This window comes from Gossypium hirsutum, chromosome A11 (genome assembly GCF_007990345.1).
Source record: "Gossypium hirsutum isolate 1008001.06 chromosome A11, Gossypium_hirsutum_v2.1, whole genome shotgun sequence".
NCBI lineage: Eukaryota > Viridiplantae > Streptophyta > Magnoliopsida > Malvales > Malvaceae > Gossypium > Gossypium hirsutum.
The window spans coordinates 106279628-106423243 of NC_053434.1; the positions used below are offsets into that span (position 1 = coordinate 106279628).

Sequence of the window (143616 nt, forward strand, 5' to 3'; positions counted from 1 at the left end):
TTGATCATAATTCACTACATGTAACACATCTCTTTTTCATAATAATTCATACATATATCATATGTCCACAAATGTACATATACTTACCTTTCATTCTCAAACATGATATACATTTCAAACATACCAGAATTGGATACACATTCACATAGTGATTCATTTCTTGGAATGCCCGTTGAACCGTACGGAATCAAATTGGACACGCGGATAGCTCGGAAAGCTCATACAATGCCAACATCCCAGACGTGGTCTTACATGTAATCAAATATCGATGCCACTGTCCCAGATAGGGTCTTACACGAAATCAAATACGATGTCGATGCCCTAGTCATGGTCTTACACGTAAATCTCAAATCGATGCTAACGTCCCAAATGTGGTCTTACACGAAATCACATATCGAAATCCTATGTCATGACATATATATCCTAACTATTCATATAGTTCGTATAAGACTTTTCGAACGTCGTCACATTATCAAAATTTTCTCAGATTCACATATTCAGCTTCTATAGCCATTCATCACAATTCAATATCATATAAGCATGAATAAATCAATTCAAACACATTTATTTGTATATAGACTTACCTCGTACGGGAATGAACGGAAACGAATGGCTATTCAACTACTTTCGAATTTTCCCGATCTAATTTTGTTTTCTTTGGTTCTTGATCTAAACACATTCAAATTTAACTCTTTTATTCACCAAATCATTCAATTAAATCCATATACACAAATTTAGGGTATTTTACAAATTATCCCTCATATTTTCACATTTTAACACTTTAGTCCTTAATCACAAAAATTACAAAATATACAAATTTTCTATATACTCATGCTTAGCTGAATATTCATGTAGTTCATATAAGCCCATATATTTCACTTATTTCACATTTTAGTCCCTCAAAATCTCATTTTCACAATTTAGCCCAAATTACTCAAATTCATCAAAAGTTCAAATACAAAACATATTAATCTAACACATATATTTCATTTTTCATTAATTATCATCACAAAGCTCACAAAAGCATCAATGGCGTAATTTAAAATCATCATCAAATTCTAAAATTTAAGCATGGGCTTGATAAAACACAAAGCAACAATATCAAAAACGTAAAAATTATCAAAAACCGAACAAAAACGAACCTTGAATCAAGCTTGGACCATGGTCGAATATTCAAAGCATAAGAACCCTATTTATTTTCTAATTTTCGGTGAGAAGATGGTGAATAATGGCTTTCATTTCTTTTGTTTTAATTAATAATAACATATTAATCAATTTCTAATTTTACCCTTAATGTTAATTCCTGAAAACTCATTAATACATGCCCATAATGGTCCACTCAAGCTTAAAATGGTCTATTCACAACATAAGGACCTCACAACTAAAAAGCCATAGCAAATAGGCACTTTTAACAAATAGCAAGTCACTTTTGCACTTTACGCGATTAGGTCCTTTTTTCTAAATTAGGCACACAAACAATCAAATTTTTATACGAAACTTTCACACATTTTAATTCACATATTATAAGTACGAAAAATAATATTAAAATATTTTTTTGACACAGATTTGTGGTCTCGAAACCACTGTTCTAATTAGGGTGTAAACCTGGCTATTACAACTCTCCCCCTTAAGGATTTTCGTCCCCAAAAATCTTACTATCAAATAGGTTCGAATATTGCTGTCTTATACCATCTTCGGGCTTCTACGTAGCCTTTTCAACACCGTGTCGATGTCACATTACTTTTTCTAACAGAATTTTCTTATTTCGCAGTTCTTTAACCTCGCGAGCTAAAACACAGATCGGTTCCTTTTCATAAGTCATATCAGACTGAATTTCTATTTCGGATGGAGAAATCACATGCGAGGGATCGGATCTATATCGTCGAAGCATCAATACGTGAAATACATTATGAATATTTTCTAACTCAGGTGGTAATAACAATCTATAAGCTACTGGTCCAATACGCTCGATAATCTCATACAGTCTGATAAACCTCAGACTCAATTTGCCTTTTCTATCGAACCGAAGTACTTTCTTCCACTGAGATACTTTTAGAATCACTTTGTCGCCGATCTCAAATTCAATATATTTTCGTTTCAAATCTGCATATGATTTCTGACAATCAAAAGCTGATTTCATACTATCTCGGGTGGTTTTTACTTTTTGTTTAGTCTCTTTAATCAAATCAACCCTATGAATCTTATTTGCACTGAGCTCAGTCCAATACAAAGGTGTACGACATTTTCTACCATATAAGACTTTGTATGGTGTCATTTTATTGCTCGATTGAAATCTATTATTATAAGCAAATTCAATCAATGGTAAATACTATTCCCACGTACCTTCAAACTCAAGAATACAACATCTCAACATATCCTCGAGAATCTGAATAATCCGCTTGGATTGACCATCCGTCTGTGGGTGAAAAGCAGTACTGAAGAGTAATTTCGTACCTAAAGCCTCTTGCAATTTCTTTCAAAACCGCGAAGTGAATCTCGAATCTCTATCTAACACAATAGATAATGGCACCCCATGCAATCTCAAAATATTGGAAATGTATAACTCAGCTAATTTATCAAGCGAGTAGTTAGATTGTACCAGAATAAAATGAGCTGATTTTGTCAATCAGTCAACCACAACCAAAATCGCATCTTTCTTCCTCGGAGATAGGGGCAAACCCGAAACAAAATCCTTCGTTATTCTATCCCATTTCCATTCTAGAATCATAATCAATTGTAACAAAACCAAATGGTACCTGATATTCAGTTTTTAACTTGCTGACAAATCAAACATTTCGAAACAAAATCAAAGATATCTCTTTTCATTCCAGACCATCAGTAATGTTGTTTCAAATCATTATACATTTTCGTACTACCCAGATGTACTGATAGATAACTATGATGCGCTTCTTTCAGAATCATCTGTATCAACTCTGGTTTTCTCGGAACACAAATCCGCTCTTGGAATCTCAAATAATCATCATTATCCATTTGATATTTAGAATCAAAATCCAAATCACACTGAGCTCGTTTTGCTATAATCTCATTGTCAACTTTCTGAGCTTCGTAAATCTACTGAATAAATAATAGTCTCACTTTCAATTCGGCTAATACCAAATCATCATCGAATAGAACCAAATGAGTATTCATTGCACGCAATGCAAGCAATGATCTCTCACTCAAAGCATTAGCAACAACATTTGCTTTTACCTGATGATAATCAATAACAAGCTCGTAGTCTTTTAGCAATTCTAACCACCTCTGTTATCGCAGATTCAAATCTTTCTCAGTCATCAGATATTTCAGGCTTTTATGATCTGAAAACATGTGGCATTTCTCACCAAACAGAAAGTGACATCAAATCTTCAAAGCGAACACAATAGCAGCTAATTCAAAGTCGTGAGTCAGATAATTCTTTTCATGTGGCTTTGATTGTCTTGAGGCATAGGCTACAACCTTACCTTCTTGCATCAAAACACAACCTAGGTCATTTAACGAAGTATCACTGTAAATCACGAATTCTTTACCCGATTCTAGTTGCACTAATACCAAAGCTTCAATCAATAAGGTTTTCAACTGATCAAAGCTTTTCTGACACTTTTCAGACCATTCAAATTTCACATCTTTCTGAAGCAATTTCGTCAACAGAACCGCAATCATAGAAAAGCCTTTTACGAATCGCCTGTAATAACCAGCAAGTCCCAGAAAACTGCGGACTTCAGAAACATTTCTCGGAGGCTTCCAATCTAAGATAGCTGAAATTCTGTTCAAATCAACTTGGATACCAGATGCTGACACAACATGTCCTAGACAACTGACTTCTCGTAACCAAAATTCACATTTTTAAACTTCACATACAGCTGCTTATCACGCAAAGTCTGTAGCACTATTCTTAGATGTTCGGCATGCTCGGATTCATTACGAAAATAAATCAAAATGTCATCAATGAATATGAAAACAAATCGATCTAAATACGGTCTGAAAATTCTGTTCATGAAATCTATAAAAATAGCAGGAGCATTCGTTAATCCAAAAGGCATAACTAAAAACTCATAATACCCGTACCTCATTCGGAAAGCAGTTTTCGGAATTTCTGAATCCTTTACTCTCAACTGATAATAGCCCGATCTCAGATCTATCGTTGAAAACACAGTAGCTCCTTTCAACTGATCAAACAAATCATCAATTCACTGTAGAGGATACTTGTTTTTGATAGTCAATTCATTTAACTGACGATAATCAAAGCACATTCTCATCGTGCCATCTTTCTTTTTTACAAACAGAATAGGAGCACCCCAAGGTGAGAAACTCAATCTTACGAATCCTCTATCGGTCAACTCTTGCAATTAAGACTTTAAATCTTTTAACTCGGTCGGAGCCATTCTATATGGAGCTATTGAAATCGGAGTAGTTCCTGGCATTAATTCAATACCAAACTCAACTTCTCGTATCGGAGGTAATCTCGGTAATTCTTCAAGAAACACATCAGAAAACTCACAAACAACAGGCACTGATTCTATTTTCTTTTCTGTCACTTTCGAATCGATCGCATAGGCAAAGTAGGCTTCATAACCCTTTTTCATATAATTCAAGACTTTCATCAAAGATATCACAGTTGGTATCCCATTCAAATCACTGGATTCAATTCGGACTATCTCATCATTCTGACTTTTCAATTCAATAGTTTTCCATTTGCAATTCACAATAGCATCATGAAAAGTTAACCAATCCATACCCAGAATTATATCAAATTCATCAAAAAGTAATAGCATCAGATCAGCCGAAAAGTAATTATCTCGAATCATCAATAGATAATTATTGCATACTTTATCAACCAGTACACATCTGCCTAAGGGGTTTGATACTCTAATCACAAATTCAGTAGACTCTACAGGCAAAGTCTTACTGTATACTAAAGTTTCACAAACATATGAATGTGTTGATCCTAGATCTATCAATGCAATCACAGAAGTATCATAAAAAGTAAAAGTAGTAGTAATAACATCTAGAGACGAAGCTTCTTCGCAAGTGCGAATAGCATAAGCTCTGGCAGGTACTCGAGCCTTAGATCTAAAAGCAGTGTTTTTAGTCATTCTCTGACTGCCACTCACATTACCCGTGTTTCTGGGTGGTCTCCCCCTAGCTGTATTGCCACTTAGCCTCGGATTTTGCATAATCTCTTGCTCAACAGACTCAGGACAATCACAGATAAAATTATCTAAAGATCCATATTTGAAACAAGCCCGATCGTACAGTCTACAATTTTCCAGATGTCGTTTACCAAAATGCTTGCACTCAGATTGATTAGGCCTGATATTCCCAACACTAGCTACTGAGATAGCTTTCGAACTCACAAGGGATTACCGGACATATCGAAACATTTTATAATCAATTCACAAATAACATCCACACATCATAGTCAAACATCCACACAAATAACAAATTTTCAAAGTTACAAAGGTCAAACACCCATGTGATCAGGCCGTGTTCCTCACACGGCATTAGACACGTCTGTGTGTCTAAGCAGTGTCAAAACAGGGCATACATACTGACTTATCCACACAACCGGAGACATGCCCGTGTGGCTTAGCCGTGGTCAAAACTGGCTTGGGTCACACGGCTAACCATACGCTCGTGTGTATAGTCCATGTACCCTTCGAAATGGCCACACAAGTCTATGTGCCAAGGCTGTATGCCTCACACGGCCACCAGACACGCTCATGTGTCAAGGCCATGCTCAAAAATGACTTTAAATTGTAGGACTACCATAGGGGACACATGGCCGTGTAACATGACCGTGTGTCGCACACGACTGAGACACACGCCCGTGTCTCTGCCCGTGTGGACAAAAATAGGCCATTTGAAAAGCCAATTTGCCACCCTTAATAGTCATCTCTACAAGTCCAAAATCAAAGTACAATTGCACCATAATTTCAACCAATTTCAATCACGTTCGTGTCATATAATCACCAAACAATATCATCCTTATCATCCAAATCAAAACATACCAAAATCACACACCAAACTCATTTACTCAGACATGACATTATCCCAATTTTTCACATCCTTTTTTCATATCAAAATCATACCATTTCCATAACTAATTCAAATAACTAACTTACCAAATTGACCATTTCTCACTAGGCCAATTATGTACTTCAAAACATATCATTTCTTAACACAACATATATACCAAAAACCCAACCAAATAGCAACTTTAATTTAGCTATATCACATGGCATGACATACACTTCACCAATCCTATTTCATTTCTTCTAGCCTATACATGCCATACTTTAAAATTCACATTTTCAAAAGGTACCAAAATAGAATTCGGTAGTGTAGTGATGATCCTCGAGCTTCCAGTAGCTTCGATAATCTATAAAACAATTGAAAACACAAATAAAGTAAGCTTTCAAAAGCTTAGTAAGCCGTATACAAATAAACTTATCACATAACACAATTCTAAATCAATTCTTTCATGTAATTCATAGCAAAATACAATCACATATCCACATGTCTCATATAACTCATTTGATCATAATTCACTTACATGTAACACATCTCTTTTTCATAATAATTCATACATATATCATATGTCCACAAATGTATATATACTTACTTTTCATTCTCAAACATGATATACATTTCAAACGTACCTGAATTGAATACATATTCACATAGTTATTCGTTTCTTGGAATGCCCATTGAACTGTACGGAATCAAATATGATACGCAGATAGCTCAAAGAGCTCATACAATGCCAACGTCCCAGACATGGTCTTACATGTAATCAAATATCGATGCCATTGTCTCAAACAGGGTCTTATACGAAATCAAATACGATGTCGATGTCTCAAACATGGTCTTACACATAAATCTCAAACCGATGCCAACTTCCCAGGGGTGGTCTTACACGAAATCACATATCGAAATCCTATGTTATGACATATGTATCCTAACCATTCATATGGTTCGTACGGGACTTTTCGGACGTCGTCACATTATCGGAACTTTCTCAGATTCACATATTCAGCTTCTATAACCATTCATCACAATTCAATATCATATGAGCATGAATAAATCAATTCAAACACATTTATTTGTATATAGACTTACCTCGTACAGGAATAAACGGAAACGAACGGCTATTCAACTACTTTCGACTTTCCCCGATCTAATTTTGTTTTCTTTGGTTCTTAATCTAAACACATTCAAATTTAACTCTTTTATTCACCAAATCATTCAATTAAATCCATATACACATGTTTAGGGTATTTTGCAAATTATCCCTCATATTTTCACATTTTAACACTTTAGTCCTTAATAAAAAATCACAAAATATACAAAATTTCTATATACTCATGCTTAGCCGAATATTCATGTAGTTCATATAAGCCTATATATTTCACTTATTTCAAATTTTAGTCCCTTAAAATCTCATTTTCAAAATTTAGCCCAAATTACTCAAATTCGTCAAAAATTCAAATACAAAACATATTAATCTAACACATATCTTTCATTTTTCATTAATTATCATCACAAAGCTCACAAAATCATCAATGGAATAATTCAAAATCATCATCAAATTCTGAAATTTAAGCATGGGCTTGATAAAACACAAAGTAACGATCTTAAAAACGTAAAAATTATCAAAAATTGAACAAAAACAAACCTTGAATCAAGCTTGGATCATTGCGAATATTCAAAGCTCAAGATTTTTGGCGAGAAGATGATGAATAATGGCTTTCATTTCTTTTGTTTTAATTAATAATAATATATTAATCAATTTCCAATTTTACCCTTAATGTTAATTCATGAAAACTCATTAATACATGCCCATAATGGTCCACTCAAGCTTAAAATGGTCTATTCACAACATAAGGACATCACAATTAAAAAGCCATAGAAAATAGGCACTTTTAACAAATAGCAAGTCACTTTTGTACTTTACACGATTAGGTCCTTTTTCTAAATTAGGCATACAAACGATCAAATTTTTATACGAAACTTTCACACATTTTAATTCACATATTATAAGTACGGAAAACAATATTAAAATATTTTTCTAACTCAGATTTGTGGTCTCAAAACCATTGTTCTGACTAGGGTCTAAATCGGGCTGTTACAGTTCCCCAATCCACGAACGTTCCTGTGACAGCCTAATTTTCAGTGGTGTCGAAAATAGTGATTTGAGATCACTAAATCCGATGCATAAGTTTGAAAATTTGATAAATTAATATTTATGAGTTAAGTGTGATTTGAGAAGAATTTTTGAATTGGTGAAATTTGTGACTTAAAAAGGAATTATTAGGTAAATTGGGCTGAAAAGGAGATATCGAGACCTCAAATTCATAAATCGAGCCATAAATATTTTTACAAATATTTATGGAGTGTTATTGAGATAGTAATAAATTTTTGTTAGAAAATTTTAGTGTTTGGATAGTTAATTAATTAAAAAGGACTAAACTGAGAAATGTGCAAATTTTGTTTAATTGTGATGAAATAGCATAAGTGTTAAATAAAGAAGGATTTAAAGCGCAATTAGCCCTAATGTGAATGGATAAAATGGTGGAGGTAGGAAAAAAACAAAGAAATTAAGTGATTAGGGGGTAAATGGGAAATAAAAGAAAAATTAATAAGATAAAGTTTGGACTAAAAAGAAATCTAGACATTTCTTCATCTTTCTCCAGCCAAAAACAGCCATTAAAGGGTCTCTTTAAACTGGTTTTTCATAATCTTGCTACAAGTAAGTTCAATTCATGTTTATTTCTTGTAATTTTTGTAATTTTGATACTTTTACAACTAGGTCCAACTATTGAACTCATTAGTTTTTGATTCTATGGACAAAATTTAAAGTTACCATTGATAAGTGTTGGTTATTTATGATAAATTTACATGGATTTGAAACTTTAAATTTTGTTATATGATGATTTTATTAAGTAATTTCAATAGAAATTGATTTTATGACCTAATTGTGAAAAAGTTAGGAATTAGGGTTTGATGCTAAAATTCTAAACATCAAAGGTTGTGAAGTAGCTTAAAATGATGGAATACAGTTTTAATTGAGAAAATTTAGCTAAATTGATGGGTGAATTGTACAGGGATTAAATTGTAAAAATTGTAAATTTTAGGGTAAATGTGTAAATTTGAAAATTTAAGGGTATAAAGTGTGAAGTGAATTAGAATAGAAATGAATGCTAATGAATGGAAAATTTTATATTATAGATCGAGAATCCAAAGATAAACACGGAAAAGAGAAAATTACCGACTAGTCCTTGAAATTTTACAACTTCTACAAATTGGCCCAGGTAAGTTCATATAGTTGAACTTGCGTGATTATTTGTTAATTTATAAATTTCATAATGAATTATTTCATATGTATAAATGTCATAATGAATTATTGCATATGTATGCTATGGTATTATGATTATTGCACCAATATAAAATCAATTCAAAGTTCAAATTAAGGGATATGCAGGATTGAGTACTTATGTTTAGTGACAAGTGATGAATTGACGGATAAGTCCATGGTTGGTCCATGGCAATGTGTGGAATGTAAGACCATAGCTAAGCTATGGCATTTCACTGAAAAGACCATAACTGAGTTATGGCATTGTGAAAGTGAACGTAAGTCCATGGTTAAACTATGGCATCTATATGTGTATAAGTGTAAGACCATAGCTGAGCTATGGCAAAGTGATAAGTGTGCAAGACATGGCAAGGCCATGGCAAATTGTGTGCAAAACTAAATTGATGTGTGGCATCAAACAAACAACGTACTCAAATCCGTAAAACGTTCTCTAATTTGATAAGTAATGGTAAGTGTTAATTGAATTAAAGCAAGGGAATCTAACCAATACTTGATATTGAGCTCAATCGAGTGAACTCATCTTCTGGAGTTGGAATTGGCAGGCAATGTTAGTGAAATACTAAGATTAATGATGATTTATTATTGTATGTTCGATAAGATTTACATTTTAAGTCAATAAACTTATACATTTTAAGTCAATGAACTTACTAGGCTTCTATAAGCTTATTTTTGTGTGTTTAATGTTCCTTGTAGATTTAACATGAAATCGGAAGATCGGATCAACGCATCGGCTCACACTATCCAAATTACTATGGTAGATTTTGTTATGCATTCAAGGTTTATATGGCATGTATAGGGCTGAATTGAAAAGAAGTGAACTTATAATATGGTTATGGGTGACATATGTACAAGTATGTATGTTTGTATGCTTGAATTTAGTAGTGGTTTATAGTAACCAATGAATGAAGTTTATGTAGTAAGTTTATGCAAATGAGTTGTGAGATAATATATTAGGTTTAAAACTTGATTATGGTTGATTGATTTGGATTATATTGGCATATTTGAGAGTGGTGTGCAGGTTAATTGTGTAAAGGGTGAGAAAAGTGGTTTTAAAATGGCCTATTTTCGTCTACATGGGTAGACATACGGGCGTGTGTCTTGACTGTGTGTGACACACGGCCTGATACATGGGTATGTGGTCTAGCTGTGTGTCCCCTTCATCTTTAAATTGAGAAACAGAATGCTCAGAATTGAGCACACGTGCAGAGACACGGGCGTGTGTCTCAACCGTGTGAGTAACACAGCCTAAGGCATGGCCATTTGATTTGGCAGTGCGAAAACTGCACCTATTTTAAATTAATTGCATGACCTGGCATACGGGCGTGTGACTTGGCCGTGTAAAAACTGCTTCGTCATGTTTTGCAAGTCAGAGAGTTACATGGTTAGGGACACGACCGTGTGTCCTGTGTCACTTGGCCGTGTAAGCCACACGGCCTACCTACACGGGCGTGTGACCCCTATACCTAGGAAAAATTTTTAAATTTAGCGAAAAATTCTCTGGGTTCTCGATTTAGTCCCGACTTGATTCTATTGTCTATTTTGGGCATCGAGAGCCAACTAAGGGACGTTATTAATAATTTCGGAAACTGAATAGTATTTGTTGTGAATTATGTTTAAATGTTTGGTAAATTTTATTAACGCCTCATAATCCTATTCCAACGACGGATAAGGGTTAAAAGTGTTACAGTTCCAACTGAAGATTTTCATAATGTCTGGTTGCCTTGCCTAGCAGAGCCAGCTGATAAATCATCATTGTCACCTGACACTTCTGGTTCTTTCAAAGTCCTTTTTCATTTTTTCTATCATCTAATTGAATGGGGCTATTTTTACCATTAGATCCTAACTCCATAAGCCCATTTACAATGGCCTGAAACCCACTCAGCCCAACACCCGCTTTATAGAATCCATTAAATCATGACATAATCTCCTCATTAACAACTTGGAATCTAGGATTGATATTAGCACCCAAATTAAGCATGAGATCCCCTGAATTACGTGAACTCAATCCCCTTTTCATATCCAGAATCCGACAATTTGTACCATCTAATTGACGCAACTAGAAGCTAACTCTTGTTGGCCCTCCCCTCTTTGAAGCTCACAAAGTGATATCCAACCAAATATGATCTGAGATAGATCGACTCGAACCCTTATTGGGCAAAAACTTTCTCCATGTCCAAGCTTACCACCAATAAAGCAAAAAATGTTGAGTTTTCATTGGAACCGAGCATATAATATGTTCTATCTCCCAATTGAACCTTCTTTTTTCGTTTCAAGGCAAAGTGCGCATCCAAACGCACTTTTGTCCTCATATACCGCTACAATCCCAAAGATGGGATCTTGGTATCATACTCCAGGAACTCACCCAAAATCGATCCAAATCACCTTGCCATTGTTTCCAACATAAGTCCCGGGGGCAAGTCATGGATTTGAATCAAAACACAGCATAATTCATCGTGATGGTAAGCAGATCTTCTTTCAATTGCAGTTTATGCAGTAATAACAAGTGATTATTGAAAAACCACGGCATTCCTGGATTTGAAATAATATTTTTTTTAGGTTTTTTTTTTAAATATCTTACAAGAATTATATCAGTGAGTGTGGTGAACATAAGTGTTAATACAAATATCTTAGACAACATGAAAATTCTAGCAACATAGGTCAGCGTCGTATAATGCAAAAGGCTTCGAAACTTGGAAAGAAAAAGCATACATTTACAGGTGTATGGAACCTTCAGCTACTGAGGTTTTTAGACCGCTCAGGTTGGATTCAAGCATTATGTTAGTTATTTAGTATGCTTGTCATGATTTTGATTAAATTAGTTGGATTGGTCCTTTATCCATACTTACAAATTTCCAAACTAAAAGCAGCTTGAGATTCCAAACCGAAAATAATGACAAAATTTAAACTTAAAATCCAAGCAAACTTCTTCCCAATCTTGTAAGCAGCATAAGCATCAGTTGCTACATATTCAATCTGGTTTTTTGTCAGATTTTCTGGTTCCCTAACATTAAGGTTGCCCCAACTTAAAAATAAAGGCCTTGGCTTGAATGGCACCTTCAGCACCTCAGTTGCCAGTCTTCTAACACCTATTCCACGAAGTGGTTGGTGAAGTACATCTGCAGCCAATTCACCAACATCCACTGCGTTACTAATTTCAACATAACTTTCGGTTCTCATCTTTTTGACATTCTCTTTCATATGAACTCCAACAAATGTTATGTCCTTGTTGCTCAACAGCTTTTTAATGCACTCTAAACGTCCATCAGACGTTATTAGTACACAACCAATCAGACTAAAGATTGCTAGTAACGCGCAACCTAAAAGGCCAGTTCTTCATTGCTTTTGAAAAGTGCTTTTGAAAAGTGCTGTAAAAAAATACTTTTAAGAAGTACTTTTGAGAAGTGCTTTAGAAAAATTTAAGTGTTTGATATTGCTGTCAAAAAGTGCTTTGAAAAGTAAAATGTCCATTTTAGACATGATATTATAAAGTAACAAATATGTATTTAAATAATGTTCAAATTAGTTAATATTATGATATTTTAGTAAAAATATAAAAAAATAATTTATTATAACTTATTGTTAATATTTTAATATATAATATTAATTTTAAATATTTCTAAGTAATTAATATTAATTATTTATTAAATTTAATTAGAATATATAAACTATATTTAAATATAATAATTAAATATTTGTAATTAGATATTGACACAATTGTATTATTTTAAAAATTATTTTTTATTTTTAATTAATGCTTTTAACATATTTGTAAAACTCATATTAAATAACCAAGAAAGAGAACACATTTTAAGTCAAAAAGTAAGGTTAAAAAGGTAAAAAAACAGCCAAAAGTGCTTTTTTGCTGAAAAAACTAAAATTTATTGCTTTTTCATCTCTAAAAAAGCTCATTCAAAAAGTTAAAAAAGTTGTCCCAATGATATGTGTTCTTCATTGCTTTTAAGAGAAAAGCACTTTTTTTAGCAAAAGTTCATCCCAAAAGCAATGGAGAACAAGTATCCCAAGTTATGTCTAAACCAGCAACCATGTCATCATGCAATATCATATGTACCAAAATGCTAAGAACGCAACTCCGCATCCTTCCTTCATCTCTACAGCTAAGCACTTCAGATGGAAACGAACCTCTATCCACCATTACAAACTCATCTCCCATAAGTTGTTTTACTGAACCCATTCTTGATATGAAAGATAACGAGAGAAATTGGTTTTTCACTGGACGCATACAATGGCTGACGCATCAATGTCCTCACCTATTTATAACAGTGGGTATTGGAAACAAATCTCCTCTTGAAACTCTCAATTTAAGTTCATTGAATCTTTGGCAGTGTTTGAAACTTGAATTTTGATGTGGAACGTGATTAATTGCTGCAGGAAACTGAAAGGATATTTAGTTTCTTCACCAATTATACAAGGAGCTAGTAACCTTTGGGATTCTTTTGAGGGATAAATCCAAGTGTCTGGAATCTGGAAAGTCCTTATTGAGATATTTAAGATGATTGGTGAAACATTATTATCCAAACTCTATTGCAAAATTTTCTATTTCGCATGTCATTAATGCAGTTTTTCTCAACTAAGTTCCTACTTAAAAATGAGGATAAGCTTTTCAATGAGTATTGGATAATATTGTGTCAGTCTACTATTATACCGACATGAAACGGGCCAAAATCCATAGTAACGCCTGTATCTAAGGCTATATATGGACATCTACTTAAAAATGAGGATAAGCTTTTCAATGAGTATTTAGGCTACTGGTTAATCAGCTCTTGTTTGGTTAATAATGCATCTATAATTTTTTTAGGGATGTTAGCAACTCACACACTTTGTGTTCATGAGATGTATAGAAGCTTTCCCGTTTTAAGAGAGGTGATTACTCAAAGCCCTGCGTAACATTGTTCTACTTTTGGTTTAGTGTTCCATCGAATTAAATAAAATTAAATTTGAGTCATAAAATTATTTGAATTAAATTAAAAATTATATATATTAAATTAAAATCTTGTTATATTATAAGACATAAATTTAAAACTATTAATATTTAAACACTGAAAAAGTAAAATAAAAATATATATAGATAATAATTTAAAATTAACTAATGACTTTCTTTTGTCCTGAAAATACATTTCAGAAACGAAAAAAAAAACCAGAAGAGAAGCAACGATGAGGAAGAAAAATAGGGGTAAAAAAGTGTCAAGGTCTGAAGGACGAAGAAATGATTTATCTGGAGTGTGATGTTCCTAGTCATGCTTGTCGGCGATCGGAGATGGAGAGGCCAAGGGAACCGGACTGATAAGCTGTTGAGGAAAGTAACAGAGAATGGAGATGAGAGGTGCCAAAGTTTGAACTAATTTTGTCTCAGTAGCTGGAACCCACTGCTCTGAATTGATGATGATGGTGGAATGGTGCCAATACATAAATGACAGATTAGGGATATTTTGTTTTGTTGGTTTGTTTAAATTCTCTGGATTTTTCTTTTCCACGAGCCTGGTCATTACTTCGGCCTGCTTTTTTTTTTTTTTTGTTTGCTCTGTTTAAACTGTTTTAGATTTCTATTGTTATATTTTTTATATGAATAAATGAAAATCCAGTTTGAATTTAAAAAATATATATGTAATATTTGTCTAGTTAATGTAATATTTTTTTTAAAATATTAAAAATATTATTTTTTTATCGTATTTTGCCGTATCCGTATCCATATTCTCATCCTCATTTTTTTAAAAATTATTGTGTCATCATATTCATATCGTGTTGTACATGTATTGCGTGTACGTGCCTATGCTTCATAGGTGTTCTTGGATCTTTCTGATAACCAGATATCAGGAGAGATACTAATAGAGTTAGCAGAGTTAAAGGATTTGCAGTTATTCAATTTGATGACAAATTAGTTAAATGGTTCAGTTCCTGATAAACTTGAAAAATTGACCAAACTAAAAGTACTTGAGCTATGGAAAAATTCATTCACAGATTCTTTACCGTTGACTCTCAAATTATGAAGTACCGACATAGGGAAAACCCCTTGTACCAATATCGTATTGGTATCCGACACGTACACGCTGCGGACACGGCTGGATATGTACTAGACACACCTCGACACATTAGCCATTCTTGACTTGTCGAATAATTCTCTAGTTGGCTCAATACCGCTAGATCTCGATCTCGACACCTCACCAGCCTTGGGCAGAACCTATCATACAACAAGCTTGAAGATCCGGTCCTTGCTAATGGTTTGTTGATAACCATAAATCCTGAGGACCTTGTAGGCAATGCTGGTCTTTGTGGTGGCATACTCCCACCATGCTCTTCGAGTCCGATAAAAGCACCAGAGAAACCAACGAAAATGCACATTGAGCATTGGTTATATTATCTGTTGGCATAACATTTTTTGCTGGAAGATGGGCAAATCATAAATTTGATGTTGTTGCTTCTGGTATCCGAATTTTCAATAATTTTATCTTTAGATGTTTACACAATTAGTTATTGTTTAGAGTATTTTTTTATTTATTAATTTTATTTTTATATTTAAGAATACCAATTATGAAATTAAAATTAATTAATTTTTTAAAAAAATATAGAGAGAATACAATCATGCATCACGAATAATTCAAGTACTACTTTTAATTAATATTTATTATTTTTATTATTTTCAATCATCATGATTTAAACAATTTAATTAATATTTAATGGTTTGAAAGAAATAATTTTTTTAGATTTTTTTAAAAATATCTTACAAGAATCATAGCTAAATGGGTGAGTTTGGTGTACACAAGTGTAAATACAAATAACTTAGACAACATGAGCAGCATAGGTCAACCTCGTATAATATGAAAGGCTTCGAAACTTGGAAAGAAAAGCACATACATTAACAGGATATTAACAATGTGTGGAACCTTCAGCTGATGAGGTTTATAAGAGTATTATATTAGTTAGTTTAATGCTTGTCATGATTTTAATTAAATTAGTTGGATTGATCTTTTATCCATATTTACATAAATTTCCAGTAGTAAAGTGAAGTTATGATGCAATTATTTCTTCTAACTTAAAACAAGTTGGGATTCCAAACTGAAAATGATTGCAAAATTTAAACTTAAAATCCAAGCAACTTCTTCCCGATCTTATAAGCAGCATAAGCATCAGTTGCTACACATTCAATCTGGTTTGCTGTCAGATGTTCTGGTTCCATACTAAAAAAGATCGAGCTTAAAGCAAAAGGCCTAGACTTGAGTTGAAACACCAGCACCTCAGATGCCAATCTCCTCACGCCTACTCGACGAAGACGTGGATTGTGAAGCAAATCCGCAGCCAATTCACCAACATCCACTGCGTTACTAATTTCCACTCTACTTAGTAATCTTCTCATCTTGCTGACATTCTCTTTCATATGAACTCCAACAACTGTTATGTTTGTTGCTCAACAGCTTTGTAATGTAACCTGAACCGCTATTAAGCGGTATTAGTACACAACCTATCCACGTACAGATTGCTACTAACGCGTCATCTGAAGTAAACCAGGTTATGTCTAAACCAGCAACCATGTCATCATGCTTTATCATACGTTTCAAAATGATAAAAACGCAATTGTTCATCCTTCTACAAACTCTACGGCTAAGCACTTCAGTCACCAACGCAGTACCATCCACCATTACAAACTCATCTCCCATAAGTCGTTCTACTGAACCCATTCTTGATATGAAGGATAAGGAGAGAAATTGGTTTTTCACTGGACGCATACAATGGCTGAGGCATCGATGTCCTCACCTATTTATAACAGGGGGTATTGGAAACAAATCTCCCCTTGAAAGTCTCATTTTAAGTTCATTGAATCCTTGGCAGTGTTTGAAACTTGAATATTGATGTGGAACGTGATTAATATTGCTGCAGGAAACTGAAAGGATATTGAGTTTCTTCACCAATTATACAAGGAGGGAGTAGTAACCATTGGGATTCTTTCGAGGGATGAATCAACAGTCTGTTTTTGAAACTAACACCTGCATTAATTTACAACACTTGATATCAGTGTCCAAGTATCGAAGGGTCTGGAAACTGGAAGTCCTTATTGAGAAATTTAGGATGATCTGTTTTTGAAACTAACACCTGCATTAATTTACAACACTTGATATCAATATCCAAGTGTCTGGAAACTGGAAAGCTCTTATTGAGAAATTTAGGATGATTGGTGAAACATTATGATTTGCATGTCATTAATGCAGGTTTTCTCAACAAAGTTCCTACTGAAAAACGAGGATAAGCTTTTGAATATTGAATATTGAGTATTGGAAAGTATGTTGAAGCTAAAACTCCAGTACCTTTTAATTGGTGTTGTATGTAAGAATGAGGCTCTAGAGAGAACTTATTGTAATTGAGTATTTATAGCGTACTTTTTAAACTACTTCTTAGCTTCTTAGATCTAAAAATCAGCTCTTGTTTAGTTAACAATTTTTATGAGTAAAAATCATAAAATATGGATTTAACTATATATATAGATACAGATATATGTACGGGATTGTTTAAAACACGTGTAATAGTTTGAAATTCCTTTTTAGTATTACTAATATGTTTATTTTGTTTAGATAGATAAAGTTAATAAAATAAATGAATATTTACGATATTTGTTTGATTAAATTGTGGAAAGTAAAGAAAATATTTGATTATAATATTTTTTTAATTATTTCGTTTTTTATAAAATAATGTATATAAAATTTAATAGGATAAAAATGTAATTTTGCATTTTAAAGAAAACTTTATTTTTAAGGATGACAATAAAGCACGATAGGGTAGATATTGTCAAATCCATTATTGCTCCACAATTGGCATACTCTACCACATCATTCATTATGGATGTGTTATATTGGAAAAAACACTACCTCCTAATCCACCTCCATGAATAGTAAATGCATCCATCTTTACTCCACACCATTATGTTTTAATTTAATTTTTATTAATTATTTTTAATATTTTAAAATTTTAAAAGTAAGTAAATATTTAAATATAATTAATCATGAATTTTCAATAACACATTTTTTACGTTTTTATCTTTTTAATGGAACAAACCTTTTCCACAACCATTCTATATTCTTTGTCGAAAAGAAAATCCACCCAACTCCGACTAAATCTTATGTTAAAAAAAAAATTCCACTTCAAACGGTTCAAAACCCAAAACCCATGAAGCGGTTAAGATATTTCCATCTTACTTTCCTTTCGCTTGCTTTACATTAGAATTGAGGTAAATAAAAATAATGTAATTCAATAGAATTTCAATTGCTTTTACATTCCTTCAAATAAAAAGATATCCAGTATATTACTTTTCTTTAGTCTGAGTAATTAATACTTCACATTTATAGATTCATTAAATCCAGATGTTAATCATAAATTTTAAAGTTACTTTATAGCCCGAGTAATGATCTAACCCTCAACCACTGGTTAAAATAGGACACTTAACTCCCATAATTATTTTATATTGACATAATATATAGAATTACCATATTTATATTTCAATGTGCCGAGGAAACCATAAAAATATTTTAGCAACATAGCTCATCAACAAAGTGAAACTATTAGAATTACTGGATGTAAACAATGTATTGAATCCTCAATTGATTTTTGACAGTTGGATTAAGTAATAAAGCAGGTTCTAAATTCTATTTGTTTATGCAATTATATTTAACTTTAATAAAAGTTGTGATTAAAAACCGAAAAACGATGACAAACTTTTTTTCAATAAGCACGTTCAACATGACATAGAAGCAAACCATGCACCCTTAATACCATGAGCTACTCAAAAAACACAACAAAAAAAGACTTTGAACCTACAGAATTCTAACTTAAAATCCAAGCAATTTTTTCCCAAGCTTGTATGCAGCATAAGCATCAGTTGTTAGACTTTCAATCTCGTTCATTTCCAGCCATGGGAATCCCGTATAATAAAATTGGGCCATTCTTGAAGACCTTGACCTTAATGGAAACTCCAGCACCACAGTTGCTAATCTTCCCAAACCTAATCCACGAAAATGGGGTTGGTGAAGCACATCCGCAGCCAACTCACCCACATCCACTGCGTTTCTTATTTCCAGTGGCAAATTATTTCTAATAGAACGGTTGACATCCTCTTTTATATGAACACCTACAAATGATATGTTCTTGTTATTTAAGAAACGTTGAAGCCACTGAGGAAGATGGCCAAAAATAAAACCACCAAACCTTATTAGTACACAACCAATCCGAGTGCAGATTACGAGGAGCAGAATATAATCTGATGAATAATATTGGTACCATGTTACGTCTAAACCAGCAACCATGTCTTCATGCTCAATCATATCTTCCCAAATAAGATCCAGGCACGGAGCCAGCCTAGTTGTATCTAGAATCTCTTCACTCACCAACACAGTACCATCCGGCATCACAACTCGGCTCCCACAAGTTGAGTTACTGAACCCATTCTTGAAATGAAATAAAAAGAGGGTACTTAGATTTTCACTGGACTGACTAAGAGACAGACACAGGCAATGTCATCACCTATTTATATGGAGTTTCTAGAACTTGGGTATTTGAAACATTTCTTTTCTTGAAACTATCATTTTAATTGATTACACACAGTAGGTGTAAGTTAATTAAACCATTGGCAGTGTTGGAAACTTGGATTTTTGCTGTGAAAAGTGATCAATGCAATTTATGACAGAGACATAAATAGTCAAAACATATCGTTTTCAAACTCTCTCATGGAGTTGGAGTGCTCTTCATCTTCATGAGAGGTTAATTAACGCAGCAGTCCATCAACTATGAGCCATGAAATTAAATGGGCTAGTGACTAATGACACATTATCTGAGACTCAACTTCTTGGAAATCTTGAGAAAGAAAATTCAATTTGTGTCTGGAAACTGGAAAGTCTGTTGACCTGATTGGTCAACTATTAATATCCCATTCCTATTGGAAGTGGATTCTCAAAATTTTCTATTTTGCGGGCCATTAACGCGATTCTTGCTCAACTAAGTTCGTATTAAAAATTCTGCTATGCACGATTAGTAATTAAATTATGGATAAATTTTTATTTTGGTCATTTAATTAAAAAAATTATAATTTAGTCATTGAATTATTCGAAAGTTTTCGTTTAAGTCATTGAACTATTCAAAAGTACGTTCTTACTTAAGTCACTGGACTATTAAGTATTTTTTTTTAAGTTCCATCAGTGAGCTCTGAATGATGATTTGATGATCAACACGATGGATCACTATCCATCGATAAGTAGAAGAACACACCTTAAATCCAAGTCAATCTGACGGTCAAAGTTGTTTCTTAAAAAAAATTGAACTGTAGAAAAAAATGAGAAATAGAGCTTTTGATTGATATAGACAGTGTGAACAGAGAAAGCCATATAGCGTCGATTTTAACAACCTAGTAACTTGAATGAAAACTTTTAAATAGTTCAGTGACCAATTTGTAACTTTTTTTACTTAAGTAACCAAAATGAAAACTCACCCATAGTTTAGTAATTAACGATGTAGTTTATCCTTTTAAAATTTATGTCTCAACCTAAATGGTAGTACTTAAATCTGATGAAGTTAAATTGTATGTAAGTTGTGAATTTAGTCCTTATCTTCCAATATGTTCATGTTTAGTTTTGAGATTTTAATTATAACTCTAATAGTAGTTGTTAAATTCACGAACTAAAATGACATGACTTTTTCTAAATGTTTTGTGGAAAAATTAAGAAGACATGATATTATAAATGTGATAATATATTTATTGCATGAAATTTTGAAAATAATATAATTTAACAGTTATCTTTTGTGTTAAGACGAAAATTTCAAATTTAAAAAGTATAAAGATTAAAATTGACCAAATTAGAGCATAAAGATTTAATTTACAACTTATTCATAATACAAGGGACTAATACAAGAATTTAACCTTAAAAATAAGTTTTTCTGCTGTCACGGGATAACATTATGTCAAACAACTATAGGATTTTTTTTTTTACATGTTATTCAAGTTTAATAAATTAATTTTTTTATATTTAAAATTCAAAAACAAAATAGAATACTAATGCTTATTTAGTAATTATTTTCCATATACTAGTATATTTTAATGTTAAGTGTCTTTTATTCAACAAATAAAATATTTTTATTTCATGTAATTAATATGAAATTAATATTATTAAACTTAATTAATATATTAATTATTTTGATAATTAAAATATTACAACAATAAACAAACTGTAATTAAAGTTTGGATGGAAATAATAATGAAAATTTTTAAAAAAATAATCTTGTGATTTCCTAACTACAAATCAAATGAAAATATCTTAATGTTGAATATTAATACGTTTTTTATGGTAAATTTGAGTTTGAAATATTGACAGTGCAACTCAACATTAAATAATAATTTATATTATAATGGACGTGTAGTTTAACATGGATATATATTTCTTTAACAAATATTGATATAAAATTTAATAGTAAAAAATAAAGACATCTATTCATTATTACAAACTAAGAACGTAGATTATCTCGACAAATGTCACTTTATAACTTCCTTTCGTTTGAGAGGAGGAGCAATTGTTACAAGTACCTTACATGTAACTTCACCACCCTTATGTCTCTGTAACACAACTTTGCCACTTTGCCAAGAGTAACACATTAGTGAGATTGAAATTTGTGAACATACATATGCATAAACGTGGAACTCTTATGATTCATCTCGTCAAAGATAGGTGTTGGGTCCTTCTTTACATCACTCACATGTGGGACCTTACCTAGTTATCTCCATCCCATCGTTGGTTATCTAGAAAACTATAGTGTTCCCCAAGTGATTGATCAAGATAAAACTTACGTCATACATATTTCATGACCCAAAGCTAAAAAGAGGATCACCTTCACTTATAAATACTTGTCATTATTCCTAAAAAGGATTCATATTTTTCCATTACGTCTCCACTTACAACTCTTTGTATGTCTTTTATCATGTGAGCTTTCATCTCTCTTCCTTCTCTTATTTATCTTTAATAAAAATAAATAAATAGTTAGATAATAAAATAAATATAATTATAAATAAAATCAAAATATAAAAATAAATAATCATGAATGAAATAAACAAATGAATGTAATAATTAAAAGTAAAAATGTTTGAAGTTTCATTTATGACTTACATTGGGCTCTTTTTAAGCTTCATTTTCACCATTGTTATTTTCAACTTTTTTTTTTCTTCTCTTATTTTGATTGAAGTATTGGAAAATATGTCCAAGTTAAAACTCTAATACCTTTTAATTATCTTTGATCTAACACATTATTATCTAAACTCACCGAAAAGAGTCATCAACAATTGGTGTTACATGTAAGGATGAGGCTCTAGAGAGAACTTATTGTAATTGAGCATTTATAGTGTACTTTTTAGACTATTAGCTGCTTAGATCTAAAAATCAGGTTTTAATTAATTAATAAGACATCTATTTAGGGAGGTTATTAGCTCACACTTTGTGAATGGTTTATGAGATATAAGTTAGAAAATATAGACATCATATATATAATAAGAGTAATTACATGTTATTATTTACTATTATAAAATGTTAGTCCAAATTAAACGTGATTTAATTTTATTAAGGTTTATTGGGTTTTAGTTATTAAATAAAGTATGGGTCAAATATGTCTAAATTCCCTAGTAACTAATTTCTAATTAATGATGGGCTGATTAGAAATTAGAGTTAAAATGCAAAAGTTATATATTAGGGTTATGGTCACCAAATTGCACATACGTAACTTTTCTGTTATCCCATCTTCATAAACGAGAGACCCACCCTTCTCTAAAATACTTGTATGTTAATTTGAAAAATCAAAACCACAAGTCTTGAAGATTTCAAGATATCAATGGATTCAAGTACCTTTTCACATCTAATTTTGGTTTTGATTTATTATTAATAATTTGATATGACAGATCCTAGTTTACAATTTTAAATTTATATTAGATCTTGCTTTACAATTCTAACAAGTTGTATCAAAGTCTCATCATATTAAATCATTAAGAACAAATTGATTCTCTATTAATTTTGTATTGAATCTTTTAAAGTCTTTAGATTCTTTGATTAATTATGCATTGGAGTTATAAAAAATTTATTATGGGCAGTGGCGAAACTAAGGAGGGCTGGTAGGAGTCCCGACCCCCCTAAAATGAAATATTTTTCATATGACCCCTTTAAAATTTTTAAAATTTTAAATTAGTAAAGGTAAAGTTACACTTGGCCTCCCTAAAAACATAAAATTTTGATTTAATCCTTCAAAAATTATAAAGATATAGTCCATTAAATTGATAAATTTATATTTTTTCTATTGTAAAAATTATAATTTAACGTCGACCCTCTAAATTTTTTTTCTAATTTCACCTCTGATTATGGGTTACTTTGAAGAACTGAAAATCTAATAATTGATACTCTTTAAAAATTATGAGTGATGTATGTGTAATATTACTTGACCGAATGATAAATTTCAGTTCAAAGATTTAGTGTCAAAGTTATGTAGATAGGTTATTTCGATTCTGTGTTTCAATTTCCATTTGCCAATTCTATACATACTCTTGGCATTTAGTTATACATACTCTTGGCATTTAGTTAAAAAAAAAAAGTAGCCCTAAGTGCCATCACCATCGAGTACCCTAAATATGTTGGTTCTTTCTTTGCTTGGTCTTTGTGCTGTCTCACCTTTGCTACTCTGTTTTCGCCATTGCCATCAGTTGCAAATACTTCAATGTTTTGTAAGGATAAACAAATCTGACATGAAAATTTAAAAGAAAAAGATAGAAGGGTTTGAGATGAGTTTTTTTGTTTGGGAAATAATGAAATTTGTGATTCATGCAATTCTTGTTCAACTAAGTTCATATTAAAAGTTCTGCTCTGCTATGAGTTAATTTTAATTTTTATACTTCTAAAATATTGAAAAGGGTAAATTATACCATTACTCACCAAACTATGGTTAGGTTTTTGCTTTTATAACTGAGCTATTCAAAAGTTTTCATTTAAGTTACTGAACTATTCAAAAGTTCTTAGTTAAGTCATTGAGTTGTTAAGTTTTTTTTAGGGTAAATTACACCAACAGTCACTCAACTTTAGGGTAGCTAACAAAATAGTCACTTAGGTTTCATTTCAGTCACCTAACTTTTGAAAAATAACAAAACAGTCACTAAAGTTATAAAAAAGTGACAAAACAGACACTGACTAATAGTTTCCGTTACTGTCTTAACAGAACCGCTGATTTGGCAAATTAACTAGCTGACGTGGCCAGTTAACTTGCCATGTTGGATGAAAAAATTGAAAAAAAAACCCCTAAAAAAGCTCTTTAACAGAGAAGAAGAAGAAGAAGAAGAAAAAAAAAAGTAGCAGTAGCAGTAGTAGCAGAATAAGAAAAGACTGTAAAAAAAAGTATTATTTGCCTAAGTTGGTGGGGTCTTAGTCTTTGCCATTGAAACTCCATGTCTCTATGAAAATAGATGAGCTGAGTATCTTCTTCTACTGAACGGTTACCTTCAGAACCAGTTGCTCATCTTTCTCTTCTGCTTGGGTGGTATATAGTGCTCATTCTATTCTTTACACAATTTCTGCGTTGAATGTTCTCTCTTGTGGCTTGCCACTTGTATCGCATTTTTCTTATTTGAAATAAAAAGAAAAAAGAAATTTGGATGAGACTGCTGAAACAACAATTTACCTGAAAATTTTCTAATTGCAGGTTATGTATCATGATGGGTGTGATCTTGCTTGTGAGCTCGACGAGACTGATGCAGCACCTTTCATGGCCATTGCAGAACTTAATACCAAGTGGAGCAGACTGAAATTTCAGTCTGAGGAAAATAGGGTCTCATCGAGTCAAGGATCCTAGCCCAGCTGTTGTTATCCCTACAGCAACATTGCACCATCTGATTCCAACACCGGCTAAGGCATAAGCAGACAAATATGACGATCTCCGATCAACTTTTGAATCTTCAGTCTAGGTATTGTTTCCATTTTAGAGGGCATGAAATTTTTTAAGATCACTCTCTCATTGAGTATTGCATATGGGCATGCAATGGATGAGCTGAGTATTGTATATGTGGATGAATCTCTACCCGTCTCTATGAAAATTCTAGGATTTCAACAAATTAGACAAATAAGACATTTTTTTTACAGTCTCTTCTTCTTCTATTGCTACTACTTCTTTTTTACAGTCTCTATGAAAATTCTAGTGCACCAACTTAGGCAAATAATACTTTTTTTTAGAGTCTTTTCTTATTTTACTGCTATTGCTGCTGCTTCATCTTCTTCTTCTCTGTTAAAGGGCTTTTTTAGGGTTTTTTTTTCAATTTTTTCATCCAACGTGGCAAGTTAACTGGCCACGTCAGCTAGTTAACTTGCCACATCAGCAGACTGTTAAGACAGTAACGGAAACTGTTAGTCAGTGACTGTTTTGTCATTTTTTTATAACGTTAGTGACTGTTTTGTTATTTTTCAAAAGTTAGGTGACTGAAATGAAACCTAGGTGACTATTTTGTTAACTACCTTAAGGTTGAGCGACTGTTGGTGTAATTTGCCCTTTTTTTATTGATTTTAATTTAAAATAGGCTTATTCATAGGTTGGGCTACCTGCTCAAGTTCGGAGGTTCACCTAAATTTTGGAAGGATTTGGGAAAAATTATTAGACCCATTTAAAATATGAGTTGGCTTAAGCTTGAACATTCAAGGCTTAAGCTTGATCCAACCCATTTTTAAATGTCATATTTTATATTATGTAATTTATAACAAATAAAAATTAAATATATAATAGTATACAATATTACCATAACGTAAACATTAAAAAAATGTAACGATGATTATATTTAAAATTTTAATAAAAAAAATGTAAATGTTAGAATAGAAAGATACATAATTTAGGAAGTAATAGAAAATTTTAACTTTAAAAAATAAGTTTTTCTGCTGTCATGGGATAATATTATGTCAAACAACTATAGGATTTTTTCCTTACATGTTATTCAAGATTTAATAAATTAATTTTTTGTTATTTAAAATTAAAAAATAAAACAGAATACTAATGCTTATTTAGTAAATTTTTTCCCATATTTGTACTTTTACGTATACTATTTTTTAACGTTACGTGTTTTTATTTAACAAATAAAATATTTTTATAAAATTATAATTATAATTAACATTATTAAAATTATTAAACATAATCAAAATATACTAACTATTTTGATAATTAAAATATTACAACAATAAACAAACTTCAAACTATAATTAAAGTTTGGATGGTAATAATAATGAAATTAAAAAAAAAAATCTTGTACAACTCAACATCGAATCATTTACATTATAATGGACGTGTAATTTAAAATAGATATCAAATTTAAGAGTAAAAAATAAGGATTAAAAGTTGAAAACGCATATTACAAGTGAATTTATTATTACAAACAAGAACATAAATTGTCTTCAATGTCACTTTATAATCTTCCCTTGATTGGGAAGTAATTATTACAAGTATATCACTCATATAGGTTTCGCCATTCATTGGGCCACAATTTTGCGAACCAACACCTTACAAAGAGCAACACATTGTTGACACTGAACTTTGTGAACATACATACACATGATATGTGAAACTCCTACAATCTATAACTTTGTGAATATACATACACATGATATGTGAAACTCCTACAATCTATCTCGTCAAAGATAAATGTTGTGTCTTTATATAGCTCACACGTGGACCTTACTTAGTTATCTCCATCCCATCACTGTTTATTTGCAGGACTATAGTTCTCCTCAAGTGACTGAGATAGAACTTGCGCTGTACACATTTTAAGACCCAAGGCTAAAAAGAGGATCACCCTCACTCATAAATACTTACCATTATCCCTAAAAATGATTCATGTTTCTCCATTGCATAACACTTTCTTCACTTACAACTCTTTGTACATCCTTAACCGTGTGAGCTTTCACATCTCCTCTTTCCCTTATTCATCTTTAATAAAAATAAATAAATAGTTGAATAATAAATAAATATAATTATGAATAAAATCAAAATATAAAAATAAATAATTATGAATGAAATAAACAAATAAATAAATGAATGCAATAATTAAAAGTAAAAATGTTTTAAATCTCATTGTTATACATGCCTACAACCAAGTCAGTTTTTTAATATTCTTTATGTCCTTTTTATGTTAATGTTCGAGATTTGTGGTTACTTCTCTTAACAATATCGTCTCCAGTATTTGAACTTATGTCTCCCCTTAAGAATTCAATATATTCTACCATTACATCCAACACTTATTGATTCAAACAACTTGATCTTTCTATTTTATACTTAATATTAAATTTTATTATTTTATTTTATTAAGAAAATTAGTTTATGAAGAATTCCGAATATAAACAACAAAATAAACATGTAATATATATATATATATAAGACTTGCATTTCTGAGCAATCTCTATTGTTTAAAAAAAATTAATTTATAAAAATTAACCTGAAAAACAATTTTATTAGTAAAATTATGAAAAATTTTAATTATGGATCATAATATAATGATAAATTTGATTTTAAATCCCTAGAGGAAAAAAAAGGACTATAAAATAAAATTTGATACAGGTAATGTATCTCCCTTGATGATGAAATGATTGATGAAAGTGGTGGGTTTGGCATAAATCCATGTGGAGCACATAATCTTTTGAATCCCCAAATCGGTTTATCAAAAAACTTGTCTGTAAATACATTCATAATTTTTTATATTATACAAAACCATGGTGCTACTTTCCATGCATGACAACATAAGGAATGTCCCTACAAAATAATAAGGACATAATTTGAGTGCATATTATTTTATATAAGGAAACTGCCCCTTTGCACATGGTTTCCAGCCTTCTCCACCTTCACTTATGCCTTGCATTATTACCCTTTCATCTATTATCTCTAATTATTCACACACACACACACATATATATATCTCATATTGGATTCTTACTATATAATAATTGCTAGAAGCCAGATAGGTACATGTGAATATATATCAAGAAATGGGCTATAATTTTTTTTAAAGAAGGAATAGTGTTTGGTGAGCAAGAAAATGGAGTTCAATATTTCATTATTATGATCCATCTAGCTTTCTCTCTTAGAAAGTTCCAAGTTGTCTATTTTCCCCTTTTTAAAAAAAAAAAATTGGTAAACTCTATAACATGAACATGAAGAGATGCTTTTCTTTTCTGCAAAAAGGAAAAAAAATCATGTTTTAGGGAAAAAAATGATATTTATACTTATGTCTGCTCATGCACAATAGTAATTTATCATTACAGTTCGAACAATACTTGTATATCATAATTATAAATTTAATAATAGTTTACGAATAAATTTTTATGTGTGATTCGTATCATTTATGTAAATATAAATACAATAAAAATAATTACATGTATCGAAATTTTAAATATATTTTTATGTTTATTGAATCTATTAAAATTAATTATCTCAAATTAAAATTTTGATTGGGGAATGGATTGGGAAATGGACAACTCAGTTTAAAATATTCTCTGTACTGTGTAAGAATAAATAATTGGTATGTTCTTTGGCTTTATTATTAAACCCTTATAATTATGGTATAATGATAGAGAATGATTGTGAGAAATGTTGCTTTGTTTAGAAGCCAAAAACTACATATTTATAAAAAAAAATGCAAATAAAAGAGATAAATTCAACCAGGTAAAATACATATATATATAATTGCTTTGATACTGTCAAAAACCAATATTTAATGAAAAATAAAAAGTGGGACTTAATGATAGCTTTAATTTCCACCATGAAACAGGAAAAAGAACTTGAGAAAATATTTTTAACTAGTTAATCACCCACGTTGGGTTGACTTATACTATGATAAATGATTGAAGAAGAAAAATATAAAGAACAATCTCTGGGAACACATTCCATCCATGTTTTAGTGTCTTGGAGATTTGTAATAAGTCCAAAGCTTTACAGTCATTAATGGTAGATAATTATCTGGTGTCAATCCCAAGATCCCACGAACTGATATTAAATTAATCAATCTACCCTGGTCACTGAGTTTTATTAACTATTACTAAGCTAATAAATTATTCTCATATGTCCTATATATTAACTTTCTTGGTCATCGTCTAGCTCCTTTGTTCCACCATACCTAAAAATGCAAAACTTTTAGTAGGAACAAACTTAGAACACAAGATTTTTCTTTTTTTCTTTTTTTTTTTTAAATGGAACCCAAATCTTGCTTGCTGTTCTTCTTCTGTTGCATTGGTCTCTTTCTGGTTATTGCAGAGGGTGCTAATAGCATTCCAGTGCCAAATGATGAAGAATCAACCTTACTTTTGATGAAAAGAAGTTTGATCGATCCGTTGAAGAAGCTCGAAGATTGGAAAGCGGTGACTAATGCGGCGGAAACCAGATTGGCTCATTGTAACTGGACTGGTGTTTGGTGTAACTCCAGAGGCTTTGTTGAGAAACTTGATCTTTCTAATATGAATCTCAGTGGCATTGTATCGGATCGTATTCAAGGTCTGCGCGGTCTCTCGATTCTCAACCTTTACAACAACAGTTTCGATACGTCTTTGCCAAAGTCATTTGCGAATCTCACTTCACTGAAGAGCGTTGATGTGAGTCAAAACAACTTCATTGGCGGCTTTCCAACAGGTCTTGGGATGGCTTCAGGATTGACTTATGTGAATGCATCAATCAACAATTTCTCAGGGTTTCTCCCCGAGGATCTTGGTAATGCAACTTCACTTGAAACTTTAGATTTCAGAGGCAGTTTCTTGGAGGGCACGATTCCTACATCTTTCAAGAATTTGCAGAAACTGAAGTTTCTTGGGCTTTCAGGCAATAATCTGACCGGAAAGCTTCCGAGAGAGCTCGGACAACTTTCAGCATTGGAAACTATCATTCTCGGTTACAACGAGTTCGTAGGGGAAATACCAGAAGAATTTGGCAATCTCACCAATCTTCAGTACCTTGATTTGGCTGTTGGAACTCTCAGTGGTCAAATCCCATCATCATTGGGTAGGCTTAAACAGCTAACTACAGTTTATTTGTATAAAAATAATTTCACAGGAAGGATCCCACCAGAGCTTGGCAATGCTACTTCGTTGGTTTTCTTGGATCTTTCTGATAACCAGATATCAGGAGAGATACCAGTAGAGTTAGCAGAGTTGAAGGATTTGCAGCTATTGAATTTGAACACAAATCAGTTGAATGGTTCAGTTCCTGTTAAACTTGGAGAATTGACCAAACTAGAGGTACTTGAGCTATGGAAAAATTCATTCACAGGTTCTTTGCCGATGAATCTCGGACGAAACTCGCCTTTACAGTGGTTAGATGTGTCATCAAATTCATTGTCAGGTGAGATTCCACCAGGTTTATGTGATTCAGGAAATCTGACTAAACTTATCCTCTTCAACAACTCCTTTTCTGGTCCAATCCCAGTAGGTTTATCAACATGTAAGTCACTGGTTCGTGTTCGAGTACAAAACAATCTGATTTCTGGGACTATTCCTATCGGCTTCGGAAACCTCCCTCTACTTCAACGTCTGGAATTGGCAAAAAACAATCTTACAGGCCAAATTCCAGACGATATAGCTTTGTCAACATCTCTTTCTTTCATTGATGTATCTTGGAACCACCTTGAATCAACCCTTCCTTCCAGCATCATTTCCCTCCCTAATCTCCAAACAATCATTGTCTCCCACAATTACTTGGCAGGCAGAATTCCTGATCAGTTTCAAGATTGCCCATTGTTATCTATGCTTGATCTTTCGAGCAACCATTTCTCTGGAAAAATTCCAGAAAGTATAGCTTCTTGTGAAAAGCTGGTAACTCTAAACCTTAGAAGCAATCAGTTCAGTGGAGAAATCCCAAAAGCACTTGCAACAATGCCCACGCTAGCCATGCTTGACTTGTCGAATAATTCTCTAGTTGGCTCAATACCGTTAAATCTCGGCACCTCACCAGCCTTGGAAATGCTGAACCTGTCATACAACAAGCTTGAAGGTCCGGTCCCTGCTAATGGTTTGTTGATAACCATAAATCCTGAGGACCTTGCAGGCAATGCTGGTCTTTGTGGTGGCATACTCCCACCGTGCTTTTCAAGTCCGATAAAAGCACCAGAGCAACCAAGGAAAATGCACATTAAACATGTTGCGGCCGGGTTTATCATCGGAGCATTGGTAATATTATCTGTTGGCATAACATTTTTTTCTGGAAGATGGGCATATCAAAGATGGTACTTATATAACAGTTTCCTCAGTGACTTGTTCGAAAAAAGCAACAATCAATGGCCCTGGAGATTGGTTGCATTTCAAAGGTTAAGTTTTACAAGTAGTGATATCCTAGCCTGTATAAAAGAATCAAACATCATCGGCATGGGAGGAACCGGTGTAGTTTATAAGGCTGAAGTCCATCGTCCACGAGCAGTGGTCGCAGTTAAGAAGCTGTGGAGATCACAGACCGATATTGAAAGCAGTGACGATCTATTTGGAGAAGTGAGTCTCCTCGGAAGACTTCGGCACCGTAACATTGTAAGATTGTTGGGGTATGTTCACAACGAGACTAATGTATTGATAGTATATGAGTACATGCCGAATGGAAATCTTGGGACAGCTTTGCACGGTAAACAAGCAGGGAAGGTGTTGGTAGACTGGGTTTCAAGGTACAACATAGCAGTTGGTATTGCACAAGGGCTGAATTATCTCCACCATGACTGCCATCCCCCAGTCATTCACCGAGATATCAAGTCAAACAACATTCTTCTTGATGCAAATCTAGAGGCAAGAATCGCGGATTTTGGACTGGCAAGGATGATGATTCATAAGAACGAAACCGTTTCAATGGTTGCTGGATCTTACGGATATATTGCTCCTGGTACGTTTCAAATCTATGATTTTATATATCAAAGCTTGTTTTCTTTGACAAAAACCCCTTTACTAATGTTCTCATTGAAACCTTTCTTATGACAGAATATGGGTACACTCTGAAGGTTGACGAAAAGATCGACATCTATAGCTTTGGTGTAGTTCTGTTAGAGCTTCTATCTGGGAAAATGCCATTAGATCCTTCTTTCGGAGAATCAGTCGATATAGTTGAGTGGACTCGAATGAAAATCAAGAAAAACAGAGTGTTCGAAGTACTGGATCCAGCCATAGGCGGTCAATGCAAAGATGTCCAAGAAGAGATGCAACTTGTCCTAAGAATTGCACTTCTTTGTACTGCAAAGCTCCCCAAGGACAGACCATCCATGAGAGACATCATTACAATGCTTGCTGAGGCAAAGCCCAGAAGGAAAAGTGTGTGTCAAAATGGAGGTCACAATTCTAGCAAAGAGGCTCCCATTTTTAGCACTTCACCTGTAACCGGGCTTATGTAACAGTTCCATTAAAATTTCTTTTTCAGGCTAATGTTTTTCATTAATTTCTTGTTTATGTAAATTTTATTGCAACGCCAGCTCTATTGTAGGCTCAGTTGCAACCATGCAGGCAAAGACATAAATGTTCATATAAAAAAGTATCTTTAATCTTTTTTAGAATACATGATAAACTTAAAACTCGATAATACTTCGATCCCACTGCCTCTATGACAGGAAAGAGATTGCATGTACAAGTAGTACTTGTTTATAAATGTGAAGTCAAATAGATCTTGCAATAAACCTTTGTACTGATGATTACAAGACATGCATAACTAAAATCTACAGTCAGAACATTTGATACTTATCCACTATTATGTTTTGTCCCGCAATAAGTTAACAAATCAACAGATACTACAGAAAAGAAAGGAGAAATAAAGGAAAGAACAAGGAACAGGAGGATAACCGGAATTTCAATATTTTTCCAGCCACAAACATATGCATATACAGTCATCACCTTGGCCATGAACACTGGAAAATGTTATCTTTAGCAGATTTGAAGTTCCTACATGGATTTCCTTGGAAACAACGGATTGAGGATTTTATTTTTTTTACTACCATATCCAGAAGATGACCCTCGAGCAGTGAAAACTGGGTACTTGTTATGGATACAAATATAATTATACATGTTGAGCACAAAATATTCCTTAAAACATGTTTCATTTTGATAAGAACATCAAGGAAACAATTACCTGAATCATTGCTGACCTTTAAATCCAGTAAAATAAAGATACGGTTGAGAAGGAAAAATATGACACCTCTTCTCAATCCATAGAAAGGTTACCCCTCTGTACAACTACTTTCATATCCTAAGCTCAAAAGATTGAAAACCTTTTGCACAATTCGCCTTTGAGGTATGAATGTAAGAGCTGGATGTTATTTTGGTCCTATGCCGCAACATCTAGAAAGGTGGTTCCTGATGCACTCCCTTCATCAAGAAAGCTTCTAGACAACGGCTGGAAAATAATAACAGATAAAGAGACTCAGTGCTTAAATCAAGTTAGATAACTTTAAAAAGCAAATAGTCATATTTGGCATTAATATGGATTCTAATGAGAAAGTAGAAAAATGTTTCCATCACAAATTTTTAAAACTTTATTAAACCAAAAATAATACCAAAAGAATGAAAGTCTAGAGTATACCTCCATATAATCAACGTGCAATAAAGAAAAAGGCTCCTTCTCTCTGAGACCTCCATTTTCATTTAATATTCTTTCCAAATCCTGCAAAAAGAATGAGCCAATTATGAGACTTACATTACTTGTAATTCCTGAAAAATGTACAGACACAATATGAGTCAATCCAACTCTTTAAGATGTTCTACGCTTTAACTAAAGAGTTGAATAAAAGCACCAAGCATAAAATATTAGAACATGTTTCACAACGTAGATACAAGGTATTTTGTGCAACACCTTTGCAAGCCAACATAGAAGATGGGGATCGCAGACCGATTACCCACACAAGTTTCATTATCAACTAATTGGCTATTCTAAATTTTCCAACTATAATATTACAACATAACTGGACAACAGCTTCAACAGAGCCTTAATTCAATCACCTCAACATTCCCTTACATTTCAAAGTTCCCTATATAAGTTTATAAATGCGTAATTGTAAGCAGAGACCATATAAGAGAAAAACCAAGTTCAGAAGAGCTGCATGATATTTTAATTTAAACAATTTAAACCAACCATTTTACCTTTCCAGTCAAGATTTCAAACTCAAGCAACTCTTCCACAATCTTTTCAAGAACTTGACGATTTTTCTTAAGCATTTCCCTTGCCTTTTCATATGCTAAATCGTAAATCTGCATATATAACAAGCATCATTATAGAGATTCAGTAACCAATATCATTGCCAAAATATATGGTTCTATCAAGAATCACACAGTTAAATGAATCTGTGTATCAAACTTGGCATATACCTTTTCAACTTTAGCTGCCATCTCAAACTCATGATTGTTTCCCATGCTTAAAGCTGTAACCTAATATCAATGAAGAAAAGTCCAACATAAACAATCTATTGAGCAGTTGCAGCATATATCAACAAAGCATATTATTGCAGAATTTAAATAAGAATCATGTGCAATGTTTCAGTATTTGGATCTATAAAGAAAAGAGAGTACCGCATTAGTACTATAGTAAACTGCAGGACTATCATCAGGACCCCATCCATATTGAATCACCATCCTTGTAGCTATCTATTGCAATTTTCACAAAAGTAACCCAGACATAATAGTTAAAATGAAAATTATTTCAAGTAACAAAGTTAATATGCTCAGGCACATGAAACAGTAAGAATAGGATTATATCAACCTCCTGAGCCTGCTTTAATTCTGACGCAGAAAGAAAATTTTCTTCTCCAAAAGGTAGCAGCAGTTGGGCAGCAATATGTGATCCAAAGCAGAATACAAGCTTCTTTTCAAGGTAAGACCTTGATTCTGCATTTCCATACATAGACCCTTCATTTCTTGCCTTGGTAATCTTTGTACATCCAATTCCCTGAAAGATAGAAACAATAAATTAGTTCTATATTCATCCTGCCCTAAACACAGGCTGATTACTGGTGTCTGTTACCAGGAAAATATGCAAGAACTATAGATTCACATATTCAGAATACAAAAAACACAACAACTGTGATGTAGACAACAGAGTTTAAATAAAAAGATGAGCTTAAAAACAATATAAACTAGGCGTGCTCCCATAGAGCTTTCCTGCGGTTCACCAGTTCCTGATCCATCCTCATGCAGGCAGAATAAAGAACCACTATTTCTGGCCTAAAGAGTAGCATCATAATCATTTGATGTGCATCACCCTCTTATTTTCTGAGAAGAACCATGTTTTGTTTCTCATGGGTAATTTGGATTGGGCAGATGTCTCATAAAGCTTACAAGCATACCATTTATTTAGATTCTCCCTAGTACTATTTTTTGTCATCTAACTAAGCAAAGGATGCCCCCTACAGCAGATACAAGACTGCAATAAAATGGGGAGGGAGAATATGGACTGGTGTCAATAATCACACTTTGCAAGTTCAAAATTTATATTAGGATGTATAGTTATTGATAGAACATGATGCTGCTACTGATATTACAAAAATGGCAGGTAAGAACATTTTTTTAATTCGGCTATAAAAGTTTCAACAAATAGATAACAAAGAATTAACATTTAACAGACAGAAAACAAGCAAAAACTAACATAATTGAAGTACCAGCATCATCAGTTTACTCCTCATACCTAAAGAAAGCAGTTTTGAATTAAGCATGAAAGCACAATAGTGGCACCATAGTCATAGACTCCTTAAAGATAAATAGCACTTATAAAACATACTTCAGAAATGTAATCTAATGATGTTAGAATTGCTAACCTCCCATGAAAAAGGTTCAAGCCATAGATTATCCACAACATCAAATTTTGGTAGAAGTAGTGCAATGAGACCACGACCAGCAGCCCAAACAGCATGTGGGAACTTAGTCTCCCTCGTCCACTACAAATAATCACACCGACATTAATAAAACTTTCATGATAGAAGAAGACTAAAAGTTTCTATCATTGTGAGTATCCGAGTACAAAAATCAATACAAAGATTTATAACCTCAAACTATCAAACAATTCCATTCATCTAAAGACATCCACAGAACATTTATGAGCACTATGTCATACTAATTTATCAGCTCTTAAAAAATTAACAGCATGTACAACCTTGCAATTCAAGTAATCACCACATTTCGTCCAGCAAGCACTTTATTGGCTTTCAATAAAATTTAAGATTCTTAGACTAGCCCCAGAAATTATTTTTCAGTCCAAAAAGAATCCAACAGAAAATTATTAATAGCAATTGACTTGCATATTTAAAATGACAAGCAAGTTAGTTACTGACATCAAGGGGAGGATTTAGATATTCTATTCCGTTGCTTATCTGACCATATGGCTCCATTAAATCAACCACGTTCTGCAGATCATCTTTGGTCAAATTTAGTCCAAGGTGATTCACCAGCATTTGGCTAATTTGCTTGACAATTTTGCTTTTCCGCAGCCATTTTGGGATCATGCTACTGAAAGTCTGCAAGCAATACAAATTACACTTAGATAATTTGGTTAAAATTGCTTAGTGCCTAAAACATGAATTTACCATCAATTAAGATGGATTAGTTAAATATGAAACTCAGAGAAACAGAGGTAAACATGTAAACTGAATGAAAACACTTAAATAACTGATTCTTCGAATTTCAGGAAGAATAAAACAAGACATTAATGAGATTGTATTGACCTGGTAAGGTACTAACACCCACAACATAAGATCCTTGTAAAAGAATGAAAAAGGGCAACAGAAATATTATAGACGGTGAAGTATTAAACCATTCCAGGTACCATAAAATAGCAATATGAGTCATTTCTTACCGCAAACCAGCTACAGTAGTTCATAAGTTCATCAGTATCAAGAAACTTGCTTCTAAATGCACTGCCTTCCAAGGCCACAGGAACAAGTTTAAGTTCTATAGGCCGCAGAAGAGCAGTCTTCTCAGCAACCTAAAGAAATAGAAGGATCATGATTTAAAAGTATATTGGCAGACACAACATAAGTTTAAAATAAAAACTATTAACAACAACATAAATTCCGCAAGAAAATACATGCAGACAGTCAAAATAGAGAGAGAGTGAGAGACCAGTAAGCAATGAAGGTTTAAAGATTCATTTAACAAAATTAATTCATAAATAAGAATAGCAATTGGCGATTTGGGTGGCAAAAGTTGAAAAGAAGCATGACTATGATATGACAGCTTAAACACATGGATGAACTTGCAAATGGAACTTCAAAAGAAAGAAGTTCAGAAACTACCTTTTTCCAGTCTACCATATCTATAAGCTCCTCATCCATAGTTTCTTTTGCAGAAATCTGTAGTATCCTCTCCCTTTCAGCTTGAGTTGGCCTTTGAAGATGAAATACTCTGTCCATACGACCAGGCCGTTGTAAGGCCTCATCGATTTGCTTGATATTTCTAGTAGTAGCCATCAAAACAACCCCATCTTGTTTCTCAAACCTGCAAAAGGTTCACAGTGCATTAGGAAAATAAAAAGATGCCAACCTTTCCACTTTTGTTAATAAAGGTCAATGACTTCACACGGTATTGAAATTACATGAACACAACAAACTTTAAGGACAAAAAAGAAAATATCAGCTCCAAAAGGCAAGGATACATGATCAGAAAAACAGGCAGCTTGGCAAACTATTTGAAAGCTTCCAACAGAACTTAGCAACCAGACCTTCCATAAGAGAAAGTTGTATCTCATTGCCCAATTTTTTAAAGAAAAGCTCCAAAAATTACGTTCAATGATAGATTCCTTCCAGAAGATACACAGGCAGGAATAACTTGAAGCATAAATTATCAAATTATTAAAGCACTGTCTGGCTACTGGAATCCCCAATCAATTATCATGAGCAAGCCATATATCTCAGGAGCATCTTAATTAATGCATGTAGAGAAATTTTAGTGCCGGTGAACCATATGAACAAAAGGGAAACACAGTATATTACCCATCAAGTTCCACAAGAAGTTGATTGATGAAGGCCTCATGGTCTTGCTTTTTTGTGTGAATAAATTTTCCACGAACACCAGCAAAGAGGTCAAAATCCTCCACAAATATAATTACAGGTGCCTAGAAAAAGGGGATTAGACAAGTCAGAAAGATTGAATAAAATATGGTAATAAAGTGTATATAGTCCTCCCAAGGATAGCAAGTTTAAGAAACCATACAGACACCACAAACTAAAAGGATAGTTTTCTAAAAACTGAAAAATATTTTTCAACAACCAAATATATTTTGTTATAAAAACTACAACAGTTACAATTGTTTTATGCAAAAGAATGTTGGTTTACATCTATAAGATATAAACAGAAATGGTACAGTAACAGAAAGCTGAAAATATAATGGAAAACAAATTGGTCACAATACGCTCCAAGTCCCTATACTCTTCGTACATTTGAAATTTAGTCCCTCTACTTTTATTTTCAGGAATTTAGTCCCTCTACTTTTATTTAACAGAAGAATGTTAACAATTGAGCTTGCATTTTCAAATCTGGAAAATAGAGGGACTAAATTTTAAATGTACGAAGAGTGTAGGGATTTGGAGCATATTTTAACCAGGCAAATTCCAAAAACAAAATCATATCATGTTGGAAATATAGCTAAATCGTTTGTTCAAGTCAAACAAAGCCCAAGGATAAACAAGGAGCAAATAGATAAAAAATTGCATGACTGAAGTACTAAGAAAAAAATTACAATGTAAAAAAAGCCTGATTTCGAAATGTAAGTTGAACATGGTGAAACATTGCCATTAGCAAGACAGACCAAGTTTAGAGGAGAAACAAATGTACAAGGGAGATTGGAAACTAATGAAAAACCAAATCATCACTAGCGCTCCACATCTATAACTTACAAGTCTATTCTAGAGAGAGAAAAGGTATAGAAGAATGTAGAGTGACATTATTGTATACTTTTGTATCTTTCACCAACATGTCAATCAGGGCAGTTAGACCTCGAATCTGAACCATGTTATACGTGCCAATAAAAATTATTTAATTTCTAGCAAATAAGCAAAATCTGAAAATCAACAATAAGGCTCATAGAGGATTACCAAATCCCTGGCTGTCTGAAAAAGCTCCCTAACATTTGATGCACTTTGGCCAACCCACAGCCCAGCTTCCAATTGCTGAGCTTCAACATTGACAACTGGCACCCTTGCCTCAGCAGCTATGGCTAGTGCAAGAGATGTTTTTCCTGTTCCTCTCTCTCCAACAATAAGAACTCCCTGAAATATAACAACACACCAAATTCAACATGGATATCTATTTTCTCAAGTGAAGGATCTTTACAATGCACAGATTAATTTACATGCTCATGCTAACAAGTTAAAATGCAACATTTTTATAGTTGAATAGTTTAAAACAGTTTCAAATCACATTAACCTCAGAAAATATATAATAGAGGACAGATATTATAATCATGACATTGATTGCATAATTTTTTTTCCAGCTGATTGCTGATCTTCCATAAAATGGGAGAGATTGCTAAAACTATCCAAGTATAAACAGCTCTGTTAATGACTGAGATTACCACTGCAGTGGAAAGCTCCCCATAACAAATTTAGAACATGAGAACCAAAAAGGAATATTATCCAGTTTATTGGTTGTAAAAATCTGCCAAAGAAAAGAACCTGAAAAGCAGGACAACCTACAAAATCATCCTTCTCCCCTTCTCAGTGAGAGGAGATGGCAGCATGTCATTCTGTAACTAGCCCAGAGGAATTCAAGACCATCATTTCTTTTTTACATTTTTATTTTTGAGATCAAACCATAATTTAATTTTAAGCATCAACACAAGAGTTTAGAAAGGAAAAAAAAAACAGTTAAAAGGCATTCCAACACCAAAATGATGCATAAAAAGGTAGAGGGTAATATTATTATAGCAGGATATGGGTCATTGTCAGAATAACATACCCTAGGTGCACGGGCACCCATTTCTTGGAATGCACCAGGGTTCTGTAGAAATGCAACTACTTCATTGATTTCCTCTATCATCGACTCAATGCTAGCAAAATTCTTCAAGGGGATTGGAGGATTTTTCACTCTCTGCATGCCAAAACAAACTTAAAAATAATCTCATAGAAAGCTCCAGTTATTGAATACTTAAATTGTGTGTGTCAGAATTGAACCTTCATTCCATCAAAAGCAGTTCTTATGGGATCAATGCCAGCCTTTTTCTTACGTTTGATCCTCCTCAACCTATAATTAAAATAGCCTTTCTGCAAAGTAAGATAAAAACAATCTTAATACCAGACCACAAAAGTCCAGTGTAGAGAAAACAAATGCCTAACAAAGCCACAAGAAAACCTCTACCAAAACAGCATCATAAGAATTTGCACTCATAAAAACGCTGTAGTTATAACAAAAAAAAAATTGGAATAAAGTAAACAGGCAATATTAAAAAGGGAAGGAAATAATACCACTCTCCGCAGTTTTCTCATGTTTGGATCTTTGCGTATAGGTCCATAACCAAGAACTCCTGGAACTTTTCTTCTAAGGAAGCGGAATGCATGATACAAAATATATCCATAGATAGCACTTCGAATGAGAAACCAAACAAACCATTTAAAGTCATCTGTCTTTCTGGACTTGAAATTCATTTCTGCTTCAGACTGCCATTTCAGATACCAAGTGGAGGCCACAGTTTGACCTATTTCCTCTGGCCATGCCATCCCCAATTGCATCCTAACCTGTAACCAGGGCAAAGCAGAACTTTTTGAAAAACATAAGCAATGAAAGAAATTGGGAACTATTTTCTGAAATGCACTAACAGAACTCATACCGGGTAAGGAATGATATATTCAATGAGTGAAAATACAATAACCATCATTATATCATCGTTTATATTTCTAATTTTCTGATAAACCCAATCTTTTCCATATGAGACAAATTTTGTCTTCCATAACCCAGTTAAGCATCGATGAGCCAGCCTTATTGTCAAGAGAAACTGTTGACGAAAATCCAACTCTGAGAAGGGGATATACATCAATTGAACAGCAGTTGGGATGCCGCAAGCAAGCATTTTCATGTATAACCCATCAAATCCTCCAAAATTCTCATATAGCATGTCAAATTCCTGGAATCAAAAGGAAAGGGAAAAGGAAAACATTAAGTAAGAAGAATACCAATATCGCTCATGGAGTCACTAGAAAGGTTTCTACACTCATGTAACCTTGATGTTGACAAAATATTCCTTATCATCCCCTTTCAGTGCAATATACATCACAGCCCAGTCATGCCTGATTCGAGCATGCTCTACTAACTTCTTAGACACTGCATAAGGAACAGCCATTGGATCCATTTCCCACCTGCTTCTCTCTTCATTGTACCAAGTCTTTGCAACCACTCTATCTCGATCCAAGAGAATCCGTTCCTGCGATAAACATTTTATACAACATGAACCACACACTGAAAATAGTCTCATAATAGGTCCTTTCTTCAATATGTGGAAAATAAGGCTTATGATATCTGAAGATCAAATATACACCTTCCACATCATTGAGCTTCATGATATGAAGGATGAAATAACAGAACTTTTGTAACAGTAACATATGCATCCTCCCCGTTTTACTTTCTAAAATGAGTGTCAAATTAAAATATATATATCTCCACAAAACGAGCTTCTGTTAAGGGAAATGCTACCTGTCTTTGAGCTACATAATGTTTGCCAAAATCAACATCTTCCAACAAGTGTCTTTTCAGGTCAGCTTTAGCTTCCTCACGCCACTTCTTCCAACCATGGTGCAAATGTAGACCAATAGCTTTAGGAACAACAACTTCCTTATCTCCAAACATCCACTTCAATTCAACTTCTGGAAATCCTTTCACAACTTCATCCTCAGGTGTTTTTACAACAAAACGCTTTTCACTGCCAAATTTTTTCATCTTTCTTCTTATTCGAGATTCCAGATTCCTTTGCATCTGCCTAGAATCTTTAAGACATTGTTTTATGCGTAAAGCAAAATCCATAGAATCTTGATTATAGAATGGCCCAAGATCTTCAACCTCCACAACACTAGGCAAAATCATCTGTTCAAAGAGCTTTCTTTGTGCCGTTTTAAGTTCATCTCGAATTTCAGACCTCGAAAGATTGGTAATAGAGCTTTTAGGCAGACTGCAAGCACAAACCCGAATACTTTAGATAAGGAGATGAAGAGTTATCTAACAAAAACATTTTCAAAGTGAAATTAGAATTCCAAAGGGAGATTGATACGAGTCACAAAAGCCCAAATTCTTGAGGGCAAGGCCCAATAAGAAGATTCCAAGCCCAATCAAGAAATCCACCCATACTTAGTTGAAAATCAGGCCAAATTGTCAAAGTGGCCCAAGTTGTAAAGTTTTATTTTTATTTATTTATTTATTTATTTTACTTAGTTTAAATGTTTATCCAAGAGTCCCAAATAAAAGACCCTTGGCCGAATTTCCATATTAAAATAATTAGGAGTTTTTTTTTAGTTGTAGTTTTAGTGTTCTAATTAAATTAGGAAAACATTTGAAAGGCCTATTTATATGGCTTGGCCAGCCACCCTACATAACATTACAATTACATTGAAAATTTCAGATTTGATTTGAGTGAAAATTCTCTTTGAGTTCTTCAAGGATTTTCTCTTGAGTTTTCTTTAGAAGTTGTTTTAACAATCTTTTTGATTGTGGGAGCCATCTTCAACCTTCTTCTTGCCATTGATATTCTTTGGAGGGGAGATTAGAGCCGTTTGAAGGGAGTTGTGAGATCTTTCGAGATTTTAAGGCTTCTTAGGACTTATCTTTTAATTTCTTACTGTCAATTCTTTCTTTATTTCTACTTGTGCTGAATCATTATCTAATCTATTTTCTGTTCTTATTGTGTTTTCAGCCTTTTTCTATCTTAAGGAATCAGCCCAAAAATCCCCAATTTCTAGGGTTTTTCCATACTCTTTTTGGGTGAAATTAGATTGTCGAAATTTGGGGAAAACTATCTTGGTGTTCAATTGGGCAGAATCACAATCTCCTTGAGGGTTTCAAGAACCCTAACACTTATTTCTATTCTCAATTTGATTCTTTGCTGATTTGGGGATTTTATTTCAGATCTGAAAATTCAAAAAAATCTAATCTTTTAATTTTCTGTTTCGTTTCAGATCTAATTGTTTAGGGTTTTCGTAGGAGTTTCTCGTGACTTGGCAACTCGATCTTGGTCCGCGCGCAACCCCGTATCATTTGGTATCAGATTTTGGGCGTTTTGGGTGTTCTTGGTTGATTTCTAAACTGATCTCTATTTTTTAAATTACAAACAGCAGTTTTACCCAGAAAAATTTTCGAAAAAAATTCATTTGAGTGGGTAAACGTTTTCTGATTGATCTGAAATTTTACATACATATTTTTGGCACTGTTATTGAATATACAAAATATTTCCCGCAAAAAAATAAGTCGAAAAAGTCAAAAAATTGAAAAAAGACGAAATCCAATAAAAAATTAAAAAAATATTCAGCGGGTTGAATTTGGTGCCCAAATTTTCCAGATCAAAAATTAAATATATAAGAACACTCCAGATTTAATTTCGTGATTTTTGGAGATCGGGAACACCTCGAACGAAGTTGTCAAGTTACTCCGCAGTTTTTCGGGTTTTCTGTTTTCAGCAATTTTTATTGATTCTTAGCTGTAGGTTTTCATTTGTTTACCTTTATTCTTCCTTTACGTTATCTAACACCTTCTTGTTTCTTGTGTTAGTAGGATTTAAACGTGTGCACAACTTCTTCCTCGGTGCAACACGAATCAATTGGTGTCTCGTCAGTTTTTGGCATCCTAGTGCAAATTAGGATTCTTTGGTAGTTTGGTTCACACTCTCTAATTGGTTGATATAAACTCTGATAAAGAACTCACAAGATTGAATTCGACCTCATTGAGAATTTGAATTTTCTTTTTGAGTGATTAATGGTGAGGTTTGCTAACTTTTATTTTTGAGTGTTGAGTGTTTATTTTTTACAGGTTTTGAAGATGTCTAAAGGTGATAATAATGATGCACTTATGAAAGTCCAACAACAGTTAGATGGACATACTGCTGCAATCACACAAATAAATGCTACACTTCAAGCATTAAATACTACTTTGAATGAGGTACGAGTGAATCAAAAACATCAATATCGAGATTCAATTAAGGAAGATAGGGATAACCAACCCCAAAGGCGCGGCCCTCGACGTGTCACTAGAATGGATGATGATTTTCATGATCGTGGACAATCATCTTTGGCAAAACCAAGGAGCGAGCAGCAACGAGAACATCTCTTTCATACTCGCTGCCATGTACAAGGTAAGCTTTGTAGAGTTATTATTGATGGTGAAAGTTGCTCGAACATAGCCAGCACGACGATGGTGGAAAAGCTTTGCTTAACCACTACCAAGCATCCACAACCTTATCAACTACAAGGGCTTAGCAACGAAGGCCAATTTAGGGTCACTCAACAAGTGCGCATTGCCTTTTCTATCGGTAAGTATCAAGACGAAGTTGTGTGCGACGTAATGCCTATTCAAGCCTGCCATTTGTTGCTAGGAGAACCATGGCAACTGGATCGAAAAGTCACTCACGATGGTCGTACCAATAGGTATTCTTTCAAGCATCAAGGAAAGAAACTTACCTTAGTGCCGCTCACTCCGGAACAAGTCCATGAGGACCAAATCAAACTGAGAAATTCTGTTAAAACAAGTGAGGAAAAAGAAAAAGAGAATGAAAAAGAGCAAAAAGAGATTGAGAGTGAAAAGGAATGTGAAACAGAAAAGAAAATTGAAAAAGAAGTTGAAGAAAGAAGAGAAAATGAGTTAGAAAAAGAAACAAAAGAAAAAGACGAGGAAAGGCTAGTGAGGAATGTTTCCACTAACCAAGATATGAATTTTTCTTGTGTTGCTACTTTTCAGGTTCCCGAAAGATCGAAAGATAACTTTCAACTTCAATACCTCTCAAATGAAAGACGCTTTCATACGATCAACTTAAGCAAAGATGAAATCACACTACATGATCTCGAAGGTAAGCGAGGTAAGGAAATTTTAGAAACCGAGTCCAGTGCAGATTTGAAAATTATTGATAAAACTTTTGGTGACTTAGTTCTTAAAAGATCCCATCATTTTGATCCGATTAATTGTTACTCTTCGATTGTGGTTGATAAAGTCATTACGAAAAGAAGCGTGATTTGTTTTTCTCTTGATTTACCTTGTGTAAAATCCTTGAATTTGTCCAAATCTGTTTTGGAGAATAAGGTAACGAAATTTGCCAAATTTGTTTTCAATTTATATTCTTGCCTTAAACAGTTTATGTGGTTGTACATGAAGTTTGAGTTCCATTTGACAAAGGTTAACTCAACAACGGAGATTCGACTACACTATGCCCCCGATGAACGAAGGTTTGTTTTAAATGAAAAAGGTAAAATCGACCCTTATTCTTTTGCTTATCGAGGTAAGATGCTTGAAACCTTTGAAACACTTTTGTACTCCTCGGATAGTGATAAAGATCGTGTTGATGAACACTTAGATCGAAACATGCTTGACTGTCCTATTTTATTTATTGATGATCTATCTGTTTTGATGGTTGATAAAAAGATTCTTGTTTTTGATAATGCATGTGTGAGTGAATCTATAGACCGTCGATTAATGCATGGTATGATTATGCAACTCTGTGAACCATGTAAATCTTTTCAAATACCTACTTGTGACGATTATGTTTACCATTTGATTTATTACTCGCAATTTATTCATGGTTTGTGGGAACAATGTGAGACGACTGAATGCCTTAAAACATGTCCATCTTTGTTTCAAATATTTGACGAGGCAGTGGTGAGTAAATTAGATTGTTTGCATGGTAATCTGAATCTGTCCATTCACATGCGTTATACCTGTTCTGTTATGCTTATGATTGGACTACAAGCTTGTTTCCGTTGCTATTTACTATCTCATGGCTATTCTTTTCAGTGGACTCAATTGCCATTAGTCCCGTTCGATAGAGGAAAGTCGAGTTCATTTGATTTTTCAGATTCGAGGACGAATCTTTTTGAGGAAGGGGGGAATGATACGAGTCACAAAAGCCCAAATTCTTGAGGGCAAGGCCCAATAAGAAGATTCCAAGCCCAATCAAGAAATCCACCCATACTTAGTTGAAAATCAGGCCAAATTGTCAAAGTGGCCCAAGTTGTAAAGTTTTATTTTTATTTATTTATTTATTTATTTTACTTAGTTTAAATGTTTATCCAAGAGTCCCAAATAAAAGACCCTTGGCCGAATTTCCATATTAAAATAATTAGGAGTTTTTTTTTAGTTGTAGTTTTAGTGTTCTAATTAAATTAGGAAAACATTTGAAAGGCCTATTTATATGGCTTGGCCAGCCACCCTACATAACATTACAATTACATTGAAAATTTCAGATTTGATTTGAGTGAAAATTCTCTTTGAGTTCTTCAAGGATTTTCTCTTGAGTTTTCTTTAGAAGTTGTTTTAACAATCTTTTTGATTGTGGGAGCCATCTTCAACCTTCTTCTTGCCATTGATATTCTTTGGAGGGGAGATTAGAGCCGTTTGAAGGGAGTTGTGAGATCTTTCGAGATTTTAAGGCTTCTTAGGACTTATCTTTTAATTTCTTACTGTCAATTCTTTCTTTATTTCTACTTGTGCTGAATCATTATCTAATCTATTTTCTGTTCTTATTGTGTTTTCAGCCTTTTTCTATCTTAAGGAATCAGCCCAAAAATCCCCAATTTCTAGGGTTTTTCCATACTCTTTTTGGGTGAAATTAGATTGTCGAAATTTGGGGAAAACTATCTTGGTGTTCAATTGGGCAGAATCACAATCTCCTTGAGGGTTTCAAGAACCCTAACACTTATTTCTATTCTCAATTTGATTCTTTGCTGATTTGGGGATTTTATTTCAGATCTGAAAATTCAAAAAAATCTAATCTTTTAATTTTCTGTTTCGTTTCAGATCTAATTGTTTAGGGTTTTCGTAGGAGTTTCCCGTGACTTGGCAACTCGATCTTGGTCCGCGCGCAACCCCGTATCAGAGATACTCAAGTACTCATGTAAATTATACAACAATTTAGAAAGACGATTACAGTCAATATATCAAAATCAGCATCAGGACAAAGTATGCCAAAACTGTTGGAAGCTAAACTTACAAATCATCCGCATCGTCAAAGTTAAAAATGTTAAGAGTGGTTGCAAAGAAACTCCTTTAACACATGAAAGCTAGGCGCAAAGAAACTCCTTTAACAAGCACTGCAAACTAAAAGTAAAATAAAATAACAACTGCAACGCTGTTTACTTTTTGTAAGAGGTAGAAAATAAACATTTAGGTAACCAAATAATTGCATTTAGATTAGGTAATGAGATAACTTTAAGACTGCGAAGTCTATACCACAAAATAAAGAATGAAGAAGGGCAGAATAAGAGAAACAAGATAAAGTGATAATCCATGTGAGCAGATAAATATGCATTATAGGATACACCAAATATTCTATAATTTTACTCGAGCAAACTAATTCAGATTGAAATCCTATAGATGAGAAACAACATATACCAATATATAATAATCGGTAGAAAAGGTTTACCTCTGGAAAAGCTCCTTCCTCCTCATTTGGTTATTAAACCTTTGCACCAACTCCTCACACTCCCTCTGAATAAAACAAAGCTCCCTCACACCAATACTCAGTGCCGTGGTCTCTCTCCTCAGTATCTCATCCTCAATCTCCCCAATTCTCTCCCATATCCTACTATACTCCTCCTCCATTCTCTCTATCCCCTCTTCCAACTTCTCCACAGTATTCCGGCCTTGTCCTTGTCCTTTCCCCTTCCCCTTACCCGTACCCTTCCCCCCTCTCCCACTCATCACCTTCTCCTTCTCACTCCCCACTTTCACTGCCTTATCCACAATCTCCTCAGCTTTTTTCTCTAACTCCTCTTTGTCTCTCTTCAACTCCCTAATTTCCCTATACAACCCTTTCATTATCTCCCCTTGCAACTCCTCTTTCTTCACGTTCACAGCTTTTAACACTTTCCCAACTTCCTTAACATCACCATTTCCATTCCTAACCTCCTCTACCCTGCTCAACAACTCCGAAACCACCTCTAACAACCTCCTTGTATAATCCGAAAACTCGTGCTCATTTTTCCTCAAAGCCCCTTCCTTTTCTTCGTCTTCTTTTCCCCTCACACTCAGTTTTTCCACTACTGCAGCCATTGCCACACATTTAAACTCCCCATTTGGACCGAAATTCGATAACCCAATTGCAAAACAAAGCAAAGTAAAAGCAAAACTCTTAACCAAACATTGAAATGAAGAATACCCACACGAGACTTTGACTTCCTTTTCACAATTTTCCTTTCTGGGTAGCACCAAATTTTGATGTTTCACAGGTTTGGAGCCTTTGGGATTTCCTAGGAATGCAAAAGCTTTGAAGTTGAGCTTAATGGAGAGGGTTCTGGTGGGTTTCTTGATATACCTATGGGTTCTGATAAGATGCCTTGTTCTGAAATTGGGAGGGGAGAGTTGAGAGAGGCATGGTGAAGTGAAGATGGAGTCCATTGAAAGAGATGAATATTGGCGAAGCTAAGGAGAGTGTATTAATTGATAAGATGGTAGAAATTTGGTGGTCATTTTGGAATGTGGGAAAACGTTCGAGGTTAGTTTCGGAAATAGAAAAGTTGGAAGGCTGCAACAATGAAGGAGAAGAAGAAAGGTTTCAGAGACGGAGAGGTTTATGTAGGGATTAGACTTTAGAAGTGGGAGAGATACGACAAACCGATGTGGTTTTCTAACATTGTTTGATTTGGATTGAACCGGGTTCACAATGATCAGTTTTGTTTCTTAAGTTTGCAAAAGAGGTCAAATTCTTATTTTTATCCCTCTACTATGTTCAAATTTATATTTTGACCCCTTCGTTTTAATTTGATAAAGTTTAGTCTTCTTTTTCTAAAATAAGTTTAATCTTCTACTTTATAATTTTATTAGGTAGCTTAAATTATTATGTTCACGTGGAATTTTTAAAATATAGTTTAAATTAATAATTTTAATTAGTGTGCTTTTTCTTTTAAAATATTTTTTACTGCTTTAATAATTAATTAACAGTCTACATCATTTAAATCAATTAATAATATTATAAAAATAAATGAAAAAATGATATCAAATTAAAATATAAAGATTAAATTTTTAAATTTAATTATAATAAAATATTAAAATATTAATTTAATATTTTCAAAAATGCCCTTCCAAAATGACACAATCACCAAAATCCCCCCATTAGAAGCAACCTAAAATTTGTTTTAAGAAAATAAAAAGAAAATGGTTTAAGCATTCAAAAAATAATAATAATTGTTTTAAAGATGATATAATTTAAAAGCCGAAATTTTTAGTTCTTTGGTTCTAATTTTTCAATTTTTTCCGTGTCCTAAAAAACGAAGTATATTAAACGTTTCCCTCCTCTAAGAAATCTGATTTGGATTTCCGCTTCAATCGCGAATCTTCTTTCCTTCTGGTGAGTCAACTCGTTCTCTTTGATCCCCGATTCCCAATTCACTAATCTTTTAGGCAGTGGCTTAGCAGAGTAGCTCGTGGTCGAAGTTGAATAGAGCTTGAACTTGGAATCGCGTGTTCGTTTTTTTATTATTTCTAGTCTTAGTTCTTCTGTTTCTATAAATTTCATTATTTTAGGGTTTTCAAGTGATTTAGCATTATGTTAATGGCGTTGTTGTTATAGGAGTTCAAGAGAGTTTTTATATAAAAATGAGAAATTTTGCAAATGTGAGGTTTTTAGGAGGGTTTTTTTACTGTTCCTAGAAGTTGATATTGTGTTCTAATTTTGATGTTTTATTACTTCTTTTTATCAAGGAATTGCTTTGTTCAAATTGATAACCTGGTATTAGTTAGTTGCGGCCACCTGTTTTGTGTTTATGTTGTCATTAGCTTTTTGTTGTTGATTTGTTTTCTGTGCTTTTCTTTTAGTTAGGGATTTTTTATTGCTTAACTCTCTTAGTATGAAGCAAATTTGTAGTTGGAAAAATATTAGGATTTGATTCCAAAAATCCTAACATAAATGTAGAAGTTTTAGTTCCGTTTTCCTGAGTCATCCTTTTGTTCTAACAAAAGTTGGTGTTTTTTAATGTGTAATGTAACAATACAGAGACACCATTGGTGGAAGCCGCTTGCAAGTAATTTTGAGGGTAGTGTGAGAAAATTAAGGAAACCTGTTTCAAGTAATCATGAATGCTTGCCATCTCTGTTTCCTTTTTGTTGTATGCCAAGACTATGTGATTCTCTTGGTTGATTGATCGGTGCGTTTCTTAGTTTTCTGATATGTTTAGTTGCCATCCTTTTAGCTGCTGCTGCTGCTTTGGAGGGTTATTCTCTTTCTTGATGCAACTTGAATAAAGATGGAGGAAAAACATGATGAAGTTGAAGATGTTGACAGAGCCTCTAGTGGTTCTTTTATTGTTGATTCAGATGATGATGATGAACCATCAACATCTGGACAAGATGATGGGTTGCATTTTGAGGTAAGTGAATGCTGATGTTTCTTATCATTATAATACTCATCTTTTTGATGGATTTTAAGAACTTCACCTTCATAATCTCTGTTGCTACTTATATTCTTCTGTGTTTCTAATGCTTGAATTATTTTTTGTACTTAGACACACTTTTTTACATGAAATTTGCAGGAGCCATTGACTGAGAAGGAAATAGAAGAACTGGTATCTGAGTTTTTGGCGGTTGAGAGCAAGGTACCATGTTTATTCAGACAACTTTGATGCTTTATTTTTCTTTATTATGTTGGAATGTTTTCTCACATTCATTTCAGGCTGCAGAGGCTCAAGAAACACTTGAAAAGGAATCTCTTGCTAATGTGGAGAGTGAAGTGAGAGAGGAGCTGGCACAAACTCTTAAGGGGGATGATGTTAGTAAACTCTCTTGTTTCTATCTCATCAAAATTATGCTGCTCTTTCCTATCTCTGATTCTTTTTACTTTGTTCATAGTTGGAGACAGCTGTAGCAGATGAAATGGCCACTTTTATAGAGCAATGGGAAGCTGTGCTAGATGAGCTTGAAACAGAGAGTGCACAATTGTTGGTCTGCTTCTTTCTTCTATCTTGGTTAAAATCTTTGCTTCCTGAGACATATATTTTTGTGTGAATGAGTATTATTATTCATAAAATTAATTTTATGTGGAAAATTAACATTTGAATGTCAGCTCGGGTTTTATCTTTTATATTTTAAGTTGTGCTCTGTAGGCCAAACTTAACTTCTTTTCCTTGGGAGATGAAAAATTTTCTGTTCAATGATGTCTCAGCTCAGCTTTTCTTCTTTTGATGCAACCTAGAGACTAATCTTGAGTTTCTTTAATATTCCCTTTCAATCTGTTCCTTTCTTACTATATATTCTTCCAATGAATTACTGATAACTAATGTAATTAATAATTGCCTTTGGTATATCATTGTTAACTTTTTGAATCATATGATTCTTCTCCCGAAGTTTATTTTAGTGGCAAATGCAGTTTCTTATGCTCCCCCACCCCCGTCTTTTTTCTTTTTTCCTGCCTAGAAAGTATGGTTGTTCTTTACATCTGTCTTCTGAATAGGAACAACTTGATGGGGCTGGTATTGAATTACCCAGCCTTTATAAGTGGATTGAGAGTCAAGCTCCAAATGGTTGCTGCACTGAAGCTTGGAAAAGAAGAGCGCACTGGGTAGGATCTCAGGTTACTAGTGAAACTGCTGAGTCTTTAGCTGATGCTGAAAAGCATCTTCAAACCCAGAGGCCTGTAAGGAGGTATGATTCTGTCTTAGGATTCTGAATTATTGAGTAGCAATGAACCAGTTAAATTTGGCCATACCGTTTGAGAGAGTGTTGCTAAATGTATTGTACCATACAAAGTAGATAAATATAACCCTTGTCTGTGTGTGACATTTTAATCCTTAGCTTTTATTTTTTATGCTTCTTGATAGTTGAATTATACAGAAAAAGAGGAGAAAATTCTGTTAGTGCTAGTTAATTAGCCACCATTTTGTGAAACATTGCTTTTGTATGTGTAGTTAATTAGCCAGCCACAGGTAACTACTGCTCAGCCTAAGGCCTTGACCTAAACCCAAGGTCCTAGTTTCAAGGTTTGATGTTATCTAGACATGTCTAATTCTAGAACTAAAACAAAGTATATGTGCTGTAAAAGTTCATCCACCACATCAAGGTTTTAGCAATAAATTTGGTCCCCTTAGTTCTGCTCTAAAAGGCTTATGTTGATTTGTAGATCAATGTTTTTGAATCAGGAAACATGGTAGACTATTGGAGGAAGGTGCTAGTGGATTTCTGCAAAAGAAGCTTTCTGATGATATTAGCCAGGAGGAACCAACAGGGAAATCGGACATAGAGTGGAGCTCTTTCATGAAAATTTGTTCTAATGGTTTACCTGAGGATGAAACTGGTTTTGGCAGCAAGGACTGGGCTTCTGTCTACTTGGCCAGCACCCCACAGCAAGCTTCATTAATGGGACTTAAATTTCCTGGAGTCAATGAGGTGACAAATTCCTTTTCTTTCATAAGCTAGGACTAAAGCCCTTTTAGAAATCTTGTTCTTTTATCATCAACATGGTGTTTCTAGCTCTTAGAATTCCTTTTCTTTCGTTCTTTTTTTTCCCGGGGTATAGATGAGGAACTAGGGAGTATTGAAGAAGGGAATTGGACTTTGGACCACAAACCTTAGAATAATGTCTTCCCTAAAATTAGCGCATGCAATTTTATCTTGTTATTTATCAGGCTGAGACAGATGCTCAAAAGCTTTTTGGATTCACCTGAGCATTTGGCTCCATGGTTAGTGAATTTGTCCCTTACTCAGAGCTGGATTTGAATCCCCTCATCCCTCCTCTACCCCTTGTACCAAAAAATAATCTAAGTGGCATGCCTTGACCCCTTACCTATTCTACCATGCCCTAGGATATTCTTCATTCCTGGTTTTGGTACCAAAGAGTTTGGCAATCAATTTATACCTAGTCATTTTTTCCATTCATGGATATGATTTCTGTCAACTCAAATGTTGTATTTCTTCTTAACAAAAAGAATTTACAATGATTACCTTTTATGTGCTTAAAATTTCTCCTTTCATAAAATCTTTTGTAGTCTGTATAGATTCAGGTGTTCTGTGGATGAAGTTTCTGGTAACCATTTTTTATAGGTGGAGGAGATTGAAGATGTTGACGGCAGTTCAGATAATCCACTGGTTGCAGATGCCATAGAAAATGAGAGAGAGCTGATTCTTTCTGAAGAGCAAAGGAAAAATTTTAGAAAGGTTAGTCAGCATCGTTTGATGTAATTATTCTTCATTCCCAGAACCTTTACTGCGTGGGAATGTATATTCAGTTTCTTATATATCAATCTATTGATATTTTTAATAGCAGCTCCCTGCATTGATCACCTTGAGCTGTATCAATTTTTCCAATAATTTTCTGTCATGTTTTGTAGTTGGTACATTGGAGTGGTCATCTCCTTTTCAAACACTTGTTTCTAAATGTTACTTTTTGTTTGAATCTCTTTTCCTCAATTTGATTATCTGGTCTTTTTTGGAAGATGCATCCTGGATGATATTCATCTGGGTAGTGACTACTGATAGAGTTTGCTCAGGGTCATGGACATTCCATGGTGTAATCTGTAACCATATGTTATCTTCTACAGTATCCTCCTTGTCAATGTTCCAACTCCTACAGCTCATCTATCCTTGCATTAACATCTATGATGTATTGACAGGTCAAAGAGGAAGATGATGTAAATATTGACAAGAAATTTCAGCTGCATTTGAAAAAGAGGAGACATCAAAGGAGATCTAAACAGGTTTTATGGTCAATTACATTTATTGTTTTTCTTCTTGTGCTGCCCTAGATTAGTTCATGTGTCTATATGGGGACACCTTGTCATTGACTTAAAGTAACAAAACTCTCATGCACTAAGGCTGAAGATTGATGAAATTTAAGTTCCATTTGATATAGTATTTAATTAGTTTAACAGTAAATGAAATAGGTCATGATGTTTAGTAACATATGAGGTTATATTAGTGTACCCTTATATAGTACAAATCTGATAAATCATGTGGCTTTTTGGTGGGTTTGGCTCAAGAAATTTCAAGTGTTGCAGTTATAGTATAATAATAAGAAAAAGTTGCATGGATTTAAAGGTCATTTGGAGTTTGATCTAGTTATTCTTGAAGGAGTAATAGTGGTTTAATGGGACAACTGTGTACCTTGTATCAATAAAAGTTGGATTCTCAGTTTTGCTTAGAAGGTCTATTGGTAAGAGTTGGGCAAAATATTTTTTGAAGGTTCAGTTGTTCGATGGCACAAAGCAGAGGACTTGATTTCATTAGGACAAAGAAATTAGTTTAAGGGGTGCAGCTTTTGTGTTGTCAATAGTTGTGAGGAAAAATAGTCAGTTTTTTTGTCAGAAATGTACTAGATAATGGGAAGTCTGATGATGGTATTTGCAGAGACTTCTGGACTAGTCCTTATGCTTCAAAGACTGTCTCCTGCATAGGAGACTACCTAAAGGCACCCTCCCTTCTCGGGAAAAAAAGGAGCAATAAATATTCAACTTTATTCCCGTCACTTGATACTCTAGGAACTGCTTAACAATAAAACCCAATTACACAAAAGAAGAAAGCTTCTTTGCATATTCATCTATGCTAGTTGATCAAATGGAAATAATTTAGCATGTCAGAGGACCTAACATTCTTTAGGGCCTAAGATGAAACTTAAATGATATATGACTATGCATGTCAGGACTTTTAACATTCTTTCTCCTTTTATGTTACTAAAACGTTGCCCCTCAAGAGAATTTTGCTCTTTTGATCAGGTAACGGAAAGCAAATTAGATCAGTCCCAGCCTTTAGAAGACAAATCTAACTCAATTTCAAACAAGGCAAATAGAGAAGAGAGGGAATGTATGCCTAACAATGAGAATGGGTTTGCTTGTCAGATTTTGAAGGATGATGTGCTTGAAAGTTTTGAATCAAGTAAACTGACCAGGACACAGTCTAGTCCTAATGGCATGTCCGAGTTAGATATGTCTGCTTCTGGAATACCTGTTGGGTCCAAGCGTTCAAATGAAGATATGGAGGCTAATGAAAATAATAAGAAGGCACGGACTGTTATCACAGCTAGTGATGACGAAGCCAATATTACAGTGAAGGATGACTTGATTTCCTCCAAATTGGAGGATCAGCTTACTATGCCCGGAAAAAGTGATGCTGATGTGGGTGTTGAATCTATTTCTTCAGAGTGTCTGACTGACAAGTTCATTTGTACCGCTTGTCATAAACTGGCTGTTGAGGTGCACCAACATCCACTTCTTAAAGTAATTATTTGCAGGGATTGCAAATGCTTCCTGGAAGAGAAAATGCATATGAAGGTACTAATTGTGCAGACTAATTGCATTGTTGACAATATGTTGGCGATACTACTAAATAGTCCCATGAAATAACCACTGCATAATTTGTTTCATCAGGTTCTTCTGTTAAAAGTATCAGTAAATATGTAAGATATGACCTTTTTTCTATTGTGACAGGACTCTGAGTGCTCAGAGTGTTATTGTGGATGGTGCGGAAAAAGCAATGACCTATTGAGTTGCGAGTCATGCAAAACATTATTTTGTACAAAGTGTGTAAGGAAGAATATTGGTGAAAAATATTTGCTTGAGGTCCAGGCCTCCGGTTGGCAATGTTGTTGCTGCTCGCCAACTATTCTGCAAAAATTAACATCAGATTTAGAGAGAGCCATGGGATCTTCAGACACAACGGTTTCTAGCTCTGATAGTGAGTCAGAGAACTCAGATGCTGATATTAGTACTTCCGTCAGGTACCTGATATTCATTTGAGATCTGAAAATTGTAGACAATCTGCATCTCTTTTTCATTTCTTCCTTTTTTTCATCATTTATTTGATTTTAAAATATTTAAATATGCTTGTCTTCTCTGAGTTTGTATTAATAGTATTCTGCAACATCTTATTGGAGTCAAGAATGCTCTTAGCAAGTGTTGTTGTAGGATGTGGAGGTTGCTTGTTGCATAATTTTTATTGGTCATACAATAGAAGCTAATGTTTTCAGTACTCATACTTAAGTATTTCTTCCCTGGAGTCATGGCAGACCCAAGATATTATAAATTATAATTAATGCTTCAATGTACCCCTTTTTTTTAAACCATGCCTCTCATGCATGTGTCATCAATATGACACAAATATCATCATCTCTTGTTATATAAATTACTGTTCAGGCTTTTTTATATAGGTGCAGTTTGTGCAATTTATGCCCCTCCTTTTTTTGCAATTTAGCAATTTTTAGTAGTCTTCATTCAATGTCTTCTTTTTCATGGATATTCTGTGCCATTTTATTTACAATATGACACTTAAACTATGAGGTTGATTCAGTCAGTAGGTCTAATGTAATTATGCACCATTTTTCTATATAGCCTATGTCCTATTAGCCATCGATGTGAATGTGTAGGGGTTTCATGTTGTCTGTTTTGGCATATTTAAAATTTGACCAATTAGCATTTAACAATTCCAAATATTCTAAGGCTTGTTTCTCTGATTTAATAACCGGTTGGGTGCTTCTGTACTAGTTCTAAGCGAAAGCAAAAAAAGAAAATTCGAAGGATTCTCGATGATGCTGAATTAGGAGAAGAGACAAAGAGGAAAATTGCAATAGAAAAGGTATCTTATGCTAAGTTTATTCTTTTTAAATTGAACTGGTTTCTGGTACTGAATTTTGCATTGTGTTCCAATTTTGTAGGAACGTCAAGAGCGCTTAAAATCAATGCAGTTTTCTGCCAAATATAACATGAACTCTTCAAGCTGCAGTAGGAACTTATTAGATGAAGCTAGTGTAGAGGTGCTTGGTGATGCCAATACTGGTTATATAGTGAATGTTAGGAGGGAGGATGGTGAAGAAGCTGTAAGGATTCCCCCAAGCATATCAGCCAAATTAAAAGTCCATCAGGTTTCTCTTTCATACTTGTATAAGTTATTGATATATAAGCTTGCAGTTGATATTGTTGTTTACTTGGGCTATTCATCATTTGTTTTGAGCAAGCTATAATTTAATTTGCTTGATTATGTCACATCCTATTGTACTGAAAATTGTCATCTGGTTTTAGTTACTCCCTTTTTTCAATTTGCTTTCAAGTTTTAATTCTGACATAGTAAACCTGGATTTCATGAGTTCTCATGAAAATATATGCTATTGCTCTTGATTGGGTCTAGATACATCAAACCATTCTCATAGCAATATTTTTACCCATTGACTGATATTACAACGCTTTATGTTATTTTGAACATACAGAAGGGGGGTTGGGGAGGGTGCGCTAAGAAGGGGTTTTTTTTTTTTTAATTCTTTCCACCCTTTTTGGTTCTGGCTCTTATTAGAGAATTTGGTTGAAAGTCTTTATTCGTGATGCTGCTAGTAAGTTCAATCACTGTTGAATGTCTTTTTGGTTGATTTATTGCTGCAGGTAGCTGGGATTCGATTTATGTGGGAAAACATTATACAGTCAATCACAAAAGTGAAGTCTGGGGATAAGGGTCTTGGTTGCATTCTAGCTCACACAATGGGCCTTGGTAAAACGTTTCAGGTATATTTACTCCCTCTTCTTCATATTTCTCTATTCCTCTCTTTCGGCCCCTGTCCTCTTTTTGGTATGACCGTGCAGGCATGCCTGCTAGTATATGTTTTGGTGTCATAGTTCTGACCTTGTATTACTCCCACTGCTAACACTCGATTTGTGCTCCTTGTGGTCCAAGTTTTTTGGTGATTAGCTTGTCTGACATGTCTAGTTCTAATTGCAGGTTATAGCTTTCTTATACACTGCAATGAGAAGTGTTGATTTGGGATTAAAAACTGCACTTATTGTCACTCCTGTAAATGTGCTGCACAACTGGCGCCAGGAGTTCATGAAGTGGAGACCTTCAGAATTAAAGCCCCTCCGTGTCTACATGTTAGAGGATGTGCCAAGGTTCAGTTAATGTTTTTTCGAAATATTCAACTAGAAGTTTATCCTATTTTGCCATGCCTTACTATTGTTACAACCTTATATGAATGTTTTTTATGCGCGTAAATGATGGTGTACCCAAATTTTATGCCTCTGCAGGTGTCATTGTAAAACAAAGATTTGTTTTCTTTGGCAAGAGCACATTTGATCTGTATAGTGTGGAAAATCCTGCCTTGCAGTTGCCCATGGAGAACTGAAACTTGTTAGCATAAAATAGGATGCATTTTGTAGTTCTAGAAGCCTAACATGTGTCGCTAGAGGAAGCAAACATGTGGCTAAGATTAGTTTATCATTGTCAGGATAGGATAAGGGGGAAGTTTTGCATGTTCTTCTGGATGGATACTAAGATAAAACTATGGGAAGAATAGGAGCTATAATTGGAATCATAAGTGTTAATAAATTTGCATTATCTTAGAAATGATTGTGAACTTGCATAATCAGGCCTTTTAGTGAAAAAAGAAAAACAGAAATGTTTGGGCTGCCCTACAAATATGCCAGTTTGCACTTTTATGAGGCAGTTACCTGTTCTCTCTTCCATTCTGTGGAAAATTGCTACTGATTTAGGTGGGGATAAAAAGGAAAATATCAACTGTCTAACATGCTTGCTGCTATCATTATTTTCTTTCAGGGAGAGACGGGCAGAATTGCTTGCCAAGTGGAGAAGGAAAGGTGGAATTTTTTTAATAGGCTATACTGCTTTTCGAAACTTGTCTCTTGGAAAACATGTGAAGGATCGCAACATGGCTAGAGATATTTGTTATGCTTTGCAGGTGATTGTTATTAACTTCAACAACTTGCCAGGAAATTTTTATTGATTATTCAAATGGTATATTTGACTTGTAGGAATAGTGAAATGTACGGTCAACATAGATTATTATCTGACTAGTTTAAATATTGCTGCTTTATTAGCAAAACAGATTTAGATTGCTTTGTATTGAAACCATTTGCCATGAGCGTTCTTGGTTATAAACTAGTATAGCTTTTTTATGCACTGTGCTGCAATGCTAGGCCTGTGTGGTTATTGAAGCATTGCTTTGTTTTCAAATTGAAAATGGATGTGGATATTGTATAATTTGAGGTGATTTGACTATGGTATAGGTCAGTGACTGATAATTTGCTACATATATATGTATATCATATTTTGCATCATTTCTGGGCAAATCGTCTCTGTTACATCCATTTATAAGGATTTTCTGTCTCTGACTCAAGCTTTGTTTCTACTCCCAGGATGGTCCTGATATACTAGTTTGTGATGAAGCCCATACTATTAAGAACACCAGGGCTGATACAACCCAGGCGTTGAAACAAGTGAAGTGTCAGAGGAGGATTGCCTTAACTGGATCACCACTTCAGAACAATCTCATGGAGTACTACTGTGTGAGCTATTATTTTTTAGCTAGAAATCTCCTTTTCCCATGTTCCAAACACTGTTCTTATTGGGTTTCCTTGGAACAGATGGTTGATTTTGTAAGAGAAGGTTTTCTTGGAAGCAGCCACGAGTTTAGGAACCGGCAAGGCGCTAACCTCTGTATCATCCTCATTCTTCTATGTCTCCTTTTTTTGTCAATTTGATGTGATCTTGGTTTTCTGTGTATGCAGCTTCCAAAATCCAATAGAAAATGGTCAGCACACAAATTCAACGCATGAAGATGTAAAAATTATGAATCAAAGGTCCCACATCCTTTATGAACAGTTAAAAGGATTCGTTCAGAGGATGGATATGAGTGTGGTGAAAAAAGACTTGCCTCCTAAAACTGTCTTTGTTATTGCTGTAAAGCTTTCTCCACTACAGCGTAAGCTCTACAAGAGATTCCTTGATGTACATGGTTTTGCAAATGACAGACCTTCTAATGAGAAAATTAGGAAGAGCTTTTTTGCTGGGTACCAGGCCTTGGCTCAGGTACAATCTATACGGCTTGTTCTTTAAGTTTATAAAGCTGCTTTATCACATGATACATGCATGCGTGGCAAAACAATCCCTGTATGTGTTAAAATTATGGTGGAAATGAGGATGTCCTGAATTTTTGTATTGCCATGTTTGTCTATTAATGAACCAATCACAAAGAAGAAGATGAAAAAAAGAGGTAGAATCAGTTAACCAAATCAAATTTGTTCAGATGCATGGAAAACTTAAAACTTGAGCTCAAAACCAGTGAGGTTCCAGATTATCCTGCTAGTCTCGCCAATTGTTGTCCAAAACCTCTTTGTATGCAGCATCCTTAAGTGTTAATGAATGCAAATACAAGCCACAACCCCCATTTCTTCAGAGGATCTTCAAGCCTAATGCCCTTCCGGAATTACTGTGTTATATAAAAGTTGATTGTTAAAAAAAAAAAATTATGAAATGACATGATAAGTTACAATAGGTTTACACCTGAGATTTACAGGATTACCAAAGTAGATCCATGATATCTTATAGAACTGGACAAACCTTTCTTAATCTAAAAGCAGGTGCACTTCAACCTTTTTAGAAAATAATATGGTCTTCACTTTTTTTCAGTATTTTATAGGCAGCCTTGTTTGAGTGATGCATATATCTTTGTTCTTAAAATATTTTGGTGCCTTATTTTTGAAATGATAGAACATGTCATCTATCTCATTAACTTTGGAGCACTATTTGAGTAATTCAAGAAAAGAGGCTCATTGATTGGTTTCAGTAAATTGCCAACTATTAGATATTTACAGTGAGAGATGAAAATTATGAACAAACCTAGATATTTTCCTAAGTTCTAGGTTCCATGATACTTTTAGGGTTCTTTTTACTTGCAATTAAATGTTTGACTTTTCTAGAATCTATGGGTTGAAAATGATATAGTAGAAGGGTTCATATCAATTTTTTTTTCTTGTTTTTCTCTCTCTACTTTTTCCCTTAAAAGAAATATTTTTGAATGCATGCTGTTTTGACTTAACTATTTCTTTTAATTAGTAGATATGGAACCATCCTGGGATACTGCAATTGAACAAAGAAGATAGAAACTATATTAGTCGTGAAGATGCTGCTGAAAACTTCCTTGCAGATGAGAGCTCTAGTGATGAAAATGTAGATTATAATTTGGGTGTAGGAGGTATTCACTCTTTCTCTTCATATTTTCTGTACCTAGCCATCAATTTGCTTGCTAAATATGTTAGTTTTGAATTTATGGCTCGACTAGATAAGGTTGATATTTTTTTTTCCCTGAATGCAGTGAACTAATGTTGCGTGTTTAGATTCATATCTTGTTTGTTCTTATGATTTGTGGAATTTGTAGGGTATTAGTTTTTTTTTATTGAACTGCTAATAATAACAATATATATGCTCATTATTAGTAAGTTGGATAAATATAGAGTAACTCTCAACTTATTAGCATGTATGAAAAAATAATAATAAATAAAAGACAGTGGGGCTGCGGAATCAGAAACATACTGTCTTTTTAGGGTGTGAAATTGCAGAGTTAGTGTGACACATAGTGGGTGATAGCTTTGATTTTCCAATTATTTTGATATAACAAATCGTCACGATTAAAATTATATTTTATACCCCTTAACAGTTTTAATTGAATAGACCTCAAATGTCTTCTAGTGTCAAATAAGCTCCAACACTGTCTCTATATGTGTTTTATACTTGATCAAATGTTTTTGAGTTGCTCCTCAAGTATTTTCAAGTGTTCTAAATGTTTTCAAGGCAATAAGGGATGAGAATTGATACCAGAGGTCCAGGTATTAGTACATGGCAAGTCAGTAGTCAAATTTGCAAAACAGGGGAGCAATGTGTCTGTACATGGATGGGATGTATCAGTACAAGTCTAGTCAGTAGCCAAATTTGCAAAACAGGGGAGCAAGGTATCGGTACCTGCCTGAAGGTGTCGGAACTTGCTTATGAGGTATTAGTACATGTCTTGAAGTACTGATACCCAGGCTTTTCCAACAGCTATATTTTTAGCAAAGTCTCGAGACTTGACCCTGTAGACTGCATATAATGCACGAAATAAATACTTGCGACAGCTCTAATTCATCTCCAACAACTCCAAACTGCTAGGTTTCACTTCTTTGATATAAATGCAAGCCAAGAACATTTCAGGACACGAGAGATATTCAACCATCAAACACAAGAGAATTAGCTTCAAATATTCATTTTCTTCATTTCTCTTGTACATATTCTTTTGAGAGCTTATTGTAATATCTTTAATCACTCTCATTTCATTTCTTTGGGATCTTAACTTGTGTAGACATATTCCTTATAGAGGATTTCTTTGTTTACTTACATTCATTCATCAATTGTAAACTGGGAGTATTCTAGTTGAGCCACAAAAGGTATCAATTTTAAGTAGTGAAACGATAGTGTTGCAAAGGTTATACCTTATCCTCAAAAGGTATCAATTTTTAAGTCGTAAATTGTGAAATACTTGGTTGAGGTATACCAAGGTAATGGAGGTAAGCAATTGGGGCTGAACCACTATAAATTGAATTTGTAAGCTTTTCTCCTTTCTCTTTTAATTTTTAAAAAAGTTTGTAGATATTTTAGAATATCAATTCACCCCCTCTTGGTATTTCCGGGCCTAACAGGGGGCAATCTGGTAGGTTTCCAGGTCTGGTCTGCTTACTGCTTTCCCTACCCAGGCAATTAATGTTACTGATTATATCAGTAAATGAAATTGAAAAACAAACTTTGAGTAATTTGTAGTCAATGAGTATTGATTTTTGCAGCCTCTTCCATTTCAAGTCATTGAGCCATGTTTATAGTTTATAAAATCATTGGATAGCTTTCTCTGTTCAATAGGTTTTCATATAATTAACCTTGGTGTCTAAATGGTCTGGCTTCTTGTATTTCAGATAAAACGAGGAGTATGAATGATTCTCTGCATGAAAAAAATGATTACGGGTTTATTCAAAAGGTATGTGAATGTTTTTTGGGTTTTGTTTTTTTAATGTGCCGTTGTGAAGCTTCATTAGACAATAGCTTATGTATATATTAATTTTCTTATCACGCTGATGCTTGAATGTTTCTCCTTAATAGGGTTGGTGGAGAGATCTTCTTCACCAAAATAATTATAAGGAACTTGACTACAGTGGCAAAATGGTTTTGTTGCTTGACATCATAACCATGTGTTCAAATGTGGGTGACAAGGCACTGATTTTTAGTCAGAGCATTCCAACTTTAGATCTGATAGAACTATATCTTTCAAGATTACCTAGACGCGGAAAAAAAGGGAAGTTCTGGAAAAAGGGGAAAGACTGGTATAGGTGTGTATATCACTGGAAACTGTTTGGAAGTTGTTAAATTTTTTTAATATCATCCTCTTTTGACACCGTATCTTTCTGTTAATTTACTTTTTTTATGGTGAAAGTGTGTTTGCATATATAGGATTTTTCTACGAACGGTTCTTGCTGCATAAGCATTTTTTTTTATTATGCTGTAAGCTTCTCCAAAAATGTACCTGATTTTGCTGGGAAGCTGGTTTATTTTTAATATATAGCCTATTGTGATCCTTAACAAGACTGCTTTTCGTAAATATGATTGTTGTAAGAAATTCTGAAAACAAAGATGTCTCATGCACTCTTTTCTTTGCCATGCACCACTCAGGTTGGATGGAAGAACAGAAAGTTCTGAAAGGCAAAAGTTGGTTGAGAAGTTTAATGAGCCAATGAATAAAAGAGTCAAGTGTACTTTGATCTCTACCAGAGCTGGATCTCTTGGGATTAATCTATATGCTGCAAATCGTGTAATTATTGTTGACGGTTCTTGGAACCCTACATATGATCTTCAAGCTATATATCGGGCCTGGAGGTGGGTTTAAGTCAATTATTTCTGTTAAATTTGACTCACATGTTTTGACTGCATAATATGTTTGTTATTATAGGTATGGCCAGACAAAGCCGGTGTTTGCTTATCGATTGATGGCACATGGGACTATGGAAGAAAAAATTTATAAGCGTCAGGTAAGAGAAATTTTTTCCTCCTTTGGTTTTTGTTTCTTGAATAGCCTTTTGACTAGAAAATGGTGCAAATAGGTGACGAAAGAAGGTCTTGCTGCAAGGGTGGTAGATAGACAACAAGTACATAGGACTATCTCCAAGGAGGAGATGTTACATCTGTTTGAATTTGGTGAGGAAGAGAACTTTGATACTTTGATGGAACTTAGTGAAGAGAACGGAAACCAGAATATGGCTAGTGAAGTTGGAAAGTCACTGAACCCGAAGATTCCTCTCTCCCATGGAAGCTGTTCCTCTGACAAAGTAATGGAAAGTTTACTTAGTAAACATCATCCAAGGTACGGTCAATCTGTTTTTGTCTATTGGTCTCAGCTTTTATTAGCAAGGAATAGGTATTCTCCATTTGCTGTTGCAGTTATGTTCATTTTCGTTTAATAAAAAAAAAAAATTAGAAGCTTCTTTATCTGATTCTGCTGTTTGAGTGCCATGTTATACAACATTTGTTCTGTAATAATTAGAGTAACTTACCTACTATTGATGTTTTTAGGTGGATTGCCAATTTCCATGAACATGAGACCCTTTTGCAAGAGAATGAAGACGAAAAGCTCTCAAAAGAAGAGCAAGATATGGCTTGGGAAGTCTTTCGGAAAACCTTAGAATGGGAGGAGGTACAGCGAGTATCCCTTGATGAATCTGCAGCAGAGCGCAGGCCTGTTATTCCTGATGTGGCCCCTCCTCCTAAACCAGAGCCTGTGATGAATCACTTAACAAAACCCCAGGGTATTTTCAGGAGTCGGATTGTGCAACGAAAATGTACTAATCTTGCCCACCTGCTCACTCTCAGAAGCCAGGGGACAAAATTTGGTTGTAGTACTGTATGTGGGGAATGTGCCCAGGAGATACGCTGGGAGGACTTAAATAGGGACAGCAAAATAGCAAGGTAACAAAGGTAATGATCATTATTTTTTCCTTCATAGTATGGTCATTCCAGTGTAATTTGTTGTGATTGTACATGACAACTTATATGATGTCAGTTCAATCCCCTTTTGAACACAATACATTCTTTCTGGGGCCCCTTCATTTACAGTCATTATTGTGTATGTTTCTTTGGGGGCATGCTGAGGCCTGGGGTGTTGGATTCATGTCTGATTTGATGAAGATCGTGAAGGTAACCTTTTTTGAAAATTTTGAAAGGGCACACAGGTAGGAGGCAGTGAGAATTTGGACTGGCTGGAATTTGCCCTCTGTTAATCTGAGTTCTAATATATATTTTATTGAAATGAGTTCATCAAAGTTTTATCTGCTTCTCTGCCATATTATAAAAGCTTTTGCTATTATTTTCATGCTAAAGAGGTGAAGTCTGAAATAGTCGAAAATTACAGAATTTTGGACTATGCTGCTCCAAATTGCAACTCTTTTTGGATATCAAGTTTTAATACATCCTTAAGGCTTTAATGGTACTTTGTATCAGTATGTTTATGGAGTTATTATAGCTCATAACCAGTTAAGATTTAATCTGAAGGCAGGGGTACATATCCATCTAGAGTGTCAAGCCATGGTCTATGATGTACAGGGCCGCCATTTATTATTACATACGTTAAGATAGGCCTGATTGCACTAAATGTCTTTTAACGTGTTAAAAACTAAATTGGTTGTATAATTTCTGAAGTTTCTAGTTGAGTTTTAATATTATTACTACTCTTTTATTCATGTCTTTCATTGGTTTTTTTTTCTTTAGACTCTTTCTTTGCGAAAGATGTGCATTTAATTTTTATATTTTTCTTTGATCAATTTTAATTCATATAGTTTTTAAATTTTGAAATTTCAAATTTTTGTCTTGATTCAAATCACAGCGGTTAAATTCATTTGGTTAAATTTAACTATTAATCTTGTACTAATTATATAGTTGTTTGGCGCATTAGACTTTACAAATATCAGAATTTAATGAATTTAATAATTGTTGTTTGGTGAGTATTGAAATTTATAAAATTTGAGAAGTACAGAGACTTTGAAATTTGAAATTTTATAAAATTTGAAAAATATGGGGATTAAATTTACTTTATTTTATTAGATGATGTTTCATTATCTGGTTGTAGCATGTCCCATTATTTTCTTTTAGTTCTCTTTTCCTTGTTCACACTTTTTTTTTATCTTTTCATTTTCATAAACAAATACAAATTAAAATAAAAAATAATGTCATGATTAAACTAATTTTTAGATTTATAATGAATTATAAAATTATTTAATTGTTTCACTTTTATGAAAAAATAATAATTTTCCTTTTATATGAATATACTATAATTTAAATTAAATGTTTTAATGAAATATTTTATGAATTAGTATTTGAACTAGTTCATAATTTATAATTTAATAGTAATGCTTATTGCTTCTCATTCTTTTTTCATTTTTTTCTTCTTTAAACTACAAGGAAAAACAAATAATATTATTTCTTCACATTTCTTGTTTTCGTTTTCTGTATTTATTTTTCAATTTTCCCTCGTTAGAATACAAACTGAAACAAATAAAAATTCTATCTTCCTATTTTCTCTTCTTACTTTTTTTTTCTTTAAAATACAAGCAAAAATAAAATAAAATTTATCAGCTCATAAAAATACTTAAGATATTTTTCTTATATATTTTTATAATATTTTCTTTTTATCTATTTATAAATAAATATGAAAAAACAAGGAATAGTTCATATCATAAGTATATTAGTTGCACTAATTTAATTGAAGCAAATAAAAATAAATAAAGTAAAATATATGTATAGTATTAATTAAAGAATGTAAATAAAATTTTTGTACTTCATAAATAATGTGTTTTTTACATAATTATTTTACTCAAGAAAAATAGGGGGTGGGGGTGGGGGGAGTACTTTAATTATAGTCAATTATTATTATTTTTGTCCATTTATGAAAAGGAACCTAATAAATGTCACCATCCACGCCACCAACTGAAATGTGTTGGAGGTCGAACAAAAATAGAAATCTATTAGAAAAGTTAAATGAAATGGTTGTTGGAAGAACCAAATTAGAATGATAATGACAATTTGAGGACTCAATTTTGAAGTTTAAATTTTAAATCGTAATTCAGGGACCCAAGGTGCAAATGCAATTAACCCAATAAGACAGAAAAATTGGAGGGAGAATGACAATTGACAAACAGGTTTCACATATACTTTTGGTTTCAGATTTTAAAGATCAAACTCAAGGACTAGCACACAACCTTTAACCATAACACTATATATTTACGGATCAATGCCAAACAACACATTTTTATACAACTTCCCCCATTTCAACCTATTCTCTATCCACCTTAAAAGAATTTGTATATAGCCACACGGATGCATACTACCTCTGCACTCTGCATTCTGCATTCTGTATTTTGATTCATCAATTTGTGGTTTCTCTCTATGCCGGGAGCATGGGCACATCCTTTGTTCTCGACCAGTTCCCCATGCTGACTTTAAACAGTGGAAGGTCTATGGACTATGAATACCATGCCAGTATGAATGTACACAAAGCAAGATAAGGTATCAACTTCTTTCATCTCCTACCCAATTATCCTTTTCCTTTGGTCCAGTCGGACCTTCCTCGCCGTAAAGCTCTGTTGGAAACAGGTCAAAGATGTTCTCCACCGAAAACCGAACAAACAATGGGAGGAGGCTAATTATCTTATCCAGTTCAGATCTTGAATCATATACTATGGTTGGACCCCATTCTCTCATGTACTGCAACCAACACGGTTCTGTAACTACTCCTCCAAGATACTCAGCTGCAACAATCTGATACCTAGTGCTTGAATCTACAAAATATTTGCTTCGAGCAGTATCGTTTCTAATTCCAATTCCGAGTTTATCTGACCCCTGAAGGTAAATCCCGGGATGTGGAAAACTAGCATGCCCGTGTTTGGATGAGTAAATGATTGGCTTATTACCTTCAATAAATTCCAAGTTGAAAGCATCAACCCACTCACCACCACTATGCTGTGAGAAGTATACTTGCCATAGTTCGCCAGTGAAGTTGCTTATCCGAAGAGTGAAGTGTTCCCAGTCACCTACATGTTGCCCGATTTTGTTCATTTGTATATTCATTAACCCGATCTTAAGATTAGCCGGTCCGTTGAAGGGACAAAATATCCACATGACAATATCAGTAAATGTTCCACCCAATCCTGGTTTTACATGAACATAGAGCTCTGCACTTTCCAAGCTCCCATTTCTAACATTTTTTCTTGCATTATCATCTCTTGGTAAATCTATCCAAAATGCACCATCATTTGTCCCTCCACTCGGCAAGTTAGAGCCCAAATAATCAATAGGTTCACCATTAACCTTGCCATCTTTGTACAAAAGTGCCCCGTTTTTGAAAAACCATTGCACAGATGATGGCATACAATCTTCATTGGGATGAAAGAAAACCGTTGCACCGTAGTGCTTGACGAGAGCGTGAATTTGGTCCAAATTTGGCATTGCGTGTAATGAAGGATCAAGATTCTTCAAGCATGCAATCTCCAACTCTTGATTTTCAGAAACAAAGTAGGTGCAACAAAAGAAAGTCCCAACCGAAACGCCTTTGCAGAACATTCCCCTTCTGCAAGGTCTAGTGGTCCAAACCTGAAATGTGTTTGCATCAGTAGCAAGTATGGTGTCCATAATTTCACAAGTCTCGGTAAGATCTTCCCTGACACATCTAACTTCTTCCACATCAGGCTCATCCGGGGTGTCAGTAACCAAAATTCCCATCGCTTTGTATCCCAAAGGAGGGTTCGGCAGCCAGAAGAAACCACAACCACTACCACAATCTGTACTCCAAATCAATGAGTAGTTAACAGGCTTTCTCAGTGCAGGAAAATCTGTATCGGAGTCATAGTCACAATAAACTTCTGTACTCGAAGCTACCCTCTCCCAAGCCACAAGAACATACCCTCTCAACGGCTGGTCATTTGGTTGACAATAATAACCGAGACAGAAGAATCCATCCGGAATCCCCACAGGCTTATAAAACGTGACACCTTCCGCTTTACCTCGCAGCAAACTGCAGCTCCATACCCTCTCAAACTCAGTAATTTTAACCACTTCTAATTCCCCTAGGTTAATTTTTCCAGTACCAAATCCTTGACCTGAGAAATATATGGAAGTACATCATTATCAAAGTGAATAATAAAGCTCAACTACCATATAATGATTGAATAATAAATTAGGCAAGCTTATCAGTGGTTGAAACAAGAAATTTGCAGGGAATGTTAGTTAGCTTGTTTCTTGGTTATCAAGTCATCAAGAAAACAACCATCAAATTGCTACCCTCTTTGAAGTAAAGGGTAAAGGGGATAGATACCCCACACCTCCAACAGCAATCTAGAATGTTTGTAAAAAATAGAAATATTGACTAACTTGTTGTTCAAGTTGCTTAAGCTATTGAAATTCTTCTTGAAACAAGAAATAACCATTTTTTTACAAAAGGAAAAAAAGAAATAAAATAATGCAACTAAAGGTATTGGAAATGAAAATATACATTAAAAAAAACAAAACAGACAAACAATATCCTTATGACTTTTTCTTTCTGACTATGATGTTGGAGTCCCAAAGAAAAAGGATGACTTTATTAATGAAAAATGTTGGTAAATATCTAACATCATTGGTAAAACCATATTTATAGAAAGAAAAACATGCTATTTTATTTTTTTAAGAATTGGTAATTAAATAAAAATATTTTATTTATGAATATTAATTAAAATTTAATATTTGGGATCCTAATGGAAAGAAAACAGCGATGTATATGTAAGGTAGAAGTTAATTTGATGTCAAAAGAGTATGGAGAGAAATTCTTTCAAAAGGGGGGAAGAAAAATAAGAAAACATGGTTCCATTGATAAAGGCAACAAAGAGTAAAGAAAGTCTTAGATTTTTGGAGGCAAGCAAGTTTCTCCAGAGTTCCAATGCATCAAAGAGCCATTAATTTACAAAATCCAAAGCAAATATTGGGCCAGCACCACATCCATAAATGCTTTTTAATTTTTATGTAAGGCAAGAGAAAGGAAGAAAAAGCCTCTAGAGCCATACAAGCATATTCCTTCTGCTACTTAATTTTGTTTATATTCATAAATTTATATTTAATAATAATAACCATATTTTTTTTGGATTAACTATTTTTTAAATATTATTATCCAAATAATTAGCTAAAAATCTTTATAATCATCATACTACATGGTAAATTTGATTCAATAATTAAAAGAAAACAATTGTTGCAGAAGAAAATAGTGGGAAAAAGGAGAAAAAAAAAACCCATATCTCAAGTAATCATGACTATATTTAGGAAGGGAAAATAAACACATAATTTGAATCAGAAATTCCTGAAAATTAAAAAGAAATCAAAGGAAATAATGGGTCGTGAATAGACAAAGAGAAAGGCATACCTAGAGGCCATTCTGGAATTGGAGAAGGCAAGAAAAAAGGCTGAGGCTGAGGCAAAGGGTATTGATGATCGGTATGTTGGTGCCAACAAAAACATTCACACCCAAACATCTTATCTCCCAACAACTCAAACATAAATCCCACCCACAAAATTATCTTCAACAGTATCACCCCCCAAACCCTCTTTCCACTTCAATTCCTTTTCATACTTCAATACAAAGAGACTCCAGGAGAAAGAGAAGATGGAGGGAAAGGAGAGAGAAAGCCTCCCTTCTCTCTGTGAAAAGAACAAACAAAGATGACTAAACAGAAAGTCTCTAACTTTTTGGTTTTATAAAAGAGGAGAAAGTCTGGGTTTTGAGGGAAAGTTTTGACGGGTGGTGATGACGGGAATTATGTTAAAACTTGTACTCTAATACAACACAAATACATATATATATATATTATAATAGCTTTCATATGTATGTATGTATGTATGTATGGTGTTTTTAATTGTTTGGTTTGGGTTTGGAGTTTACTTTGCTTCAAATATTCATTATAGGAGGAAACCTACCATTATTTTCTTTTTAATATTTCACACCAAATATTCCTACTCTCTCTTTAAACAAATTGGACTTCACTCTCTCCTCTTCTTATTTTCTTCCGACAAATTTCAAAGTTTGATAAAAAAAAATTAAGCTAAATTAGTTTCAAATCCCTGTATTTTTCTATATTCTTAGTATATTTGAAACTTAGTTTTATTTTTTTTTCAAAATTTTAGTTTTTTTTCTTTTTTATATTTCAAAATTCAAATCCTCTTTTCTTTTCTTTTCAAATGCTTTTATTATTTTAATAGATTTCATTATTAATAAATTTTTTATCATTGCAATAGTGATATTTAATTTAATGTATTTACTTTAAATATAATTGAATTAACTATAAGTTCGAAATATTTAAAAAAATTTTGAATTAAATATAATTTAATTTATCCATAGAGTATTAATTAAATTGACACGAGTATGATAAAGCGCATTATCTTCCTATTTATGAATTAAAGAGAGATTATGGGTAATCTTAGATATTATGTCAAAAAGAATAAAATCACAACCTATAATAAGATTGTTTAAAAATATATAATTTAATTTTACAGAAATTCAAGATAATATTAACCATTTAAATTTTCATTATTTAGTAATTAAAAAATTAAAAAAGAATGGAAATAAAATAAAAACATGATGAATTAAAAAGAGTATAATTCATTTTTATTTAAAATTAAAATAATAGCCAAACTTTATAAAATAATAGTGAGATAAATTTCAAAAAAATAAGGAGATAAATGCATTTTTCAAGAAACGTGAACTTTAGGCTGCTTTTAATATGTCTTCCATCATGTGGCCCACATTTTGGCTCTTTCTTTTGTTTTCGTCTTTTTTCAATCTTTTATTTTCACTCGCATTTCCAACTTTAATAATTATTTTATCCATAATTCTTCTTTCTAAACATGTTTTAAGTAATAAGTCTACCAACTTTATTTTACTAATATGAATTTTATTTTAGTTTATTTACATAAATATTTAATTAATTTAATATTTTAATTTCATTTTGGCATTTATAAACTCTATTTTGTCTCTTATGGTGAGTTTCGTTCGAATCAAGTGAAAGATTTTCGAGTTAATCAGATTGATAAGATCTATTTTATCATCTTAACTCAATTTGAATTTTTTTTCAAATCAAGTCAAGCAAAATGAAATTCAAATCGAATTGAATTGAGTGAAATTTTTCGAGTTAAATTAAAAAATTAAACATGTCAAATTAAATTCTTGTTACAATATAGCACATAAATTTGAGATCTTTTTAAAGCAAAATAATAATAATAAATAATAAGATACTTTAGTATGATAAACTTGAAACATTAATTAACTTATTTAGGTTCCAAAATTATTATTTTAGAAAATTTTTAAATTTTTAGCTTTCTTTATATATTCTTTAGAATTTTTTAAAACTATTATAATTTTTAAATATATATATAAATTTTGAAACTTATATATATTTTTCATTTCTGAAAATTATTTTGAATTTTTTTTATAATTTTTGTTGAGAAAGAGATCAACTTGCTCATTTTCAAAATTGACAGAGACTAAAGTGGTATTGTAATGCCCTCAACTCAACCCGATTTGCCAGGTTTGGGTCTCGGGTGTTACTACACAGAATACTTAAATGAATTATCGAAACAATTGACAAATACTCCTTACTGCAAATATTTTTCTTATTATTTTAATTGAAATGCCGAATATCTAAGAACAAATGAAAGTATTTAAAATAAAATAAAATATTACAACAGGCTTGTTACAACTCATTACAGAATAAAAGTTTGTTAAAGACAGACTCTTAGAGGTAACCCTAAGTTACGCCATTATCCCACTGTATGCATAATAACTCATTTCGCCGCTAACTTGGTGTGTTCTTAGCCTAACCCTCCTAGTGCATTCAAACAACTGTCACACTTGAAAACAAGAGCAAATCTTGTACGTTCAAGAGAAATTGGTGAGGTTTATCACAAAAATACTCTGGCGAATAGTTAATCAAATTAGAAGAACATCAATGTGCCAGCTACTTTTTTGAACCACTTACTTCCATTTTGGGCAGATACTATCATAGTTTTGGCCTACACTTACACGCTAACTATCATACTTTTAACATATCAATTCTTTCTTAATTGTCTAACTGAAAATCCTTCTAAATATTTCATAAATCATAGGTGCTTCGTAAGATAATATACCTTCATAGCCCCATTTCATATAGGCCATCTCTTAACACACACACTTACTCCAGAACAGTTGTTCACATATATTAATCAGTAGCGGATACATACACATTTGGCGAATACTTATGCAGATTTGAATATCATTAAATTCATAATGATAATATACTACATAGTTCATTCAGATGAATTCCACAACCACTTTATCATAAGATCCCAAATACTTAGGATAAAAATAACACAGATCTCATTCAATTTCGAAAGAAGACATAATATAACTCAGATATGGAAAATTCAAAACAACTCAAATTTATCGATTACATAACTTAGACGAACTCACATTAACAATTTATTATGTCTATCATAACTACGAATACAACCAATTTCAAAACTAATAGAATATCATGGTGGATACCCTTTTTTAACACATAGATACATACTTCTTTCAGAACTTCCTTTATCTAATTCAACCAAATCATCCTTATACGTTTCATAACCTTATCATAGCAGTATCTATCACAAAACAATCAGAATTTATCCAGAACATACCATAAGGGCAGATAACTACGTCTTACCAAATAGACTTAGCTGAGCATGCCACAAAGGCCAACCAGAATACACCATAAGGCTTCATACAGAATCGCGTGCTCACTATCTCAATGAACTATCACAGAAGGTGTCATGGGTTTCTTCCTCATGGATTATACATAATTTCATGTACCATGACCTACCGTCTCGATTCATACATTATCGAAGGCTACACCATGAACATACATACAAACATATCTTGCCATAGGTCTTAGCCATATGGACTTACACGCACATTCATGTATCTAACCTGCCATTCCTGACTTTGTCTTATTAGAGGCTACACCGTGAGTGGTTCCAAATCATATTAAGATGTCATGGGTCTCAACCTCATGATCTTACTATTGTTTTTATATTGTGATCTACCTATCTGGTTAGCAATATAATTACCCTACCAAAGGCATCACAGAGAAACATTTGCTTAATAATCACTTACCTAGATGATCACCTTTTTCTAATTCATACAACTCGTCCATCAGACCTTACCTACATGTTTACCAAACATTATTCTTTTAACAGAACCTTCTACATATCATCATGGCACATTTCTCATCTTTACTATACTCATACTCTTACCAATTACTGTAGACATCATCATCCCTTATATTTGTATTTCTTATTTGAATAGTTCATATGAAAAACTCAGGATGGAAACTCACCTGACACTCACCTACTGTAGTTCAAAGCTCCAAGCTCAACCATCCTTATCGAACCAACAGCAACAACTATTTACATAATATAAGGTCACCATTAAAACTCATTTAAATATAAATTATTATCATCTTAATCACTAATAACCCCCATGCAAAATCTTATACTTATAACTTACTGTTCAAATATCATATACAAACTTACTTATTCAGAACTCAACATACAGAGCTGTAATACTTACCCGGAGATGGAATAACCACTCATTAACTAAGAATAATAGCTTCCAACTTAGCGAAGAAGAGATACCATTAGACTTAAAAAAAAGAATCAGAGAGTACTTTTGAAGGAAGAAAATGAACCTTTCTCAAAACCCCTTTCACACATATAAATATGACCCATCCTATTTTGCGGAACTTAACAAGTGTCACACATTTCATAAATTGCATTCTTAGTGGTCTACATTTTTTGAGAGAAATATAAATGAGTACCTTACAGTTACAAATATCATACTAATCTATCCAGTTGATTCCTAATCAGGTTACTTTCCAACCTAATTAGCACAGTACTTCAGACAAACAAGGCGTTCTATGCCGTTGACCATAACTCCTATCATACTTACTTATATGGTTGTTACTATACGCTCACATGTATATGCCAAAGTAAGCAATTTGGCGGATTATACTTCGCCAAATAAATTATTTTACTAGAATACGCCTAAATCTTAAACCTACCAGACTTGGGATGTGACAGGTATTTACACCAATCTGTTATTCGAATTATTCAAGTTGTTTGAATTGTAAAATTCAACTCGATTCAAATTTGAAACTCAAATTACTTATTTAAGTTGACTCGAATAACTCAAAATTCGAACTTTTTTCGATTTTTTGAATTGATTCAAATTTTACTCACCCCTACATAACATATTGGAAATTTGAAAAAACTTGAAAATATTTGTATCTAGATCATAATAAAGTTGGATAAGACTTATGGTGAGACCGGAGCCCTAAATAATTTAGAAAAACACACATGACATTTACATATGATAAGACTCGAACCTTAGGGATGAAGCTAAAGGGGCAAGCAAGGGCTGTACCCTCTCCACCACCCCTCTCCCCCCCCCCCAACAAAAAAAAAAATTGAAAATTTAGTCCCTTAAGCATTTGTAAAATTTTAAGATCATTTAATGGTAAAATTAAATTTTAACCCCTCTCAAAATTTAAAATTCATTATGCTCTCTCCAAAAATAAAAAATTATAATTTAATCCCTTAAAAATTTATAAAATTTTACTTTAATAAAATAATAAAATTACAATTTTAACTCTCCTAAAAATTTATAATTTAAATTCAACCATTTTCTTAACGTTATCCATTAAGATCCAAAACCTTAACGTTTCCAACATAACATCATCAGCAACAATAACTTTTTTATACCTACGAAGTGTCAGACTACTTTATGAACATTTATAAATGATTTTAAAATATAGGATCAATATTTGCACGTCGTGAATACATATAAATCGGAATTATTACTTTTAAATACCTGTAAGTTTTTAAAATTTTGTGATTTTCATGTGCAGTTCTAAATATTCAAATAATATTATGACGAGGTTTCAGACATAAGAAGCGCATCTAAAAGTGATGAAATTTTGTTGGATAATTTATAGTGGCTAAATATAATGGGAGCCAAAAGGGTTTTGCCTCCAAAATTTTGGAAAATTTTCATTAACTTTTTGAAAATTTTAAATAGACCCTCAAATTATTTTAGAAGTTGTTATTAAATCTTTCAAAAGTTTTGGAAATTTTGTTTACTTTTTCAAAACTTTTAAAAATGTTCATTAATCCTTTTAAAATTTTAATTTAAAGCTTCAATTTCTTAAAATAAAATTCTCATTAATATATCCATTTTCTTTTAAGATTTTAAGTAAACATCACAAAATTTATTAAAAAAATTTAAATTAAATAGGGTCTTCCAAAATCTGTTGTTCTGGCGCTGCCGATTTATATACACACGACAAGACTGGCGCCCCACCGGCCATGTTGGATAGTGAGGTCATCTTATAATAAATGCTCTGAATTCGGCTGTGTTTCTATTTTTATTTTTTTTAATTTACAAATAAATTTAAAATTTTATCAATTCTCTTAGTTATATAAATATATTCAGCAAATTATTGATTATAATAAATTTAGAGAAGAGATTATATGAAGAGGTAGTTATAAACTTCGAATACATTGTAAAATAAATATAAATAATATAAAAAAATTAATTATAAGAAGTTACTAAATAAAGAATTTATGCCAAGTGAATCTTAACCCGGTTAGCATTTGTATTCTTACTAGTTTGAGAAGACAATGGTTTGAACACGTTAGAATACGTCTAACTTTTTATTTAAAGGTTAGGATGGAAATTATAAATACTTTAGAAGAAATTATTTTATGTACACTTCCAACCATATCATTTATGATTCTTTTCCAATTATTTAATGATGTTTCAGTAATTGTTTTCTATAAAATTTTGATATTTTATTATACAGAATCTTAAACATTGAATCTCAAACTCTAAATCTCAAATCTAAAATTTATAACCCTAAACTTTAAATCCTGAACCTTGATTCAAGATTCGAGATTCAAGCTTGAGTTTAGACTTTAGAGTTCGGGTTTAGAATAAAAAAGAATACCAAAAATTATATATCAATTATATGAAAAAAATTAATAAAAAAATTATTAAATAATTAAAAAGAATCATAAATAATATAGTGGGAAGAATCTGTAAAATAATTTATGTTATTTTTTGCGTTGTAATTAAATTTTTTTTCTTATAATACAAGTGTTTATCTTAATAATCAAAATAAACAAAACATGAAACACGTGGAGTTTTGGAATTGAAACAGCAACTTTTGGTAAACAATGTAAAAACGTGTTCGTTTATACTTACTTCTTCGACAGGGTAGTTACGGCTACGCGTCCTAAAATTAAAAAAAGAAATATTTATGTTTTTAAAAATTTTAAATTAATAAAAATAAAATTATATTTTAATCCCTTAAAAATAATAAAAATTTGATTTAATTATTTAAAAATTATAAAGGCATATATTATTAAAATAATAAAATTATATTTTTACTATCATACAAATTAAAATTTAATTTCGACTCTCTAATAAATTTTTTTAACTTCGCCTGTTCTTAAATATAGAAAGTTTCATTAGTAAACAAAAGAATAAAACAAACATTAAAAAAAAGAGAATAATTTATTATTTTAAAAAATTAAAAGTATAAAATATTATAAAATATTGTAAACTGTTATTTTAAGTTTATTAAAAAAAGGCATTTACAATTAAGTTTGACATATTTGTGTTTAAATTCGTTTGAATTTAGAAAATCGTTTATACATAACGAAACTTTTTAATAATTTTATATTTTTATAATCTCAAAGAAAACAAATTCTAATTTTAATGGGATGAACTTGAGATGCATTTTTAATATTTTTTATATTTTATAATAAATAATGTAAAAGTATCTCATACTTCTATTTTTCTTATAAATTTATATGATTTTTTATAATTTTGTATGAATTCTAAAATTTATTTATTTTAATTATTTATAAGTTTTATAAATTTTTAAGATTTTTTATAAAAATCTAATTAATGATTTTGTCATCTCGGGTTTTAAAACAACTACTATTTGACCGACTTCAAATTCAAAAACTAATATAAAAAAAATTTTCAGTTACCTATTTGAAAAAAGAAAAATTAAGCTTCCATTTGTTTCGACATAAAAGTTTTTATAGAAAATATTCTCAGTTTTTCTTATATTTGTTTCGTGTAAAATAGAATGATCAAAATAAAAGATTTTCCAGTTAAAGTAAAATTATCCCTTTATTCTTGTAAAATGTTTTATCAATTTTTTTCTGTAAGACATTTTCTAAACTGATAAGACTCTATCCACTATAACACCCTCAAACCCAACCCGAACATCGGGTCAAAGCTCCGGGATGTTACATTCTCTACTACATTCTTTACTTATCAAATATTTTCTTATAAACTTTCATAATTTTTTAATTTAGTTCTTTTTTGTCATAATAGTTCAATATTAAGTAATTAATCATATTAAAACAATTTTCTTTCTTATTATAACATGTTTCACATATTAAATTTATATGTATTTCACTTCTATTATTTCATTCACATATTTTCTCAAGTTTAACAATTTAGTCCTTGTCATTATAAAAATTCCATATTTTTCCACAAGTCACTTTTACAATACTTTATGTATATTTCATAATCTCATAACACATTCATTAAACTTTTATCATAATTTTCTTATTCACATATTAAACCGTTTCACACTAAAACTTTTTTACAATTTTCAATTTAATCCCTATTACCATGTAACTTATTTTTCACCATCTAAGCACTTCAATGAAATAATTCATTATAATGTTTTATTTCACATAACAATTTTTTATGTATATACAAAATTTAAAATTTAATCCTTAATATGATGAAAATTCATTATTTACTAAAATTTCATATTAACATCACTTTATAATCAATTTACTACTTCATTTAAACTCTTTATCATAAATCTCAAATATATGCTTATTTCATTGAAAAGTAACTTTTATAAAATCGAACACAAAAAAATATTTTACACAAATTTATTTAAACACAAAAAAATATTAACTTTTTAAAAAAAAAATAAATCATTCTCCAAAAACAGCCTAAAAAGCTTCATTGCAAAACAAAAACTTAGAAAATGCAAAATAGCAGCATTTAATTAAATGTACAGATCACGCGCCTCAAGACACGTGAGGTTTTGTTTAATTTTTCCAAGCATTTAAAGTGCCGTTAGCTAAAACTCTCTCTAAACAAGTGTGTTTTCAACTAGCTACACTTCTGAGCAGTAGCACTAGATTTTTTAGAAAAAGTAACTATTATTGGTTGGGTAAGTTTCTAAGGTAAATCATAAATACATTCACCCAACTATTCACTAATTTTTTCACTTTAGTTTTTAATATTATCAAAATTTAATATTTTGATCGCTTTTCCGTTAAATCATTAAATATTTTTTATTAGTATAATAACAAATTTTGTCCTCCACTTTTTATAAAATTTTGTTATAAATATAAAAAAGTTTAACAAGTTATCCCTCAACTTTATACATTCTATTAATTTAATATTGATTCTTAAAAATAAAAATTTAATAAAAATAAAAATTATTTAAATTCATTTTAAATAAAATACATAAAAAATTACAAATAACATTTATGAATAAATGAATATATATTATTTTCTAAAACAAAATTTATTTATTAAAATAATAATTTTATAAGTAAAACAATTTAAGGGGGAAAAATCATGAATAAGACTTGTGCAGATTCAACTTTTTCTCTTTTCAATATTAATGATCACCATGTTTATGTTGGATCAAAAATTACAATCTAAGGTTGAAACGAGTAAGACTATATGTTTTTAGGTTGTTGCCCAAAACAATTTTATTGCGTTTGAGGATAAGAATGATCAAGGGATATTTTGGTGAATAAGAGGTCTTAAAGATCCAAAAGGTAAAAGGTCATGTTGATAATTCCATAACCAATTTCTAGTTCATTGAAGTGATGATGGAGGATGTGGAAATCGAGGTGTTTGAAGTAAGAGTTATTTGTATCAATGGTTGTGGACAAAGGCAATGCCTAATGCTTGACAAATTTGATTAGAGCTAAGGAGTAGGGCTAAACGTATAATAAAATTTATTATTTAAAAATAATCTAAAAAAAGTTTAAATCTAGTTAAGTATTGTTTATGAATTTTTTTAAATATATGTTTTATTTACAAAATTAATATTTTAATAAATAAATTTCATGTAAAAAAAAAGAAAAAATGGTATTCATTTATTTTAGATTTGCATGTATTATTATAAAATTTTATGTATTTTTATCGAAAATTGAACTTTTAAATCATTTTTATTTTAAAAAAATTTAGAAAAAATTAACTTTGGATTTTTAAGAAGTGAAATAAAATTAACAAAATGTATAAAGTTGAGGGCTAAATTTACTAATAGAAAAGGTCATTGTTTGTAATTTAATGAACAAATAATCAAAATATTAAATTTTGATTATTAATTAAAATAAAAAAATTTAAACTTGGGTGACCAAAAATAAAAGAAACTAATAATTGAGTGAATATTATATAGTTATCCAATTTTTTATTAAAAATAATGTTTTTTTACAATAAAAATATTACTTTTTTGTTAACTACAAAACCAGACCAATTTGTTTTTGTTTCTTTATTTTTTCCCCCTACCTCCTTATTTGTAAGAAATAATTAAATAATTGGAGTAAAATAATTTTTTCTTCTAAATTTATTCATGATTTATATGTTTATTTGATGGTGAAATATTTATATAGTGTGTTTGTCACTCACTCACTCACTAAAATATTATTATTTTTTATAACCTAAATTAATATTGAAAAAATAAATAATTCATGACTTAAGTTTTAAAATATGATTATTATTATTATTAATCCAAGGTTAGTATGATTAATGAATTATAAAAAATGATGATGATGGAAGGAGCTACATAGCAAAGCATATCCACCATTTGCTCATTAAACAATATTTAAAAGGCTGTAGCCAGCACAAAAAGATAACAATAAAGTCAAATAAAATATACCCAATTAATAAATGCTTAGGTATCCCTTTTTTCAGGTTATAAATTATATTTAGAATTTGAGCTTATCAATCTCCTATTCAAGCCGGCTTTGGTTTAATAATGAACTTCACATTTTAGGTTGGGGCCAAATCCTAACTTATGAAATTATGTATGGCTTTTCAATTAAAATTTAGTTTGGTTTTATATTTTACCTTTTGTAGTTTTAGTTTAGGTTTGAATATATTTCGATTATTAGTATTTTTTTGAAATGATTAATTCTAGTTGTAGTTATACGAATGTATTAATTGTTACTGTAATATCGCTTGTACATTGTATCGATTGATTTTTAGTTAGCTCATCGACGGTCCTTTGCATGATTCAAGGGAAGAAGGGCCCTTTGTATTGTCGAGATTCTCAATTAACTCATGGGCGCTCTTTGTTTTTTTCACAGCACCACTGTCAACATGAGAAACCTCTCATTGCCTTATGTGAAAAGTTGTCATAGGATTCCTACATGTATCTTTAATAAGCATATAAAGCAAATTTCTAGCAAGAAAAGAACAAACAACATTAGTAGAGAATCACCAATATAAAGAATGATAAAACTTGAACACACACCGAAATTCTCTAAAGCTAAAGATTCTTGAATATCCTTTCTTGCAATATAAACAATTATTCCCTCTTCTTGAAGAGAGGGAGTAGAAAGATGAACCCTCCACTTCTTTAGAATTAAAAAGCAATAAATTTTTTTATCATTAGAAGTCACTAAAATAGTAAAAGGAATAATACTTTTTGTTATCATGTTATTAGGACCCATACCTACATCCGCAACTTCGCCAATGGTCATAGCAATAGCCTTAGTATCATTTTCAATTTCGTATCCAAATTGTCATCTACTTTAGTATTTTGAGCAATAGGCTCAACCACTACCACTAACAATAAGCTTGTAATGCATTTTTCTCTTAACCTTGATGGGTGGGAACAAATACAATCCTTACCAAAGTTAAACTTTGGTAGCTCACTAGTTTTGTCCAAGCCAACTCATCCTTAGCCCCAAGGGCCATTCATCATGTTGCATAGGCTAATTTGAAATGTCTAATGTTCCCTTGAAATGGTTTGTATCAAAAAGTCCCGTGCCATTTGGGTTTTTCTCCTCCATCCAATAAACTCAAATCTTATTCAACTTTAAAAGGTTCCTAATGTAGAAACAAGAGCCACAAGCATAACAAGTAACTTAATATATGTCGATGTTATCCTCTAAGACAAGCATTTACATCGTCAAAACACAAGCATTTTCTAATATGTGGGAAAAGGAAAATCATTCATTTACATATCCTCATTGTCACTAAAATTTTAATCAATACTTGGCCATAATGGATTAGAGACCCTAAGTTATTTTATATGTTTCAATTTGATCCTACAACATCCTATTTGTACCAATTGTAAATTTTGGAGGCTAAATTGGGCATTAGTTAGATTGTAAGTTTTTTGAGAGACATGTTGGGAAAAACAGCTCGTTCTAATATTTTATATTAAAATTGGATTAGTGCTTGCATGGAAAATGTTAAACAACTAGTATAATAGTAGCTATATAAGGGAACATGGAAAACAATTAACATATATGATTTTTCCTTTTTCCACCTTATTCTCAATTAACATTTTCTCTTTGAATATTTTAGGACCATAGATAGAGGAATGAAGGGATCGAGCTGCATGAGGGTGAAAAATGGCAATTTAGTTTAATCAAATGCGAAACTTGTGAACTAGTAACATTCCTATACTCTTATGTATCTTTTTTATTTTGAAGGAAAGAAATAGACTCTGGATATCCTACTAAATGTTGGTTGCAAGGAAAAAGAAGAATGTTAAGTAGAGAATTTACTATGCATATTGTCAGAGCTCAATTATCATACTCGTAAATGTCTCACTATAACACCCTATACCCAATCCGATCACCTAGCTAGAGCTATAAGGTATTACAGTTGTAAAACATTACTATCATACAAAGATTCAACATAAATAATCAACAAATCTATTAAACATAATTAATACAAGTGTGATGTGATTTATAATCAAAATCAGGTATTAATTAAGCATACAAAACCTTTAAACCAACTCAAAATCAACTTAAGACTAAACTGAAACTTTTACGAAAATTCAGGTAAAAAATGCAATAGGGGTCACATGGCTGTGTGGCCAAGCCATGTGACAAGGCTGAGATCGTGTGGTCCTAAGACATGGTCGTGTTGCCTAACTGTATGACAAACTGATGCCGTGTAATCCAGGGTCACATGGCCGTGTAACAAACTAATTTCGTGTGAACAAACTTGCACCAAAATCAAACTGACCATATGGTTGTGTCATGCAACCGTGTGTGGCACATGGCTATGTGCACCTAAGATGCCTTTTAAACCAAGCAATCTCACCTAAGTTCACTTGTGTTACAAGCCATGCAATACACCAACCATTTAACCTATTCAAATGCATCAAAAACCTGTCAAAATATACCAAATGACATCCATCCTGAGTGTCTAACCAATATACCACAATTAACACCATAATTCAAGCATATTGCCATTAGCATTCAATACCATTCAATCACATTATATCTTTGATTCCATAGCTATCATAATACCAACCAAAGTTCACTAAGTTACCTAAAACATATATACCAATTCAACAATCTAAAATGTATTTAGGTAGTAAAATATGTCTATGTCATCACAAACCACAACCAACCAAAATAACCATTAAAGATTTACATCTAAATATATATCTTACATCTCAAATGGAAAAAAACATAACCAAAACGCTTATAAACATACATAGCTAAGATCCTATTTACATGTCACTTATAACCAGGCTAAAATAAGTGAATAGCTACCAAAAGTATTTACGGATAGTGTGATCTCTAACGACGATCCAATCGACAACTCGAATCTAACAATCTACAAGGAAATAAAACGAAACGAGGTAATCTTACTTAAATTTTAGTAAGTTTGTAAAAATTAAATATCACATACTTGTCATTTAAAGCATATAATCTAATTTAACATATAGCAATAATCCTTGCCATAATTCACATTACCTACCATACCAAAAGATTAGTAATATTCATAACATTGGCAAGATTCACAAGATATGTGTTCTACATACCATTTCACTTCTATATAAGTAAGCAACCATTCATGCCACAAGTTCCATTTTTGTATATTCCACTAATTGTTTTGCATGGAGAACTTTAGTAACTAACTTTGGATACACAGGGAAATAATTGCTCACACGAGTTGATCATTGAGACATTAACCAATACACAATGTTGCTTACACAAGCTAACTAGAATCTGCAACATTAAAAAATATTAAAATTTATAAAATGATTAGTAATTTATAATTTTTAATGAGAAGTAAATTTCTATTCTTGTAATTTCTAAATTTTTATAAAATTTTAATAAAATTTAAAAACTTTATTAATAAAAAATTACAACTCTTTTTTATTTTCCTTCCACACTACCTTACGTCATACCTTAGTTCATCCTTATCGAGTTCCCTCACTTCACCTCTCTTCAACCAAAAATTACTCATTGCTTACCTTAAGACACTAAACATTAAATTCATTGTCACTCAAACCTTTCACTCGACACCCAATACAAGTGTTGGGAAATGTGTCCATATTGTAGTAAACATGTAATTATTTTCTATGTATTTGAACGATTAATAAGTAAACTTTACATTTCATTGTTATGTCTTTTGTATTTCTGTCTTTCATATTTTGCATGCATAGCGAAATTGTGACAAGAAAATATTAGCTCATTGATTGTCCAAGTTCAAACTAATAATAAGTGGCATTTTAAGAACATTTACGTTACGAGAAAGACAACTTACTTTAGTAGATAATCTAAACGAGTCCATAATCTCATAAAAGAATCAAAGTGAGCATTTGATTCAAATACTGAGAAGGATTATTATGTCGTCTACAATTCTAATTGAGGAGATGGCTAGTCTTGGCTATTGGAGCAGTTGACTCCATGGGTAGAGATATAGATGTATTCATTAGGAGAATGATAAATTGGACTGAACCCAAGATGAATTAATTCTGAATTTTTTTGTGAATTAATTCACTTGTGACATTCATGGTGTGATTTAACTAAATCCTGAGTTAGTCATTGACCATGCGTATGTAACTCATGTGCTTTGATATAAGTGGATGTTTATGCTCTAAAAATGATCGAGTCAATAGTCGGTATGTTGGGTACATGACTTGTGTATGGCATGACTTTACTAGCAACAGTGAAATTCATAGCTCAATTAAAGAGTTAACTATATCCTCTCATTGGTATTGTATAGATTGATAAATATGGAATGTGGTCACGGGTTGCTTGTTCTTGAACGAGCAATTTATCACAGTCATTTTTTAACAGTGATCATATTAATCATTAAGAAGACACAATGGTAACAATGAGATAAAATAAGATTATATTGAGTGAACAAATTTAACTCAAATGAATCAAGGATATCATATGAGGGTAACAAACACATGATGAGGTCATTAGACAAGGTAGTTGGATGAATTACTTTCGTAAAAAGTATACAATAAGGAGTTTTCAATCATAATACTTCTTGTGGACTGACTCCATGATTAAGTAATTGCAAATTATCGGAACGATACTTCTAGACATAATTACAATTACTAAAGCCTAATTGTATATGTTCGATTGGTCTCTCCGCTAGCTCAACAAAAGCTCGATCAAACTGCATTTGAATTAGAAGTAAATTCTACGACTTTGAAAATAATTTAATTGAATCAATTTATTCGTTTTGGAATTAAATTGGGCGATCGTAAGAATTGTTCAACTAGAGAATGTGATTAAAGAATTTTGTTGAAAAATTAATTTGAAAATTTTAAGTGATTTTTGGGAAAATTAATTTTGATAAAGTAAAATTAAAATGATAAAATTAATTAAAATTAATATAATATTTTTAGAAATTAATTTTCAAGTTAGAAAATTTGCCCAATAGGTAACTGAACTTGAAAATTAAATATGAGATCGTAAATTGGGCACGGAAGCCCAAAACCGAGATCAAGACCCAAAAATTGATCGAATCGAGCCAGGTATGTGAAATTGGATCAACCATCCAATCAGTGGCTAGATTGGAATGGTCGGGCGGTCATTGGCTTTGACTAAACCGACAGAAATCGAATCGCTAAGGGTGCCGGCGATTGTGACAACGACATTTTGGTGGTTGGCAAATGGTCGACGGTGGTGGGTTTTCGGCGGTTGAGTAATGGAAGAACTACACTCCTTCTAAGACTTTAATACAAAATTTGATTTCAAATTAAATATTAAAAAAATAATATTAGTTTAATAGATTTAATATTAAATTAAATTTAATGTTTATTTTGTAAATAACTATTTTATAAATATAACATTTAATATTAAAGTGATTAAGTTTAATTATAGTTGAACTCTCTAAACTATTCATTTATAAAGAAAGCTTTGGGTCATCATTATTCACACACTTGAATTCAAGAGAAAGTTGTAGAGGGAAAATTATCTGAAGAAATTATTTAATAAAATTTCTAAAAATATTTTTTTATTTACTAGACCCAAAAGTTTGGAAAAATTATGAAATTACCCTATTGGTTGTTTTTGTGAAAAATTTTCTAATTCAAGCGAGTCTACACTTGGTAAATATGAGCTTGAGGATAACAGAGAAGACTACTCGATCAAAGCTTTAATCCTAGACGAATAAAAAAGGTACAATTTTGATTAAATGTTTATTACTTTAGATATCACAATCAAATTCTTAATTTGAATTTTTTTTTAAAACTTTGGGTTTTTTCTAAATTTATTTTCTGTTGCGTTTTCCAAACCCGATTTTCCGACAACAAGTTCGATCACCATCTCACTTTAAGCTCTCATTTCCTTATTATTGAATCCAAAGACTCCAACCTTCAAAATAACGAACATTTTCTATATATATTTTTATGTTTTTCATAACTATTTAATATATTTTTAAATTTTTTTATCATTTAAATATTTTTATATAACTTTCTATAAGTCCTATTGTATTTTTTCATTATTTTAATAACTTTTAGGGTAAACTACCATGTTAGTCACCCTAAAATAAAGATCGTTTCTATTTTAATCACTTTAATTTTTTTTTATCAATTTTGTCATTACAATTAGAAAAAATTGTTCAAAATGGTCATTCAATTATTTTCTCATTAACGGACCACGTCAACATTTTTTTTCACGATATTCTATTGAAAAAAATTACAAAAAAATTACAAAAAATGTTCAATTAGTCCCTTTAAAAATTACAAGTTTTAAGTTAATTCTTTAAATCCCTGTCAAAAACTCAAAAATGCTAGAACCAACTTTCAATATGCTTCTGTTGCCATCTTCCCCCTCTATTTTCTCTGATCTCGACACCAAGTGAGTATTAATTTTTCAACCATTACTTTCCGAGCTCCGTCACATTACAACCATCGATGTCTTTGTTGAAAAATAGTTATGAGTGATGAATGATAATTGTATCTCTTGGTTTAATAGTGCATTTTTCCATACAGTTGTATCTTTTGAAAAAATGTATCTCTTGGTTTAATATTGAGTTTTTCCATTCATTGTCTCTATTCACTCATGTCTATTAATTTTTCAACAAATCTCTCCATTCATTTTCTCTCCTCTATATAAAGCCAAGTTAGAAGATTTCAAAAACATATCATCAAAACTATCAATATAAAAAATTGCTTCTAAATTCATTTCTCTTGGTAATAGAGAAAGGTAAGATTGTGTTCAATTGATCATTGTTGTTGTGCTACTACTGTGATTGTTTGTTGTTGTACAACGTTACTCAAAGCACCGAGGAGAGGACGAATCTGTCTTAAGGAAACTGTTTGTATAGGCCTCGATAAAATTCTTCTTTTAATTTTTAACTTTGTCCGATTACAAGTATTCTATTGTGTTACTGCTACTACATTGTATTGCATTATCATTGTTATTGACATATTAATACTGCATACAATATAAGATTTTCTTACATTCTTAAGACAGATTAATTGTTGTAGTTTTAATCCAAGGCATACAAATTACCATCATAACTTATTTAAAGATTGATTTATACTTCTATTTCGGATTTTAATTTATATACAAATTCTAGTTCTTTATTCCGATTACAGAAATGTCTCATATGTTAAACAACTCATCCAATTCAAAGGCTGAGGTGATTGTTGCTGCTCAGGCTCAGACTGCAAGCCAAACGTTACCTGTGACTATGAGTCACAATGAAAAGCCTGTGAAATTCACTGGAGAGAATTTTAAAACATCGCAACCGAAAATGTTGTTCTATTTGACCATGTTGAATATGAAAAAATTTCTGAAGGATGATCCTCCTATTTTTAGAGAGGATGAGGAAGATGCTATTACCACCTTCAACATTGTCGAAGTATGGAACAACTCTAATTTTCTATGTCATAACTACATTTTGTACAGTTTATCTGATGAACTTTATGAAGTATACAGTATCAAGAAAACGGATAAGGAATTATGGGAATCACTGGACCATAAATAAAAAACTGAAGATGCTGGTGCTAAGAAATTCTTAGTTGCCAAGTTCTTAAAATTTGTAATGGTTGATTCTAAAGCTGTTGCAACTCAGGTGCAGGAATCCCAACTGATCATTCATGGTATTCTTGTAGAAGGGATGGATATAAGTGAATCCTTTTAGGTGGCAACAATTATTGAATAACTTCCCCTTGCTTGGAATGACTTTAAGAACTATCTTAAGCATAAGAGAAAAGAAATGACCGTGGAAGATCTAATTGTCAAACTTCGAATTAAAGAAAACAATTGAGGTTGAGCTAAAAGGCTAAACAAAGCAACCAATCCTAACTTTGCCATAGTGGAAGTCAAGAAGGATTCCAAAAAAAGAAAACATTCTCAGACTGGGTCTAAACTAGGACCAAAAGGCGGTGTTTTCAAGCAGCCAAAATTCCAAGGAAAATATTTTAATTGTAATAAAATGTGACACAAGTCATCCAATTGTAGGCTTTCAAAGAGGGTCAAAACAAATGAGGCTAACGCTGTGGAAAATATGTTTATGGAAGTATTTAATCTTGACCTCTGCATTGTGATTTCTAAAGTCAACTTGGTTGATTCAAATCTAAGAGAATGGTGGCTTGATACTGGTGCCACATGTCATATTTGATGTAACAAGGACTCCTTTGTTGAGTTGGTTCCTTGTGAGAAAGGGGAGAAACTCTATATGGGCAACGCTCCAACTTCCAAGATTAAGGGGAAAGGCACTGTGATTTTGAAGTTGACTTCTAGCAAAGAGCTGAAACTTCAAAATGTGTTGTATGTGCTTGACATACGCAAGAATCTTGTCTCTAGGACCTTCCTAAGTATGCATGGCTTTATGATGGTATTTGAATCCCAAAAGTTAGTTTTGTTAAAAGGGGGAACATTTGCGTGATGGGGATAAATATTAAATTATATGTGGAAACTCAATGCTATTTATGTAAAAGCTAATACTATGAATAAGAATAATGCTTCTTCTTTTGTTTATATGCTTGAGTCATTTAATTTATGGAATGGTCGACTTGGACATGTTAATTCTAATACTTTATGTAGATTAATTAACTTAGAGCACATTCATTCATTTCACATTAATTATAACCATAAATGTGAAATGTGTGTTGAGGCAAAACTAACAAGGTCTTCATTTTAATCTGTTGGAAGAAATACTGAATCACATCATCTAATACATAGTGATATTTGTGTCTTAAAGTTTATTCAAACTAGAGGAGGGAAAAAATATTTTATTACCTTCATTGATGATAGCACAAAATATTACTATGTATATTTGCTTAAAAACAACGATGAAGCTATAGAGAAATTTGTTCTCTATAAGCAGGAAGTTGAAACCCAACTCCATAAAATAATTAAGAGGATGAGAAGTGGCTGTGGTGGTGAATATGTTGAATAAATTGGTAAATTTTGTGCACAACATGGTATTATTCATGAAGTGACACCACCATACTCTCCTTAATCCAATGGAGTAGCAGAGTGTAAAAATTGAACCCTAAAAGAAATGATGAATGCAATGCTAGGAAGTTATGGGTTGTCACAAAATATGTGGGGGAAGCTGCTTTATAAGCGAATTACCTTTTAAATAAGGTGCCTCGTAAAAAAAAGAACAAAACACCATACGAGTTATGGAAGGACAGAAAACCTTCCTACAACTACTTGAAAGTGTGGGGGTATCTTACAAAGGTAATGGTTCATTTGCCGAAGCAAATGAAAATAGGTCCTAAAACGGTAGATTGTATTTTCATTGGTTATGCACGCCACAGTAATGTATATCGGCTTCTTGCATATGAATCAAAGAATCCTGAAATTCACAAGAATACAATATTAGAATCTAAAAATGCCTCATTCTTTGAAAACAAATTCCCTTGTAAAACTAGGGAAGATGGGTCAAGTTCAACAAAACAAACTTTAGAAACTATTGATAGTACCAAGAAGAAGTAAAAATGCAAGGGTGGAAAAGTCATTTGGATCAGATTTTCTAACCTATATGCTAGAAACTGAACCTCAAACTTATAGTGAAGCTATATACTTATCTGAAAGCATTTTTTAGAAAGATTCTATCAAGAGTGAAATTGATTCCATCATGAAAAATAATACGTGGGAATTAGTGATCTATTTCAAGGAATTAAATCACAAAATTCTAAATGGATTTTCAAACAAAAAATGAAAGAAAATAGAACAATTGATAAGTACAAGGCCAGATTGGTTATAAAAGGTTATAGAACAAAGGAAGGTATTGATTACTTTGATAAATTTTCTCCTGTATCAAAAATAACTTCTATAAGGATGATACTTGCTATTACAGCTTTGCAGAATCTAGAAGTTCATCAAATGGATGTTAAGACAGCTTTTCTAAATGAAGATCTTGATGAGGAGATTTACAAGAAACAACTTGAGGGTCATATAGCTCTAGGGCAAGAAAGAAAAGCCTGTAGATTGGTGAAATCTTCGTATGGACTTAAGCAAGCACTAAAGCAATGGCATGAAAAGTTTGGCAGTGTCATGATATCAAATGAATTTAAAATTAATGAGTGTGACAAATGTGTGTATGTCAAAACCAATGTTGATGGATATGTAATTCTATGTTTATATGTTGATAACATACTCATTGTTGGAAGTAACAATGAAATGGTAAAACGTACCAAAAACTTGTTAAATTCAAGATTTGATATGAAAGATATGGGACTTGCAGACGATATATTGGGTATCTAAATCAAAAATTCATCTGAAGGTCTCTTATTGACTCAATCACACTACATAGACAAGATTCTTGAGAAATTTGGCAAAAATGATTTTGGTGTAGCCAGAACTCTGATAGATATAAATCAACATCTGTCCAAAAACAAAGATAAAAGTATTGACTAAGTGGAATATGCAAAAGTCATAGGCAGTTTAATGTACCTTATGAGTTGCACTAGACCTGATATTGTTTTCACTGTAAGCAGTTTAAGCAGATTCATAAGCAATCTAGGGGAGAACAATTGAAAATCGATTGTGAGGGTACTGAGATATCTCGGATATACTCAGAACAACGGATTATATTATTCCAGAAATCCTGTTGTATTAAAAAGATTCTCCAATACCAGTTGGATATCTGATATTCAATATACAAAAGGTACAAGTAATTATATTTTCATATTGGAATGAGGAGCTATGTCATGGAAAAACTCAAGGCAAACGGCTATAACCAGATCCACAATGGAATCAGAGTTTGTAGCTCTAAACAAATCTAGAGAAGAGGCAGAATGGCTATGAAACTTTTTAGAGTATATTCCTAAATGGCCAAAGCTTGTGCCCACAATATGCATATATTGTGATAACCAAGCAACAATTGGTAGAGCACAAAACATAATGTATAATGGTAAATCGAGACAAATGTGTTGTCAACACAATACCGTTAGACAATTGATCTCAACTGGAGTTATCTCTATTGATTTTGTAAGATCAAAAGATAACATTGCGGATCCGCTAACCAAAGGGTTAAACCAAGATCAAGTTGATAAAACATAGAAAGGAATGGGACTAAAGCCCATGAATATTTAAGGCGCTATGTGAAGAAAAACCCAACCTAGTTGTCTAGAGATCCCAAATCTAGGTTCAATGGGACAACCTACCTGCGTGGACCTTGTGAGGTTACTGTGGGGGTTCTTATCCCCAATCCATTCCTATGATGAAAACAATGATTCAAATGTGGAAAAAGTTAAGCAATGTTTTTAATGACCATTGTTTGTTTCGGTGAAACATACAACATAAGTCACCTATGTAAGAGTGAAATGAGGCCGCTTTAAGGAGACAATTGGGGAAGAATTCTCTACACTCTTGTAGAACCATGAGGATGTTCATGGCCATATGAACATACCTATGAGAACCAAAAATCTTGCTAGTGAGGTATTTACGTGAGGAATATCATCTTTACACAAATGGCAGAACAGTTCAATGACACTGTTTCTATTGGTCAGCTAGTAAAGTATATATACTTTCACAATGGGAGGTTCAAGAGTTGATGCCTGCCTATTCCATGCAAATATTGAACATAGAATCTATCACCTCTTTGAGTCTTTGAGTCTCGTTGATCTATCAATTTTATTCATGTGGGGGATTGTTGGCAAATAGTTATGAGTGATGAATGATAATTTTATCTATTGGTTTAATAGTGCATTTTCTCAAATAGTTGTATCTTTTGAAAAAAAATGTATCATCTTTTGAAAAAAAATGTATCTCTTGGTTTAATATTGAATTTTTTCATTCATTATCTTTATTCACTCATGTCTATTAATTTTTCAACAAATCTCTTCATTCATTTCCTCTCCTCTATTTAAAGCCAAGTTAGGAGATTTCAAAAACATATCATCAAAACTATCAATATAAAAAATTCCTTCTAATTTCATTTCTCTTGGTAATAGAGAAAGACAAGATTGTGTTCGATTGATCACTGTTGTTGTGTTACTATTGTGATTGTTTGTTGTTGTATCCTGGGAGACAGGCATCCAATGTTACTCAAAGCACAGAGGAGAGGACGAATCTGTCTTAAGGAAACTGTTTATATAGGCCTTGACAAAATTCTTCTTCTAATTTTTAACTTTTCCTAGTTACAGGTATTCTATTGTGTTATTGCTACTGCATTGTATTTCATTATCATTGTTACTAACATATTAATACTACATATGATATCAAATTCTTTTACAGTCTTCCCCCAAAGTAATGGTAAGGGAAGATTCAATCTAACATCGAATAAATTTGGGGGAATAGTAATTTTATTTGACAGGCAATACTATTTTCCCTACGAACTCAAGCAAAACAAAAAGCTTTCAAATTTGTTCTACCATTTCTATACATGTATCTTGCAATTTTGATCGTTGATTGTAGCCAAGAACCTCGCACTGTTTTTCCACTAAATGCCTTCTAGAGTTTCATCTCCAATTCCATGTGAAGCAAATGATGTTGATAATGGAAAACGCAACATCTTCATCCTTCCTAAACATCATAATTATATATATTTTTAGAAGTGCTCTTCTAGTTGTTGACTTATGAGTTCTCCTTGCATTAGGTGAATGTCTTAAACCAATAGAATTCGACCAAGAAACTACTAAATTCGTAGTTTCTTAAGGGGTATAACTTGCTCGAGATGTAATGCCTATTGCTTGACAAACTAATTTTATCCATTCAGTAGTGGCCCTTTGAGGGAAGATGGTGGTGGTTGTGCTGTGACGAAGCTCAGAAAGTAACGGTTAGAAAACTTGCATGCACTTAGTGTCAAGATCAGAAGAGGAAATGGAGGAGATAGTGGGAGAAGGCGATGGTGGAAGCATATTAGAGGCTGGATCTAGCATTTTTGGGTTTTTGATGGGGATTTAAGGGATTAACTTAAAATTTTGTAATTTTTAAAGAGACTAAAAAAAGAAATTTTCATTTTGTAATTTTTTCAAGAAAATATGGTGAAAAAAAATGCTGAAATGGCAAGTTCAGTCAGCAATCTATTAATGAGGTAACAACTAAGTAACCATTTTGAATATTTTTTAATTGTAGTGTGGCAAATAAAATTAGAGTGATCATATTTTAGGGTGACTAATGGGGTAATTTACCCTAAATTTTTTTAATTTCTAAATTTTTTATAATTCTCTCATTTTTTTATAATATATTAACAATATTTTATAATATTTAATACTTTTTTTATAATTCTAAGATTTCTTTATAATTTTTTATAATTTCTAAAATTTTATAATGTTTTTCGTAATATTTAATAATTTTAGTGTTCAATTAATTGTAGTTTTTAATTAAAAACTTGAATACCTTCTAAAGAAGTAAACGACTAGTCATAAAATGTGACACATTATCATAAACAAAGATTGAACCTTCAACCATATGATAGATGAGGTTAGCAACCATATCCTACCCCATTTTAGAAGTTAATTATATTTTGATGTACAAAAATATAAGCAATAGTAAATTTTAGTAATCGCAATTTGGACAATATTATTTCTGCATTTGATCAATAAACTCCTAATTTGGTAGAATGGAGTCAGTTGTTTTGGTATCTTACTTTATCTCAACCAAATACCAATACTTAACTAATTATAACAACTCTAATCCCTTGTTTTGCAAAACTAAAATGGAGATCCTCATCTTCAACCTTCCTGCTCTTCTTTTACTCTTTGGAAATCCTGTACCTATGCATTCTTAATTTCTTTTTAAAATTTTTAGAATTATAACTAAATTGATAAATTTTAATGGTTAAATTTATTGATATTACTCACGTGACATATCACATGTCAACTTTTTATTACTTTTATTAGTCACATAAACATTCATTACCTATCAATGATAATTTTTTTATCTAATTAAGTTTTTTATCACTAAAAACTTAATTGAGTACTAAATTATGTTATTGAAATTTTAGTTAAATTTAATTAAGATAAAAAAGGATCCAATATCGGTGATAAACATATATTTCCTCTTTCTATATTTTTTTTGAATAATTTCATTAGGTCATTTTTACTTTTCTTTTTTATACAATATTTAAAATTTCTCTTAATTAAAAAAATACTCATAATCTATTTTCAACTTATAAATAAAAAAAATAATACGCTTGAATTTTTATATATCACTAGAGGTGATCAGAATTGAGTGCCATTATTTATCCATTTCTTCTAAAATGTAAAATTTATAGATAGAGTTAAAAAAAAAAAAAAAACCCAACCAAGATGCTTGGGATCTTTTTGTTTTATACTCATATCCTTCCAATTAATTTATTGAAATAATGTTTCCCCAAATTTCATTATCAAAATCATAAAGCTTTTGGTTGTGGATGTGGGGTTGGTTCAGAAATTAATTAATTCAGCCGCCCATTTAGAATTCAATTTTCTATTGTTATATACACCACAAAGCTGGACACCAAATTTATTTGGAGGATTATGAATGTAAAGCTTTTCTTCGTTTATATCAAGGAAAATTCCATAATTTGTTGTGTTAGTCACTCTAAAATTATTTTATTCCTGTTTTGCTTTTTTTTTTTTAATATAGCCTTGTGATTAATGAAGGTAAACTATAAAATAGTCACTTTTATTTATTTTAGATTATATTTTAGTCACTTATGTTTGAAATGTTACGTTTTAGTCACTTACGCTGTCATTTTATTATTAAGTGGTCATTCTACCATTAATCTCCATTACTTCCCTAACAAGAGTCTTATGTGGCAGTCCAAATAGATATTAAATGCCAACTTGGATACGTGACGGTCAAAATTAAAATTATTTAATTAAAAACATATTTTCATCCCAGCAACTGGGCATCCAAGTTGGCATTTAAAATCCATTTAAACTACCATGTAAAATTGCCGTTAAAGAGGTAACAGAGTTTAACGATAGAGTGACCACTTTATAATAAAATAATAACGTAAGTAACTAAAATATAATATTTCAGAAATAAGTGATTAAAATGTAATCTGAAACATATATAAATGACTATTTTTATAGTTTATCCCATTAATAACTATTCCTGTTTTCATCACTGTTCTATTAAAACTCAAATGGAAAACTGACTAGGCTGGCATATGTATATATAATTTTACACGTATAAAAAATAACAGTCCAAAAAAATAAAATTAAAATAATCAAAACAAAAATGAAATGAATTTAAAGTGATTATATGAGTAATTTTTTATTATTTTCGAAAGAGAAGATTTTTTTTATCAAACATATGCATATCTAATCACAAGATCTTATAAAAAAAAAACAAGAGATCTTTCTTGATCAATCCCTTTACCTCTTATTCTTCGAGAATCAGAAAGATTCTTTTTAAGTTTGAATTTTTTCATTTTAAATCTAGGTCCTTCGACTTCATTTTTATTTATTTATTTATTATTTTTATTATTTTTCTCTTCTTTTTTATTTTATTTTATTCCCTTCTATCATTCCTTAAGTCCCATAAGTTTGATCTTATAGAATTTGACCCATTTTCTCCTTGAGTGAGGGGTAAGATTAATTTTTCAATCAAAAGCACTATATTATTACATTTGAATCAATAGAAAACCTTTTTCTCCTATATTATTACATTCCAATTCCTTACTGTTAATTATGCTCAAGGGGCAATTTTTATTTTTTCTACATATTTATTGAGTTGTTCCTAGTTATGTTATTCGGATTTCTTTTCTTTGGATTCCATCGGTTTCTAAACACTACAGTTTAGGCAGTTATGAGAGAGGTTATATAATCAAAATGCATTCGAATATCATTTTTCTATTTTTTTAAACAAAATTTAATATTTTCTTTTACTTAATCATGAGGTATGGTATAATAGTTGCTTTTTATTTTTCAATCAAACGGTGTAGGTTCGGGCAAACTAAGATTGGGCTATCTTCAGATTTGGATTAGCTCGAACTCTGATATTTTTGGACTCGAACTTTTTTTGAGTTCGAAAATTTTCAAACTTAGATTTTTCCATATTCTATCGAGTCTGGTTGAGCATGCTTAAACAAATTCAAATAATTTTTATATTTTATAAATTATATTTTGAATGTAATAATTAATTATACTTTTAAAATATAATAATATAATATAAATTTGCATAAAGCAAAAACTTTATTAAAATGTTTTATTTTAATAGAAATGTTGTGTATAACAACTAAAAATGCTTATTTATATGTAATGTTTATGATTATATAATATATAAGAATTTTATAAACACAATTATTATATAATATGTACATGAATTTGTATGTCATATCTTTTGTATGTAATATTTATGATTCTATAATATGTATACAAAATTTATTTATTTAAATTATTATCTAATATATATAAAACACGAGTTTGGAAAAACTTTTAAATTTATAAAAAAATTATTATTTATTATATTACTAAATTGATTTTTATTTCATTATTAAATTTTGAATATTGAAAAAAATTCATTATATCTAGGCTCAAGGGTAATAAAAGTCTTTAGTAAAAAATTTTAAAAAAATAAGTCCTTAAGAAAACAATCAATTAAAAAAAATTAACTGTAAATAAGTAAAAAATTAGTACATGACATGCCATCTGGAGAGATATACTGACGTGACATGCCATGTACCATATATTAAAAAGATTTAAAATTTTAAAATTTATAAAAATACACTAAAAATGTACATCTAGAAGACCTAAACAAATGAATGTTCAAGTTTATTTGAATTTGAACACTAATTTATTTAACTCATTCTAATTGTAATTCTGAATATTACAAAAAATTATAAAAAAAATTTCGATGTAAAATATTATAAAATTATAATAATTAACTATAAATAATAAAATTTTCTAATAAACTACAAAAATTATAAAATGTTAAAATATAAATAAAATATTATAAAAAAACCAAAAAAAAATCTAGATTTTGTCCATGTCATGTGGTCCTATATACCCCTTACAGAACTTTTGAAACCTACTGGAAATGGACACAAAAGTCATGTTATTTGATCAGTTTGGTTATTCATAAAAAAAAGTCTCAAATTAACAAAAAAAATTATTTCAAGAGGTTTCCATGTTCATTTTTCATATGAATTATAGGCACAATATTTTATATAATCATTATATTTAAATTTTGTAAATTTGAATAATTAATAACTTTGAATACTTATTATAGATATATAATAATTACATTAAAAGTTATTTTATATTCTTTAATAATGTTTTCAAAATTTATTTTAATTTATAATTTAACATAGATATAATTTGTTATTTATAAATTTTTAATATAATTATATAATATTTAAAGTATATTTTCATAACTTCAGACTTTTTCGGGTTTTAGATCCGAGTTATCTCAGGCTTAAGCTTAGATCGATCTCAAGTTTGAGTTCAATCTCAGATTATTTTAGCTTTGGGCTTTCTCAAGGTTGGATTTTTCTTGAACTTGGATTCTTTTGTGCTCGAATTTTTTTGGGTTCAAATCGTTATGAGTTCAAATTGAATCGGCGAGCTTTTAAGCTCGGGCCTGTTTTGCTAGCTCTATATGGTCGGGGATTTAATCTTTATCTATGAGAACGGAACACATTTCATGATTAATTGTTTCTCTCTTTAAATAACATTTGCGACGAAGGAATTAAACATTGCTACCAACTATGGATACTCTAGTTGCAACTAATTATATTTTATATAAATTTTGTGTTTGATTTTTGAATTTGATAGATATTTTAAATATGATGTAAATATATAAAAGGGTTCAAAGAATTGAGTTGTATCAAACACTTTGACTTTGTATTTCACAATTCATCTCTTCTAGTTGATTATAGAGATATCATTTTAGCGTGTTTAATATTTAATTAATATTTAAATTATTTTACTTTTAATTGTAATAATTATAGTAAAATATAATTTATTATTTATTATAGTAAAAAAATTTCAAATAATAATTAGAATATTTTAAAGTAATAATTAACACAATTAACTCTATTATTAATTATTAATAATTAATATACTTAGGATTCTATTCAAATAATAACTCTATCAGTATAACTTTTGTTTACATCAAATTTTTTTAATTAATAATAGTAAATAACAATTATAATTAATTTTATACCAACTCAAATATTGTATAAGAATTCATTGTGAATCCAACAACAATTTGTCCATGAGCCCCTAACTTTTTTACATAAATCTCAATCAAACCTTTTTATGTAATCTCAAATTAAGAGAAGAACAAAAATGGAGAAAGTGGTCATTTGAGGTGTGTTTAGTACTTTTTTTAAGAAGCACTCTTAGGATAAACAGTATTCCTAAACAAATTATTTTTTAAAAGAAAAAATACTTTTCTCAAATAAAAAATTAACTCAAAAGTACTTTTTTCAAAGACAGAAAATTTTAACTTATCTTCAAAAGTGATTTTTTTCTAAAAATACTTTTGAGAAAGCATTTCTAAATTAGGCATTAATTCACAACGGAATAGTACGAGTTTGTATTGGGTAAAGTACTAGGGTTGAGTATTTGATCGAGTTAAATCGAATCAAGTTAAAAAATTTCGAGTTCGTTGAGTTGACGAATCTTATTTTAGCAACCGAATTCAATTTAATTTTTTTTTGAATCAAGTCGAATCGAGTAAAAATATTTCGAGTCGAGTCGAGTCAAATTAACGAATCTTATTATTTATATTCAATGTTCCGTTTACATGGACCGGTTATTTTACAAGTAGACTAAGTATAAGCTTTTAGATTAATTTTGAGTAAAGGAAAAAAGAGGAGAGTGGGGCGATTCGGGAAGGAAAGTAATACTAATTGGTAAACAGTTATCAAAACAACTTAATTTTGCCTTTTAACTTGATAGTTTTGACTTTTAACTTTAGAAAAGGTAAACATTTATCAAAACAACGTAGTTTCGTCTTTTCTTATTTGGATTTTTGGATAACTCAAATTAGGGGTGAGTGTTCGATTGAATCGAGTGAAACTGTTTGAGTTAAACTAGAAAAATAATAATGTTAAATTAAAATCTTGTACAATATAACTATTTCCATGTTAGAACACAAAAATTTGAAACAATTAGGGGTGAGCGTTCGATCGAATCGAATTGAATGAAAAAATTTCGAGTTAATCGAGTTCACGAATCATATTTTATCATCCTAATTTGATTTGAAATTTTCTCGAATCGAGTCGAGTGAGATGGAATTCGAATCGAATCAAATCGAATATATTTGTTCCAGTTAAATTTAAAAAAAATTGAGTCCTTATAACCATTGTCACTCATCGTAATAAAATTTGTCCACCTTAATCAAAATTTTTATTAAGTTTCATCACCTTATAATTTATTTATTAATCTTTTATATATAGGTTAGCTTCTTTGCTTACTTAGTTGTTTCAATTATCTTCAGATTCTTGTCACTATGTATTTTGGAATTAGAAAATATATTAAATGTAAAAATATGATTTTTTAATAAAAATTATTTTAAAGATAAAATGTGAAATAGATACCAATATAAAATTTTAACATGAATATTTAATGGCATAATTAATAATTTAATTTTAATATAAATATTCAATATGACTAAACAATTAAATAATATAAATAATATAAAATGTGAAATTTAATTTAATAATATAAATAGTAGATATAAATAAAATTATTACTATTTATGTTTAGTGATTTTTTTGGATAATTTTGATTTTTTATTTGAGAGTAAATGGTGAGAAGTAAAAGTTTATGGGAAAAATAAAAAGTTTTGGGGAATAAAAGTTTGAGGGAAAATAAATAGGGGGAAGTAAAATTTTGGAGGGAAAATATTAAAAAAAAATTGGGGGGAGGGGGATGGGTTTGGGGTAGATGAGAGGTGGGATGGGAAGGAAGTAAATATTTTAGGGGGAAAGTGGGAGGGAGTAAAATTTATGGGGGAAAATAAAAAGTTTTGAGGGTTTTTTGGAGTAAAATTTTGAGAAAAAGTAAATGGGAGAGTAAAATTTTTGTGGGAAATGGATTTTGGATAGATTGGGGGTTGGAATGGAAGGGGAGTAAAAGTTTTAGGGGGAAAGTGGGAAGAAGTAAAAGTTTTGAAGGAAAAGTAAAAATGTTTGGAAATTTGGGGTAAAAATGTAAAATATTATAGTTTGATATTCGAATTATTCGAATTATTCGAATTCGAAACTCAACTCTATTCGAACTCGAAATTCGAAAAAAAATTCGAGTTGACTCGAATAACTTAATTAACTCGAATAACTCGATTCGGTTTAACTCAAAATTCAAATTTTTTTTGAATTTTTCGAGTCGAATCGAGTTTTGCTCACCCTTAAAAACAATATATATTTGAAAACTTTTTTTAAGCAAAATAATAAAAAAATAAGATATTTTAGTATGATAAACTTGAATTATTAATCACTTATTTAGATTCCTAAATTAATTATTTTATTAAATTTTTTCATATATTTTTTAGTTTTTTTAAATTTATAATTTTTAAAAAATATATAAATATTAGAATTTCTATAAATATTTTGAATTTTAAAACTTATTTTCAAATTTTGAAAATTACTTTGATTTTTTTTGTAATTTTTGTTAAGAGAGAGAGACCAATTTACTTGTTTTCAAAATTGACAGGGACCAAAACAATATTTATACTAATCTATTATTCGAATTATTCAAGTTATTTAAATTGTAAAAATTCAACTCGACTCGAACTTGAAATTCGAAATTTCTTATTTGAGTTGACTCGAATAATTCGAATAAATTGAATAACTCGATTCGATTAACTTGAAATTTAAATTTTTTAAAATTTTTTCGAATCGAATCGAATTTTACTATGTAGGGTAAACTATGGATAAACTATGGATAAAGCCCACATCTAGCAAGATGAGAAGAAATATAGATTGAGGAGAGAAGAAAAGATAAAGACAACGTGAGACGTGTTGCATCAGCAAGTCAAGCTCCGACACACTCTCTTGCAAAATTTTGCATTCAAGTCCCTCTTCTTCTTCTTTTTCTTTTTTGGATTTCTTTTAATTTAGACTTTATGAATTTGTGATTGAAGACTTTGATGAACTAGATAATCCCATGATACTTCATGGGCAATATATTATTTCCTCCTTTATAAATTACCATTTTTATCTATTTTGAAATTAATGGAAATTTTGATACCGTGGAACATACGTTCCTAATTGCTAAAGTTTTAGTGGTATTTGAAATGGAACATATGTTCCTAATCAAGGAATGGTCGGGATATAATTGAATAAAACTGACGTACCCATTAACCTATAGTTATTATAAAATTATTTAGAATTCTATATTTAAATAAACACAAAAAAAAACTATATAAATTAAAAAATAAATTATAGAGAAGATCAGCCCTAACCAATTAGGTTCCATAAAAACTACTGAGCGGATCTGTATTCCAAGTAATTGTTGAATTTCCTAAAGGTTTTGGTATCATTATGCTCTATAACCAAAAGCATCGCCTCTTTTTCAAAAAAAAGGCATAGGCATGGATCACATATTATTGGGCCTTGCAAGGCCCAAGTATATTGGGGGCTTAGAACAGGCTTTATTCACCTCTTTTTACAGAATAACATGCATGCAATGTATCAGGTAATTAGGGGTGAGCAAGACTCGAGTTACTAGAATCAAATAAGTAATTCAAGTTTAGATTTCGAGTCCGAGTGAAGTTAAAATTTACTATTCGAATAATAAATTAGTATAAATACCTCTTTGGTCCCTGTCAAATTTGAAAATAAAAACAAATTAACCTTTCTCTCAACAAAAATTTTATAAAAAAATCAAAATATTTATTAAAAATCTACAATTTATATATTTTTTAAAAAATGATAATTTTTTTTAAAATCTAAAGAATATATAAAGAAAGTTACAATTTTCAAAATGTTATAAAATAATAATTTTGGAGACTTAAATAAATTAATTAACAAGTCAAGTTTATTATATTAAAGTATCTTTTTTTTTTCTTATTTTGCTTTGAAAAAAATTTCAAATATTTATGATTTCAAATTTATTTACTCTAATATAAAATTAATTATATTATAATAATATTTTAATTTGACATGTTACAAGAAGTGAAAGTAGTGGTTAATGAAGGAAGTAAATCCAAACAACCTTATCACCTACCTACTTCTTTGCATATTCACCTACTCTGGGGACTCCATGCATGTACAACATTTCCGTTTAAAATATGTCACCTCTAAAATGGGAGATAAAAAATTTTATAATCTAAATTGAAAGTTACAAATCTTATCAAGAGTTATTATATTTGATATTTAACTTTTCAAAACAAGTGTTGGATTAATGAGATTTACTTGTAAGGGTTTCCAAAATTAATATTGAAGAATGAGTTCGATCTCTTTTGTGATGTAGGAATAAAATTGAAAAGATTTTTGATTCAAGGGTCTTCAAGATTTGATCTTAGAAGATTGAATTCATTTCAAACATTGTTGAGACTCAATCTTAAAGAACATATTTGATCCTTTTTTATGTTGGCTAAACAAGATGAAAGAATAACTGTTGAAAGTTATTCAAAATTGGTATAGATTTTTTCAGAATTTCTTCAACTTCTTCAATTACTTTAAAGACTTCTTTAGATTTTAGAGAGTTTCATTCTTCAAAATATTCTCCTTAAACTTCTTAATTTTGCACTTGTGAACTTGTATTGAAAGGCTTGGAATTCACCTCTTTATAATGCCAATGATAGAGTTCTTTTAGTATATAGTTTCTCAAAGATTATTTATCTCATGATTAATTAGAGATAAGATAACTTTTTATTAATTTAAATTAATTAGAGATGATGCGATACTTTAATATTGTAACCATATCATCACCTGAAAATATAAAAATTAAAAATATATAAAAATTTTAAAGTTTCTAAATATCACACTTTTACAAAATCCAAGTTAAGGTATTAAAGTGGATCGTTGCTAAGTTCAAGTACTAAGGTAAACAAAAAAAAACATGTACCAAAATTGACCTACTTGTCAAGTTTAAGAGCTAAAAATTGTATTAACCCTTATATCAATTAGGTCATTCTGTTAATCTATTGTTAATTTAGGTGTTAAATGTTAGTTAAAATCTAAAGTGGAGCATACTTAATATTGAGGATATCAAATTATAATTAGGTTTATCCCTACTGCATAGGCAATTTGGATTTGACGTGTAAAAAAAGACATTAATAAAACATAGAATTTAGAAGGGTTATTTCATTTTTTTAACACATCATATGTACATATTTTAAATATACTTCACATTATATTTGAGTTGACATTTAACATTCAGTTTAAGGGTTAGGTTGATTAAAAGATTTGATTCATATCATATTAATACTTTTAATGACCCAATTAAAACATTTTGGAATTTAGTATTGTTATACTTATTGTGACAGCCCTAAAGTGACCCTAGTCGGAAAGCGGTTTCGGGCCCGCTAAACCGAGTCACCAAATTATTTGAATACGATAATTATTGTCTAAAATATGTGAATATGAATATGTGAAAGTTTTAAGTTTCGATTTAGTTAATTGCATGTGAATTTAGTTAATAGGACTTATGTGTGACACTTTTGAAATGTGATAGGTTAATCTATAAGGATCTATTAGTGCATGTAATCAAAAGGGTGGACTTGCATGTCAATTTCCCCACTTAATTAGTAGTGGCCGGCCATGACAATGAGGGTGGACAAAATGTGATGGGTAAAACATGTCATAAACATGTTGTGTTAATGCTTTATGTTAGAAATGATAAAATAAGGAACATGGTAATAAAATAATGAAAAGGAAAATGAAGAAGAAAAAAAAGAAAAAGAAAAAAGTTCTCATGTTGTTGAACTTGGCCGAATAGAAGAAAGAAAAAGAAGGGAATGAGCTTGGAGAAAATCAGCTATGGTGGTGCACTAGACTAAGGTATGTTGATGTTGTTCCATGAGATTCATGCATATTTTTAGTTGTTAGCTTGAGTTCTACCTAGCCCATGGTTTAAATCTTTGCTATGAGATGGAGATGATATTCGGCCATGGGTGTTGTCTTCTTGGTTGGTGTTTGATGTTGTGGTGATGAGGCATGAAGATGAGCTAAGTTTCGGCTAAGGTGGACTTGTGTTGATGTCATTTGCATGCTAAGTGTGAAGCTTTGTAGTGATACATGTGATGGTGATTGATGACTCTTGGATTTTCTTTTTAGCATTTTTGAGTTAGACATTAAGTTCTTTGTTTAACCCATGACCAAAATTGAAATGGTATGGTGTCTTGATGCATTCGGCCATGGTAGGAAGTAAATGAGAATTGGTAGTAAGGTGAAGTGCAAATGTTAGTATTTGATTATTAGTGTATATATGTGTATTAGCCGAGTTTTGAACTTGAAACAAAATGGTATGTAGTCAATACAAGTAACCATATTTGTAGGAAGTATTAAGCATAAAATCGGCCTCAACATAGACATGCATATTCGGCCACATGAGGTAGATTGGTGTTGCATGTATTCGGTTAGAGGCAAGCATATTGATGCTTTTATCTTGGCTTAGATAATCGGCTAAAAGAGAGTGTGGGCTAATATGTTGAGTTGATTCATGATTTCATATATATGTGACTCTAATGTCTAATGTATATATGGGTTAAGTACCTTGAGTTTCTCTTTTTGATGTTCAAATGATTAAATTAATTTATTTGTTAAATTAAGCTCAAGAGCAAAGGGGAACTAAATCCGATAAAAGGAAGGAAAAAGTGATCGAATAGCCGTCGAAATCGTTCGACAACATCCGAGGTAAGTTTTCGAGTAATGAAACTTAGTTTACGATTTGATTAAGTCATGACGTATAATCATAACAAATATACGGTGATATAATGATTCTACTTGAATTATATGTTGAGTTAATTAGTCTATACGTATGATGGGTAGCCGTATGTGCATAGAGATCATGTCACAAAGCAAACCAAATCATGCTGTTTGTATGTGGCTATTGAGCCGAAAATGGGAATGCTTAATAATTAATTTGTGTTTGAATTCTAGTTATGAAAATGAAATAAAGATGTGTCATGATTTACTGATATGTGCATGAATATTCGGATGATAACGAAGGCATTTGTGCGAGTTACTATATCCGGGCTAAGTCCCGAAGGCATTTGTGCGAGTTACTATACCCGGGCTAAGTCCCGAAGGCATTTGTGCTAGTGACTAATTCCGGGCTAAGTCCCGAAGGCATTTGTGCGAGTTACTATATCCGGGCTAAGTCCCGAAGGCATTTGTGCGAGTTACTATACCCGGGCTAAGTCCCGAAGGCATTTGTGCGAGCTACTATATCCGGGCTAAGTCCCGAAGGCATTTGAGCGAGTAGCTATATCCGGTTAAATCCCGAAGGTACTTGGTTTGGGAATGAGCGATCTTGCTGTAATAATTTCAATTAATATGCTCGTAAAATCCCAACGATGAGGTATGTTTCGTATATGCATTGGATTAGTTGATTCCTTTTAAATAGTATTCGCTCAGTCGATTAATGAGCTTCCGGCTTTTGGTTAAGTTGATCTCTTATGTATGAGTATAAGGGTTGGTAATGTGAAGTAGGTATGATTTTGAGAATGTGTGTATATGAAATTATCCGTTTAGTCATATGAATGCTATACTTCAATTGTGCCTAATTTCATTGCTCAAAACTTACTAAGCATTAAATGCTTACTCCGTTTCTTTGATTCTCTGTTTTATAGATTTTGGTTCGTCAGCTATCGGACTCGGGATTGTCGAAGACGAAGTCGTCCACACTATCAAAGCCCTTTTGGTACACTTTTGGTTGAACTCTGAAAATGGCATGTATAGGACTACCCTTTTTGTTGTTGGTCATGTACCCTTTGGTTTTGTATAAATTTGGATAGCCATGCGAAAATGACTTATATATACTTTGAGCATAGCATTAAAATCGTTTTGTATGTTGTTCATTGAGAGGTATGGAAATGTTTGGTAACGATTAGCCATTGGAATGGTTAATCATGATCATTTTGGTGCTTTGTATGACAAATTCTAGTTGATTCATGGAAAACCATGAAATAGGTAAAGTTTACCTTAAAAACAGATGCTGACAGCAGCAGTGGTGTGGATTAGAAAAATCACTAAAAATAGTAGGAATGGAGTTAAATAGTGAATAAATTATGTAATCGAACCTTGATGAATCGAATTTCATATGGAAGAAACGAAACGATCATATGAGTCATATTTTAAGAGATATTTAAGTTTTCGTGGAACAGGGCTAGAGCGATTTCTGGATCCCCTGATCTGATTTTGGAAATTCACTATAAATTAACCAGAGATAATTAGAGGTCATGCCATATATGTATAGATTCATTTTTTAGTTTAGTTTCGTTAGAAACAAACGGCATAAGTAATGAAGCCCTGTACAGGAAGATATATAAGTCGTAATGCATAAAGGTCAGAGAAGTCGAACCCTGAAACAGGGAAGACTTTAACTAATAAACTGTACTAATTGGCTCAACCAAAAATTCTAGAAAAAAATTTGTAAATGGATATATGAGTTTAGTTTCAGGAAAAATTTACGAAACTGGTTTTCGAGTTTTGGAACTCAAGATATGATTTTTAAGGTGACAGTGATGCAGTTATCCAGCTTGTCTGGAAATTTTTAAAATAGACTGTGAAAATCAATGAAATAAGTCCGTAAATACCTCGTGTTCGACTCCGGCAATGGTCTCGGGTACAGGGTGTTACAATTTTATTGGTATCAGAGCTACGGTTTAGTCGATTCTATGACTACCGTAATATGTTTGGGTCTAGCTATACATGCCATTATGCGATTATTTGATAGTGTGGTGATTTCTGACAATTGAAAATGTGTTGATTTATAGTAATGGATCCCAATCCCAACCGAGCGGTAGCTGATGATCTTGAGAGTGTAGCGCTTGCTCCCGCGCAAGGGACAGCGCCGGCGGACTCTCAACCTATTGCTAGTAATCCAAACGATGAAGCTAGACAAGCTTTTTATAGCGTGATGAATGATTGGTTCAACCAATACATTCGAACTAATACGGCTATTCCACAACCTCCATTCCCGACTAATACCACCCCCGCACCTACAATACCTCCGGCAACTGACCAAATAAGGTCAAATAAGCCCCTAGTTGACAGAATCCGAAAATACGGGGCTACTGAATTTAAAGCTACGAACAGCGATGATGCCGAGCAAGCTGAATTTTGGTTGGACAACACTATTCGGGTACTCGATGAGCTATCTTGCACAACCGATGAGTGCCTAAAGTGTACTATCTCCTTGCTACGTGATTCTGCCTACTATTGGTGGAATACGTTGACTTCTGTTGTGCCCAGAGAGCAAGTAACTTGGGAGTTTTTCCAAACCGAGTTTCGGAAAAAGTATATCAGTCAGAGATTCATGGATCAAAAACGGAAGGAATTTCTTGAACTTAAACAAGGTTCCATGTCGGTTACCGACTATGAACAAAAGTTTGTAAGGCTTAGCCGGTACGCTCGAGAATGTATTTCTTCAGAAGCCGTGATGTGTAAACGTTTCGAGGATAGACTGAATGATGATATAAAGCTGTATGTTGGCATTTTTGAAATCTGAGAATTTGTGGTACTTGTCGAGCGAGCTTGCAAAGCCGAGGAGCTCAGTATGGAGAAAAGAAAAGCTGAGGTGGGAGCAAAGGAGTTTCGTAAGAGGTCTTCGGGGAAGCCTGTCCAACAGTCATCGAAGAAATTTAGAGATGACTTAGGCCGGTCTAGATACACTTCGGGTTTTTCTAGACGAGATCGCGATCGACCCCCTGTGAGTGCACGAGTCACTTCGGTCGCCAGTGTTGGAAATGATCGTCGAGACAGAACGGAGTGTCAATATTGTGGTAAATGGCATTCGGGGAGTTGTAGATTCCATGACCGCTCCTGTTACAAGTGCGGATCAGCTGACCACTTTATTAAAGATTGCCCGAGATTGTCTGAACAGAACGTAAATCAGAGTGGGAAACCTGGTGCTACTACTGCTCGGGGTAGACCATCTAGAAATACGGGCAATACTAGTGGCAGTCAGAGAGGATCTAGAGATGCTACAACCAGATCTGAGGCTCGTGCTCCTGCTAGAGCTTACGCTATACGCGCACGCGAGGATGCTTCCTAGCCAGATGTTATTACCGGTACTTTTACTCTCTTTGATACTAATGTGATTGCTTTGATTGACCCTGGTTCTACTCATTCTTATATATGTGAAACCTTAGCATCTAGTAAGACTCTACCTGTTGAGTCTACTGAGTTTGTAATTCGGGTGTCAAATCCTTTGGGTCGTTACGTGCTTGTCGAGAAAGTGTGCAAGAAATGTCCCCTAGTAATCCAAGGTTCCTGTTTTCCGGCCGATTTGATGCTTTTACCGTTTGACGAATTTGATGTTATCCTCGGTATGGATTGGTTGACCGTACATGATGCAATTGTAAATTGAAAAAGAAAACCATCGATTTAAGGTGTGTAAATAACGAGGTAATCCGAGTTGAGTCTTCTGACTTGAATAGGTTGCCAGCTGTAATATCATCGATGTTGGCTCAGAAATATGTAAGAAAAGGGTGTGAAGCATACCTTGCGTATGTACTTGATGACAAAGAGTTAGAAAAGAAGCCTGAATCTGTGCCAGTGGTTTGTGAATACCCAGATGTTTTTCCCGAAAAATTACTGGGTTTATCACCTGTTCGGGAGGTAGAGTTTGGTATTGAGCTTGTACCTGGGACTACACCGATTTCGATAGCTCCGTATTGTATGGCACCAACAGAATTAAAGGAATTGAAAGCTCAATTGCAAGAGTTGACGGATAGAGGTTTCGCTCGACCAAGTTTCTCATCTTGGGGTGCACCAGTATTGTTTGTGAAAAAGAAGGACGGAACCATGAGGTTGTGCATTGACTATCGTCAGCTGAATAAGGTGACAATAAAGAATAAATATCCGATACCGCGCATTGACGATTTGTTTGATCAACTAAAGGGAGCCTCAGTGTTTTCAAAGATAGATTTGAGATCGGGTTATTATCAGTTGCGAATTCGAGATTCAGATATACCCAAAACAGCTTTCAGAACGAGATACGGTCACTACGAGTTCTTAGTGATGCCGTTTGGGCTCACTAATGCCCCTGCGGTATTTATGGATCTGATGAATCGGGTCTTCAGACAGTATCTGGACCGGTTTGTAGTTGTGTTTGTTGATGACATCTTGGTCTACTCAAGAGATGAAACCAAGCATGCTGAGCACCTGAGATTAGTGTTGCAGATTTTACGAGATAAGCAGTTATATGTTAAGTTCAGTAAGTGTGAGTTCTGGTTAAGAGAGGTGAGCTTCTTGGGTCATGTGGTATCCGCATCGGGTATTCGAGTTGATCCGAGCAAAATTTCAGCCATACTTAACTGGAAGCCTCCGAGAAATATTACTGAGGTTCGGAGCTTTTTGGGACTTGCCGGTTACTACCGACGGTTTGTAAAAGGTTTCTCGATGATAGCCACACCAATGACGAAACTACTTCAGAAAGATGTTAAGTTTGAATGGACAGAAAAGTGTCAGAAAAGTTTCGATCAATTGAAAACTCATTTGACGGAAGCTCTAGTACTAGTGCAGCCCGAATCAGGCAAGGAGTTCGTCATTTACAGTGATGCATCCTTACTTGGGTTGGGTTGTGTATTGATGCAAGAAGGTCGAGTTGTAGCTTATGCGTCGAGGCAACTGAAGCCACATGAGAAAAATTATCCAACCTATGATCTTGAACTGGCTGCCATCGTATTCGCTTTGAAAATATGGCGACATTACTTATTTGGTGAGAAGTGCCATGTATATTCGGATCACAAAAGTCTCAAATATTTGATGACTCAAAGAGACTTGAATCTGCGACAAAGACGTTGGCTTGAGTTGTTAAAAGATTATGAGCTTGTCATTGACTATCACCCGGGAAAGGCTAATGTGGTTACGGATGCTTTGAGTCGTAAATCACTGTTTGCTTTACGAGCGATGAATGTACACTTGTCTGTTCTATCCGACAATGTGTTAGTAGCAGAATTAAAGGCTAGACCATTGTTGATTCATCAAATTCGTGAAGCTCAGAAAGTCGATGATGAATTGGTTGCAAAACGGGCTGAATGTGTTTCGGATAGGGAGTCAAAGTTTCAAATTGATGACGACGATTGTTTGAGGTTCAGAAGTCGTTTGTGTGTTCCAAGAAATTCAGAACTTATTTCGATGATTCTGAACGAAGCTCATAGTAGCCGAATGTCAATTCACCCGGGGAGCACGAAAATGTACAACGATCTGAGACGTCAGTTTTGGTGGCATGGTATGAGACGAGACATTTCCGATTTTGTTTCGAAGTGTTTAATATGCCAACAAGTGAAAGCGGAACATCAAGTGCCTACGGGTTTACTCCAGCCGATCATGATACCTGAATGGAAATGGGATCGAGTCACGATGGATTTTGTGTCTGGGTTGCCATTGTCGACAAGTAAGAAAGATGCGATTTGGGTTGTTGTGGATAGACTGACTAAGTCGGCTCATTTTATTCCCGTACGTACGGATTATTCACTGGATAAACTAGCTGAATTGTATGTTTCTCAGATTGTGAGATTACACGGGGTACCCATTTCTATTGTGTCGGATAGAGATCCGAGATTCACCTCGCGATTTTGGAAGAAATTGCAAGAAGCTTTGGGTACCAAGTTGCATTTTAGCACCGCTTTTCATCCCCAAATCGATGGTCAATCTGAGCGGATAATTCAGATACTCGAGGATATGTTGAGATGCTGCATCCTTGAGTTTAGTGGTTCATGGGAACGGTATCTACCTTTGATTGAGTTCGCTTACAACAATAGTTTCCAGTCAAGTATTAAGATGGCGCCTTACGAGGCTTTGTACTGTCGAAAATGCCGTACACCATTGTTTTGGACTTTCGGAGTTGATTTGATTAAAGATGCTGAGCAGAAAGTAAAAATAATTCGTGAAAGTCTAGAGGCAGCATCAGATCGTCAGAAGTCGTACGCGGATTTGAAACGAAAAGACATTAAGTATCAGGTGGGAGACAAAGTGTTTCTTAAAGTTTCACCTTGGAAAAAGATACTCAGATTTGGCCGTAAGGGCAAATTGAGTCCGAGATTCATTGGGCCGTATGAAATCTCCGAATGAGTTTGTCCAGTTGCATGTAGGTTGCTTTTACCCCCTGAACTTGAAAGGATCCACAACATTTTTCATGTTTCGATGCTTCGACGTTACAGATCTGATCCTTCGCACATAATAAGTCCCTTCGAGGTTGAAATTCAAGCCGATATGAGTTATGAAGAAAAACCAATTCGTATCCTAGCTCGTGAAGTGAAAGAGTTGCGAAACAAAAAGGTTCCTTTAGCAAAAGTGTTATGGCTCAAACACGGGATGGAAGAAGCTACTTGGGAACCCGAGAACTCTATGAAAGAACGATACCCAAACTTATTTACCGGTAAGATTTTCGGGGACGAAAATTTGTTAAGTGGGGGAGAGTTGTGACAGCCCTAAAGTGACCCTAGTCGGAAAGCGGTTTTGGGACCGCTAAACCGAGTCACCAAATTATTTGAATATGATAATTATTGTCTAAAATATGTGAATATGAATATGTGAAAGTTTTAAGTTTCGATTTAGTTAATTGCATGTGAATTTAGTTAATAGGACTTATGTGTGACACTTTTGAAATGTGATAGGTTAATCTATAAGGATCTATTAATGCATGTAATCAAAAGGGTGGACTTGCATGTCAATTTCCCCACTTAATTAGTAGTGGCCGGCCATGACAATGAGGGTGGACAAAATGTGATGGGTAAAACATGTCATAAACATGTTGTGTTAATGCTTTATGTTAGAAATGATAAAATAAGGAGCATGGTAATAAAATAATGAAAAGGAAAATGATGAAGAAAAAAAAAGAAAAAAGTTCTCATGTTGTTGAACTTGGCCGAATAGAAGAAAGAAAAAGAAGGGAATGAGCTTGGAGAAAATTGGCTATGGTGGTTCACTAGACTAAGGTATGTTGATGTTGTTCCATGAGATTCATGCATATTTTTAGTTGTTAGCTTGAGTTCTACCTAGCCCATGGTTTAAATCTTTGCTATGAGATGGAGATGATATTCGGCCATGGGTGTTGTCTTTTTGGTTGGTGTTTGATGTTGTGGTGATGAGGCATGAAGATGAGCTAAGTTTCGGCTAAGGTGGACTTGTGTTGATGTCATTTGCATGCTAAGTGTGAAGCTTTGTAGTGATACATGTGATGGTGATTGATGACTCTTGGATTTTCTTTTTAGCATTTTTGAGTTAGACATTAAGTTCTTTGTTTAACCCATGACCAAAATTGAAATGGTATGGTGTCTTGATGCATTCGGCCATGGTAGGAAGTAGATGAGAATTGGTAGTAAGGTGAAGTGCAAATGTTAGTATTTGATTATTAGTGTATATATGTGTATTAGCCGAGTTTTGAACTTGAAACAAAATGGTATGTAGTCAATACAAGTAACCATATTTGTAGGAAGTATTAAGCATATAATCGGCCTCAACATAGACATGCATATTCGGCCACATGAGGTAGATTGGTGTTGCATGTATTCGGTTAGAGGCAAGCATATTGATGCTTTTATCTTGGCTTAGATAATCGGCTAAAAGAGAGTGTGGGCTAATATGTTGAGTTGATTCATGATTTCATATATATGTGACTCTAATGTCTAATGTATATATGGGTTAAGTACCTTGAGTTTCTCTTTTTGATGTTCAAATGATTAAATCAATTTATTTGTTAAATTAAGCTCAAGAGCAAAGGGGAACCAAATCCGATAAAGGGAAGGAAAAAGTGATCGAATAGCCGTCGAAATCGTTCGACAACATCCGAGGTAAGTTTTCGAGTAATGAAACTTAGTTTACGATTTGACTAAGTCATGACGTATAATCATAACAAATATACGGTGATATAATGATTCTACTTGAATTATATGTTGAGTTAATTAGTCTATACGTATGATGGGTAGCCGTATGTGCATAGAGATCATGTCACAAAGCAAACCAAATCATGCTGTTTGTATGTGGCTATTGAGCCGAAAATGGGAATGCTTAATAATTGATTTGTGTTTGAATTCTAGTTATGAAAATGAAATAAAGATGTGTCATGATTTACTGATATGTGCATGAATATTCGGATGATAATGAAGGCATTTGTGCGAGTTACTATATCCGGGCTAAGTCCCGAAGGCATTTGTGCGAGTTACTATACCCGGGCTAAGTCCCGAAGGCATTTGTGCTAGTGACTAATTCCGGGCTAAGTCCCGAAGGCATTTGTGCGAGTTACTATATCCGGGCTAAGTCCCGAAGGCATTTGTGCGAGTTACTATACCCGGGCTAAGTCCCGAAGGCATTTGTGCGAGCTACTATATTCGGGCTAAGTCCCGAAGGCATTTGAGCGAGTAGCTATATCCGGTTAAATCCCGAAGGTACTTGGTTTGGGAATGAGCGATCTTGCTGTAATAATTTCAATTAATATGCTCGTAAAATCCCAACGATGAGGTATGTTTCGTATATGCATTGGATTAGTTGATTCCTTTTAAATAGTATTCGCTCAGTCGATTAATGAGCTTCCGACTTTTGGTTAAGTTGATCTCTTATGTATGAGTATAAGGGTTGGTAATGTGAAGTAGGTATGATTTTGAAAATGTGTGTATATGAAATTTTCCGTTTAGTCATATGAATGCTATACTTCAGTTGTGCCTAATTTCATTGCTCAAAACTTACTAAGCATTAAATGCTTACTCCGTTTCTTTGATTTTCTGTTTTATAGATTTTGGTTCGTCAGCTATCGGACTCGGGATTGTCGAAGTCGAAGTCGTCCACACTATCAAAGCCCTTTTGGTACACTTTTGGTTGAACTCTGAAAATGGCATGTATAGGACTACCCTTTTTGTTGTTGGTCATGTACCCTTTGGTTTTGTATAAATTTGGATAGCCATGCGAAAATGGCTTATATATACTTTGAGCATAGCATTAAAATCGTTTTGTATGTTGTTCATTGAGAGGTATGGAAATGTTTGGTAACGATTAGCCATTGGAATGGTTAATCATGATCATTTTGGTGCTTTGTATGACAAATTCTAGTTGATTCATGGAAAACCATGAAATAGGTAAAGTTTACCTTAAAAACAGATGCTGACAGCAGCAGTGGTGTGGATTAGAAAAATCACTAAAAATAGTAGGAATGGAATTAAATAGTGAATAAATTATGTAATCGAACCTTGATGAATCGAATTTCGTATGGAAGAAACGAAACGATCATATGAGTCGTATTTTAAGAGATATTTAAGTTTTCGTGGAACAGGGCCAGAGCGATTTCTGGATCCCCTGATCTGACTTTGGAAATTCACTATAAATTAACCAGAGATAATTAGAGGTCATTCCATATATCTATAGATTCCTTTTTGAGTGTAGTTTCGTTAGAAACAAACGGCATAGGTAATGAATCCCTGTACATGAAGATATATAAGTCGTAATGCATGAAGGTCAGAGAAGTCGAACCCTGAAACAGGGGAGACTTTAACTAATAAACTGTACTAATTGGCTTGACCAAAATTTCTAGAAAAAAATTTGTAGATGGATATATGAGTCTAGTTTCAGGAAAAATTTACGAAACTGGTTGTCGAGTTTTGGAACTCAAGATATGATTTTTAAGGTGACAGTGACGCAGTTAGCCAGCTTGTCTAGAAATTTTTAAAATAGACTGTGAAAATCAATGAAATAAGTCCGTAAATACCTCGTGTTCGACTCCGGAAACGGTCTCGGGTATGGGGTGTTACACTTATACCTAACGAGCCCACCTCTTGTGCCTATAGCCTCGTAGGTTAGTGCCTTTGACTATGGGGGATCGCCTTTTCAACCTAAGATCTCACTGGTATAAGCCATTGAGATCACATGCTTAACATGGATGGGATGCCTACCCTTCACATGCCACATATTTATTCTCCAGACATGCCAACAGATACATTAAAATCTACCCAATACAACCAACGATCACAAGGCATCAACAGACCAGTTAACTTACAGCGAGTTTGAGACCAATATTGGGGCGACATGTAGCACCTCTGGAATTACTAGAGAGAATCCCCTTAAAGGCTTTTGGGCACCAGGTAAAAAAGGTTGATACTTTCTCCTCTAACTAAACTCTCAATTCTTTCCTCCCCTCTCTAATCCTCTTCCAACATCCATATTCTGGTCATCTTAACCCACCTAGGACTCTCCAACCTTCAACGGGTAGAGGTGTTTAAACAATCGGTTTGATTATTAATCGAATCGAACCACCATTAACCAAAGTTTTAAAACTCTTAGTCATTAATTTAATTATTTTTTTTCAAAAATAAATTAATTTGTAACATGTTTTTTTCTTTTGGTTCAAACAATTTTAAAACATGATAAAATTACAATGGTAGTATTTTTTTCCTTGTTTTAGTTCAAATAAGTTTAAGATATGAAAAAAAAAAAACACAATGGCAAGAATTGCATTCATCTCCTACTCATGTCATGGGATCAAGTCACAAGAATTGTTTGCCAGTGATTTGTTTGCTTGTTGTAGTGATTTGCTCCTACTAGCTATCTATGAGTTGTACCCAAAAATTTAACACAATAATAACACTAAATTAAAATTATTGCCCTAAATACATAATTCTTAATTGTTTCTTTTAATTTTAATTAAATTCATAATATTTTTTTCTTTGGCCCATTATATCACATTCAATTGGGCCTATAGGTTAAAAATATACTAGGCTTATATAATTTCAGTTAAGGTTCGAAATAAATTAATTGATAATAAACTTTCAAAAAAACCTTTAATTTATCTTAATCGAACTAATTTTGATGGTTGACTGATTAACTTAATTAATTTGATTTAGTTGATTGGTAGAGTCAAGAGATATGAAATGATTGAGATGTGTATGAGGAAGTACTCAATTTCTTCAAATATACAAAAGTAAAAAAAGTTGTCATTTGAGTGTGATGTGTTTGAAGATATTAAATATTTTTGAGCAAGATTCCACAAATATAAAGAAATTTAACTACAAAAACAAAACCGTAACCTGTTGTGTCTATTTTTTGATAATAGTTGGAAAAATACCAATTTCTGTTACTTATTATTTAGCAACTTGCTTTGAAGTCAACAATTGATATTAAGCATGCACAACCCTACTTCTGGATGAATCGTCTCAATTTAAAATCTAAGCATCATTCAATTAACCCTTGCGGTATATATAGAATGCTCAAACATTACAAACAAAATACAATATGAGAACGAAGACTATAGTAATAAGCAAACAACCACACACTATGAGAAAAAACTAAATTAAAGTTAAAATAAAAAGAGCTTAACAATGGCTCCTTTTGCATTTTACATCGATTCATCATTTTTAGGTTTCTTCATTATCCCATCCAACTCTTCATTCTCCACTGCTTCTTGCTCATTTTTCAATTGAGGAGATCGTGGCTGAAAACGATATAAATTGGCTCCTTCCTTGTCAATGAACGTTATGCTAACCTGCTTCGTCACTTCTTTACGATGAAAATTGCGATGACAACCACACGCTTCACAATCAAAATCCACGACATGTCCCGTTTCCGACGACGGTGACATTCCTTTGGGAGCGAACTCTCCACAACCATCCACAACATTGATACCAAGTTGAGGTGCATGGTTACGCTTGCATTCTTTGTATTTAACGTCGAGTGTTTTTGTTCTCCTGGCTATGATCTCAAAAGGTGGCTTGAAGGGCTTTTGTTCGAAGAAATTGCTGGCCATGATCAAAGAAAAAACAGAGAAAACAATGGGGGTTTGGGTTTGTGTTGAGGCAAAGGGGGGTTTGATTGATTTATAGTTGGAAGCTGGTACCTGCTTCATTGTCTCTATTGGTTGCATGGCTGACACACAAGACAACTGTGATGATTAAGCGTTAAGGATGGTGAGCTTGTGAGCGTTAGAAATTGCATATGTCTCAATATCTATAAGATTCTTTTCCCTTTTCATAAACACATTCATTTTGTTTTTCAAATTTTTCAGAGTTTATTTATTTTTGGTTTAATATATTCTTTCCTATTTGAATTTAACATTTTTCTCTAATATGGCACCTCAGTTATTTTTTAGTCCAGTACTTATATTGGATAAAAGTTATATATTTTGATACTTAAAAATAACAGTGTTAACTTTTCAATAGTTAATTTAAGTTTTATGATTGATTTGACGAAAATTAATTTCTAAAATGATAAAATTTGAATTTTTTCTTAATTTTTTAATAGAATAAAATTATTATTATTATTATTTTGCTCAATCAAGATTTTACAATTTTTAGCATTTGGAAAAAATGCAAACATACTACCAAATGCAATTATACGCCCAACTAAAATGACCTACACCCAGGTACAAAAATCAAACTCAAACTGATAACGTTAAACAATCACCCACTAGAACCCTAAAATTCCTTCTGTTAAACAGCCCTCTAAGCAACACGAAAACCCATAAAACCCCATAACAACATACTAACACACTGTATGAATAAAATTAGTTTTGATTGTAAATTTGTTTAATTTTGTTTTTAATTTGTCAAATGCGCGCAGTCAAATGGATATGATTTAATTTAGATTAATGATCGATTTGATAAAAATTAATAGTTAATATTATTAATTAATTTTGAATTGTCATCAAATCGACTCTATAACCCAAATTAAAAAACTAAAACTTTAGGTATTAAAATGTATAACTTTTGTTAAATACATGTATCACATCAGACCAAAAAATAACTCAAATACCACATTAAAAAAAAGTATAAGTCCCAAATTATATATTAAAATTTTTTTGAATGACGATAATTTCAATGTGTTCATTATTTCAAAAGAAGAAATGAAAATGAAAAAAGAGTATGATAATTAAAACCAAGAGGTATTTTACGATTTTTGTGGATTATAAAAGGATGAGTTATTTGTATAAGATATTCTTAAATTATGACATTCATTTTAAATTAGTCTTTAAATTTTAAAACATTTTAATTACATTTCTAATTTTAATTATATTTTTAAACTATCGATGTTATATCAATTACATTCTTTCATTATTAAATTCGTTAATTTAATTATTAAATGACATATCAAATTTTATACAATTAAATTTAAAATGAAAAATTGAATGTTGCTACAGACCCTTACTACAACAAAACAACCCTAAGATGACACTTTTGGGCCGACACTTACGCTTTGGTCAACTTTATGTATAAAGGTTGGGATATGCATGCATGAGGTAACGCTTAAATAAGAGTAGGCTTTGTCCAACACTATGCCGACTTTTGTTATATTTTTCTCAACTATATAAAAGAGCCGCTATATGAAAAGCCTAAGATGATTCTTTTTTGACTATGCCAACGACCTTTTTTGTGTTATTTAAATTTGTACCTTTAAGCAACTTTTTTGGGTGTTGGCAAAATCTAATGATCATATCCTTACTTTTTAGGAAGAGTTGGGAAAATGTTAACCTATCCCAACTTTTATTTTTCGTTCGCAAATATTTTAAATCGATTTTTTCCTTCTTTGAATCGATTGTTTTATAATCGATTAATATTTGTAACAAATTGATTAATATTCATTTTTTTTCATTTTAAATCGATTCTTTACTTTTTTAAATCAAAGAATCGATTATTTGTTGTTTTATTTATTAAATCAATTATTTAATCGATTCTTTGCTTCTTTAATAAATTAATTAACAATATTCATCATTTAAATTAATTAATAATATTATAAAAAAATCATATCCAATTAAAATTCAAATATTAAAATTTAAATTTAATCATAATAAAGGATTAAAATCTTAATATAATATTTTCAAAAATGCTCTTCCAAAATGACACAATCACCAAAATCCTCCTATTAGAAGCACCCTAATTTTTGTGTTAATTTTTAATTTAGAAGGGTCAAAAGATGTTAATTTAGTGCTTCCCCTCTTGAAATTCAAAACCTCTCAAAATTTCCATTTTGGATCCCCGCCTTTTTGAATCTCAATTTTCCCTCTTTCCCTCAAATTTACCTCTCTTTATAATCGTCTAAAAACTCCCATCCCAAAATCCAACGGCTTTTATCCTATGGATCCAAACTTCTTGTTGTTGTTGTTATTTGTTAATGGTGCACTGTAACGCCCCAAAACTTGAGTTTTTGATTTTTTAAAATTTACCAAGCAGTTTTTTTTTGTTCTAGTGGTTAAGTGTGGTGTTTATGTGTGAAAGGTTCTGGGTTTGAATCACTCTCTTTAAATTTTTTTCTATTTTTGTCCCTATTTTTATCTCTGAACATCTGACTCAAATTTAATTTCTGCATAAATATTGATAGAATGAGTTTGTTGGTTTAGTGGTAAGGCTTTAACTTATCCTTTGGTCTTGTATTTGAATCCTTACATGAGCAAAATAAAATTATTTTTGCTAATATCCTTGTGTGTCACCCATCTAGTGGTATTTGGGTTAAATCCGAACCCTAGAAAATCCCTTTAAATAAGGATCAATGTAACACCCCTACCCCGTATCCGTCGTCGAAATAGGTTTATAGAGCATTATCGAAGTTTACATAACAATTACATATAATTCATGTTATTAACTATTCATATCCTAAACTAATCATATTGTCCCTTGAATGAACCCTCGAGGCCCAATTTAAGCATTACAAACAAGTTGGGACTAAATAGGGATTTCAGAAATTTTTTCGCGAAATTTCAAAATTTTTCTTATGTACAGAGGTCACACACCCGTGTGAGTAGGTCGTGTGAGCCACACAGCCAAGTGACATGCCCATGTCTCAGGCGTGTGGGTATTCGATGGGAGGCACACGGCTGTGTCCTAGCCCGTGTCCTTACCTGTGTAACTCTCTGACTTAGGTCACACAGCCAGTAACACGCCCGTGTGTTTGGCCGTGTGGTTAATTTTAATTTTCAAAATTTAGGTGCAGGTTTCACATGGCCAAGATACACGCCCGTGTTCTAGGCTACATGTTACACACGGCTAAGACACACGCCCATGCCTTTGCCTGTGTGCCCAATTCTGAGCATTCTGTTTCTTAATTTTAAGATGTAGGGGACACACGGCCAAGCCACATGGCCATGTGCCAGGCCATGTGTCAGACACGGTTAAGACACATGCCTGTGTGTCTACCCGTGTGGACAAAATAAAGACATTTCCTAGCCTTATTTCTCACCCAAAATTTGCCAACAACCTATACCAATACTTGCAATCATATACCAACCAATTCAAGCATTATAACCAATCACATGCATTCATGTTTATAATCTTACCTTTTATAACATACATGTTTAACATAACTCAATTAAACATACTAAACACATAAGTATTTATCGTGATTTAACCTTATAAATATACCGAAACCAACTACCACTAGCCATTCCAATGGCTAGACTACAAACAACCATTTACAAGCCAACAATTGGCCAAGTTAACCTATACATGCCATTATACTAAAATAAATTTACTATTTATACCAAAACTAACTGGTGGATAGTGTGATGATGCTCCGACCAATCTCCAACCTTTACGAGCTTCCGAGCACTATAAACAGAGGAAATAAAATCTAGTAAGTATTTAGTGCTTAGTAAGTTCGTGTAACAGGAATTAAACTTACCAATCAGTTTCAATTAAATAAGCATAACAATCACATGCTTCCCAACAAATTGGCAATTTGCTTAATCACATACACTCAATTAAGCAAGTTAGTCACATAATTCCCATGTACATCAAATAAATATGGATGAACTCATCATGTTTCACACTTTCAGGTACTTTAGAAGCATTAAAGACATAATTCTTTTAATCTCATAATTTCTCATATAAGGAGTATTATCCGTTGAATTATTGGATTAACGATGGATACTCAGGTAATACATACAAGGTGTATAAAACTGTAAACTATCAACTCATAATCAAGGGTACCCCTTAGGGCACATAATCAGGGAGTACACTCTCGAGCCACATATCAGGATACTTAGATGAGCCATTTAACATGACATTTATCTGGGCTACACAGGAAACTCATAAGAGTTTTAATCAGGGAGCTCATAGAGCTTAATAGGTAACTTCGAAGAGTTATTATTAGGGAGTACCGGATAAGGTAACAGAGAGTTCAAACGAGCTATGTTAGGAAGCTTATAAGAGCCTATATTAGGATGCTCACATGGAGCTGCGTTTGTGTCCATATAGTATGCTGGATCACGACCGATCTAATTATGTAACAGGACGTTCACAAAGAGCTGCGGTAGTGTGCAACACATGCAAAATCACTACTGATTAGAATGCTAGTAGGAACTGTATAACAGGATGCTCGAGAAGGCTTTTAACAAGATGCTGCCCAAGCTATAATGTCTGCAACATATGCTGGACTGTAATCAGTACAGGGAAAATATTGTATCCATCGCATTTCATTATTCAAAGGAAACTCATTATTTATCAAATAATTTCGAGCATGTGATTATTTTCATACATTAATCATTTATACAATTCTCACATATACAACATTCAATTCAAACATATAAATATACATGATTAAGTTACATGAACTTATCTCGTTACTTGTTCGTATACAGAAATCTACTAATCCAACACTTTTTCTTTTTCTCGAACTAACTTTGTATTTGAGTTTTCCAGATCTATATAAATGAGTTTAATATCAATTTAATCCATTTCATACTCAATTGAACTTAATTCACTTCTTATACAAAATTACTATTTTGCCCTATACTTTTTATTAATTCCAATTTCGTCCCTATGCTCGAAAAATGAAATTCATGCAATTTAATCCTTATTTCAAGCCTAATCGAATTTTACATGTTACAATAACAGCCCATGAATTTCAAAAAAATCAGAATTTTTCCATGGATTTACCACTTTTCAATTTAGTCCCTAAGTCACAATTCCATAAAAATTCACTTTGTAAAAGTTGTTTATCTATCAACAATCTTTCATTTTCTACCATAAATTTCAAAATTTCAGCATATTCATCCATGAAAAAACTTTTATACTTTGATAACTTTACAAATTAATCCCTAAAATAGATAGATTAAGTTATTCTGATTTCAAAAATATAAAAATTACTAAAAACGGGACAATGATACTTACCCAATTAAGCCAAAAAAGCTTGATTTCTCTTTCTTAGGGTTTCCATAGAATTTTGGGGATGAAGATGATAATAATATGATATTTCTTTTTAATTATTTATCATCTTTTAATTATTTTCATTTCCAATTTAGTCCTTAATCTTTTCCAATTTTTCCATGGATGATTCATCAAAAATATCTGCTAAATTTTATTTAATTATCTAATTACCATATAAGGACCTCTTATTTTGAATTTCATAGCTATTTGATCCTTCTAGCTACTAGAATTCAACTTTTGCATTTTATGCGATTTGGTCTTTTCGTAACTAAACACATAATCAGTAAATTTCTCATATCAGAATTTTCATATAGCATTCCTATTATAATGCAAACTATGTAATAATATTAAAATAAATTTTCTTTCTGGCTCAAATTTGTGGTCCCGAAACTACTATTCCGATTTCACTGAAAACGGGCTGTTACAATCAGATTATTGGTTAGTTTTCCTTTTACCATTTCTTTTTCCTACTCTCCCCAATTTTCAAATCATTTTTTTTGTTTGCCTCAACTTGTTTTATTCTTCTTGCTACTTTTCTATTCTTTAATCACAGACCTTCACCACTTTGGGTTCTTTTTCCTTTCGTGGCCATCTCCTTGCCATTGTTTTCTTTGCCATTCACTCTTTACTTTTTGTGTTGGCTACTCTGGGTAGAAAGTTTCGATGTGGTAAGCAAGTCTTTCTTTGGTATCATTCATTTATTGTGTAAGTACATTGTTTTGAGTTTGTGTGAAATTTCGAATGATAATTTGGTTGTTCAATTGGGAATAGGTTTAATTATCTTTAGAATTATTATTTTAGGTTAGAATCTTGAGATGAACCCTTCTCCAGCAATTTAGTACTGTTGGAAGTTATGAGTTCTTTGATTGAGGGTTAATTGCTCTTTGAGAGCAAATTGTTTGGCGTTCATGGTTGAATTTTTTATTAGGTTGCACGTAGTGTTGCTAAATAACTTGTTTAATTATCGATTTAGGTACTAGAAATTTGACTTTTGGGTTCGCATCAACATACATCCAGGTCTATGACTCGATCTCGTAAAACGAACGACGTAAAACCAAAAACCCCACTGTTTGTGTCATACGGTCGTGTGCCAGACCATGTGAGGCACATGATCTGGGTTGTTTAGGCCATGTGTAGACCGTGTGGGCCACACGGGTTGGGCTAGTTGGGCCATATAGGCCACATGAGTGTGTGGGCCTATTTTTTTAAAATTGTCACCTAGATCCGTTTTGATCTGTGATTCGTATTTAGACTCTTCGTAGGGTCCATACTTCTTAAATAAGACTTGGAAACATGCTATCTATTAATACTCCTCTATTTGTGATATGATTAAGGTATGCGAATTATACATGTATGATTTGTGTTCAGAAATTCTGAAAGCATGACTACATTTGAAAATCATGCATGACATCTGTATATTAAATTTCTATTAATATGTACATGTGCATTGGGTTGGGATATGATATGACGCAGGAAGTGTTGGTAGTCTTGTTATCTGTATTATCTTATGGTTTAAAACCACATATATCTGTTCTGGTGGCTCAGCCACATATTTATGTTTCTGGTGGGTTACCACATATTATTATCTAGCAGCTTGCCTACATTACTTCTGAAAAGTGATATATGCGTACTTATTGCTGTGTGGCGGTGGATGACTACTTGGTACCCTATTTGATATGCAGGAATGGACATAGATGGTGTGTAGCAGATAAGGATAGGATATGTTTATGCATCTGTATCTGAATCTGTTTATGAAATGCATCTGATTCCGTAGTTGAGCATATATTTGAAATACCATTTGTTAAATCATTTGTATCTAATTTATTGATTGAGATAAGTTACACATTGAGCTCGTAATCTTACTTTTTATTTGTTTTCCTCCCAAGTAATTGACAATAGATTGGTGTGGCAGGAGCTCGATTTAAAATTTGTTGTTTCATACTTTTTGATTAAGTTTAAGCATTAATTTCAATTGGGCTATTTTTGGACTTTGGAGAGTGTTTTATGTTTTGGATTTTATTTCTTGTTTTGAACTTGTAATAACTAGTTTTTCAGTAATGTTAGAAAATAATAGTTTCGAGACCTCAAATTCGATGAGCGAGTCCGTAAATATTATTATTTAATATTTAGGAGTAAATATAGTATTATAATAAATTTTGATTTGATAATTTTTGTTATTTGAATAAATAGTTAAGTTCAAGTGGTTTGTCGCTAAAGTCAAGTGATTTTGAAAAATGAGGTTTCGGGACCTTATTTTTGTAAACTGAGCTTGTAAATTAAAAATATTTATGGAGTCATTATTTTGGTACATTGAAGTTTGGTTCAGAAATTCTGATATTTGGTTAGTTAATTAAGTAAAAAGGACTAAATCGTAAAAATTACAAAAGTTAATCGTTATTAATTTATTTGTGCTAAATGGTTATAAAAGCATAATTGAATGGATTTATATGGTAATTTAACCATATTTAAAGTGTTGGATGGTAGATATATAGGAACCAATGTCATTTTGGTAAATAATAAAACAAACTTCATCTTCTTCATTTTGGCTTTGAAAACCGATTCCTCCATGCTTAAAGAACACAAGCTTCAACTTTGACAAATTTCTATTGCAGGGTGAGTATTTCTTGTTCGTTTTTAATAATTTTTATGTTTTTGAGTTCATTTTAGCTTAATTTAGCTAACTTAGAGAGTAATTTGTGAAGCTGTCAAATGTTTTGAGTTATGCTTTGGATGAATTTGTGATGTTTTTGAAGTTTAATGATAGATTTATAAGCTTGGTTGTTAAATATGACAATTTTGTAAAGTAATATTGGTTAATTTTAAAGTTTAAGGAATAAGTTGTTAAAATTGTAAAGTTACATGCAATCTTTGTAAAAATATGATAAATATAGGCTGTAAGGGAATTATATAAAATTTGACTGGCCTTGTTTGTACTATTGAAAGTTTCGGGTTTAGGACTGAATTGAATAAAAGGTAAAATTTTAAGGTAAAATTGTAAAATATTGATAAAAGTCAAATATGTGAATTTTACTATTTAAAAGTATTTGAATTGGATAATTGAATTAAATTATTATATTTAGATCAAGAAATGAGACAATCAGACATTAATTGCGGGAAAAGAAAGTTAGCAGAGTAATCGTCAGTGTTGCATTCGTAACCGTTTTTGATTAGGTAAGTTCGTATGTTGATTAAACTAGTTAAATGTTGTTTTTGATAATCTATTACAAATTATATATATTTAATGAATTTAATAAATTTAATTATATATATGGCAACTAATGAATTGAAATAAATTGCAAAGTTAGCTAAGTTGATGATTATGTCTAAAAATGGAAACTATATGGATGAGTTCTTGTAATGGTATAATGTGAATAAAGTTAAACGATTTGGATATGTAATATGACCTGTATGAACCTTGTGAAGGCTTAGGATACAAATGACATGTCATTAGGGTTATTACAGTTCGGGTGTTGGTCTTGGATGTTTTACGATGGCTGAGGTTCTACATTTGTTGCAGATTCTCTACAGCTTGTGTGAGCATCATTGTGTAGCCTAACATCCTAACCCACAGCTCGTGTGAGCATACCCATTTTACAGTTCGTGTGAGCATTTACAGTTTCAGTTACAGTCACGCTTTGTGTGAGTATTTACAGTTACAGTCACACTTTGTGTGAGTATTATTCCTATGTATCCAACGCTATTTCATTATGATTTATCAGGTGGAAATGAGTAAACAGAAATGGTAATATGAAATGGACATACAAATTATTTATATGGATATAGATATGTAAAAAGGGAGAATTGAAATGAATATTTGAAATGAAAATGTGAAATGTTAAACGAATATGTGATGGTTGGTTTATGTACCAAATGTGTTTTTCATGTATATGCTTGATAACATTATAAAGTTATATGTTTCTTATATGAACTAACTAACCTTGTGAGACTTGTGATGTGTATAGGTAATTAATGAACTCATGACCATGATATTGAAATATCTTGTAAAATGTTTAAATTGCATCTTTTACAGTAAGTTAAAGTTTAAGCTTATTATGAACTTACTAAGCTTTATGCAAGCTTACCTCGTATTGGTTTTTCTTCCTTGTAGATCATCAGATTCAATCTGTCGATTAGATTACTTTTGGATATCACACTATCCGTAAACAATTTTGGTAGTTATGTGTTTAATTTGACCATGTTATAATGGCATGTAGATAAGATTTTTGGTATTACTATATGTGATAAATATTTGTTTATGTTTTGAGCCTTTTGGTATAATGGTTGATTATGGCATATGTTATTTGGAACTTATTTGATGATTGAATAACGTTGACATGTTGAGTTTATTTTGCTTTGGATAGTTGTTGTTTTATAGTTGATTATGAAATGTTGTAGTTGTATTTTCTTGGCACATTTGGTATATCTTGACCATATGTATATATGAAAAATTTGAACTAAGTTTGGTAGGTTTGATTGTGGATGGAATTGATGAAATGGTATAGTTGATAGGCTTATGAGTTATGAACTTGTTATGGACGAATGTGAATTTATTTGAAGTTGGATATGTGGTGCCATTGAAGGCATATTGGTTAGGCATTCAAGTTGATTGCTATTTGGTGTATTATGGTATGTTCTGATGCAATTTAAATAGGTCAAAATGGTTAGAAATGGTTTGGCTTGGAACCTAACCAATAGAAGATGTAATGACTTGATTTTGAAGTTGTTTTGGATGCACATGGCTTGGGACATGAGCTGTCATGTAACATCCCAATTTTGGGCCTAGTCGGAATAGTGATTTCGGGACCACAAATTCGAGGTCATAAAATTTATTTTAATATTCTTTTGAGGTCTACAGCATGATAATATGATTGTGTAAAAATTTTGTTAAGAAATTTTATCGTTTGAGTACTTAATTTGTGAAAAAGGACTAAATCGCATAATGTGCTAAAGTTATGTTCTATTAGCTAAATGTGATAAAAAGCTATAGAACTTAAAATTTGAAGTCTTTATTGAGTAGTTAGACCACTATATGGGTGAGTGGATGCACATGAAGTGTAATAAATGAAAAGTCAAAGTTGATAGGGTTTGGTATTTTGATGACTTAAGATAAATTAAATAAAATAAAAATAAAATGGTCATCTTTTTCACTCTCTCATACAGCGAAAATTAAAGCAAGAATAGCCATTTGGGAGCTTGAAATTTTGACAAAGAGAAACCCTCTACATGTAAGTCATTTTGGTATTAGTTTCTAATGTTTTCGATGTTTTTGAGATCCTTGAAGCATGATATAACTATTTTACCATTATTTTGAGCTAGGGTTTATTTTTAGAATTTTACCCATATGTGTCATGCATGTATTTTGATGAATAATGGAGGAATATAGGAGTTTGGTGATAGATGAACATCATTTTCTAAGTGATTTTTTTCATGAAAACACCAAAAAGGACTTGTTTGTAAAACATGTAAAAATAGGTGTTAAAAATGTGATTTTATGGAAAATTTGGGTTGTTATAAGAGGGTATATGAATTGGCTAGGGTTGGGTAACAAAAAAATTGGTCGCATTTCATTTTATGAGCATAGGGGCTAAATTGTAATTATGTGAAAGTTTAGGGGAAAAACTATACTTTTGTCAAAATATGATTTATGAGATGTTTTGAATAACGTGGTAATTAAATACGTGAAATTTGCTATCATGGATCAAGAAAAATGGAGTCCGGACCTAGATCGAGGAAAGAGCAAGATCTTGGACTAAATCGAATAAATTGACCATATTTTTTGTATCGAGGTAATTTTGTGTGTTATTGATACAAAATTTTATTATGCATTTAGCATTTAATGTTGCATGAATTGTATATTTGTCTTTGTGAATATTATCGATATTGTCTGACAAAAAATTGAGGTGATGAAAGTCGGTTGAACCCTAGGAATACTTAAGGTACCAATATCACGACATTTGGGTTGATGAGATCCTATATAAGACTATATCTGAGATATGGCATCGGCATCGTTTTGTGTTACCATGTAAGGCCATATCTGGGATATGGCGTTGATATGAGATTTCGTCTAAGATCACGTCTGGGACATGTCTTCGAATAAGATTTTCGTATAAGACCATATCTGGGATATGGCATCGATGTGAGATCCCATGTAAGACCACGTCTGGGACATGGCATTGGCATCTTAATGTGTGTATGATAATCCTGAGTATCCTTAGTATTCCAAGTGGTTCAACGGGTAGTCCAAGGATTTGTCAAAGAAATGACGTGGTATGATCATGTTGAAAGGGTACAGGTATGTACGCCAAGCTCGTAGTTATTGAGATTATGAAATCTTAAGACTCTGGTAAGAAGAAAATGAAAGAATTATGATCTTAAGTTCTATTGAACATTATGTAAATTGAATGAGATATGATATGGCTACAATGATTATTGAGAATGAGATAATTTAAGTTATGTTGTGTATGTGTATGAAAGTGCATGCTCTTATTGCTTATTAATTTCATGCAAGCTTACTAAGCTTTATGCTTACTCCCTCTCTTTTCCATTTTCTTATAGTATCGCCAAGCTAGCTCGGGGATCAAAGTACGTCGGAGGCACGTTCACATTATCGATTGGAATATTTGGGTATAGTTAGTCTCAACATTTTGAGTATGGCATGTATAGGGACTTGGTCTTTTTGTTATATGTCATATTGGTCTAGCCAAATGTTTTGGCTTATAATGATAGTTGATTCATTTTGGGTATGGCCATGAGATATGGCTCATAATGATTATTAGGTTGTAAACCTATTCTTCTATGTATGTATATGCCAATTCCATTATGATATGGCCTATGGTTATTGGTGATTAAATGTTGATGAATGTCATGTGTGTGTATAAAATGGTATGAAAATGCATGCATGCAAGTCTAAGAAATATTGCTTATTTATATATGTGTGTTGGTAAGATTTGATTTGTCATAATAGGGAGTCTTAAACAAATATCATGTGAGGAGAAGTTGTCATGCATAAGCTATGTTTATGAGTGCTTAAGCATCATTGAAACCATATATGTGTTTGAACAAATAAGGGTGGCAATTGGCTTGGAAAATAGCCTTAAAGTTTCCCACACGGGTAGACACACGGGCGTGTGTCTAGACCGTGTGTGACACACGATCTGCCCTAAGGGCATTTGGTCTGGCCGTGTGTCCCCTGCATCCTAATTAATGTAAAATAGAATGTCTAATAGTAAACACACGGGCAGAGAGACGACCGTGTGTCTCAACCGTGTGAAGGACACGGCCTTAGGACATGGGCGTGTGCTTAGGCCGTGTAAAGTTTGCACCTGATTTTTTGGAGTTTAATTCGTTACACAGCCTAGCACACGTGTATGTGACTTGGCCGTGTGACCCTATTTTGCTGATGATGTCATAGTCAGAGAGTTACACGGGCTGAGGAAAAGGACGTGTCCCAGGCCACACGGACGTATGAGACCATACGGCCTACCTACACAAGCTTGTGACTCTCCAAAACAAAAAAAAAATTATCTAAGTCTCCCAAATATCCTCAAAGTTCTCGATTTAGTCCCGAACTGCTCCCAATTTATGTTTTAGGCCTCGTGACCCCATATAAGAGATGATATGCATGTTAATGAATGGTTTTAATTTGGATGGAAATTTATGTCTCATTTTGTATGATTACATGAGTTTAAGTCTGGTAATGTAACAACCCGGTTCTGACTCTAATCGGACATAGTAGTTTCGGGACCACAAGTCCGAGTCAAAAAAATATTTTAATATTATTTTCTGTGTTTATTATGCGTGAATTTACTAGTGTAAAAATTTCGTGCTTTAATTTCGCCGTTTGAGTGTCCGATTAAATAAAAAGGATTAAATCGCGTAAAATAAAAATTTAATGGTTATTTTTAAAAAGGGGCTGAATAATGGTTGTTCTTTTAATATGGAGGTTTAGTTTTGCAATTTAACCATTAAAAAGAATAGTGGGCGGCATTATGTGTATAATATATATAGTTTTTATATTAATTATAAATGTTATAATATATAGTATATTATAATATTATAATTAAACAAATAAAGACCACCATCATCTTTTATTTCCTTATCATCTATTCGAAACTAAGAAAAGAAAATAAAAGAAGAAGAACCAAGCTATTCGGCCATCTTTGATGCTTGATTTAAGGTATGTTTGGTTTCGGTTTTTGATGATTTTTACGTTTTTGTGATCGTTGCTTCGTGTTATATCTAGCCCATGCTTTAATTTTAGAATTTGATAGTGATTTTGAGACATGCCATTTATGAATACTTGAGCTTGGTAATAGTTGATGATGAAATATGAAAGATATGTGATAGATTATAATATGTGTTCTTGAATTTTTGATGAATTTAATTATTTTGGATTAATTTGTAAAAAAATATTTAATTGAGGGACTAAAAGGTGAAATAAATGACATGCAAGGATCTATATGGGTCTATGAAATATTCGGCCCTAACATAATGTGGGCAAAATTTATGTATTTTGTGTTTTGTGCAAAAATGGACTAAATTGTAAAAAGTGTAAAATGTCAGGGGCAAAATAGTAATTTGTCCATTTATGTATTTTTGGAGTTAATTGAATATTTTGATGAATAAAAAGGTTAAATTTAAATGTGTTTAGATCAAGAAACGAGGAAAACGGAATTGGATCGGGGGAAAACGAAAGTAGTCGAGTAGTCGATCGTGTCCGCTGATATCCGAGGTAAGTCTAATAGCAATTTAAATGTTATTAAATTGGAATTTATATAAATATATCTATCATACATTTAGTAAGCTGGTACTAATAGTATATAAATTGAATAAAACTTGATGATTTTTCTATGTGAAAGCCGAACATAGAAATTGATTTTGGGAGGTTAAAATTAACGGTATAAATTACATGTATATTAATTAAAGTATGCTTTAAGTTCAATGATATGAAACTAATAGTAGAATTTACATGGATATGTAGTTCGAATGTAAGATTTAATTTCATGAATTGAATTTAAAGTTATGAATTATATATATAAAGTTTGAATGTATGATATAAGTTCTTTGAGCTGAATTTAATGTATGAATTTTACATACATATGGTTCGAATATATATATTTCAAGTTCTTGAGCTGAATTTAATGTATGAATTTCACATACATATGTGGTTCGAATATAGGCTACAAATTCTTTGAGCTGAATTTTATGTTGTAAATTATACATATGTGATCGAATGTTTGTTTGCTATGAAGAATTGAATATAATTCAATTCTTACGAAGATACGGTTAGTGAGTAAAACTTATGTAAACATAAAGAATTATACATAAGATCATCCTTGTATTTGAGATTTTCAGGCTTAATGCCTAGCAGACTTGATGTCGGTGAATTATATCAGGTTATAAACCTAGCAGGCTAAGTGCCGGTGATCTAAATCAGGCTATAAGCCTAGCAGGCTAAGTGCCGGTGATCTAAATCAGGCTATAAGCCTAGCAGGCTAAGTGCCGGTGATATGAATCAGGTTATAAACCTAGCAGGCTAAGTGCCGGTGATCTGAATCAGGCTATAAGCCTAGCAGGCTAAGTGCCGGTGATCCGAATATGATGAATTAAGTGATTCTAAGCATTTGGTATAAATATAGATATGATTTTATATGAAATGGATGAATGTATGAATATTGTTTCAAGATGTTGATGAGTATATAATTGTTCGAATCTTTGTGATTAGTGAGTATGTATATATATATATCGGATGTCATGAAAATTGTTGGATATTTATGAGTGTATATATGTATGCATTCGGCATAGGTGGGTATAAGTGAATATGTGTATTCGGCCTTTATAGTTTATAAGTATAAAAATTATGCTTTTGGTATATGTAATTGAACAAATATATAAATGGATCTGATGAAGTATGAATAACAAGTACTCTAAAAATCTGTATATGCAGATAATGATTATGTTAGTAATTTGATTTTATGCATATAATGTATATACCTTAGTCCGTTTATGTATATTAGTTAAATATACATTCTTTTAGATTTAAACAAAATGACTTAATATAGAAATGTTTGGTTAGTAATTATATTTGATATTTGTGATTTCGAATAATTTACTTAAATAATTATGTGATTCTTTTATATGTATTTTTATATACGCTATAGACTTACTAAGCTATAAAAGCTTACTTTGGTTATCTTTGTCTATCTATTCTTATAGATTTTGGAGACTCGTTACGAGCTCGGGGATCATCATCATAATCTATCACACTATCGACCGTCTTTGGTATTTTATATATTTTGAACTCAAACCTATGGCATGTATAGTCTAGTTAATATGTTTAAATTTTTGGAATATGTGAATATGAGCCATGCGAAAATGGCTTATCTCTTTTTGTTTTGAATTTGGTATTAACGAATATGTTTTAATGGTTTATTTCCTATGCTTAAATTCGGTTTAGTTAAACATGGCTTGATCATTATGTTTAAACTTAGTTTTATATATTCTAGGTTGAATGTTCAATGTAATTGATTTAAATGATTCAACCATAGTATAAGTCTATTTGTATAAATGATAATTAGTATGATTGAAACTTGATTATATGTCTTGATTGGTTACATCAAAAATAAATTATGAATTAGTTTGTATTAGTAAGTTTAAAACATAGTAAAAAAAATAATAATAATGGTTGTGTTTGTTCGGTAATGCCTCGTAACCCTAATACGGCGACGTATACGGGTTAGGGGTGTTACATTTTCTTGGTATCAGAGCTACGGTTTAGTCGATTCTTGGACTAACGTAGTGTGTATGAGTCTAGCTATACATGCCATAATTTTTATACCGAGATAGTGTGATGATTGCTGATATCTAAAAATATGTTTCGTATTGTAATGGATCCCGATCGAGCCGTAGCTGATGACGTTGAGAGTATAGCGCCTGCTCCCGCACAAGGGACAGAGCCGGTAGATTCTCAACCGATCTCGAGTAACCAGGAGGGAGAGGCTAAACAAGCCTTCTACCAAATGATGAATGACTGGTTTACTCAATATGTCCGAACTAATCCGGTTGCACAACAACCTCCACCCCCGACTAATCTATCTTCGGTTCCTATTATACCTCAAGTAAGTGATCCAATGAGATTACTTAAGCCTCCTGTTGATAAAATTCGAAAACACGGGGCCGAAGAGTTCAGAGCTACCGATGATGATGATGCTGAGCGAGCTGAATTCTGGCTTGATAATACCATTCGAGTGTTTGATGAGTTATCTTGCACACCTGATGAGTGCTTGAAATGTGCCATATCCTTGCTACGGGACACTGCATATCACTGGTGGAATACACTAGTATCGGTAGTTCCGAAAAAGCAAGTGACCTGGGAATTCTTTCAGACTGAGTTCTGTAAGAAATACATCAGCCAGAGATTCATTGATCAGAAACGTAAGGAATTTCTTAAATTGAAACAGGGTCGTATGACAGTGACAGAATATGAGCAGAAATTTGTGAGACTCAGTAGATATGCTCGAGAGTGTGTTTCGACTGAAGCTATCATGTGTAAAAGATTTGAAGATGGCTGAATGAATAAATTAAACTGTTAGTTGGTATACTTGAGATAAAAGAGTTCGTAGTACTTGTTGAGCGAGCTTGTAAAGCTGAGGAGCTCGGGAAAGAGAAAAGGAAAGCTAACTATGAAGCTCGAGATTCTCATAAAAGATCATTTAGTAAATCCTTCCAGTCGACCTCAAGGAAATCCAGAGAGGATCATAGTCGATCTAAAGTTACTGCAGGGTTTCTTAAGTATGATCGAGATCGACCCCCTGTGAGTTCACGAGCTACTTCAGTTGCTAGCGTTGGTAGTGTTTGACAAAATAGATCAGAGTGCAAGCATTGTGGGAAATGGCATCCTGGAGATTGTAGATTTCATGATCGGTCTTGCTTCAAGTGTGGTTCAAAGGATCATTTCATTCGAGAGTGTCTAATGGTAGCTGATCAAAATACTGTGCAGAATACCAGACCGAGTAATGTGTCAGTACGGGGTAGACCGCCAAGGCATTTGAGTAATGTAAGTGGTAGTCAGAGAGGAACAAAGGACACAACAGTTCGATCTGAGGCTCATGCACCTGTCAGAGCATATGCTATCCGAGCTCGAGAGGAGGCTTCTTCTCCAGATGTTATTACTGGTACTTTCACTCTTTATGATACTAATGTTATTGCGTTGATTGATCCTGGTTTGACTCATTCTTATGTGTGTGAGACCTTAGTATTCAATAAGACTCTACCTGTTAAGTCTACTGAGTTTGTAATTAAAGTATCAAACCCCCTGGGTCGGTGTGTGTTGGTTGACAAAGTGTGTAATAATTTTCCGTTGATGATTCGAGATTTATGTTTTCCAGCTGATTTGATGTTGTTGCCATTCGACGAGTTTGATATAATTCTGGGTATGGATTGGTTAACTCTGCATGATGCTATAGTAAACTGCAAACGGAAAACTATTGATCTACGGTGTCAGAATGATGAGATTATTCGCATTGAATCTAATGACCTGAATGGTTTACCAGCAATAATATCCTCGATGTTGGCTCAGAAGTATATGAGAAAAGGTTGTGAAGCTTACCTTGCATTTGTTCTTGATAGCAAAGTGACCGAAAAGAAGATTGAATCTGTGCCAGTAGTGTGTGAGTATTCAGACGTGTTTCCTGAAGAATTACCGGGTTTGCCACCTATTCAAGAAGTAGAGTTTGGTATTGAGTTAGTACCAGGGACGACTCCAATCTCGATAGCTCCGTACCGTATGGCACCGACCGAATTAAAAGAATTGAAAGTACAGTTGCAAGAGTTGACTGATAAAGGTTTTGCACGACCGAGTTTCTCTCCTTGGGGTGCACCAGTTTTATTTGTGAGAAAGAAAGACGGAACGATGAGAATGTGCATTGATTACCGGTAACTCAATAAGGTGACTATAAAGAATAAGTATCCGTTACCACAGATTGATGATTTGTTCGATCAATTGAAAGGGGCTACTGTGTTTTCAAAGATAGATCTGAGATCAGGCTACTATCAGTTGCGAGTTAAAGACTCTGATGTGCCAAAGACTGCTTTCCGAACGAGGTACGGACATTATGAATTTCTTGTTATGCCTTTCGGACTTACTATTGCACCTGCTATTTTCATGGATTTGATGAATCGGATCTTTAGAAAGTATCTGGATCGGTTTGTGGTAGTATTTATTGATGACATTTTGATCTACTCTCGTGACGAAAATGAGCATGCCAAACATCTGAAACTTGTGTTACAAACTTTGCGAGATAAGCAGTTGTATGCAAAGTTTAGTAAATGTGAGTTCTGGTTACGTGAAGTCAGTTTTTTTTGGGCCATGTTGTATCAGCATCGGGTATTCGGGTTGATCCGAGTAAAATTTCAGCTATACTTGATTGGAAACCTCCGAGGAATGTTTCGGAAGTTTGAAGCTTTCTGGGGCTCGCTGGTTATTATAGACGATTCGTGAAAAGGTTCTCTGTGATTGCGACCCTGATGACAAAGTTACTACAAAAAGATGTTAAGTTCGAGTGGTCAGAAAAGTGTCAGAAAAGTTTTGATCAATTGAAAGTTCTTTTGACCGAAGCTCCAGTCTTAGTTCAGCCAGAATCGGGTAAAGAGTTTGTTATTTATGGTGATGCATCCTTAAATGGTTTGGGCTGTGTTTTGATGCAGGAAGGCAAAGTTGTAGCCTATGCCTCGAGACAGTTAAAGTCGTACGAAAAGAACTATCCGACGCCCGATTTGGAATTGGCAGCTATTGTATTTGCGTTGAAAATATGGCGCCACTATTTGTTCGGCGAAAAATGTCATGTTTATTCCGATCACAAAAGCCTGAAGTACTTGATGACTCAGAAAGATCTAAATTTGAGACAGCGCCGATGGTTAGAATTGCTAAAAGATTACGAGCTTGTGATTGACTATCATCCGGGAAAGGCTAATGTTGTTGCTGATGCCTTAAGTCGAAAATCACTGTTTGCTTTGCGTGCAATGAACGTACATATGGCTATATCTGATGATGGTGCGATAGTAGCTGAATTGAAAGCAAAACCGTTATTTGTTCAACAGATTTGTGAAGCTCAGAAAGTCGATAATGATTTAAGTGCAAAACGAGCTCAGTGTGACTTAAATGTTGATTCAGAGTTTTTAGTTGATGCTGAGGATTGTTTGAGATTTAGAAACCGATTATGTGTTCCGAAAAATTCAGAGTTAATTCAGATGATTTTGAAGGAAGCTCATAGTAGTCAATTTTCTGTTCATCCGGGTAGCACGAAAATGTATAACGATCTGAAACAACACTATTGGTGGCAAGGTATGAAACGAGACATTTCTGACTTTGTTTCGAAATGTTTAATTTGTCAGCAAGTTAAAGCCGAGCATCAGGTACCATCTGGGTTGCTTCAGCCGATCATGATACCTGAATGGAAATGGGATCGAGTCACGATGGATTTTGTATCCGGTTTACCGTTGACACCGAGCAAGAAAGATGCAATCTGGGTTATTGTTGATAGGTTGACAAAAATCGACACACTTTATTCCGATTCGTACAAATTTTTCGCTCGATAAACTTGCGGAATTGTATATTTCACAAATTGTGAGGTTGCATGGTGTACCTATTTCTATTGTTTCAGACAGAGATCCGAGATTCACATCGCGATTTTGGAAGAAACTACAAGATGCTTTAGGTACGAAACTACATTTTAGCACAGCTTTCCATCCGCAGACAGATGGTCAATCTGAACGAATCATTCAGATACTTGAGGATATGTTGAGATGTTGCATTCTCGAGTTTGAAGGTACGTGGGAACGATACTTACCTTTGATTGAATTTGCTTATAATAATAACTTTCAATCTAGTATCAAAATGGCACCTTATGAGGCTTTGTACGGTCGTAAATGTCGTACACCACTGTATTGGACCGAGCTCAGTGAAAATAAGATACACGGGGTTGATTTGATTAAAGAGACCGAACAGAAAGTGAAAGTGATTCGGGACAGTCTGAAATCAGCAGCGGATCGTCAAAAATCTTATGCGGATTTGAAAAGAAAGGATATAGAATTTCAGATCGGGGATAAAGTGTTTTTAAAAGTCTCACCGTGGAAGAAAATACTCAGATTCGGTCGTATAGGCAAATCGAGTCCGAGATTCATTGGACCGTATGAGATTACAGAGCGAGTTGGATCGGTTGTTTATAGATTAATGTTACCGCCTGAGTTAGAAAAGATTCATAACGTATTCCATGTTTCGATAATTCGTAGATACCGATCTGATCCTTCACATGTGATTAGTTCGACGGAGATTGAAATTAACTCTGACATGACATATGAGGAAGAACTGATTAGCATTCTGGCTCGTGAGATCAAAGAATTACGAAATAAGAAAATTCCGTTAGTTAAAGTATTGTGACATAAACATGGGGTTGAAGAAGCAACTTGGGAGTCAGAAGATACAATAAAAGAGCGTTATCCAAACCTATTCACCAGTAAGATTTTCGGGGACGAAAACCCCTAAGGGGGGGAGAGTTGTAACAACCCGGTTCTGACTCTAATCGGACATAGTGGTTTCGGGACCACAAGTCCGAGTCAAAAAAATATTTTAATATTATTTTCTGTGTTTATTATGCGTGAATTTACTAGTGTAAAAATTTCGTGCTTTAATTTCGCCGTTTGAGTGTCCGATTAAATAAAAAGGATTAAATCGCGTAAAATAAAAATTTAATGGTTATTTTTAAAAAGGGGCTGAATAATGGTTGTTCTTTTAATATAGAGGTTTAGTTTTGCAATTTAACCATTAAAAAGAATAGTGGGCGGCATTATGTGTATAATATATATAGTTTTTATATTAATTATAAATGTTATAATATATAGTATATTATAATATTATAATTAAACAAATAAAGACCACCATCATCTTTTATTTCCTTATCATCTATTCGAAACTAAGAAAAGAAAATAAAAGAAGAAGAACCAAGCTATTCGGCCATCTTTGATGCTTGATTTAAGGTATGTTTGGTTTCGGTTTTTGATGATTTTTACGTTTTTGTGATCGTTGCTTCGTGTTATATCTAGCCCATGCTTTAATTTTAGAATTTGATAGTGATTTTGAGACATGCCATTTATGAATACTTGAGCTTGGTAATAGTTGATGATGAAATATGAAAGATATGTGATAGATTATAATATGTGTTCTTGAATTTTTGATGAATTTAATTATTTTGGATTAATTTGTAAAAAAATATTTAATTGAGGGACTAAAAGGTGAAATAAATGACATGCAAGGATCTATATGGGTCTATGAAATATTCGGCCCTAACATAATGTGGGCAAAATTTATGTATTTTGTGTTTTGTGCAAAAATGGACTAAATTGTAAAAAGTGTAAAATGTCAGGGGCAAAATAGTAATTTGTCCATTTATGTATTTTTGGAGTTAATTGAATATTTTGATGAATAAAAAGGTTAAATTTAAATGTGTTTAGATCAAGAAACGAGGAAAACGGAATTGGATCGGGGGAAAACGAAAGTAGTCGAGTAGTCGATCGTGTCCGCTGATATCCGAGGTAAGTCTAATAGCAATTTAAATGTTATTAAATTGGAATTTATATAAATATATCTATCATACATTTAGTAAGCTGGTACTAATAGTATATAAATTGAATAAAACTTGATGATTTTTCTATGTGAAAGCCGAACATAGAAATTGATTTTGGGAGGTTAAAATTAACGGTATAAATTACATGTATATTAATTAAAGTATGCTTTAAGTTCAATGATATGAAACTAATAGTAGAATTTACATGGATATGTAGTTCGAATGTAAGATTTAATTTCATGAATTGAATTTAAAGTTATGAATTATATATATAAAGTTTGAATGTATGATATAAGTTCTTTGAGCTGAATTTAATGTATGAATTTTACATACATATGGTTCGAATATATATATTTCAAGTTCTTGAGCTGAATTTAATGTATGAATTTCACATACATATGTGGTTCGAATATAGGCTACAAATTCTTTGAGCTGAATTTTAATGTTGTAAATTATACATATGTGATCGAATGTTTGTTTGCTATGAAGAATTGAATATAATTCAATTCTTACGAAGATACGGTTAGTGAGTAAAACTTATGTAAACATAAAGAATTATACATAAGATCATCCTTGTATTTGAGATTTTCAGGCTTAATGCCTAGCAGACTTGATGTCGGTGAATTATATCAGGTTATAAACCTAGCAGGCTAAGTGCCGGTGATCTAAATCAGGCTATAAGCCTAGCAGGCTAAGTGCCGGTGATATGAATCAGGTTATAAACCTAGCAGGCTAAGTGCCAGTGATCTGAATCAGGCTATAAGCCTAGCAGGCTAAGTGCCGGTGATCCGAATATGATGAATTAAGTGATTCTAAGCATTTGGTATAAATATAGATATGATTTTATATGAAATGGATGAATGTATGAATATTGTTTCAAGATGTTGATGAGTATATAATTGTTCGAATCTTTGTGATTAGTGAGTATGTATATATATATATCGGATGTCATGAAAATTGTTGGATATTTATGAGTGTATATATGTATGCATTCGGCATAGGTGGGTATAAGTGAATATGTGTATTCGGCCTTTATAGTTTATAAGTATAAAAATTATGCTTTTGGTATATGTAATTGAACAAATATATAAATGGATCTGATGAAGTATGAATAACAAGTACTCTAAAAATCTGTATATGCAGATAATGATTATGTTAGTAATTTGATTTTATGCATATAATGTATATACCTTAGTCCGTTTATGTATATTAGTTAAATATACATTCTTTTAGATTTAAACAAAATGACTTAATATAGAAATGTTTGGTTAGTAATTATATTTGATATTTGTGATTTCGAATAATTTACTTAAATAATTATGTGATTCTTTTATATGTATTTTTATATACGCTATAGACTTACTAAGCTATAAAAGCTTACTTTGGTTATCTTTGTCTATCTATTCTTATAGATTTTGGAGACTCGTTACGAGCTCGGGGATCATCATCATAATCTATCACACTATCGACCGTCTTTGGTATTTTATATATTTTGAACTCAAACCTATGGCATGTATAGTCTAGTTAATATGTTTAAATTTTTGGAATATGTGAATATGAGCCATGCGAAAATGGCTTATCTCTTTTTGTTTTGAATTTGGTATTAACGAATATGTTTTAATGGTTTATTTCCTATGCTTAAATTCGGTTTAGTTAAACATGGCTTGATCATTATGTTTAAACTTAGTTTTATATATTCTAGGTTGAATGTTCAATGTAATTGATTTAAATGATTCAACCATAGTATAAGTCTATTTGTATAAATGATAATTAGTATGATTGAAACTTGATTATATGTCTTGATTGGTTACATCAAAAATAAATTATGAATTAGTTTGTATTAGTAAGTTTAAAACATAGTAAAAAAAAATAATAATGGTTGTGTTTGTTCGGTAATGCCTCGTAACCCTAATACGGCGACGTATACGGGTTAGGGGTGTTACAGGTAATGCCTCGTACCCAGTTTCGGTGTCGGATACGGGTAAGGGGTGTTACATGTCACACGGCCGTGTGTCTTATTGATTTTAAATGGAAGATTTTTCACACAGTTTATGAATGTTACACGACTTGACAACGTGGTCGTGTGACCCTGAATTACACGGTTTAGGCTTTGTCACACGGTTGGCCACACGACCATGTCTTTGAACCACACGGTTTGAGCTCTGTCACACGGCTGTATGACCTCTGTTTTTAGTTTTTATCATATTTTTTTATTTTGTTTTAGATTAGTTCCTATTTGTTTCCATACTAATTTTAAGGTTTCTTAAGCTCAATTTAAGGCCCGTATTCGTATATATGCTATGAATAAAGATTGGTTTTGAATATTTGGTATTTAAATTAATATTTGAAGGGTTTTATGTTGTCATTGATTTCGTAAACTATAGTAATATTTCGTAACCCTAATCTAGAGACGAAGACGGGTTAGGAGTGTTACAGAACTGCTTTAACATTTTTAGATTATTTTTATTCGAACTGCAACATGTTTTATTTCAAAACCAAATTATGATTTTTCAAAACTCTGTTTAACTTAAGATTTCTATTGTAAAATTAAGTAATCTTATAAATGTTTTTTTTTAAATTTAAATGAATTAACTGAATAAAGAATTTTTCCTTAAAATTGGAAATACTATTATCAAGTATCGATTTACAAAATGTTTTCAAATTGTAAGTTGCTGGTTTCCAAACTAATATATGTAATTCCTCAGAATTCAGTTGTAACGTCTTGGCCAGATATGGGGTGTTACACGCGCCATATGGTATAGCTTTCTTGCGATAGCGATGGCACGTGTATGCGTTGTAAGGTTACTCCACCGACAGAAGAAACCCTCACTTGTAGCATGTGCGCCACTCCTTGGCACGTGGCCTGCTTAGCTTTTCTGCCCTAAAACTTAGCTTCTACTTTACAATAGCACTATTCTGACTGCTTCAGCGATCCTCTTCCTTCATTTTTGGTCCCCGTAGATAGAAGCTTCAGTGAGATTTTAATGGTGATAAAGGCAATAGAGGTGGATGAGTCGTTGACAGAGAAGGAGAAAGCAGAGAAGAGACAGGAGTTGTTAAGTGGGAAGTTGAAGAAGATGGTGATAAAGTGAAAGAGAAAGGTAAGGATAAGGAGAATGGGAGCTCTATTTTGGATGTTCTTGATGGAAGCAACTCGTTCTTTTTTATCCCCGGTTCCTAATTCTAGGGTTTTTTTTATTGTTCCTATGTTGGAGCTAAGTGCAACAAATAGCAAGGTTGTTTCACAAACCTACAGCATACATTATGTCTGGTCTAGTGGCAGTTAAATATAACAGACAACCAACTAGACTTCTGTAGGTTGTTTCACAAACCTTCTCAAAATCACCTTGGCTCGATAGTTTTTCTCCAACAGCAACAGGTGTTTTAGTTGCTTTACTGTTTTGCATGGAGAACTTGGTCAGAATCTTTGTGGCAA

At 32.5% G+C, this 143616-nt stretch overlaps 5 protein-coding genes across 7 annotated transcripts; 2 read left to right on the forward strand and 3 right to left on the reverse strand.

Annotated features, from left to right (window-relative positions):
* Nucleotides 1-19203: 19203 nt before the first annotated feature.
* LOC107952386 (protein RISC-INTERACTING CLEARING 3'-5' EXORIBONUCLEASE 2) lies at nucleotides 19204-19779 on the reverse strand. Its single transcript, XM_016887645.1, has one exon. It carries the CDS (start codon nucleotides 19777-19779, stop codon nucleotides 19204-19206), a length of 576 nt encoding a protein of 191 aa, XP_016743134.1.
* A 9346-nt stretch (nucleotides 19780-29125) lies between these two features.
* LOC107951841 (leucine-rich repeat receptor-like protein kinase PXL1) lies at nucleotides 29126-32944 on the forward strand. The gene is made up of 2 exons (XM_016886989.2): nucleotides 29126-32257; nucleotides 32353-32944. Exons 1-2 carry the CDS (start codon nucleotides 29599-29601, stop codon nucleotides 32757-32759), a joined length of 3066 nt encoding a protein of 1021 aa, XP_016742478.1. The 5' UTR covers nucleotides 29126-29598; the 3' UTR covers nucleotides 32760-32944.
* A 253-nt stretch (nucleotides 32945-33197) lies between these two features.
* Nucleotides 33198-49131, reverse strand: LOC107951840 (probable inactive ATP-dependent zinc metalloprotease FTSHI 5, chloroplastic). 2 transcript variants are annotated; one of them, XM_016886987.2, is made up of 19 exons: nucleotides 47939-49131; nucleotides 42022-42493; nucleotides 41552-41752; nucleotides 41162-41455; nucleotides 40800-41069; nucleotides 40509-40598; nucleotides 40294-40425; nucleotides 39432-39605; nucleotides 38331-38452; nucleotides 37635-37836; nucleotides 37196-37324; nucleotides 36675-36857; nucleotides 36162-36281; nucleotides 35111-35296; nucleotides 34921-34995; nucleotides 34720-34779; nucleotides 34495-34602; nucleotides 33938-34018; nucleotides 33198-33751 (listed from the first exon to the last, which is right to left on the reverse strand). In XM_016886987.2, exons 1-19 carry the CDS (start codon nucleotides 48910-48912, stop codon nucleotides 33683-33685), a joined length of 3942 nt encoding a protein of 1313 aa, XP_016742476.1. In that variant the 5' UTR covers nucleotides 48913-49131; the 3' UTR covers nucleotides 33198-33682. The 2 variants fall into 2 exon arrangements, with proteins under 2 accessions (XP_016742476.1, XP_016742477.1); XM_016886988.2 differs by lacking the exon at nucleotides 47939-49131 and adding an exon at nucleotides 47507-47605.
* A 564-nt stretch (nucleotides 49132-49695) lies between these two features.
* Nucleotides 49696-65603, forward strand: LOC107951839 (protein CHROMATIN REMODELING 20). Of its 2 annotated transcripts, XM_016886986.2 has the most exons (27): nucleotides 49734-49861; nucleotides 50507-50579; nucleotides 50703-50879; nucleotides 51042-51104; nucleotides 51182-51277; nucleotides 51358-51450; nucleotides 51959-52149; nucleotides 52644-52890; nucleotides 53545-53658; nucleotides 54114-54197; nucleotides 55212-55766; nucleotides 55923-56212; nucleotides 56976-57066; nucleotides 57146-57352; nucleotides 57864-57983; nucleotides 58198-58364; nucleotides 59029-59170; nucleotides 59628-59777; nucleotides 59856-59911; nucleotides 60000-60300; nucleotides 61330-61465; nucleotides 63210-63271; nucleotides 63394-63620; nucleotides 63961-64164; nucleotides 64238-64316; nucleotides 64389-64648; nucleotides 64858-65603. In XM_016886986.2, the coding sequence occupies exons 3-27, from the start codon at nucleotides 50757-50759 to the stop codon at nucleotides 65252-65254; spliced, it is 4455 nt and encodes a 1484-aa protein (XP_016742475.1). In that variant the 5' UTR covers nucleotides 49734-49861; nucleotides 50507-50579; nucleotides 50703-50756; the 3' UTR covers nucleotides 65255-65603. The 2 variants fall into 2 exon arrangements, with proteins under 2 accessions (XP_016742473.1, XP_016742475.1); XM_016886984.2 differs by lacking the exon at nucleotides 50507-50579 and having other exon boundaries at nucleotides 49696-49861.
* Nucleotides 65604-67464: 1861 nt separating this feature from the next.
* LOC107951838 (uncharacterized) lies at nucleotides 67465-71327 on the reverse strand. Its single transcript, XM_016886983.2, has 2 exons — nucleotides 70724-71327; nucleotides 67465-69431 (listed from the first exon to the last, which is right to left on the reverse strand). The coding sequence occupies exons 1-2, from the start codon at nucleotides 70854-70856 to the stop codon at nucleotides 67846-67848; spliced, it is 1719 nt and encodes a 572-aa protein (XP_016742472.1). The 5' UTR covers nucleotides 70857-71327; the 3' UTR covers nucleotides 67465-67845.
* Between the last annotated feature and the right edge of the window lie 72289 nt (nucleotides 71328-143616).

Excerpts from the sequence above, each read along its gene's own strand:
- LOC107952386 (XM_016887645.1), bottom strand. The coding sequence starts at position 19,779 with ATGCCGGATGGTACTGTGTTGGTGAGTGAAGAGATTCTAGATACAACT.
- LOC107951841 (XM_016886989.2), top strand. The coding sequence starts at position 29,599 with ATGGAACCCAAATCTTGCTTGCTGTTCTTCTTCTGTTGCATTGGTCTC. Across the intron at positions 32,258-32,352 it reads TTACGGATATATTGCTCCTG|AATATGGGTACACTCTGAAG; the intron begins GTACGTTTCAAA and ends TTCTTATGACAG.
- LOC107951840 (XM_016886987.2), bottom strand. The coding sequence starts at position 48,912 with ATGGACTCCATCTTCACTTCACCATGCCTCTCTCAACTCTCCCCTCCC. Across the intron at positions 36,282-36,674 it reads ATCTAAATCCTCCCCTTGAT|TGGACGAGGGAGACTAAGTT; the intron begins GTCAGTAACTAA and ends GATTATTTGTAG. Across the intron at positions 34,603-34,719 it reads TGGCAGCTAAAGTTGAAAAG|ATTTACGATTTAGCATATGA; the intron begins GTATATGCCAAG and ends TTATATATGCAG.
- LOC107951839 (XM_016886984.2), top strand. The coding sequence starts at position 50,757 with ATGGAGGAAAAACATGATGAAGTTGAAGATGTTGACAGAGCCTCTAGT. Across the intron at positions 61,466-63,209 it reads TTATAATTTGGGTGTAGGAG|ATAAAACGAGGAGTATGAAT; the intron begins GTATTCACTCTT and ends CTTGTATTTCAG. Across the intron at positions 64,649-64,857 it reads CTTAGTAAACATCATCCAAG|GTGGATTGCCAATTTCCATG; the intron begins GTACGGTCAATC and ends TGATGTTTTTAG.
- LOC107951838 (XM_016886983.2), bottom strand. The coding sequence starts at position 70,856 with ATGTTTGAGTTGTTGGGAGATAAGATGTTTGGGTGTGAATGTTTTTGT. Across the intron at positions 69,432-70,723 it reads AATTCCAGAATGGCCTCTAG|GTCAAGGATTTGGTACTGGA; the intron begins GTATGCCTTTCT and ends TATATTTCTCAG.